The 144,179-nt window shown below is 40.7% G+C and overlaps 1 protein-coding gene across 1 annotated transcript; it reads left to right on the top strand.

Moving 5' to 3' along the window:
• The first annotated feature begins 30,197 nt into the window (after positions 1-30,197).
• On the top strand, positions 30,198-32,105 carry LOC104590351 (uncharacterized). The gene is made up of 2 exons (XM_010248980.3): positions 30,198-30,631; positions 31,321-32,105. The coding sequence occupies exons 1-2, from the start codon at positions 30,428-30,430 to the stop codon at positions 31,843-31,845; spliced, it is 729 nt and encodes a 242-aa protein (XP_010247282.1). The 5' UTR covers positions 30,198-30,427; the 3' UTR covers positions 31,846-32,105.
• Positions 32,106-144,179: the final 112,074 nt, after the last annotated feature.

Genomic DNA, 144,179 nt, shown 5'->3' with positions numbered 1-144,179 from the left:
TTTTAATCCAAACTTTCTTTAGATAGATATAGATAAAAAGTAGGGGATAGGATAAATAGGAATTAGAGAAAATTTAGGAGAGAAACTCTCTACTAAATTAGAGATAATTTTGGAGACAATAGGGGATAGTGGGGGAGGTAGTTTACGAGAAATTTTAGGAGAAGAGATTATTTAGATTCTGGGAAAGTGCATCTCATTGGTTGTTTAAAAAATGACATGGAATAAAAAAATAAAAAATTCAAAAAAACAAGAAAATTTCTTCACTGCCTTGTTTTAATATGTGTGTGTGTGTGTATATATATATATATATATATTATAACAACCATTTATTTTGACTGAAGTAAGCAAGTTTCAAAGTATCGGAAATGTCAAGTGTATCGGAAAGGAAATTTTAAGGATATATCGGGATATGCATACGTATTGGAGAAAAACTATGATACGCATAGATACGCTTGAAAACACTATAAATACTTTAATAAATCATAAAAATACATCAACAACACTAAATATAAGAAGATTGGATATGCTCCTCACACAGGGCGCCTCACACCAACCTCACATGCACATCCCACCATGCATTGGGAACATCTCCCATACTTATAAGTTATTATTCACAAGAGATGTTCCCAATGCACGGTGGATGTGCCTGTGAGGCACCCATGTGTGAGGAGCAGACCCCATTCCAAATATAAGACCTCAATGAGGTGTATATACATTAAATTAATATATTTTAATGGTTTTATGAAGAAATATATTGTAGTTAGTTATAATTTCATTAAAAATCCTATGCCTAACTATAATTTATAAATTAAAATTCTTAAGTTTTAATGTTTTATGGGATGGGAAAACCCAACTCTCCTATCCAACCATAAAACATGTATTGGCGCAACTTCTATGTGAAAATATAATTAATAATTATTTATTATTTAAATAATTATTATTTATTATTCATTTCCAAAAGTTATAAAAAATAAATAAACATTATATAATATATTCAAAAAATAGTTATTAAAGAAGCAATTTGAATTGCTTTGTGGATATGATAGATCATCCATAGAATTATAATATATTCAATCATTGTGACCAAATGATAAAATATAATTAATTATTTTTCTATTTTTTAATTCTAAAATATAAAAATAATTATTAAAGAAAAATTTTCAATTGGTTTGTGGATATGATAGATCATCCATAGAATTATAATATATTCAATTGTTTTGATCAAATGATAAAATATAATTAATTACTATTTATTTTTAATTCTAAAAATATAAAAAATCAAAAGAAAATATTAAAGAAGAAATTTCAATTGCTCTATGGATATGATAGATAAATCCGTAGATCTAAAACATATTTAGTCTTTATAGGTAGAGAAAAATTACATTTTCAAATTTTTTGTTAATTTATATTTTCGCCAAATGCCTTCATGAAATTTCCATAAATCTACTAATAACACAAAAAAAATTGTGATTTTGAATGTAAGAAATGTAGATCAACATAAATTTAAACATTCAAGAAATAAAAGAAATCACAAAATATTATAAAAAAATTGAAAAAAAAACCTATTTTTGTCATATTTTTTCAAAATTTGAAAAATCTTAAAAACTTAACCATTCACAGTTGTTTCTTGCAAACTTTTGCAAATCTAGCACTCTAGGAATGAAGTTTGGAGTTTTAGAGTCATTTGGGGGTGAAAGAAGGCTTATTTCGGGGAAAAGAAGCTTGCTTTCCCCCTTTATTTTTTTTTCATTTTTGGTCGTATCTTTTTCGTCGATACACGACTGATACGCCCTCGATACGGGTTCGATACGCATGAAAAAAAGATGAAACATCCGATTTCCATGCGTATCCTGTATCTATTTTTCAAAGATATGATATACATACATACATATATATATATATATAACATTATTTATAATTTAAAAATTTTATTTATTTTAAGTAAATTTATTTTTCAAAAAAACTATTATCTAAAAAAATTTCAGAGAATCGAGTCCCTGCTGGGAACCCATCCCCGTCAGGGATCAAGGATGTAGGACAAATTTTATCCCCGACGGGGATCAAGGACAGGGATGAGGAATATGATCCTGCCCCGTTGCCATTCCTATTTAGAGATTTTGTGTTTTAGAATTATATATAATACTTTTTTCTTTTGATTCAATTAGATGATCTAATTGATCCATTTTACAGATAAATTAATTTTGCATTTCAAAGACCACCAAATTGTAACAATTAGCAGTAGAAGAAAGAAAAATAAATAAAAGGGTAAATTGTTGATACCCCCCCTGAAGTTTGGTAATTGCAATCACCCCCATGAACTTTCTGAAATAGTTGCAAGTAAACTCCCTTTGGTAGAATCTTTTAAAAAGAGACATGAAAATGTCCAAAATACTCATGTAGTTACTTTTGATAAAAAAAATGTTTATTTTTCAAATATTCTCTTCCTATGAATCACTATCTTAAACCCTTCCGATCTATTTTCTAAAATTAATTTACTTTTCTAATTTGGTTTTTATATTAACAATCAGCAGAAGGTAAAACTGCAACTTTAAATTCTCTTTGTTTTTGTTGTTCATAAAGTTTGTATTGTTCCTGTTAGACAGTGTATGCCCTTAGCTCCAATCAGAATGACGTACATTATGACATTTAATGTAAATGAATAAAGTACATATTTGATTCATGTTATTATGGTGTGTTTCTGTGTAATACCCTTAAACTGGACACATATGAGACTCATGTTAGTTTAGAATCTTCACAAACGTTGGAAAGATCTGGGGAGATTTATCCTACCAAGGCTGACACTGATGTGCCGCCAAGTTGGTTGGGGTGGCTTGTCTCAATTGCCAGGGTGAGACCTGAGGTACATGCAGTGTGGGTTTTCTTGAAACCCTAAATTGGACTAGAATTCTGGTATTGCCCTAGACCTTAGAGATAGATGGGCAAAACCAAAATATTACACCTGACCCCTAGACTCGATTATGATACTATACTAGGTGTCGGATTGGGCTGTCTTTAATATGCCAATCAGTGAGATCCATAGAGGGGGTCAAAACCTGGGTATGTTGGGACAGTCCAAGAATTCATCTGAGTGGATGATCATAGTGACAAGATCAACCCCTTTGTCGGACAAAGTGAATGATCGGGGATGCACTCTCTCTAATGGAAACCTAAACTGCCGGCAGTTGGTTTCAACCGTTGAAATTTGTTTTGCAAAATATATTTATATAAAGATATACATATATATATATATATATATATTATGATTTCGAAATGTTTGCAAAAGGTTTTAATTCCTGGGATCCATGTGAGTAGAGAGTGCAACATTGTACATTGCAGCCGAGGGAGAGGTCCTCTCTTGTTGGGTAGTGTTTGATCATTATGAGCTGAGAGGTTAAGTGTAAGATCATTGAGGGTAATACCTGATGGGCTAATCTTGCATCTGCCCACAGTCCTTGGATTTTTATAAGGTGGCTTGACCCAGGGACCATTTAGTGTAAATGTTGGGCCCATTAAGAGCTCATGGTGATGGACTCAGGGGTTCACTGTCTGCTACAGTGAATTCGGCCAGGCCTTGTAACAGAGGCAGGGCTGAACCCATGTGGCTGATGTGTACATCAATGTTTGGGTCCTACACCATACAAGGATATCCAACTAGGCAGCAGTTTGGAGGGTAAGTGAGCAGATAGACTTAATGGGCCTAAAGCCCAATTCGAATTGGCTTAATGAGATTCATTAAAAGGGGTTGGTTCTGGGATTTAGATCAGCAGATAGGATAAGGGATTATCCCTATCCACTCAGAGAGTCCAGATCCAAATAAAGATTTGGATCAGGAAACTCCTAATTAGATTAGGAGGAATGATCTTTATCTACAGATAAGATAAGGGATTATCCTTATCTCTTAAAGAGAGTGCAGATCAAAATACAGGATTTGGATTAGGAAACTCCTAATGGAATTAGGAGAACCTCTCTTTAAGGCTATAAATAGGAGAGCAGGGTGAACCCTCGACACACAACAGAAATCATCTGACTGACTGCTGATTTCTAGAGATAGACAACACAGTTTGACTATATTGTCTCCTTCTCTCCTGCTCTTGCCGCCATACCAGTTCGATCTCCACCTGTAGGAGCGATCAAGAAGAGTTTTTGATATTACCTTTTGGCAGAAAAGGTAATCTAAAGTCGTGCTCACTAGCCCTCCATCAGATTCTTGCTAAAGAATTCGGTTCTTGCTAAAGAACCATTCTACTGATTCTGCTTCATCCTGCACCATGTCATCTTCGATGGAAGCAGTCTTTGGATCTTTCCTTGGGCGTGAACACCTTCATTGGATGTTATTACTACTTCGTATCTGGTATATCCCTCCACTCCCTTTAGGTTTCAGATCTGGTCTGGTTTAGGTTCAAGATTGATCATTGAAAATGTAGTTTTCTAAAATAGGGAATGTGATTTGCACATGGCAGAGAGAAATTTTTTGAAATTTCGTCCAACCTTCCTGTAGTGTTCAGCCATCCATATGATGTATTTCTCATCCCTTCATTGGTATCAGAAACTAGGTTCAAATCTTAAACCAAAATTAACCAGATCTGGAACTGCACAAATGGGCAGAAGGCGTTCTACCCGATTTGCGCAGATCAGCGTTTTTCTGGGAAATTTGTTCCCTGATTTTGGGCGATTGATCTGAAATTAAATATTTATAAACCTGAATTATATTTAGAATTGTTCTACAAATTTTTCTTGATTTTTTGGGTTGTTCGTACGGTGGAGATCGAAATCTTTAATGGTGCTAGAAATCTGTGCACCTGCTGTTCTTTTTCATTCTTGGTCTGTAATTTTTTTTTATTTTTAGACAAAAAGTATAGGAATTCAATTTTGATGCAATATTAATAGAAATTAGGTTTTCTATTTTATTCCATTCGAAGTTGAAGCAGAAAGTGCAAGGAGGAGAATTTCATAGATTAGGGTTTGGTCATCTGCGATTTGCAGTTTTGGAAACTGCATGCTGTGATCTAACTTTTATTTTGCAGGGTAGCAGTTCTACGAACAGCCCCTACTGATTCTTGAATGTCTTGTATCAGTAATTTAATTTCAGATCATGTTCTTGAATTAAATCTTGAACTAAAAATCAAACCCTAGACCCTTTCAAACCAGATTGGACCAAACTGGTTGGACCGAATCTGTGGTTCGATGGAGGCTGTTCTCAGCCCTATTTTTTCACATATGGATCCAGGAGTTGATGGTTAATTTCCATATGCAATTCAGCCCACACCTGTAAAATCCAGTTTTTAATATGTTAAAACTGCTTTAGCCCATTTCAGCATAAAAGCTATATGGGTCGAACTACTCTTTGCAAATCAGCCCATATACCTAGATAATATTAATCAGTAATATTATGAATTTTTATGGGCTTTATTCATGGGTTGTACAGTTATTTAATTGATTGGATCAATTATGTTTTTCTTGCATGTGATGTGCAACGTTCATGGGCCATAAGTACTTGGCCCATGCTGATATGATAGTGGCTCTTGCACACACCATGGCTGAATGCACATCATTGCCTTGGTGTCCTTAAGATCATTGGATGATCTCCCTTCGTGGTGGGTCCCACTCCAGCTTCCTTCCCAAGAGGAACCGTGCGGAACCCTAGCCGTTTATGGCCCATCTAAATCTGGCTTTATGAAAGTCAATAGGAGCCACTTTGGTTTGACCTAAATTAAACTAGGGCATAATATTTCGTTCCCTCCATTGAAATATGAGTGCATGTGATAGGGAGGTTCATGTGATGAACTCTCTAAAGGCCTTCCATCATTAACATGAAGATGGGTCCTTCAGTAATGAGGAAACACACCATAAAATTGGGCTATCCATTTGCTGCTGGATCTGTTGGAATGTTTCATGAGATGATAGGGGCGTCATAGACAAATGTGGGAGGGGCCTATCCTAAAATGGAAGACTCTCTCACGGTACCTTGGTGTTCACGAACATTATGGGTGAGCAATCACTGGACAGAAAGGTTTAACCTAAAATGGTAATGAACCTTGTCTGACAGAGGCTAAAGGGATAGCTCATAAGATGAGTGGATGTGATTCTTCACAAAAGGTGGTGGGGTTATGCAGCTAAAATAGTTGGCTCCATGCACTCTATGTGATTTCCCACATTTCCAGAGACATAATTCGCACTCTCCATCACTAAGAAACGAGGAAAATCTCAGAGATGAATAAATGGAAATGGAACATAGATTAAAAGCCATATCTATGTAGATAACATGAATCAAATAAGGTTGTGGACTAATATTTGCTTTGCCCTTTATCAGAAATGGCAAATGGTCAATTTGCTAAACTGTTGGACGACAACAAGCTTAAGGGCCCAAATTATGCTGACTAGTTTCGTAACCTTATGCTGGTCCTAACATTCGAGAAATTGGACAAAATTGCTAAAAACCCTGCTCCGGATCGTCCGGGTGACAGGGCTTCTAAGGCCAAACGAAGAGAGTATCAAGAATGGGAGGAGAAAAATTCTCTTGCCCGGTGTTATATTATAGCCTCTTTGGATAATCTGGTATAAAGACAATTTGATAAGATCAAAGTGTTCAAGGACATATTGGATAGTCTAAAGACTATGTATGAGGAGCAGAACCGTTCTACTCATTAGAAGGTCTTAAAGTTGTTTATGACCGCACAGATGACCGAGATCCAACAGGTTCATGACCATTGTTTGAAGATGATGGGTTATATTAATGAACTAGAGGCTCTCGGGTCAGGGCTAGACCATGACACTAAAATTGATGCTATCCTCAATTCCCTACCTCCCTCCTTCAATCAATTTACCATGAACAACAACATGAATAAGCTAAACGTTAGCCTTCAGGAACTCAACAATATGTTTTAGAGGGCTAAAGAACTAATTAAGGATAAACCGATAGCCATGCTTGTTGAAGGTGGAAAATCAGGCAAGAGAAAGCGGAAGGCTAAAGGGAAGGCTCAAAAGAAAAATAGCAAAGTTAAGAAGCAGAAGAAGGATAAGGCATCGGATGCCTATCACTTCCGCAAACAAGCCGGCCACTAGAAGATGAACTGTCCTCAATTTCTAGAGACTAAGAAAAAAGGAATCTTTTTTCATAGAGACCAATTTGTTGGTCACTTCTGCTTCCTGGTGTATTGAATTCGGGGCTTCAACGCATGCGTGTAACTTACTGCAGGGGTTCAAGATAAGCAGAAGACTGAATGACGGAGAAGTGACGCTCTACTTGGGGACTTCTGCAATAGTTGCAGTTACAGCCATAGGAACTATAGAATTAGTTTTCAGATAAGGAATTATTGTACTGAAAGACGGTCTTTTTGTACCAAATTTAAGAAGAAAATTGATTTCTGTCTCAAAATTGTGCATGGATGGTTATTCTATCTTATTCAGTAATGTGATTACTATTAAACGGAATAACAAATTCTTCACATACAGAGAACTTGAGAATGGTCTCTATGTTCTCCATCCTTCTCTGGAAACGAACCTTACCGAAACTACGCTGGAAATAATCCCCAAGAAGAGAACCCATGATACAGTGAATCCTACATTCCTGTGGCATTACCGACTTGGCCACAGTAATATAGATCGTATCACAAGGTTGGTAAAGGATGGTCCTTTGGATTTTCTAACTGTAGATCTTCCAACTTGTGAACCTTGCCTTTAGGGTAAGATGACGAAATGGCCATTTAACGGTAAGCCTGAAAGATATACAGGCACACTTGACCTTATACATACTGATGTATGTGGTCCCCTGAATGTTAGGACACGTAACCAACATGTTTATTTCATAACCTTTACTGATGATTACTCACAGTATGGTTACGTGTACCTAATGAGACATAAGTCAGAATCTTTTGAAAAGTTCAAAGAATTCAGACAAGAGATCGAGAAATAGTTAGGAAGAGAAATTAAGACCCTTTGATCAGATTGAGGTGGCGAATATCTCTCTGCCAAATTCAGGGACTACTAAAAGGATAATGGGATATAATCACAACTAGCTCCTCCTGCTACACCACAGTTAAATGGTGTGTCAGAAAGGAGGAACCAGACTTTATTGGATATGATCCGATCACTTCTCGTACACTCAGAGTTACCCACATCCTTTTGGGGTTACGCATTAGAGACTGCGATATACATGCTGAACCGGGTTCCAACCAAATCCGTTCCGAAGACCCCCTATGAGCTTTGGACTAGTAAGAAACCAAGTGTAAGACACTTGAAGATTTGGGGTTGTTCGGAACATGCTAAAAGTGAAGGGATGAAAGATCCATCATATGGATGGCCGAACCCTACAGGTAGGTTAGGCGAAATTTCAAAAATTTCTCTCTCCCATGTGGGAATCACATTCCCTATTTTAGAAAAAACTACATTTTCAAGGATCAATATTGAACCTAAACCAAACCAGATCTGAAACCAAAAGGTAGGAGAGGGATATACCTGATACAGAGTAGTAGTAACCCCCAACGAATATGTTCACGCCCAAGGATAATACCAAAGACTGCTCCCACTAAAGATGACACAGCGTAGGGTGGAGCAGAATCAGTAGGATGGCTCTTCAGCAAGAACCTGATTCTTCACCAAGAATCTGATGGAGGGCGAGTGAGCACGACTTCAGATCTCCTTTTCTACCAAAAGGTGATATCAAGAATCCTTTCTTGATCGCTCCTACAGGTGGAGATCGAACTGGTAATGGCGGAAATAGCAGGAGAAGGCAAGAGTAGAAGATGGTGTCAGTCCAACTATATGTTGTCTTCTCTCTTGAATCCGTAAAACTGAAGGATGAACTAGAGGTTTGCCCGACTCCTCTATTATAGCTTTAAAGAGAACATCTCCTAATCCCATTAGGAGTTTCCTAATCCAAATCTTGTATTTGGATCTGGACTCTCTTTAAGAGATAAGGATAATCCCTTATCTTATCTGTAGATAAAGATCAACCCTCCTAATCTAATTAGGAGTTTCCTGATCCAAATCTTTATTTGGATCTGGACTCTCTGAGTGGATAGGGACAATCCCTTATCCTATCTGCTGATCTAAATCCCAAAATCGCCCCTCTTTAATTAATCTAATTAAACCAGTTCGAATTGGGCTTTAGACCCATTAAGTCCATGTGCTCACTTATCCTCCAAATTGTTGCCTAGTTGGATATCCTTGCATGGCGTGGGACCCAAACATTGATCTACACATCAGCCACATGGGTTCAGCCTAGCCTCTGTTACAAGGCCTGGCCGAATTCACTATTAGAGACAGTAAACCCCCGAGTCCATCACCATGGGTTCTTAATGGGCCCAACATTTACACTAAATGGTCCTTGGGTCAAGCCACCTTATAAAAACCCAAGGACTGTGGGCAGATGCAAGATTAGCCCATCAGGTATTACCCTCAATGGTCTTACACTTAACCTCTCAGCCCATAATAATCAAACACTGCCCGACAAGAGAGGACCTCTCCCTTGGCTATAAGGAACAGTGTTGCACTCTCTATTCACATGGATCCCGGGAATTAAAACCTTTTGCAAACATTTTGAAACCATAATATATATATGTATATGTATATCTCTATATAAATATATTTTGCAAAACAAATTTCAACGGTTGAAATCGACTGCCCGCAACTTTGGTTTCCATCAGAGAGAGTGCATCCATGATCATTCACTTTGTCCGACAAAGGGGTTGATCCTGTGACTATGATCACCCACTCAGATGAATTCTTGGACTGTCCCAACATACCTAGGTTTTGACCCCCTCTAAGGATCTCACTGATTGGCAAATCAAAGATAGCCCAATCCGACACCTAGTGTAGTATCATAATCGAGTCTAGGGGTCAGGTGTAACATTCCAGTTTTGCCCATCTATCTCCAAGGTCCAGGGCAATATTGGATATCTGGTCCGATTCATGGTTTCAAGAAAACCCACACTACATGTACCTCAGGTCTCACCCTGGCAACTGAGACAAGCCACCCAACAAACTTGGCGGCACATCAGTGTTAGCCTTAGCAGGATAAATCTCCCCAGATCTATCCAATGGCTGTGAAGATTCTAAACTAACACGAGTCTCATATGTGTCCAATTTAAGGGTATTACACAGAAACACACCATAATAACATGAATCAAATATGTACTTTATTCATTTACATTAAATGTCACAATGTACATCATTCTGATTGAAGCTAAGGGCATACATTGTCTAACAGCTCCAACTTGCACTTAGGTCCAATTTGGTATAAGCCAGAGTTCCATGCTTTCCACGTATTTCTCAAACACTTTCTATGTTAGTAGCTTAGTCAATGGGTATGCTACATTTTCCGCTGATGCTACTTTCTGAATTAGGACATCCCCTCTTCCAACTATCTCCCGCAGTACATGGTACTTTCTCTCAATGTGCTTTGACTTCGAGTAGGCTTGTGGCTCCTTATTCTGAGCAATGGCTCCAGTGTTGTCACACAACAATGGAATGGGTGATGTGCTAGATGGAACTACTCCCAATTCGTGAATGAACTTCTTCATCCAGATGGCTTTTTTGGCAGCTTCACTTGTGGCAATGTATTCGGCTTCGGTTGTGGAATCCGTCGTGGACCCCTGTTTGCTGCTTTTCCAGCAAACAACACACGATCCTATCACAAAAATGTATCCAGATGTAGACTTTCTATCACTCGGATCTGACTGGAAGTTGGCATCAGTATACCCCTGGATCTATAGTTAACTACCATAAAATACTAGACAAAACTCTTTTGTCCTTTGAAAGTACTTAAGTATGTTTTTCACAGCAGTCCAATGCTCTTGCCTTGGGTTTGACTGGATTCTGCTTGCCACATTCACTGCCTGAGCGATGTTAGGACGAGTACACAACATGGCATACATGATGCTCCCTACGGCTGAGGCATATGGAACGTCCTTCATGCCCTCAATCTCCTCGGGAGTCTTGGGAGACATACCCTTGGAGAGAGTGACTCCATGCCTAAAAGGAACATTTCCTTTCTTCGAGTTCTCCCTGCTGTATTTCTTGACTATCTTGTCAATGTAAGCAGATTGGGATAATCCTATTATCCTCTTCGATCTATCTCTATAGAGCCGAAGACCCAAAATGTAGGAGGCTTCTCCAAGATCTTTCATGGACAATTGCTGTGGAAGCCATACTTTCACCGTAGTCAACATTCCTACATCATTCCTGATGAGTACATGGTTTACCTACAATTTATGAAGTTTTATGCATGATTTTATGATGGTTTGTTTGAGTTTTATCTCATTTTTAGTTTAATTTCAGGAAATATTTCAGGGAAACCAATTCAAGAAAAAGAAAACATAAAACAAGAAAAAAAGAGCCAAAAATAAATTAATTTATCCCAACCCAGCCAAGAGAACAATAGAGGATCACTCAGCCCATGTAGCCCATGCTACACTCTTTGGGAGAACCCAAAGAGAGAGCCTAGCAAGAAAGCTAAATTCGGCCCAACAAAGAGGAGGCCCATTTCAGCTCAAGAGCAGCCTACATTGCACCCCAAAACAGCTCAGAATTCAGTTAAATTGTAGCCCAAAGTGTAGCCCAAAAGGAGCTACAGGCGGCAACTTCTAGAGGCTTCAAGAGAAGAAAGGGGGGCAGCACTCTAGAAGGTTCAAGAGAAGAGAAGGGCAACCAATTCTAGAAGCTTCAAGAGAGGCCTCTAGACTCTTAGAAAACCTATTTAAGGAGGTCTCTTGAAGGGGGAAGATGTTCATTTGCCTAAATTCAAGACTCTCTAGTCCCTTGGGTTCAAAATTTAAGAAGAGGAGAAGAGAGAGCTAGGTGCAAGAAGAAGGAGGAGCTGAGGAGATCCAAGTATCCAAGAGAGAAGAAGGTGAGTTCGAAGGAGGGGAAGCTTGATTGAGAGGTCTTGGTTATGTTCTTACTGAGTTTTTGTTTTCTTTGGATTCGAATTCAGCTTTATATCATGTAGTTTCTCTTCCTTTCTTTCTTTCTTTCTTGCTGTAATGGAGATTGAATGTTGTAAATTTAGATTATGTAATTAAGTTTTCTTGAATCATTCGAATGGATTAGATCCAACATTTGATGTTTCTTGAATTAGAGAATTGATTGTAGAACTGATGGACCGAATTGTTCTCTTACAAATCCAGATCTGAAATTTCAGATTTGAGATTTGTAATGTCTGAATTGCTTGAGAAAGAATTCAGACATTCATTATTCAACTTGATCGATCTGTTCTAACCTCTTAGAATTTCTAGAGTGCTTGAGAGAAACTCTAGAAATTCAGATCTGCTATTCAAGAACTGAATTGAATGCAAGGTTAGAGATAACTTGTATAATTCAGTTGGTGATCAATTCAATCTGAATTGATGCTCTTGAATTGTTTGATCTAATGCCTGCATGAATGATTAGATTCTTGATAGAGATATAAGAATCAGCATTCATGCATAGGATGAACAAGCACTTGAAAGAGGTTGTTCATTGCCTTGGGATTTCACCAAACCAAGGCTGAATCATACTCCATTCGAATGATCTAAGAGGGCTGATTGCTAAATCATGAATTTTTAATTTTAGCCTATTCTCTCAACTTGAATGTAAGGTGTTTGAACCAATGCCTATTAGATAGTTTGTAGTTTAGAATTTCATATTTGAATAAATTGTAGTATTCGGTTAATCAGATAAGAGCTGGCTGGTTTAGTATTAGTAATTGCTACCTAAATCCTTGTGGGAACGATACTCTACTCATCTCTTTATTACTTGAGCAGCTAGTGCAGTTGCTAGTGTCACAATGACCCACCAAGTTTTTGGCGCCGCTGTCGGGGATTTATTGTAGCAATATTAGGAACCACTGGCCATTCTTAATCTGATTTGTAGCTTTGCATCCATTGCTGGTTTTCAATTCTACATCTTAAATTTCAGTTTTGAATGCAATGGCTTCATTAATGGAGCCAGTTTCCTCTCTTAATACTTGATTGCTCCATCTTTAATTTCAGTCTTAGTTGAGTTTATGTAGATCTGATCACTCTTTTTTTTTTAGCTTCATTATCTCAAAAGAGTACAAATCTGATTGCATTACTGGTTGTTTCTTGAATTCAGCAATCAGATCTGCACTCACCTAAAAAGATTTTGATTAGTTTACTTTCTTTTGTTTTAGTTTTCTTCCATCTTAAAAGAAAAAGAAAAAAATGGTATGTCTGCTTTCGAATCTGAGCTTCAGATCTGAGATCAAATATGAAATTCAGATCTGAAATGGTGTGAGTACATGTCTGATTTCAGATCTGTAACTCACCCTCATTCAAAGATACATCAGGACTGATGAGAAGCAAGCTAGAACAACTATTGTACAGACCTAAGATCAGTGATATTGCATGATTTCAGACCTAATATATTGATCTTAGATCTATATACACCAATACACCCTGCTGAATTCTCATATTAGCCCTGATAATTGTGATTCTAGCTACTAAACTTAGCATCAGTAGCTACTGAGTTGCAAAATTACAGATCTGAAGGCGTAAAGGATTCTTGCATATACCCTCATAAACTTCAGATCCCAATGTGTAGAAATCATGTACAACATCTGTACCCTATTAGGATGGTGGTGTGAACTCAGATTGCAGATCTGAAATCATCTGAGTTGGATGAAATCAGATTAGAGTTCATTTAAACTCAGACCTTAACTCATCTAACTCAGATCTGAATTCGGCTGCTATCAGTAGCATAGGTTGCAGACCTGATTTCAGGTCTCTGCAACTAATTGATGTATACAAGTTATACAGATAATAAGAAGCTTAAAGCTCTTGATTCCAACCTTAATTCAGATTTGGTTGCAGTATATGGGAAGCAAGCTAGAACAGACCTGATTTGGAATCAGTGGATATGCATGGATTTAGACCTGATACACTGATATGATCTCAGGTTATGCATGATTTCAGACCTGATCCACTGATTTCAGATCTGAATACACTTGCACCCATTGCTGAATTTCTATATCAGCCCTGTCCTAGCATCAAGTAGCTGCTGAAATTTAAAATTTCAGATCTGAATGTGTATGCATGTACTCTCATAAATTTCAGATCTGAAATCTGATATGCATGATTTCAGACCTGATATACTAATTTCAGATCTGTATATTCCAATTCTCCTTGCTGAATTCACCCTGATCACAGTAGATGGCAGCCATACAAGCTGCTGAAATGTAAGATTGCAGATGTTAATGTGTAAATGATTTGGTAGATCTGAACTCATCAGAAATCAAATCTGAACTCATTATAGTTGTTGTAGCTGCTCTTTTTTTCTGCATACTTTATGAAAATGGTGTGGTTAAGATCTGATTACATTACTTATCTCTTTTGCAATCAGATCTGAACACATACCGAATCTTATTTGGGTTTCAATTCTGATTTTAAGACCTGCTAAATCTCTGAATTGAAGTAGGTTTTAGAAGTGATTTCAGATTAAATCAGAATTGAAAGCAAGTTGTGACAGATCTGATTTCAGTATATTCAGATCTGAAACTTTGCTACCATGCATAGTACAACCACTGATTTCAGATCTGTATACACTCCTTCTCACTGCTGAAATCACATCTCAGACCTGAACACAGTTGTTCTAGCTACTGATTTCAGACCTGTATATTGAATGGCAATAGTATAGCTTCAGTAGCTACTAATTTCAGCAATAAGAACAGATTGGTACAAGGAGAAAGAAATGTGTAAATTGCAGTAGCTGCTGAAATTTCAGATCTGATCTCAGATCTGTATGTGGCTATTCTCAGTAGCTAAGATTTCAGATCTGTGTAAGTAATTTTCAATGCTGAAGATTGCATAAGGTATATACAAGTTGGAACCTGAAGAGCAGCTTAAAGATCTTGATTTCAGTACTGATTTCAAACATGTTTGTAGTACATTTTAGATATTCTTATTTCCATTCATTGTAGTTCAGATTAGTGTGTACTAAAATCCATTGCTGATCTAGTTAGTTTTCTTCTCCATTAATGATTTACTTCACCTTTGATTGCTGATCTAATGGAGCTGTGTTTTTTTCTAGTTTGCAAATTTCATAAAAAAAAAAGGGAAAAAATAGTTGTCCTAATATCAGTAGTTTACTGATTTCAATTCTGTAGATTGGCTTTCACTAGTGTAGTTTCAGTAGTTCACATCTGTATATATTGAATTTCATTGCTGAAATCAAACATCTTCTTTCATTTTGCCGATTGTCCCTATCTTAGGCTGCTTTTCTTGCTTCAGCAGGGTGCAATTTGCTTAAGTTACTTCTCTGTTTTCAGCCTTGTATATCAAATTCCAGAGCTGTTTTGGCTTATACCTTTAGTGCCTACTGATTGTTATTGAAGCTTTGTCTTCTAAGATAACATTCAGCCTTTGCCTTGTAAATTTCTGCTAGATTAGGATTACTAAGTAATCAATTATTTACATGTTTGAATTGTGTACATTAGTCTTTTTATTGCTTTGACTTGTACAGTTTATTATTCTTATCAGTTGAGTTTAGTTAGTACTTAAATAGGATGGTAGTTGAATAAGTTTGTTGATCTCTCTATCTAGTTGATGTGATTTTTAGCAGAGAGGCTTCCCATCAAAAGAGATATTGTAGAAATCATATTGATCTTTAGGGAAGTCCTCTAAACCCCTCTCCTTACTTGATATTGCTCTTGTTGGATTTATTGTTACTCCCTAACACTAGGAACATTGGGGACAATGTTCATCTTAAGTGTGGGGGAGTTAGGCTGAGGCCAGGGTGTGGACTGGAACCATGCACCTTAATCATCCCAACACACACATGTAGGCAATGACATGACCAATTAGAGTGAAATCCCCCAAGTTCATTGTTGTTTTTAGGTGAATTTAAAGAGGGAGTATAAAGAGTTGAGGGAGACCAACATTTGTATCAGTTTTTTATTCTTGAGAATGATCCAACTTAGCACATGCATGAGGTTAAGGGGGCTGAATATGTCTTTCATCATGACTAGTCGTAACTACCTTCATGTGTATGAAAGCACTTGATTTCATCATTAATGGTCAGTCGATCTAGTTCACTTCTGAACTGCTGATGCATGAGATTCAACAAATGCAAAAAGGACAAAGTCCAATTGACTCCGCTATTCCGAGCTAAATAGTAAAACTAGCAGCTTGGAATGTGAGTCTTGTTATCTGCCTCAAGCCTATGACCAGTGTGAGATAGAGCATAAAATGCACTCGCACAAAAAAAAAGTGAGATGGATCATAAAATGCACTCACACCAAAAAAAAAAAAGAAAAGGGTGAGATGGAGCATAAAATGCACTCACACCTACAAAACAATTGAGGAAAGAAAAAGAAAATTGGTAATGACTATTCAAAGGGACAAAATGCAGTTGAATTCTCAATGAGGTGCAGTTACAGATTTGAAACCAAGTTCAAAGTGATGGTTAATTCTAGCAGTCAATGAGCTGATCTACATATTGAATGGGAGTGAAAACTGGAGCTTGAAGAATCTCATATTCTCTCTTTCCTTGGCTCTTGTGCATGTGTTAAATGGTAGTTTATATGAATAGGAGCTGAATACTTACAAAAGTTTCCCGACCACTCAATGCAATTCCCTCCTACAAATTAATCCGGTAAATGGTGAGAATGAAAGGGGGGATGATCAGTTTATGGCTGATGTCTTTGCCTGAGGACAACCAAAAGCTTAAGTGTGGGGGTATTTGATGAGTACATGGTTTACCTACAATTTATGAAGTTTTATGCATGATTTTATGATGGTTTGTTTGAGTTTCACCCTATTTTTAGTTTAATATCAGGAAATATTTTAGGGAAACTAATTCAAGAAAAAGAAGACATAAAACAAGAAAAAAAGAGCCAAAAATAAATTAATTTAGCCCAGCCCAGCCAAGAGAGCAATAGCATCACTCGGCCCATGTAGCCCATGCTACACTCTTTGGGAGAACCCAAAGAGAGAGCCTAGCAAGAAAGCTAAATTCGGCCCAGCAAAGAGGAGGCCCATTTTAGATCAAGAGCAGCCTAATTTGCACCCCAAAACAGCTCAAAATTCAGCTAAGTTGCAGCCCAAAGGGAACTAGGGGCGGTAACTTCTAGAGGCTTCAAGAGAAGAAAGGGGGCAGCACTCTAGAAGGTTCAAGAGGAGAGAAGGGCAACCAATTCTAGAAGCTTCAAGAGAGGCCTATAGATTCCTTGAAAGCCTATTTAAGGAGGTCTCTTGAAGGGGGAAGATGTTCATTTGCCTAAGTTCAAGACTCTCTGGTCCCTTGGGTTCAAAATTCATGAAGAGGAGAAGAGAGAGCTAGGCGCAAGAAGAAGGAGGAGCTGAGGAGATCCAAGTATCCAAGAGAGAAGAAGGTGAGTTCGAAGGAGGGGAAGCTTGATTGAGAGGTCTTGGTTATGTTCTTATTGAGTTTTTGTTTTCTTTGGATTCGAATTCAGCTTTATATCATGTAGTTTCTCTTCCTTTCTTTCTTTCTTTCTTGCTGTAATGGAGATTGAATGTTGTAAATTCAGATTATGTAATTAAGTTTTCTTGAATATTCGAATGGATTAGATCCAACATTTGATGTTTCTTGAATTAGAGAATTGATTGTAGAACTGATGGACCGAATTGTTCTCTTACAAATCCAGATCTGAAATTTCAGATTTGAGATTTGTAATGTCTGAATTGCTTGAGAAAGAATTCAGACATTCATTATTCAGCTTGACCGATCTATTCTAACCTCTTAGAATTTCTAGAGTGCTTGAGAGAAACTCTAGAAATTCATATATGCTATTCAAGAACTGAATTGAATGCAAGGTTAGAGATAACTTGCATAATTCAGTTGGTGACCAATTCAATCTAAATTGATGCTCTTGAATTGTTTGATCTAATGCCTGCATGAATGATTAGATTCTTGATAGAGATATAAGAATCATCATTCATGCATAGGATGAACAAGTACTTGAAAGAGACTGTTCATTGCCTTGGGATTTCACCAAACCAAGGCTGAATCATACTCCATTCGAATGATCTAAGATGGCTGATTGCTGAATCATGAATTTGTAATTTTAACCTATTCTCTCAACTTGAATGTAAGGTGTTTGAACCAATGCCTATTAGATAGTTTGTAGTTTAGAATTTCAGATTTGAATAAATTGTAGTATTCGGTTAATCAGATAAGAGTTGGCTGGTTTAGTATTAGTAATTGCTACCTAAATCCTCGTGGGAATGATACTCTATTCATCTCTTTATTACTTGAGTGGCTAGTGCACTTGCTAGTTTCGCAATGACCCACCAATTCCCAATGAGTAGAATGTCATCTACATACAGAACCAAGAACATAACCTTATCCTCACTGGATTTCTTGTAAACACAGGGCTCATCCGAATTTTGATCAAAGTCAAACTTTTTGACGGTAGAGTCAAACTAGATGTTCCAACTCCTAGAAGCTTGCTTAAGTCCATATATAGATTGGTTTAATTTACATACCATGTATTCCTGACCCACAGCTATAAAACCTTGTGGTTGCTGCATATAGATATCTTCAATAAGATCACCATTCAGGAATGCAATTTTGACATCCATTTTCCAAATCTCGTAATCATGGTACACTGCTATAGCTAGCAGGATCCTAATGGATTTAAGCATGGCCACCGGCGAAAAAGGTTTCTTCATAATCGATTCCCTCTTTCTGAGTATACCCTTTCGCCACAAGATGAGCCTTGTAGGTCTCAACCTTACCATCGGGGCCCTTCTTCCTCTTATAAATCCATTTGCAACCAATTGCTTTTACCCCAGGGGGTGGATCTACCAGAGTCCAAAATCCATTGGTCTCCATTAAGTCCATCTCAGCTCTCATGGCATCTACCCACTTCAAGGAATCTATGTTCAACATAGCTTCCATATAAGTCACGGGATCCTCCTCACTGGTCATGGCTTCCACCAAGTAACTATCCTGGTCATAGCCAAAACAAACTGGAGGCCTAGAAACCCGGGTAGATCTTCTAGGTTGGTCATTACCTGGAGCTTGTGGGACCTCTCCCACTACCCCTAAGCTCTCCTCATCAAGAACAACTTCTTGATGATGATTGTTCAGGATGTAATCATCCTTCAAGAAATGGGCATTTCGACTACAGAACACCTTCTGTTCTCTTGGGTCATAGAATAAGTAACCCATAGAGCCTTTGGGGTAGCCTACGAATAGGCAACGGCTGGTCTTGGATTCTAATTTGTCCGCACTTGTTCTTTTAACATGTGTTGGACAACCCCAAATCTTCAAGTGTCTCACACTTGGTTTCTTACATGTCTAAAGCTCATAGGGAATCTTCAGAACTGATTTGGTTGGAACCCGGTTCAGCACGTATATCACTGTCTCCAATGCGTAACCCCAAAAGGATGTGGGTAAATCTAAGTGTACGAGAAGTGATCGGACCATATCCAATAAAGTCCGGTTCCTCCTCTCTGACACACCATTTAGATGTGGTGTAGCAGGAGGAGCTAACTGTGATACTATCCCATTAACCTTCAAGTAGTCCTTGAATTTGTCAAAGAGATACTCGCCTCCTCGATCCGATCGAAGGGTCTTAATTTCTCTCCCTAATTGTTTCTCGACCTCTTGTCTGAACTCTCTGAACTTTTCAAATGATTCAGACATGTGTCTCATTAGGTACACGTAACCATACCGAGAGAAATCACCGGTGAATGTTATAAAATAAGCGTGCTGGTTACGTGTCCTAACACTCATGGGACCACATACATCGGTATGTATAAGGTCAAGCGTGCTGGTACATCTTTCAGGCTTTCTGTTAAATGGTCGTTTCGTCATCTTACCCTGAAGACAAGGTTCACAGATTGGAAGATCTTCTACAGTTAGAAAATTCAAAGGACCATCCTTTACCAACCTTGTGATACGACCTATGTTAATGTGACCAAGTCGGTAATGCCATAGGCATGTGGGATTAACTGTATCACGAATTCATTTCTTGGGGATGTCACCCGACGTAGTTTCGGTTATGTTAGTTTCTAGAGAAGGATGGAGAACATATAGACCATTCTCAAGTTCTACGTATGCGAGGAATTTGTTATTTCTTTTAATAGTAATCGTATTACTAAAGAAAACTGAATATCCATCCGCATATAGTTTTGAAACAGAAATCAATTTCTTCTCAAATTCTGTACATAAAGACAATCTTTCAGTACAATAATTCCTTCTCTGAAAATTAACTCTACAGTTCCTATAGTTGTAGCTGCAATATTTGCAGAAGTCCCCAAGTAAAGAGTCAACTCTCCGTCACTCAGTCTTCTGCTTATCCTGAACCCCTACAGTGAGTTACACGCATGAGTCGAATCCCCATAGTCAATACACCAGGAAGCAGAAGTTACCAACAAATTGGTTTCTATGACACAGGATTCGAAATTACCTTGTCTCTTGGATTCCAGGTACTAAGGACAATTCCTCTTCTAGTGGTCGGCCTGCTTGCAGAAGTGACAAGCATCTGATGCTTTGTCCTTCCCTTGCCTTCCTCTTCTGAGGCTTTCTCTTTGCCTTCCTCTTCTTCTTGCCCGATTTGCCGGCTTCAATAAGCATGGCAATGGGCTCAACCTTCTTAATCAGTTCCTCGGCCCTCTGCAACATATTGTTGAGTTCTTGGATGCTAACGCTTAGCTTGTTCATATTATAGTTCATGATGAACTGATTAAAGGAATGAGACAAAGAATTTATGACGGCATCCACCTTTGTGACATGGTCAAGCCCAGATCCAAGAGCCTCAAGTTCATTGATATAACCCATCATCTTAAGACAATGGTCATGAACCTGTTGGTTCTTAGACTTCTGTGTGGTCATAAACTGCTTCAAGACCTTTTGTCGAGTAGAACGATTCTGCTCTTCGTACATCATCCTTAGACTGTCCAGGATATCCTTGGACAACTCGATCTGATCGAACTGTCGTTGCATCAGATTGTCTAAGGATGCTATGATGTAGCAACGGGCAAGGGAATTTTTCTCTTCCCATTCTTAGTAGTCCCTCCTACGGGCCTCAGAAGCCCTATCACCCAGACATTCTGGAGTAGGGTTTTTAGCTACTTTGTCCAACTTTTCTGATGTCAGGACCAACATAAGGTTTCGGTACTAGCCAACATAGTTTGGGCCTTTTAGTTTGTTGTCATCCAACAATTTTGTGAATTATCCATTTGCCATTTCTGATAAAAGGCAAATATTAGTCCACAACCTTATTTGATTCATGTTATCTACATAGATACGGCTTTTAATCTATGTTCCATTCTCATTTGTTCATCTCTGAGATTTCCCTCCTATCTCAGTGACGGAGACTGCAAATTATGTCTTTGAAAATGTGGGAAATCACATAGGGTGCATGGAGCCAACTGTTTCAGCTGCATAACCCCACCACCTTTCTGTGAAGGATCATATCCACTCATCTTATGAGCTTTCCCTTTGGCCTCTGTCAGACAAGGTTCATTGCCATTTTAGGTTAAACCTTTTTGTCCAGTGAGTGCTTACACATCATATTCGTGAATGCCAAGGTACCGTGAGAGAGTCTTCCATTTTAGGATAGGCCCCTCCCACATCGGTCTATGACGCCCCTATCATCTTATGAAACATTCCAACAGATCCAGCAGTAAATGGATAGCCCAATTTTATGGTGTGTTTCCTCATTACTGAAGGACCCATCTTCATGCTAATGATGGAAGGCCTTTAGAGAGTTCATCATATGACTCTTCCTATCACATGCACTCATATTTCAGCGGAGGGAACAAAATATTATGCCTTAGTTTAATTTAGGTCAAACCAAAGTGGTTCCCACTAACTTTCATAAAGCCATATTTAGGTGGGCCCTAAACGGCTAGGGTTCCGCACGGTTCCTCTTGAGGAGGTGTGGGGCCCACCATGAAGGGAGATCATCCAATGATCTTATGGACACCATGGCAATGATGTGCATTCAGCCATGGTGTGCGCAAGAGCCACTATCGTATCAGCAAGGGCCAAGTACTTATGGCCCATGAACGTTGCACATCACACATCCATACATCACATGCATGAAAACAAAATTGATCCAATCAATTAATATCTGTAAAACCCATTATTAAAGCCCATAATAATCCATAATATTACTGATTAATATTATCTTTTATGCAGTTAATGGGCTAAAGCAGTTTTAACACATTAAAATTGGGTTTTACAGGTGTGGGTTGAATTACATCTTGCAATTAACCATCAACCACTGGACCCAAGAATGAAAAATTAGGGCTGAGAACAGCCCCCTTCGAACCACAGATTCAGTCAAACCAGTTTGGTCCAATCTAGTTTGAATGAGTCTAGGGTTTGATTTTTAATTCAAGATTATGATCTGAAATTAAATTACTGATAAAAGACATTCAAGAATCAGTACAGGGGCTGTTCGTAGATCTGCTACCCTGCAAAACAGATGTTAGTTCACAGTTTGCAGTTTCCCAAATTGCATATCGCAGATAGCCGGACCCTAATCTGTGAAACTCCTTCCTTTTGCATAATCAGCTTCGAATTTGAATGGAATAAAATAGAAAACCCTAATTTCTATTAATATTACATCAAATCGAATTCCTATACATTCAGTCTAAAAATTAAAAAAAATTAATTACAGACAAGAATGTAAAAGAACTACAAAACACAAATTTCTTGCGCCAATCAAGATTACGATCTCCACTGTATGAATAGCCCATAGATCAAGATAAATATAAAGAACAACTCTAAATATATATCAGATTTAAAAATATTTAATTTCATATCAATCGCCCCTAATTTGGGAACCGATTTCCCAGAAAATCAATAATCTGCGCAAATCGGGTAGAATGTCTTCTGCCCATTTGCGCAGTTTTAGATCTGACCAATTTCGGTTCAAGATTTGAACCTGGCTCTGATACCACTGAAGGGATGAGAGATCCATCATATGGATGGCCGAACCCTGTAGGTAGGTTGGGCAAAATTTAAAAAAATTTTCTCTCTCCCATGTGGGAATTACATTCCCTATTTTAAAAAACTGCATTTTCAAGGATCAATCTTTGAACCTAAACCGAACCAAATCTGAAACCAAAAAGTAGGAGAGGGATATACCTGATACGGATTAGTAGTAACCCCCAACAAAGGTGTTCACGCCCAAGGAGAATACCAAAGACTGCTCCCACTGAAGATGACACAGCGTAGGGTGGAGCAGAATCAGTAGGATGGCTCTTTAACAAGAACCTGATTCTTCACCTAGAATCTGATGGAGGGCGAGTGAGCACAACTTCAGATCACATTTTCTGCCAAAAGGTGATATCAAAAAGCCTTTCTTGATCGCTCCTATAGGTGGAGATCGAACTGGTAATGGCGGCAATAGCAGGAGAAGGCAAGAGTAGAAGATGGGGTCAGTCCAACTGTATACTGTCTTCTCTCTTGAATCAGTAAGACTGAAGGATGAACTGGAGGTTCGCCCTGCTCCTCTATTTATACCCTTAAAGAGAACATCTCCTAATCCCAATATTGTATTTGGATTTGGACTCTCTTTAAGAGATAAGGATAATCCCTTATCTTATCTGCAGATGAAGATCAGCCCTCCTAATCTAATTAGGAGTTTCATGATCCAAATCTTTATTTGGATCTGGACTCTCTGAGTGGATAGGGACAATCCCTTATCCTATTTGCTGATCTAAATCCCATAACTGCCCCTCTTTAATTAATCTAATTAAGCCAGTTCGAATTGGGATTTAGGCCCATTGAGTCCATGTGCTCACTTATCCTCCAAACTGTTGCCCATTTGGATATCCTTGTATGGCGTGGGACCCAAACATTGAGTTACACATCAGCAACATGGGTTCAACCCAGCCTCTGTTACAAGGCCAGGCCGAATTCACTATAGGAGACAGTGAACCCCTGAGTCCATCACCATGGGTTCTTAATGGGCCCAACATTTACACTAAATGATCCTTAGGTCAAGCTACCTCATAAAAACCCAAGGACTGTGGGCAAATGCAAGATTAGCCCATCAGGTATTATCCTCAATGGTCTTACACTTAGCCTCTCAGCCCATAATGATCAAACACTGCCCGACAAGAGAGGACCTCTCCCTTGGCTGCAAGGAACAGTGTTGCACTCTCTACTCACATGGATTCCAGTCAAACCCAGGGCAAGAGCATTGGACTGTTGTGAAAAACATACTAAAATACCTTCGAAGGACAAAAGAGTTTTGGCTGGTAATCGATGGTAGTTCACTACAGATCCATGGGTATACTGATGCCGACTTCCAGTCAGATCCAGATGATAGAAAGTCTACATCTGGTTATATCTTCACGATAGGATCATGTGTTGTTTGCTGAAAAAGCAGCAAACAGGGGTCCACGACGGGATCCACAACCGAAGCCGAATACATTGCCACAAGTGAAGCTTCCAAAGAAGCTGTATGGATGAAGAAGTTTATTCACAAATTGGGAGTAGTTCCATCCAGCACATCACCCATTCCATTGTTGTGTAACAACAGTGGAGCCATTGCTCAAGCTAAGGAGCCACAAGCCTACTCGAAGTCAAAGCACATCGAGAGGAAGTACCATGTACTGCGGGAGATAATTGGAAGAGGGGATGTCCTAATTCAGAAGGTAGCATCAGCGGAAGATGTAGCATACCCATTGATTAAGCTACTAACACAGAAAGTGTTTGAGAAACACGTGGAGAGCATGGGACTCTGGCTTATACCAGATTGGACCTAAGTGCAAGTTGGAGCTGTTAGACAATGTATGCCCTTAGCTCCAATCAGAATGATGTACATTACAACATTTAATGTAAATGAGTAAAGTACATATTTGATTCATGTTTTTATGGTGTGTTTTTGTGTAATACCCTTAAACTGGACACATATGAGACTCGTGTTAGTTTAGAATCTTCACAGCCGTTGGATAGATCTGGGGAGATTTATCCTGCCAAGGCTAACACTGATGTGCCTCCAAGTTGGTTGGGGTGGCTTTTCTCAGCTGCTAGGATGAGACCTAAGGTACACGCAGTGTGGGTTTTCTTGAAACCCTAAACCGGACCAAAATTCCAGTATTGCCCTGGACCTTGGAGATAGATGGGCAAAACTGAAATGTTACACCTGACCCCTAGACTCGATTATGATACTACACTAGGTGTCGGATTGGGCTGTCTTTGATATGCCAATCTGTGAGATACTTAGAGGGGGTCAAAACCTGGGTATGTTGGGACAGTCCAAGAATTCATCTGAGTGGGTGATCATATAGTGACAGGATCAGCCCCTTTGTCGGACAAAGTGAATGATCGGGGATGCACTCTCTCTAATAGAAACCTAAACTGTCAGCAGTTGATTTCAACCGTTGAAATTTATTTTATAAAATATATTTATATAAAGATATACATATATATATATATATATATATATTATGGTTTTCGAAATGTTTGCAAAAGGTTTTAATTCCTGTGATCCATGTGAGTAGAGAGTGCAACACTGTACCTTGCAGCCGAGGGAGAGGTCCTCTCTTGTCAGGCAGTGTTTGATCATTATGGGCTGAGAGGTTAAGTGTAAGACTATTGAGGGTAATATCTGATGGGCTAATCTTGCATCTGCCCATAGTCCTTGGGTTTTTATAAGGTGGCGTGACCCAATGACCATTTAGTGTAAATGTTGGGCCCATCAGGGGTTCACTGTCTCCTATAGTGAATTCGGCCTGGCCTTGTAACAAAGGCAGGGCTGAACCCATGTGGCTTATGTGTAGATCAATGTTTGGGTCCCACGCCATACAAGGATATCCAACTGGGCAGCAGTTTGGAGGGTAAGTGAGCAAATAGACTAAATGGGCCTAAAGCCCAATTCGAACTAGCTTAATGAGATTAATTAAAAGGGGGCGGTTCTGTGATTTAGATCAGCAAATAGGATACTAGATTATCCCTATCCACTCAGAGAGTCCAGATCCAAATAAAGATTTAGATAAGGAAACTTCTAATTAGATTAGGAGGGTTGATCTTTATCTGTAGATAAGATAAGGGATTATCTTTATCTCTTAAAGAGAGTCCATATCCAAATACAAGATTTGGATTAGGAAACTTCTAATGGGATTAGGAGAACCTCTCTTTAAGGCTATAAATAGGAGAGCAGGCGAACCCTCAACACACAACATAAATCATCTGACTGATTGCTGATTTCCAGAGAGAGACAACATAATTTGACTGTTCTGTCTCCTTCTCTCTTGCTCTTGCCGCCATACCAGTTCGATCTCCACCTGTGGGAGTGATCAAGAAGAGTTCTTGATATTACCTTTTGGCAGAAAAGGTAATCTGAAGTCGTGCTCACTAGCCCTCCATCAGATTCTTGCTGAATAATTCGGTTCTTGCTAAAGAACCATCCTGTTGATTCTGCTTCATCATGTACCGTGTCATCTTCGGTGCAAGCAGTCTTTGGATCTTTCCTTGGGCGTGAACACCTTCATTGGAGGTTATTACTACTTCGTATCAGGTATGTCCCTCAACTCCCTTTTGGTTTTAGATCTGGTCTGGTTTAGGTTCAAGATTGATTCTTGAAAATGCAGTTTTCTAAAATAGGGAATGTGATTCCCACATAGCAGAGAGAGAAATTTTTTGAAATTTCACCCAACCTTCCTGCAGGGTTCAGCCATCCATATGATGGATCTCTCATCCCTTCAATTCCTTCATAGAAACCAGCCTCAATAGTAATTGTATAAGTATTTTTGACATTTTCATACCTCTTTTTAGAAGATTCTACCAAAGGGGTTCTACTTGTAGTAATATCCCAGTGTTCAGGGGAATTGATTGTAATAACTAAAGGGAGGTTTCAGCAATGATCAGAAACTTCAAGAGAGGTTTCAGCAATTTACCCTGAATAAAAGAAGTCTTGGGGCTTTAGACAAATGGTTTTCTTGTGACTAAAGGCACGACTGGAGTTAAGTTTAAGAACAGGGGCATTCAACTATGCCAAAAATCTCCCTACAGATGAACATCCAATGGGTTCCACTATCTCTGTAGAGCAACGTTCCCAAGTGTCGCATAATTCGTTGTTTCCTGATGATCTCTTATTCATTGTTATACTGAGGATTCAAGCTTCTTCACCTTTTTTTCTTTCCTCAACTCTTTGTTTTCTTTCTTTCTTTTTTTTTTCTATATGTAACATGGTTTTCGAACCGCCGTTGACCTGCGCAGTCGGATCGTTTGGCCCGGAAACCATCTAGGCAACCGGTTCCATTTTATCCAAACACAATTCCTGATTAAAAACTGTTGAATCAGTCAATGATTCATTGACCTAGGCGGTCAAACTGTCAATACGTTCAACGTTTTTAGCCATTTCTAATTTTTAGTTATTTTTTTATTTTTTTAATTTTTATTGTCAGAAGAACGAACCATCTATTTAAATCAAACAATTGAACCATTAACCCAAAAACCGATGGTCAAAACAGTTACATTTTCAGGTTGTTTTTTAAAACCATGATATACAATGATTTCATGTGGTATCTAATTGAATTACCAAAAAATTAAGGTGGCATCCAATTGTAATCCCAACATTATTTTTTTTTATATCATTACCATATTTAAAGGTTCTCGATCATTGAGTACACAATACATGTTCACCCAAATGAAGGTAGCAAACTATGCATCCAAACATCAGCATAAACAAATTTATTTAATAATTAATTTGGTTGGTAAGGAATTTGGTGATTATTTTCTGGATAAATCTCTCTCTCTCTTTGACCAACCATCTCCTTTATTAAATTTGTGATGGCTCTCAAGTGGGAAGGTACCTAAATGCATCTCCTTTATTAAAATTTTGATGGGGCCGACGGATATCAACATATGCAATCAATTGGAGGTACCTTTTCTACAAGAGCAGGTAGTTGACTATTCATCATTCAACAAATCTCAACGACTAGATATCTAACTCTCACATCAAACCATGGAATCCATATAAAATAAACCATCTTTTTTCCAAGTTCTAAATTCCAATCCATTTCTTTTCTACAGTTTGATTATTATATAATCTTTGCTGTTTTAATTTCTTTATCAATTACAAACAATTACAATATGTTAAAAGAGGTTAATGCCCAAATTGGGTTAGTTAGGGAATTCCCACCCATCTAGAGATCTGCCTTTATCAGACACATGGGGATCATATAATCAATCCAAATCATTCATCAAAAAGGAGACGGGGGAGTTGCGGACTGTTCTTCTCAGAGACGCATCCTGTTCTTCAATCTCAAATAAAAGGGAAGCAACGGTTGAAGGAGGAAGAAAGCAGCGGCTAATGCTTGGGTTTTGGGTTGAATAACGACAGGTAATTTTGGTATTACAAAATTGACCGAAAATAATAAAGGGTAAAATGGTAAATTAATGATATCTGTTAGTGAAGTTACTGTTATCTTACTGAGATGGTGAGTTTTTGACGTTTTGAAAAGTTGTGATGGGTTTAAGAAATTTCGGAAAAATTAATGGTTGGACAATTTCCCTTATTTTAAAAGTTATTCAAAGCAATGTTTTAAAAACCAACCTTAACAGTATTTTCCTCCAGATCGCGGCCACTAGTTCAATTTGTCTGGGTCAAGTGGGTCAGACCATGCCACATCATCATTTATGTATTTAAAGTATACACACATACATACACACATACATACATACATACATATATATGTATGTACAAATACACATTTTATCAATAAATAATGTATAATTATGTTTTGGATATGTTATATGTATTATTTTATATTTAGTTATGTTTTTAATTCAATTTTTAATTTTTTATTTATAAAAAATATTAAAAATTACGATTTGAAGCCAAAAAAAGGTTTTTTCACAAAAAAAAATAGCAAGGTAAGGAGACATTAGAGTAAAAAATCATATAAAAGATCACCCCAAATAGACATTGGAGTAAAAGAATTATGGCCTTGAAAAATTGATATACATTAAGTGTGCAATTTATAACTGGATCAAATGGGTCAACCGTTAAATCGGCCAGGTTAAATGATTTTTGACTGATTAACGGGTTTTAACAAAACCTAACCGTAATAATTCGAATGATTCAAATGGCCTGGAGGTTCGAATGGTTTAAACAAAACCCAACCTTTAAATTAATATGTAAATTCATATTTAAAATTAAAAAATTCCTCTTAATATGAATTAGGAGGAAACGAGGAGGCTCTCTTACTCGTTGTAAGAGAGACCTGGTATTTAAGGAAATAATGGTCATGTTGATATATTTATCAAAGTACATCATGAAAAAATGGGATATCACATATATTAGTTAAAAAAAAAAACAGAGAAATTAGCTTCCTGTTTCATCAACAAGTCGCCACTCGCCAGTAGTTTCTGAATAGAAAGCTCATAAATAAGGCCAAGTTGAAATCCATTTTTCCTATCTCTGATAAATATGGGCTACACATCTCTCTTCCTCATAATAAGACTGTTTAATTTTGGTCAGTAAATGAATTAAATGACTCAGTCGGTTACACTTCCAAATATACCGAGTCCTTTTTTTTTATTTATTTTTCTTTGATATAATAAGCTGAGTCCAAGTACTGTGAATCAGAATGTATCAAATCACTTGAAGATGAAACTCACAGATCACAGTCACTGATATCTCAAATTAAAAAAACCAAAAAATAAGGAAAAAGGCCAAATCAATCCCAGACTTACCCTCAGCGCCTTAACCTACACCCTATTGGTTGTGGGGGGTTTGACTCTAATCCTTAAGCAGATCCAAACACCTGCGCAAATGGCCCACATCCAATGGTATGATGCACGGTTGAGATCTAATCACCTCCACCTGGAATAACACGCCAGATATATCTGACGTTGGATATGACACTACCAAACATGAATTCAAGTACTGAACCACATCCACCCCTGGTTGAGAATCTTGAGATATAAAATCCACCATACTTAATGCATAATGCCAAATCAGTAACTTCCTCCAGATAAGATTCAAATAAGTGGTAGAAAAAGTCTGTGACAGAGAGAGAGAGAGAGTCGTCTTAGAATTAAATGCGTAAAATAGCGTATCAGGGGAGCTTTAATTGCAGGAACAAAAGAGGTGCGCACAAAAACGAGAGAGATTCTCGCGACGCAGAGAAACTAATAATTAATTAAATAAATAATCAATAAATACAGAAATTATTATTTAATTTTTTCTGAATTAGACGAAAAGGCAGTGAGTTTTTTTTCTTTTGCCCATGAAACCCAACTAGTACTTGAAAGCATTAATTGCCGCCATTACTGACAGCTCCCTTTCTCTCTCTCAATAATCTTTTCCAACGGATTCCATTTACTGTTCTTCCTGCTCTATTTAATAATTTTATTCCGCATTTCAGATTTTCAAATCGTCATTTCTCTCTCTCTCTCTGGAGACTTTGCTTTTGCTTTTGCTTTTGCTTTTTCTATTTCTTTGTGGGTTCTCTGGTTTCTTGCGCCTTGGGACGGTTTGAGAAGTCCGATCATGGCGGCCGACGTGAGTTCTTTGGTACGGATATTGAGCGGTTACAAGGAAGAACAGATGAAGAGCAGCGAAGGAAGTGGTGGGAAGCCGAAGGTGTTGATTACCAGGGATTTGCTTGGTGGATGTTCTTCGAAGCTTGGTTCCACTGAATTGGATCTCGATTTGCAGGTCCCTAATGGCTGGGAAAAACGTCTTGATTTGAAGGTACTTCTGGGGTTCGGATTAACCCTGATTCTTTAATGAATTTCTTGTGATTCTTCTGTTTTGTAACATGAATTTTAATGCCCTTCTTTGTTGGTTTTGTTTAAATTTCATGTATGTAATTTTTTTCTTGGTTTCTGATCAATCTTTCTTCTCTAATGTTTTTCTTGTGATTCTTTTGATTTAAAGCACGAATTCGATGCCCTTTCTCTGTTTTTTTAATTTTTTTTTTTTCTGAGGTTTGGATTTCAGAAACCTAATTAGTGATCCTGGACTTATTTTATTTTATTTTTTGAAGTGTCATATATCGACGCCCTTCAATGGTGATGGTTATTATTTTTAAACGCTAATATTATTTTAATTATATATCCTTCTATTCTCTCTGCAACTCCATATCCTCTGAGTTCTGAACTTCGATTCCTCAAGGTTTTGTTATTTTGATTAATAATAAATTTTTTCCTTTTTTAGCTATTTCTCTGACACCCTTTTTCTTCATCTACTTTCTGTCTCTCTTTTCTCTCTCTGAGCTTCAAACTTGTACCTTCTCCAGAAATTAAACTCTTTTTCTTCTCTAGAACAAGCAAAAGCAATTCCTCTCTGTTTCTCGTACTTGTGCAAAATACTAAATTTCTGTACTTCTGATTGCTTTTGCGATTCTCTGATCAAACCCATCTCTCTGTTTTCCATTGCAGTCAGGAAAAATTTACCTTCAGAGATGCAACTCACCCAACTCATCATCGTCGTCTGAATATAAGCATCAGCAACAGAATCGAACAGTTCCAGGTCTTCAAGACTTGAATTTCCCTCCATCATCAACGTCTTCGACTGCCAATCACTTCCCTCCATCATCAACTTCAAATCTACTCGAAGACACATCTTTGGATCTGAAGCTTAACCCTGCTTACGATTACCAGAGCGTCTGCACTCTCGACAAGGTAAAATCCGCGCTTGAAAGAGCAGAGAAAGAATCCGTTAAGAAACGCTCCCGCTCCACTGATGGCTCCTCATCGTCTCCTGTTCGTTGTTCTCTATCATCCCCATCGATCAGAGACGAGGACGAAACCGATGATGAGAAACGATTATTCGCCGCTGGATGCCCAGGTTGCCTGCTTTACGTTCTGATTTCTAAGAGGAACCCGAAATGCCCGCGCTGCGATTCCGTCGTTCCTTCGCCAGTTCTGAAGAAACCCAGAATCGATCTCAACGCTGCTGCATAAAAAAAGATTAAATGACAGAATCACAAAACAGATGAAGATATCATAGATACAATTAGGATTTATTTTTCCTTTTTTTGTTAATTATTAAAATTCTGTTTTCATTTTGTAAATGAAGGAATAGATCATAAATGGGTTAAAATTAGGAACGAGAAAAGTCTGATTTTGATACATTTCAAACAGATAGTCATGATTTTATTGGTCAACCTGATTAATGTATCATGTGCATCAATTAATGGGTCATAGGATTATTTTATAATCTATCTGACGGTCAGATTTTCTCTGCTGTTCTCGTTATTTAGTGGGTCCTACCTGTCCCTAACATTCTGCCTTTTTAGGTCGTCATGGAAATAATATACCTCTGGAATCTGGATCTTTAGATTGGCATCTATCTTAATCTAGCTAAAGTGGATCATTACCATCACACCATCCAATGGATGTTGATGCCAAATGGATTCCAATCCTATAAGAAACAATCATTATTGGATCTCGTCCATAAAATTACCAACTTCAGTTGGTAACTTTGTACCACCTGTCTAAGAAAAGGTTTTATCTCTTCTTTTTTTTTGAAGGCTAAGAAAAGGTAACTTTGTACTTTGGACGGAATATCTTTGTCAATTATTGAGGCAGCCCTTGGGGGGTGTTATGGGAAATTCAAAATTTAAAAGGTATGATTCATAGGTGTCTCGGTTTCAGGCCTGATTTTCAAGCCCGATTACCCAACGCTTCGTTCGTTGCAGTGCGAATTTCATTTGACCTGGTGTAAAAGCATAAGAGTGCAAATGGACTGTATACCTTTTCTTTAGATTTGACTTTAGCTTTGTTTGTTTGTTTGTAAGGTTGCATTTGGTTTATTGGTTGTATTGCAAATCTTGACTGGGTGGTGCAAAATTTATATCTGCTTTGATTTTGCTTTTGAATTTAAAAGATATGATTCATCATTGATTTTATGGCTGATTTTCAAGTCCAATTACCTAAGCTATTGTTTTGTTGCAATGTGAATTTCATTTGCATTGACGTAAATACATAGGAATGTAAATAGATTTATGATGGGACTTGTAATTTTCAATATTTGGTCAACTTACCCTCCACTTACGGCAAAACGAATAGGGAAGGTTGCATTTAATTGTAGTGCAAAATCCTAACTAGTAGCAAAATTTGTACCTACTTCAGTTTTGATTTGTATTCCTGCTTGATGCAAAATTTGAACTTTTATCTTTTTATCTTTCTTTTCTTTTCTACTGTTTATTTTTTGAACTGATTGACAGTGTAATTTTTGCATCTCAAAAATTGATACAAAATTTGTATCATCTTCCTCCTATCTCAACTGTTTCTCATTTAAAGCAGGGACCACATCATCCTGTATTTTGTACCTTATTTCTAGGCAAATAAGCCTCCTACGCTCCATTCTCTGACATTTAAAGTTAAGGTTATTTCAATTTACTTTTACAAATAAATAAGACAAGTCAAGTCTTAAGCAACAGTCAATCGGAATTTACACTCAACCCTTTTACACTCTTATGCATTTTACACCGGTACAAATGAAATTTTGACTATGATATGAAAAAATATAATATCTGAAAAATAATTGATCGATAAATTGAAATCATAAACATGGTAACGAGTAAGATATTATTTATTAAAATTCATGAATAAATTTTAATTGGTTAAAACTCTTTTTCGCATCATAAGTTTTTCTGAAATTAAAAACAAATGGATTCAAAATCGGAACTAGATTCTAATTTACACGGCAAACAAAGGGATGATGAAACCTACTTCAGCGCGTCTCCTCGCTCTTGGACGATCACTTGCCAGATCCCACCTGCAATCAGCGTTATTGATGATATCATCTCTGCGTCAGTTCTAATTAAGATATATCTCACGCAATTTAAAAGCTTCTCCACAACCACGTCAGCGTTTATTTATTTATTTAAATGAGGGCAAGAGAGAGAGAGCAGCTAACCTTTGACGCTGACAAGGCTTTCTCCTTAACCACAACACGCCACATGTCTCTCCAGCTGAACCGGGTCCCACGCAATAAATGCTCTTAAAAATCTCCTACGTGTCAAGTCTCGGACCGGTCGGCAATCAATGCGACGCGCAACTTCACACGCGTGGTGCGTAGCGACGAGAGCTATTAATGCGGGGGACTTTATAAGCTTTAATGAGTGCGACCAATACATTGAATGGATGTGCATTATGTTAGTTGATTGATAGTAACGTGCGCCAATGTGGTGTAGTATAAATAGTGGGACCCCTCCGTAATTATTGTTGTTAGAATTAAAACAACGCTTTTAATGGGGAGTGAGGTATTAATGAGGGTGGAGTGAAGGAAGATGGGGTGTGGAAGTCACAACAAGGCTTCCAACTCACGAGTAATAAATGCGTTTGGCTATCTGGCTTTCATAAAGTCTAGAACTACGAAAATAACTCCACAAGGTCTTAATTAGACCTAGAAATTTATTAAATTTCTTTTTTTTTTTCTTTTTGCTTTGATTTCTCTTCCGGTGATTATATACTTGAAAAGTTAAGATTGAAAGGGATTGGAATTGATATTGGAGGCCTATCTTTGATAATTGAGAGGGTATTTAATATCTTTATATGGAGACAGGAGCCTTGAATTTTTTTTTTTAATTTACTAGTTTTGAATTTACAATTTTTGCTCTTAATAACCTTTGACCAGGAGGTGAGAGTCTTGCCTTGAGCATGGCAGTCATCTGAGTTTTTATTGTGATGGCTTAGAGGGGTGTTTGGCAATATGAACTATTTTTCTTGTTGTGAGTTTTAAAAATAAATTAAAATAATTTATTTTCACTGCTTCTTAAAAGAAATATAGAAAACCTGTTTTCAAGTTGTAAATGTGTTTTTTTTTTTTTTTTACATGTTTCTTGATTTTTTAAATTTGAAAGTCATGTTTTCATTTTAAATCGTACAATGTGTCTTATCACCTTTCTTTAGTCATACTCTTTCAACATTTGTTTTCCTTTTAAAAATTATGTAGAAATATATTGCAGTCCGCAGCAGAATTCTGAAAATACAGCCCCCATATTCTACTAGTAGCCCCCCAATAAACCACGTCATTCTCGTTAATTTGACATTAATCCACGGTCAGGATTTTGAGGTGGGTTAAATATAGTTATTTTTCCTAAAAACTATCATTTTGCTGAATTTAAAAACATGATTTCTTTTAAACAAAACTGCCTTGCTTTTTCTGTTTGAAACAAAAACGCATTTCAATAACATGAACTTGTTTTCTTATGATGTTACAATTACAAAAAACAAATGATGCGACAATTACAATTTACAAAAAAACAAATGAAAATAAAAATATTCACTTTTTGTTCGACAACATGGTTGGTTTTGCCTTTGAATGCAATAACAATTACCACATATGTTGTCCAACCCGAGGGCACCAGTCTGAGCATACAATAAGGACACTCAGGGCTCAGACCGGACGGACCCAATCCAGGGGCGCCGCAAGGCTCTAGCAAATAATCTCGCCAGGTCCTCGTATGGCTCGTACTTGGACCATCCAGGCCCAATTATTCCCAGGCGATTCCGACTATAAATGTGAAGCACCTCCGACAAGGTAAAGGGCTATACTCTCTGAACTTCCTCCAGAGCTTGAGTAATCTTCGAACGCTACTGCCTTATGGAGAATTTAAGTGTTATTTAAGTCCTCGTCTGGACCCTTCGGTTTTGGATTTCGGACTCTCCTTATGTTCGTACTAACTTGATCGTCGGAGTTCTCACCTCGGATACCCACCCGAGGCCTCTGACACCTTTGTCCTTGCAGGACTTCCTTTGGACCCCTCGCTAGGGCTATTCACGGGTCGGGTTGGGTCATTTTACTTCTGTTTTTCCAACTAACCCGACCTGGTCGGGTTGCCTGAAAATGAAACCGAAACCGACCCTGTGTCAGGAAAAAGCAACTTGTTTGGTTTGAGTCGGTTTGGGTCGGTTTGAGTGCTTGAGTTGAGGGGCTAAGGAAGTAAGGGCGAACCAAGTTAGAAGTTTCCAAGAAAAGAGAAAGTCAAATTGTGTTAGAAAAAGAAAACTGAAATTTAGAATTTTTAAGAAGGCTCATAATCTAAGTAAAAAAGACACCTAATTGTAATTACCTATTTGGTGTAAAGGACCTTAGAGAATAGGATCCTTTCTTTAAACCTTCCAAAAAAATGCAAGAAGCTATTAATGGCATTAATGGTATTCCTTGTCTTGTAATACTTGCCATTAATGGCATTCCTAAAGAGAAGACAAGAAAGTAGAAACTATAAGTAACTATAAGTAACTAGAAAGTAGAAACTATAAGTAACTATAAGTAACTAGAAAGTAGAAATTATAACTAACTATAAGTAATTAGAAAGTAGAAACTAAGTTAGGTACTAACTACTAAGTACTAACTAGGAACTAAGTCGGTTCAGGTCGGTTCGGTTTTGGTTTTCATGTGTGGAAACCAAAACCGAACCGACCCATCAGTTTATGCTTTTTAGTAACCCGAAACCGACCGACACTAAAGAAAACATGACTGACTCGGGTTGGGTCGGACCGGGTTGGTCGGTTTGGGTCTTCTTATGAACATTCCTACCCTTTGCACATAGCATTCGGTGCCAGTCCTCGGCTCCAATAATATCTGAAGAGACTTACCACCTCAGACACAATCCCTGGCCTTGGCTTCCCCCCTTCGGAGTCCTCGGCCATCTTCACCGAAGCTCGAGAGCGAAATTACCTTGTTGTCCTCGGCCAATCTGAGAATCAACAATTGGCACCGTCTGTGGGAAATGTTGCTAAGACGATCCCCTAAAGCATTAAGAAGTAAAGTCTCCCTGGCTTCAGACACCATGGTACGAAGAGCCAGGAACACTTAGAACCTGGTTACAAACGAGTAGTTCTAAGCAGTCCTCGATCGTCTAGAATACCTAACACAACGCGTGCAACAAGCATGCCCCCAAGCAGGAGGTCCCTCCCGAGGCGACTGCCCCGCCGGGGTGTCTGAACACCAGGATCGACATGAGCTAGCCGAACTACTAGTCCTCGGTCGATACAATACTCGACGGGCTGAGCCCTCTGTGTCGGGTAGCAGCCGACCCTCAATCCACCTCAGAGGAGAAAAAGGCCTCCCAACCGGAGGAAGGACCAACGGCATCTAAGGACAACCGCCAGCCTTCCGAGCACCACCACCGTCGTAGAAGGGACAACACTCGGGACGACGGCGGGTGATTCGGCCGCCGCAGCGCCCATTCCAGGGCCGAGGGCCGACGCCACGCCTCTCACCCTCCAGTTTTCGACCTCTACGACATCCTAAACGACCGTCGCGCGATCCCTCCTCAGAGCACTCAGATGTCTGAGCCAACCCTCACCTAGCTCGCAAAGACAGGGGGGGCACAGGCTCCAGCCGACCCTCACATCGCAGAGCTACGAGCCGAGCTCGGGGCCGTCAAAGATGAGCTCTGACAAGTTCGCGAAAGTCGAGCCGGTGCCTTGGCCGACCAAAGCAGTCAGACGGGGGGGATGGACGCCTTCACCCTGGACATCATCTTGGAGCCTCTTCCCAAGCACTTCAAGGCTCCCATGTTGGAGATGTACGATGGGAGCTTCGACCCCGACGACCACTTGGAAGGTTTCAAAGCGCTCATGATACTCTATGGGTATTCCAATTGAAAGAATGGTAGGATCCATCTAATGGACACCACAAAGGTTGCGGAATGGGTGGGCGAATTTCAAAAATTTCCTACCTTCTCCCAACTGGGAATCATATTCCCTAAATTTAGAATACAATATTCAAGGATCTACTTCAACCCTAATCAAACCAGATCTGTACCAAAAGATAAATGGGAGGATTATACCTAATCCGGAGAAGCAGTATCTCCCAAAGTTGGTGTTCACGCCCAAAGAATGCTCCAAGATCTGTCCCTGCTGAAGATGACACAGCTGTGGATGGAACAGAACCAGCAGGGTGCGTCCTACACACTGGATCCTTCACAAGAATCCCCTGGATGCACTAAACACTGAATTCTTTCAGTCTTTCTTGCAAGACTGATGTCAAGAACTGGTTTCTTGACTTTCTTTTCTACAAAGATCGAATCTTGCAATATTGTAGATGGCGGCGGCAGGAGGAGATCTCCAGAAACGAAAAAGGCTGAACTGTTTTTCTTTTCTGGAGAGTATGAGATCTAATCTCAAATCGCAGGAACCCTTCTTGCTATCTTGCTTGGTTCAAAATCTGATATTTCTTCCTCTTAGTTGGTTCGAAATCTCCTCCTTTCTTCTTGATTAAGAAATCTCCTCCTTAGGAGTTATCCCAATCCAAATCAGTATTTGGATAGGGGATGATCTTAATCCCTTTCCCAGATAGAGTTAGCTTACTCCTGATCTTATCAGGAGGTTACCAGATTCAAATCTGATTTGAATTTGGTCTCTAGGAGTGGATAGAGCTAAGAGCCCAATCCTTTTACTAACTTCAATCTAAAATTCGCCCCCTGGATGGGTGATCATATCAGCCCACATCGAAATGGGCTTTTGGCCCATTAAGTGTTCAGTGTTTAATTAGCTTCCAATCTGCTGCCCAGTTGGGCTTCTTTGTATGGCGTGGGACCCAAGCATTGATCTACACACCAGCCACATGGGTTCGGCCCAGCCTTTAATACAAGGCCCAGCCGAATTCACTGAAAAACTCAATGAACCCCTTGAGTCCATCGTATGGACCCTATGGGCCCAACACATACATTAAGTGGTCCCTGGGCCAAGCCATCTTATAAAAACCCAGGGACTGTGGGCAGGTGCAAGATTAGTCCATTAGGTATTATCCTAAATGGTCTTACACTTAACCTCTCAGCCCTTAATGATCAAGCACTGCCCGACAAGAGAGGACCTCTCCCTCGGCTGCAAGGAACAGTGCCGCACTCTCCTCTCACAGGGATCCCGGGAATTAAAACCATTTGCAAAAATTTTGAAACCGTACATATATATGTAAATATATTAATTTTGCAAAACAAAATTCCAACGATTGAAATCAACTGCCGGCAGTTTGGTTTTCATCAGAGAGAGTGCATTCCCGATCATTATCCTTTGTCCGACAAAGTGGCTGATTCTGTCACTATGACCACCCACTCAGATGAATTCTCAAACTGCCCCAACATACCCAGGTTTTGATCCCCACTAAGGATCTCACTGATTGGCATATCAAAGGCAGCCTGATCCAGCACCTAGTGAAGTGTCATAATCGAGTATAGGGGTCAGGTGTAACTTTCCAGTTTTGCCCATCTATCTCCAAGGTCCAGGGCAAGACTGGAAATCTGGTCCGGTTCAAGGATTCAAGTAATCCCATACTGCATGTGCCTCGGGTCTTACCCTGATGGCTGAGACAGGCCATCCTAACACTTGGTGGCACACCAGCATCAGCCTTGGCAGGATAAATCTCCCCAGACTTATCCAACGGCTGTGAACATTTAAAACTAACATGAGTCTCTACAAATGTCCAGTTTTAGGGTTTTACACAGAATTAAACCAAACAACATGAATCAAACATGCACTTTATTTATTTCCACTAAATAACAAAAGTACATCAAATTAGATTGAAGCTAAGGGCATACATAAACTATCTAACAGCTCCCACTTGCACTTAGGTCCAATCTGGTACAAGCCGGAGTCCCATACTTTCCACGTGTTTCTCAAACACCTTCTGTGTCAGTGGCTTAGTCAATGGGTCTGCCACATTGTCCGCTGATGCTACTTTCTGAATTAGGACGTCCCCTCTACCAACGATCTCCCGTAGTACATGGTACTTCCTCTCGATGTGCTTTGACTTCAAGTGGGCCCGAGGCTCTTTAGCCTGGGCGATCGCTCCATTGTTGTCACACAACAACGGGATGGGTGATGTTCTGGATGGAATCGCTCCCAATTCGTGTATGAACTTCTTCATCCACACGGCTTCCTTGGTAGCTTCACTTGCGGCAATGTACTCGGCCTCGGTTGTGGAGTCTGCAGTGGACCCCTGTTTGCTGCTTTTCCAGCAAACAGCACACGATCCTATCGTGAAAACATACCCAGATGTAGACTTTCTATCAGCTGGATCCGACTGGAAATCGGCATCGGTATACCCTAGAACTTGCAGTGAACTACCATCGAATACCAGACAAAACTCTTTCGTCCTTCGAAGGTATTTGAGTATGTTCTTCACAGCAGTCCAATGCTCCTGTCCTGGGTTTGCCTGGAATCTGCTTACCACACTCACCGCCTGAGCTATGTCCGGGCGAGTGCACAACATGGCATACATGATGCTCCTTACGGTTGAGGCATAGGGAACGTCTCTCATGCTCTCAATCTCCTCAGAAGTCTTGGAAGACATCTTCTTGGAGAGAATGACTCCGTGCCTGAAAGGAACGTTTCCTTTCTTGGAGTTTTCCATGCTGTATCTTTTGACAATCTTGTCAATATAAGCAGCCTGGGATAATCCAATTATCTGCTACGATCTATCTCTATAGAGTCGAAGACCCAGTATGTATGAAGCTTCTCCAAGATCTTTCATGGAGAACTGCTGTGATAGCCATACCTTGACCGAAGTCAACATTCCTACATCATTCCCAATGTGTAGGATATCGTCCACATACAAGACCAAAAAGGTGATCTTATCCCCACTGGATTTCCTGTAAACACAAGGCTCATCCGGATTCTGCTCAAAGTCAAACGTTTTGACTGCAGAATCAAAACGGATGTTCCAACTCCTAGAAGCCTGCTTAAGTCCATATATGGATCTATTAAGTTTACATACCATGTGTTCCTGACCAGCAGCAATGAAGCCTTGCGGCTGCTGCATGTAGATATCTTCATTAAGATCTCATTCAGGAACGCTGTTTTGACATCCATTTGCCAAATCTCGTAATCATGGTACGCTGCTACAGCTAGCAGGATCCTAATGGATTTAAGCATGGCCACCGGCGAAAAGGTTTCCTCATAGTCGATGCCTTCTTTCTGAGTATACCCTTTCGCCACCAAACGAGCTTTAAAGGTCTCAATCCTGCCATCGGGGCCCTTCTTCCTCTTGTAGATCCATTTGCAACCAATTGCTTTTACCCCGGAGGGCGGATCCACCAGAGTCCAGACTCCATTGGTCTCCATTGAGTCCATTTCAGCTCTCATGGCCTCCACCCACTTCTGGGAGTCTATGTCTAACATAGCTTCCGCGTAAGTCATGGGATCCTCTTCACTAGTCAAGGCTTCCACCAAGTAACTATCCTGGTCATAACCATATCGGACTGGTGGTCTGGATACCCGGGTGGACCTTCTAGGTTGGTCATTACCTGGAACTCGTGGGACATCTCCCACTGCTCCTGAGCTCTCCTCATCAAGAACTATTTCCTGACGATGGGTGTCCAGGATGTAATCAGTTTCTAAGAATTGGGCATTTCGACTGCAGAACACTTTCTGCTCACTTGGGTCATAGAATAGATAACCCACCGAATCCTTTGGGTAGCCTATAAACAGGCAACGGCTGGTTTTAGATTCCAACTTGTCCGCACTTGTTTTTTTAACGTGTGCAGGATAACCCCAAATCTTCAAGTGTCTTACACTTGGCTTCCTTCCGGTCCAAAGCTCATATGGAGTTTTCGGAACTGATTTGGTTGGAACCCGATTCAGCACGTAGATAGCAGTCTCTAATGCGTATCCCCAAAAGGATGTGGGTAGTTCTGAGCGTACGAGAAGTGACCGGACCATGTCCAACAAGGTCCTATTCCTCCTCTCTGAAACACCGTTGAGTTGAGGTGTAGCAGGAGGAGCTAGTTGTGACACTATCCCATTGGCCTTTAAGTAGTCCCTGAATTCGTCAGAGAGATACTCGCCACCTCGATCTGATCGAAGGGCCTTAATTTTTCTCCCTAACTGTTTCTCGACTTCCTGTCTGAATTCTTTGAACTTTTCAAATGATTCAGACTTATGTCTCATTAGGTACACGTATCCATATCGTGAAAAATCATCTGTAAAGGTGATGAAATACACGTGTTGATTCCGTGTCCTAACACTCAGGGGACCACATACATCAGTATGTATTAGGTCAAGTGTGCCTGCAGATCTTTCAGGCTTACCGTCAAATGGACGCTTAGTCATCTTACCTTGGAGGCAAGGTTCACAAGTGGGAAGATTTTCTACGGTTAGAAAATCCAAAGGACCATCCTTTACCAGCCTTGTGATTCGGTCAATACCGATATGGCCAAGTAGGTAATGCCAGAGGCACGTGGGACTTACTGTACTACGATTCCTTTTCTCGGGATTTTCGACCGACGTAGTTTCGGTTAAGTTAGTTTCCAAAGAAGGATGCAGAACATAGAGACTGTTCTCTAGTTCCCCACATGCGATGAATTTATTATTCCGTTTAACAGCAATCATATTACTAAAGTAAACAGTATATCCATCAGCACACAGTTTTGAAACAGAAATTAAATTCCTTCTCAAGTTCTGTACATAAAGACAATCTTTAAGTACAAGGACTCCTTCTTTAAAAACTAATTCTACGGTTCCTATTGCCGCAGCTGCAACACTTGCAGTCATTCCCAAGAAGAGTGTCACTTCACTTTCACTCAATCTTCTGCTAACTTTGAACCCCTGCAGTGAGTTACACGCATGAGTTGAAGCCCCGGAGTCAACACACCAGGACACAGAAGTAACTAACATATTAGTTTCTATGACACAAGTTTCGATATTACCTTTCTTAGATTCCAGGTAGGCAGGACAGTTCCTCTTCCAGTGGCCGGTCTGCTTGCAGAAGTGACAGACATCAGATGCCTTGTTCTTCTTCTGCTTCTTAGGTTTGGTAGCTTTCTTCTGAGGCTTATTTGCCTTTCTCTTTTTCTTGCCTGATTTGTTAGTTTCAGCAAGCATAACCACAGGCTCATCCTTCTTGAGTAGATCCTCGGCTCTCTGCAACATATTGCTGAGTTCCTGGACGCTGACATTCAGCTTATTCATGTTGTAGTTCATTGTGAACGCATTGAAGGAAGAGGGCAAAGAATTTAGGACGGCATCCACTTGCGTGCCAAGATCTAGTCCGGATCCAAGAGCTTCAAGTTCATTAATGTATGCCATCATCCGTAGACAATGGTCATGAACTTTCTGCCCTTTGGTCATCTGCGCGGTCATGAACAATTTCAGGACCTTCTGTCGAGTAGAACGGTTCTGCTCTTCATACATTGTCCTTAGAGTGTCCAATATGTCCTTGGCTAGTTCGATCTGATCGAACTGCCTCTGTATTGAGTTGTCTAATGAGGCAATGACAAAGCAGCGGGCTAGGTAGTTCTTATCCTCCCAATCTTGGTAGTCCCTCCTACGAGCCTCAGAAGCCCTATCACCCGGACGTTCCGGGGCAGGATTTTTCACTACCTTGTCTAACTTTTCGGAAGTTAGGACCAGCATAAGATTTCTGTACCAGTCGGCATAGTTTGGGCCCTTAAGCTTGTTATCGTCTAGAAGCTTTGCAAATTGACCGTTTGCCATTTTCTGATAAAACAGCAAAATCATTAGTCCACAACCTTAGTTTGATTCATGTTTACCTACATAGATATGGCTTTTAATCTATGTTCCATTCCCATTTGTTCATCTCTGAGATTTCCCTCCTATCTCAGTGACGGAGACGACGAAATGTCTCTGGAAATGTGGGAAATCACATGGGGTGCGTGAAGCCAACTGTTTCAGCTGCATAACTCCACCACCTTTCTGTGACGGATCATATCCACTTATCAAATGAGTTTCCCTTTGGCCTTTGTCAGACAAGGTTCAGAGCCGTTTTCAGGTAAACCCTTCTGTCCAGTGAGTGCACACCCATCATATTCAGGTTACGCCAAAGTACCGTGAGAGAGTTCCCATTTTCTGGTGAAGCCCCTCCCACATCGGTCTATGACGCCCCTATCATCTTATGAAACACTCTAACAGATCCAACAGCAAATGGATAGCCCAATTTTATGGTGCGTTTCCTCATTACTGATGGACCCATCATTGTGCTAATGACGGAAGGCCTTTAGAGAGTCCATCATATGGATCTCCCTATCACTTGCATTCATATTTGCTGGAGGGAACAAATTACGCCCTAGTTCTAATTTAGGTCAAACCATAGTGGCTCCCACTGACTTTCATAAAGTCAGATTTCTGGTGGACCTTAATCGGCTAGAGGTTCCGTACGCATCCCTTTTTCAGGGTTGTGGGGCCCACCAGGCAAAGAGGGGGTCATCCAATGACCTTCAGGGACACCATGGCAATGATGTGCATTCAGCCATGGTGTGCGCAAGAGCCACTAACGAGTCATCACGGGCCAAGTACTTATGGCCCATGGTCGCAGCACATCAAACATTCAAACATCACATGTAAAGGAGGAATTGATCCAATCAATTAATTGCTGTAAAGCCCATTCAACGGCCCATTTAAAAAAAAAACAAGTCATTAACGATTAATGTCCACTAGGTGTATGGGCTGAATCGCAGATAGCAGTTCGGCCCATACAGCTTATCTCACAATAATGGGCTTTTGCAGTTTTAACCCTTTAAAACTGGTCTTTACAGGTGGGCCGAATTAATCCCTGTAATTGAACATCAGATTTGGAACAATAGGTGTGAGACAATTGGACTGAAAACAGCCCCCTTCGAACCCCAGATTCAGTCCAAACAGTTTTGGTCCAATCTAGTTCGAAATGGTCCAAAACTGATTTTCAATTCAAGAAATAATTATTGAAAGATCTGAAATTAATAGTTTTGATTTCAAACAAACACAAAGCAATTATGGACTGTTCGCACCACCTGCAAAACAGAGGTTAATCACAAGGGTTGCAGTTTCACAAACTGCAAATCGCAGAAAGCGATTTCTCCAACTGCAAATCTCCTGCCGCCGCCTTCTTCTTTCTTCTTCTTTAATCAAGAAAAATAAAATAGAAAACCTATTTCTATTAATTACATCCTTGATCAAATCCTATACATTCAGTCTAAAATAAAAAAAAATTATTTACAGACCGAATTAAATGAAATAAATAAAAAGAAAAGAAAAAGGGTGCGCAGACCATCTGCGCTAAATCTGCACTGCGATCTCCAGGTTCGAACAGTCCATTAAATCAAAATATATAAAGAACAATTCTAAATTAATTTTGGATTTAATAAAAATTAATTTCAGATCAATCGCCCTAAACAAGAAACAGTTTCTTGAAAAAGAAAACAATCTGCGCAAATCTTGAAAGAACACCTTCTATCCATCTGCGCAGGGTCAGATCTGATTTTCTTTTGGTTCAAGATTCGAACCTGTAGCTCTGATACCACTGAAAGAATGGTAGGATCCATCTAATCGACGCCACAAAGGTTGCGGAATGGGTGGGCGAATTTCAAAAATTTCCTACCTTCTCCCAACTGGGAATCATATTCCCTAAATTTAGAATACAATATTCAAGGATCTACTTCAACCCTAATCAAACCAGATCTGTACCAAAAGATAAATGGGAGGATTATACCTGATCCGGAGAAGCAGTATCTCCCAAAGTTAGTGTTCACGCCCAAAGAATGCTCCAAGATCTGTCCCTGCTGAAGATGACACAGCTGTGGATGGAACAGAACCAGCAAGGTGCGTCCTACACACTGGATCCTTCACAAAAATCCCCTGGATGCACTAAACACCGAATTCTTTCAGTCTTTCTTGCAAGACTGATGTCAAGAACTGGTTTCTTGACTTTCTTTTCTGCAAAGATCGAATCTTGCAATATTGCAGATGGCGGCGGCAGGAGGAGATCTCCAGAAACGAAAAAGGCTGAACTGTTTTTCTTTTCTGGAGAGTATGAGATCTAATCTCAAATCGCAGGAACCCTTCTTGCTATCTTGCTTGGTTCAAAATCTGATATTTCTTCCTCTTAGTTGGTTCGAAATCTCCTCCTTTCTTCTTGATTAAGAAATCTCCTCCTTAGGAGTTATCCCAATCCAAATCAGTATTTGGATAGGGGATGATCTTAATCCCTTTCCTAGATAGAGTTAGCTTACTCCTGATCTTATCAGGAGGTTACCAGATTCAAATCTGATTTGAATTTGGTCTCTAGGAGTGGATAGAGCTAAGAGCCCAATCCTGTAACTAACTTCAATCTAAAATTCGCCCCCTGGATGGGTGATCATATCAGCCCACCTCGAAATGGGCTTTTGGCCCATTAAGTGTTCAGTGTTTAATTAGCTTCCAATCTGCTGCCCAATTGGGCTTCTTTGTATGGCGTGGGACCCAAGCATTGATCTACACACCAGCCACGTGGGTTCGGCCCAGCCTTTAATACAAGGCCCAACCGAATTCACTGAAAAACTCAATGAACCCCTTGAGTCCATCGTATGGACCCTATGGGCCCAACACTTACATTAAGTGGTCCTTGGGCCAAGCCATCTTATAAAAACCCAGGGACTGTGGGCAGGTGCAAGATTAGTCCATCAGGTATTATCCTAAATGGTCTTACACTTAACCTCTCAGCCCTTAATGATCAAGCACTGCCCAACAAGAGAGGACCTCTCCCTCGGCTGCAAGGAACAGTAACGCACTCTCCTCTCACATGGATCCCGGGAATTAAAACCATTTGCAAACATTTTGAAACCGTACATATATATGTAAATATATTAATTTTGCAAAACAAAATTCCAACGATTGAAATCAACTGCCGGCAGTTTGGTTTCCATTAGAGAGAGTGCATTCCCGATCATTATCCTTTGTCCGATAAAGTGGCTGATTCTGTCACTATGACCACCCACTCAGATGAATTCTCAAACTGCCCCAACATACCCAGGTTTTGATCCCCACTAAGGATCTCACTGATTGGCATATCAAAGGCACCCTGATCCAGCACCTAGTGAAGTGTCATAATCGAGTCTAGGGATCAGGTGTAACTTTCCAGTTTTGGCCATCTATCTCGAAGGTCCAGGGCAAGACTGGAAATCTGGTCCGGTTCAAGGATTCAAGTAATCCCATACTGCATGTCCCTCGGGTCTTACCCTGATGGCTGAGACAGGCCATCCCAACACTTGGTGGCACACCAGCATCAGCCTTGGCAGGATAAATCTCCCCAGACTTATCCAACGACTGTGAACATTTAAAACTAACATGAGTCTCTACAAATGTCCAGTTTTAGGGTTTTACATAGAATTAAACCAAACAACATGAATCAAACATGCACTTTATTTATTTCCACTAAATAACAAAAGTACATCAAATTAGATTGAAGCTAAGGGCATACATAAACTGTCTAACACCAATGCCTTGACGTGCCGGGCCTTCCAAGCCACCTTTAGGGGGGCAGCTCACCGTTGGTTCTCCAGCCTCCCACCTCGGTCGATTAGCTCATGGGAGCAGTTTACTAGCTTATTCCTTGCTTGCTTCATCAACAACAGACGATGCCAAAAAAGCATAGTCTTGCTGATGTCAATCAAACAAAAACCGGGAGAAAGTCTCCGGTCTTATATCGATCGCTTCAAAAAAGAAGAGCTCAACGTCCGAGACCTCGACTCCATGGTCTCCATGCACACCGCCATCAATGGGCTCCTCCCCGGCTCGGCCCTCAAGTGCTTGGTATCCATGACCCCCCCAAAGACAAAATTGGATTTTCTCAAAAAAGGCCTAGAAGTATGTCGTGGCCGAAGAGGCTTCGGTTGGGGACAGTCAAGAGAAGGCAGCCGAGCGCCACAACGGGTCCCCGGAGAAGAAGAGGAAGGGAGGAGACCACTACCATCCCAATAACCATAGCGGCAAGGATAACAAGAAGCCACTACAAGGAGTACATACCACTTAACTCCACTCATGCCCAGATACTTATGAAAATCAGGGAGGAGAAGTACGTAAAGTGGCCTGAGAAGTTGAAAAGGAATCCCAGGAGGGGAATCCCAAAAAGTACTGCAAGTACCACCGTGCCACTGGACATGATACGGAGGACTGCTACGATCTCAAGAATGAGATAGAGTCCCTCATCCGCCATGGGAACCTTAAGCAGTTCATGGGAGGACAGGCTGGCGCCTTGTCCTCCCAGCAGTAGCAGCACCAACAAGTGGCAAGCGTCATTGACGTCATCTCTGGGGTCATGCCCTCAGGTGGGGCCTCGGCCTCGGCCCGCAAGGCCTACGCCAGGCAGTTGAACATCCAGGGGCCAGCCCCAAAGAAGTAGAAGTACCGGACGCTCTGAAGGAACCGAGCTGTCCGAAGGTCCTGGTCTTCATGGATGAGGACTTGAAGGGGGTCACAGTCCCCCACGACGATGCCCTCATGGTTGCAACAATCATCGCCAATTACATGGTGAAGAAGATCCTAGTGGATAACAGCTCCTCAGCTGACATCCTCTTCTATGACACCTTCGAAAGGATGAAGCTCGTGCCCGAGCGGCTCCAGCTAGCTATCGTTCCCCTTGTCGGCTTCTCCGGTAGTGTCATCAGACCGGAGGGAAAGATCACCCTGCCCATCACAGTAGGGACTGAACCAGACTAGGTGACTTGGATGCATGAGTTCTTGGTAGTGAAGGTTGGCTCCCCTTACAATGCTATAATGGGGAGGCCTACCCTTCATGCGCTGAGGGCAGCCATGTCTTCCTACCACTTGGCCCTCAAGTTCCCCACTGAGCACGGCGTTGGAGTTGTTTGTGGGAACCAGCAGATCGCTCGTCAATGCTATGTGGTAGCGTTGGAATGCAAGAACAAGTAGGCCCTATCACTAGAGGGCCTTGACCTCAGGGAGGAGCCAGCGAGCCGAGGCCAACCAGCAAAGGACCTCATCTCGGTCCCCCTAGATGAGGCATACCTGAGAAAATAGTCCACGTCAGGTCCAACCTTCCCCCGGAACACACCTATCTTAACTGGTAAGTTTCCTCAGAACTAACGCCGATGTCTTTTCTTGGTCCGCCGCTGATATGCCCGAAATTGATCCCTCGGTCATTACTCACGGGCTAAGCATGGACCCGAGTTCTAGGCTAGTTCGACAAAAGAAGAGAAACTTCACACCTAAGTGATGGAAGGATATAGGAGAGGAAGTTGACAAACTACTTGGCGCCGAATTCATCTGAGAGGTACACTACCCTAACTGGTTGTCAAATGTAGTTTTGGTGAAGAAAGCTAATGTGAAATGGCAGATCTGTATTGACTTCACAGACCTTAACCGAGCCTGCCTGAAGGATAGTTTTCCTTTATTGAGAATAGACCACATCGTCGATGCCACTGTAGGGTATAAGCTACTTAGCTTCATGAATGCCTTCTCTGGATACAACCAAATAAAGATACACCCCGACGACGAGGAGAAGACCTCGTTCATCACCGGGCACGACACATATTGCTATAAAGTAATGCCGTTCGGACTCAAGAATGCAGGGGCCACCTACCAACATCTTGTCAACAAGGTATTCAAGAACTAGATGGGGAGGAACGTTGAAGCATATGTAGATGACATGGTAGTGAGGAGCCTGAAAGCAAGCGCAAATTAGGGTGGCCGCCTACCAACAACGAGTGGCCCGCTACTACAACTCCAAGGTAAATGAAAGACATTACCAAGAGGGCGACCTCGTCCTCAGGAAGGTCATGGTCCCCGAACTTGGATTAGGAAAACTGGGCCCCAACTGGGAAGGCCCCTACAGGATCAAGCAAGTCATCGGCCCTAACACCCTTCATTTGGAAAATTTAGATGGAAGACCCGACCCTTGGACATGGAACTCGGAGAACCTTCGAATGTATTACAAATGAATGTAGTATTTTGACAAAGAAATGAATGGTTGAAGCAAAGTTCCTCTTCAGCTCAATGCTTAGCGTGTGTTCCCACTAGGTCTCTAAGATCCCTCGGCTTTGTGACTGCCCGAGGTGCATGGCCTCTCTTGAGGACTGTGCCCTCTTGCTAGACCGTCGCCAGGGCATATTACTAATGGCGAACACCCTAACACCCCGCCTAGCCAAGATTGCCTAGGACGGCCGAGGCCTTGCAAGCCTCACAGCCTGCCTCGGTGGCCAATGGTCTCTTGGTCCTATACACTTAGTGCAATCAACTAAGGGCGGCAACCCTGATGTGCTCGGCAGTTCGCCTCGGCCCAAGACCCTGACCTCCTTAGAGTGCCACCTCGGTTTCATCGATGTAACCTCTTGGAGAGGAATTAGGCGGGTTTCGGCCTAGCCTCGGCTCCTCCCCCATAGCTCGGTAAGCCACCTCGGCCTTGCCTAAACAATCATAGGAGAAAGGGAGCCAGTGAGCTTCGGCCTTTCCCCCGCATTTCAGTATGCCACCTTAGCCTTGCCTAAGTGAACACTTAGAAGGAATTAGGCCAGGTAAGCAGCACTTCGGTCACACAGCTCTACCTCGGCCTTTCCCTCCTAACAACTTAAGGTGTGCGTGTAGCGAACTAATATAAGATACTTTTTGTGTGTGTGCACTATGGTCTTGTCGTTGGGAGGGGCAGTGACCCCTTGGCAAAAAAATGAAAAAGAAGGAAGAAAGAAAATAACACATTGCACAAAAACAAAAAGAGGCACAATATGCAAAAAAAAAAAATGATCAGTTTTGTCATTACACTTCGTCAAATTTTTAGCCTTTACAAAAAGTTTGGTAGCCCCTCAGGCCGATCACATGTACATCAAAGCAGAAAGAAAAAAAGAAAAAGGAAGAAAACTCTTTTAAGCCTCGCCACCTGTCAGAGGAGGGGCCCTGTTAGCCTCCTCGAGAGTATCCGGGATCACCTTCAGCAACTCGACATCGACGTCAGGCAACATCTCCTTGAGGACTTTCTTGGTGTCCTCCATCCCATCCAGGTACATCCCAGATGCATAGTCAGCGAGCTCCTCCACTCGCTTCTCCGCCGCCTTGGCCCTCCTCAGTGCCTCAATAGTCTTCCCTTCAGCTTCAGCCACCTTCTTCTTAGCCTCGGCTGCCCGCTTGAGCGCTTCAATAGTCTTTCCTTCAGCTTCGGTCGCCTGCTTCGTCGCCTCGACTGCCTTTCTCTCAACTTCAGCTGCTCGCTTCTCGGCCTCAGCAGCTCACCCCTCGACGTGGGCCGCCCGCCACTGGGCATCGGAGATGATGCTCTCGAGGCAGACCCTCTCGTCTTGCTCCTTGGAGAGGTTCTTCTGCACCTCCCTTAGCTTCCCTTCGAGATGCTCCCGAATAGCCTGATCATCCTTGAAGCCCTTGAACTTTTGCAACTTCTCATCGGTAGCGGCGACAGCTTTCTGGAGCTTCTCCTTTTCCTCCTTCAACGTCTCCTTCTCCTTCTCAAGTTTCTCTAGATGGGCCAGGTTGAGGCTCATCCTATTGCCCAACTCGATGAAGTGAAGGCATGTCTGCAGTTAGGATTGTCAGCAAAAGTTACAATAGAGAAAAACAAAAGAATGCCACAGTCAGTGCAAGAACTTACCTTGGCCAAGTGCTGTAGCCCCTCGTTGTAGACCGCCCGTGGTGATCTATTCATCATTCGAAAGCAATCCCTCGAGAGAATCGCCCCACTCACTAGGGCTTGACTGACCCCTTTTTCTGTGATTGAGTCCCCCTCACGGACCGACCACCGGGGGCGGAAGACCTTAGATGAAAGCTCGGCCTCTCTGGTGGGTGCGTAGAGGTGGGGGCAAATGAGGGCCCCATGTTGTGTTCCTTGGTGGGAGGCTCCCTCATTACGACATCACTGGTAGGACACTCACCTGGGGCCACCTTCTTTGGCGGCTATCCTCGGAGGGACTCCTCGGTAGGCCTCTTCTTACGTGCCTCAAACCCCTTGATGGGCTCCTTTACGACTTCCTTTGGCTTCAGGGCCCCCTCGGTCGGCCCCTTTGCTTGGGCGGGAACCTGTGTAGATGTCCTCTTAGTCGGGACCTGTGAAGCTGTCCCCTTGGTAGGGACCTTTGGAACCGCCCCCTTGGCGGGGACTTGCTATGAAGATGCCCCCTTAGTGGGAGCAGGCGCCCGCTCATTCCCTGCAGGCGTGCCCTCGACGGGCCTTTGTGGCGTCTGTGCCCTCTATGGCGTTTGCTTCTGATTCGCTCACCCCTTTTGCATGGCACGAACATGCTCTATCAACATCTTCTTCGTATCCATCGGCACCTCTAAAAGCAAAAGAAAATGGATAAATATCATAGAACGAGGACGAGGAAAACGTGTTAAGAAACTGTAGGGTCTCTCCTACCGAGGGGGGCAGGGCCGATCCCCGTGATCACTAACGAAACCTCCTCCTCCACCAATGGCTTGGCTCGGATTGTCCCCATCACGAGCAGGTGGGCTATGTCAGCGACTTCCTCGTCCCAGAGCGGAGGTGGACACCTATCGACTACTATGCTGGCCTCTCCCCAACTCGATCTGAACCTCCAACCTTCGAGGCAAGAGACATAGAAGAACTTCTCCTTCTAGTCGTGGAAGGACAAAGGGTTGTGCACGGGTTTTCCCCTCCGAGGTTGGAAGTAGTACATGTTAGCCTCGGAAGCATGCTTCCTCGGCACGAACATGGCACAAAACTTCTTTGAGGTCAACTCCACACCCCGAAGCCGAGCCCATACCAGCATAGCTATCATAGTCCTAAGGGCATTGGGGACGAGCTGGCTAATGGTGATGCCATACCACTTCAGAAACTCAGAGATCAAAGGATGAAGGGGAAACCTAAGGCCAGACTCCAAAAAATGCTAGTACACGTAGATTTCCCCCTCGTTGGGTGTTCACGACCGCTCACCGACGCCAGGAACCCTAAATCCGTACGATCAAAGTATGTGGAACCTCCTGGCTAAAGACCTAACCTGGTCCACTTCTAAGGAGCTCTCAAACTCCGAGCGGGGGATGTTAGCTACAGCCACCCTTCGGGCAGCGCTCCCGCCTACGAGTCCAAGGATGGTCTCCGAGACCTCCTCCCCCTCAGCCTGAGGGGACCCCTTGAGCTTCCTCAGCGATATTGACGCAACGCTCTCACGGGGAGAGTCATCGCCTCGGTGGCTGCCCTCGGCACCCCTAGAGGCTACTCTTTCCCTCAGCACCGTTACCTCCTACCGAAAGGGAACAACGGATAGGGGACCCAAAGAAGAGAGAGGAGAAGGGGTCTGAGGAGAGCTCCCCTCTGAACCGTTTGGAAGTTCAAAGCACTCGGGACCAGAGTCTGAGAAAGACATTGCAAAGAATTACCTAAAAGTGGAGAGAGGAAAGGAGGAGGATGAAGTTGTTGAAGGATTGAAGGTCTAGGAGTTGTTCACTCGATAACCAGGGTGCCTAGAGACAAATGACGGGAGGACTGCGACTAAGCCCCCTATTTATAGGAAAACGGATGGCTCAGCTCTTGCCCAATTCGACGGCCACGAGTTTTCCACCTCCACTACCCATCCAGGACGCAACACCTGTCACTCAACCTCGGAAGACGAAACAACGCTTAACTGATGCCTAGCCTCAAGAAGACGAAACGGCATTTGACAACTGAGGCCAAGCCTCGGGGAGACGAAACAATGCCAAGCGGGAGCATGAACCGGTCTACTCAAAGGTGACCGTCCCCGATACGGAGGGATCTCCTCACACCAAGCTCGTATCAAACACAATCCCATGCCGCACATGGCCCCAGATGGTCACTACATAAGTAGAAAGTACGGGATCGGTTCCGCCAAGCCCCCTTCGCCTCAGGCTACCTAGCTGAAGCCGAGGCATCCACAACTTCCCTTCTCCACGAATTAACAACCGAGTGGGTGCAGACGCGAGACAAAGGCGATGCCACTATAGGGTATGCTCCACTGAGCAAGGGCCAAGGGCACCTACTGATATTGACACTCCCTTCGGCCGAAGCCGAGGCCTTACCCCCACCTCGGCCTCGGGAGTAGGGGCAAGTGATGTAGGTGCATTTGGCTGGCCAGTAAGGGGCTGATGCGTGTCCAACCCGAGGGCGCCAGTCTGAGCATATAATAAGGACACTCAGGGCTCAGGTGCAGACCAGACAGACCCGATCCAAGGGCGCCGCGTGGCTCTAGCAGACGATCTTGCCAGGTCCTCCTATGGCTCGTATCCGGACCATCCAGGCTCAACTACTCCTAAGCGACTCCGACTATAAATGTGAAGAACCCCTACAAGGTAAGGGGCTATACTCTCTGAACTTCCTCCATAGCTTGAGTAACCTCCAAACGCTATTGCCCTCTGGAGAAAAGTGTTATTTAAGTCCTCGTCTGAACCCTTCGGCTATGGACTTCGGACTCTCCTTACGCTCGTACTAACTTAATCGTTAGAGTTCTCACCTCGGGTACCCACCCGAGGCCTCTGACACCTCTGTCCTTGCAGAACCTCCTTTGGACCCCTCGCACATAGCATTCAGTGCCAGCCCTCGGCTCCAACAATATCTGAAGACACCTACCACCTCGGACACAGTCCTCAGCCTCGGCTTCCCCCCTTCAGACCTTTAAAGTCCTTGGTCATCTTCACCAAAGCTTGGGAAAGAAATTACCTTGTTGTCCTCGACCAATCCTAGCATCAATAGAACCAATATGTTGATAATGGACTAATATGAACCAACCACTAAATGAAGCTAGTGATTAATATATAATTTTTTTTTGTAAAACTTATTCATTATAGTTATTATTTTAATTTATTTTCCTTCTGATTTTATTTTATTTTTAAATTATTTTTAGAAATTTTTAATATGTAGAGGTAATATTATGATATGTTTTTTAACATTGAACCATTTATATTATTTTTTGCTAATAAAATATAATTAAAGATAAAAGGTGTCATCACCCAAAAAGTAGACATTATAACTCCCTTTGAATTGCAAATCCCCCCTTAAAATTCTTCACACGATTAATCCGACACCCCCTAAAAACTATAGGTACCTAAAACCCCTACTTGTCAAATATCATCTCAATACTCTTTCGTTTGCCCCTTGATGAAAGCAATATTCTTTTTCGCCTCTTCTTATTGATCAAAAGCCATGATTTCCTCAATCCCCTAAATACAAGCCTCTTTAGACCCATTTGACCCTTCCAACGAGTTTGGGACATTTTATTATTTAGAGGTAATATATATCATGATAATTTTTTAAACATTGAACCATTTATATTATTTTTTGTTAATAAAAAATAATTAAAGATAAAAGGTGTCAGCACCCAAAAAGTAGACATTATTACTCCCTTTGAAATGTAAATGCCCCCTTAAAATGCTTCAAACGACTAATCTAACACCCCCTAAAAACTGCAGTACCCTAAAACCCCCTACCTATCAAATTTTCACCTTGATACTCTTTCGTTTTACCCTTGATGATTTCTTCAATCCCCTAAATACAGGCCTCTTTAGATCCATTTGACCTTACCAACGAGTTCAGGGCCCTAAAAAACCCCACCTATCAAATTTAACCTAAAAATAACATCTTTAGCTTTTAAATCAGATAAGGTTCTATTTCGCAAATTGTTATTCACCTGCACAACTTTCTTGTGGTACCTACAATCGGTAGGATTTCTGAATTGTCAGAGTAGAGACATGGGATCAAATCCCATTGCCACCAGGGTTAGGGGATTAAGGGAGGGGGTAGGTTAAAAAAAAAAAACTTTCTTATGGTATAGAATCAACACAGTAACCTTAAATAAGGAAATCTTGGCCACCCAAAAGATACCAACCCTTATATGAGAATATTCCTTTTTCGTTGCTTTTACTAGAATACCCCTCAAGAACCTCAAAATATCCAAAACACTCCTCACCCTACCTCTTACCTAGAATGCCCACGAATTTACCTTGTTTGGACTACTTTACCCCTTAAACCCCTCAAAATACTCATTGTCCTTCCTCTTACCCAAATACCCTAAATTCACTTTGTTTGGACTATTTTACCCCTAAACACCTTCAAAATTCCTAAAATACCCCTTACCTTTTCTCTTAACCAAAATACCCTTAAATTCACCTTATGTAGACTATTTTACCCCTGAAAACCCTCAAAATACTCAAAATACCCCACCTTCCCTCCTACCTTGAATACCCCTGAATTTATCTTTCTTAGACTCTTTTACCCCTATAAACTCCCAAAATACCTAAAATACCCCTACCTGAACCTTATAAATAAGGGTGAGGGGGGACCCAAGGCATCGAAGCAACCTAGGGACATGAGCCTCTTCTCAAATATTCTTGCCACATCAACATACTTCCCTTGTATGCTGGCCTTTTAGAATTTATTTTTTAATCCCTTTCTACCCAAAAAGGTAAAAGGGGGAGTGGGTTCTTTTCCTCATTCTCTAATCTCCCTTGCCAAGTTGCCAACGTTTGAACATTTGGAGGACGAGAACTACCATGGCTGAGCTTTAAGCGCCCTCTTTCTCTTCCTCATAGCACCAATTCACACTATCCATTGTCGTCGCCTATTCAAACATAGGGAAAGGATAGAAGGACTTGAGTCCTCATTCTCTAATCTCCCTTGCCAACGTTTGAACATTTGGAGGAGAGGAGAGCTACCATAGGTGAGCTTTAAGCGTTCTCTTTCTCTTCCTCATAGCACCAATTCACACTATCCATTGTCGTCGCCTATCCATTATCCCTTGCCAACGTTTGAACATTGGGAGGAGAGGAGAACTACCATGGGTGAGCTTTAAGCGTCCTCTTTCTCTTCCTCATAGCACCAATTCACACTATCCATTGTCGTCGCCTATCCATTATCCCTTGCCAACGTTTGAACATTGGGAGGAGAGGAGAACTACCATGGGTGAGCTTTAAGCGTCCTCTTTCTCTTCCTCATAGCACCAATTCACACTATCCATTGTTGTCGCCTATTCAAACATAGGGGAAGGATATAAGGACGTGATTATTGAAGGAAGAGAGGATCATATTGACACTCGCGGCCATCCTCTGTGCCACTCTCAGTCCAGACCATGGATACTCGTTGTTTCACTCGCCATCATTCTCGACATTACATGCTCCAATGGTTCAGAGAGCTTCTCATGTCGGTTTCACAGCAATTGCATCGCCCCATATCGTTCCAAGTTCATTGTTGTAGAGAGTTTGAACTCCCATCTGCTTGAATCAAATGCCCATCTTTCCGGAATCGAATGCTGAGGTAGGCTTTCTCCTGCATTAACTTCCATACCCCTTTTGGTTTAGTTCTTCGTGGCTCTCCTTAATTCTTCAAACGGGTAACCTGATCAAGAACTGGACAAAAGATGGAAGGAAGCTGGTTATTGTCGAGTTTCCTCTCCTTCTTCGAGTAAGGGATCAACTCGAAAGGGGGGGGGGGGACCCCAGCATTGCCCCAGTTGTTGGATGCTGGCTTGAAGTTGAGGAGTTTTCAAACTCCCTCCTCAGTCTAGACTCCAGGTCAAGTCTTGTCCACAATCCCAACAAATTTGGGTTTTAACCTATGTAGAGGCTTGGTACCAAAAGAGACGTGAAGGGGTGAATTCCAATATTGTCCCACTTGTTGGTCTCCAACCTGAATTCTTTAGGGATTATGGAAAGGATAAGCACGGAATGGTTCTTGTAGTGGTTTGGACTTTGGCTGAAACAATTACGAGGTATAGAGTTCAAACATCTGGCTAAGCTCTATCACTAGGTTTGACATTAGAATAAATGTTTTCTCTACCAAGAAAAATGTGAACATAACAATAATAAAAATAACAATAAATCTATACTACTTATAAAAGTGCGAATGAGGAGGTATTGGCTTCTGAAAAATTTCTTTACTGAAATACCCCTTCTCTTGAATTCAGTTCATCTCCATTGAAAGGGCAAAAAATGTAATTAAAAGAATACCATTAAGTACATTCAATTACCTCTCATTAAGCCTCACATTGAAGTCATTAAATAAATCACATTCTCTTTCATTGAATCCAACATTTATACTTTTGTTTATCATCATTAAATTCCACTAATAAATCCATACACAATAATTATTAATAGAAAGAAATTTTATATTTTTAAAATAAACATAGAAATGAAATCATATTTTTCATCTAGGTGGTGGGTAAATAGTTCAAGCATTTGGGTCAAATGGAGAATTTCATGATGTCTTAAATAAATAATACAAATTTAGAAATATAAAAAATACAAGAAATATGGAAAGAAAGAAATTTTGAAAACAAATTAGGCATGTTTCTATTATTATATATTTGTCATATTAAAAAATAAATATGATAAAATAGACAAAATTTTATTAATGATGGACATCAAATATACAACTTAAAACCGATGAGAAATTAAACCATCTTCTTATCTCGGGGGGTGGGTTAGTGATTCAACCTTTCAGCGCAAATAGGTTAACCCATGACGTATAATTAAAAATAAATTTTTTAAAATAGAATAGTGTAAAAAAATATGAAACAATTTTTGGACACATCTATAATATTATATACTAATAATAGAAACAAAAAATAAGTATGATAAATAATAGTTATTTTATCAATGATATAAATGAAATGCAAAATTTAAAACCACTTTGAAAATGAAACCATTTCCATATGTAGATGGTAGATAGGTCAATGATCTAACATTCCAGGTCAGTTGGGTTAATCTATGATGTCATAACTAAGTAATGAATATTAAATATATATATACGCACACACATACATACATACATACATACATACATACATACATACATACATACATACACACACACACACACACACACACACACACACACACACACACACATATATATATATATATATAGATAGATAGATATATACGCAAACTTCTCTTTCCACCCTCCACCTCTTTTAATCCTAACTGCTCATTTTAGGGCTCTCCTTTATAGCTTTTAAACCCTAGGGCACCACCTATTCTGCTAATCCTCACCATTCATCCCCTCACCTCCAAATCTCAGCCACTCCCTCCATCTTATATCCCAACCATTCAATATAGGACACCACCTATTCTTTTAATCTTAACCCTTCAACCCTAGATGTTCTAATCTACACCCTCCATTTCTGGGCGCCCAAATCTCAGCCATACATAACATTGGGTGCCCTCTCCTTCCATTTTCAGCCATAGGATCACCCCAAAACCATCTTAGACATCCATTAGAAACCCTAGGGCATTCTGGATCAACTTTGTTTATTTCTTTTATTTCTTTTGTTGATTTTTGCACTTTATTAAATTTTGAATTTTAGTTCTTGTTTTGTTTAATTCCAAATCATTTAATTTCAGCAATTATAGATTTTATTTTCTTATTTTTTTCAATTCTCGATTACATTATCTTGTTCGGATCTAAGTACATATTAATTTTTCCCTCACTTCCCTATGGATACGACCCATTCTCAACCCTTTACTACGTTAGTAGGTGTTTAAGAATCGGAAAAAATTTATAAATAATTAAACTGGTGTTCCAGAGTGTTCAATGACGCACTTCCGGACACACCATCTCCCCAGATCTATCCAATGGCTATGAAAATTCTAAAGTAACACGAGTCTCATAAGTGTCCAGTTTAAGGGTATTACACAGAAACACACCATAATGACATGAATCAATTATGTATTTTATTCATTTACAATAAATGTCAAAAGATACATCAATCTGATTGGAGCTAAGGGCATAACTGTCTAACAAAAGCAAAATAATTTCGAATCTTTTGTCATAGAGACCAATTTGTTGGCTACTTTTGCATCCTGGTGTATTGACTCTGGGACTTCTACTCATGCATGTAACACATTGCCAGGGTTCAAGATAAACAGAAGGTTGAGTAATGGAGAAGTAACTCTTTACTTGGGGACTTCTGCAACAGTTGTAGCTGCAGCCATAGGAACTACAGATTTGTATTTCAGAGAAGGAATAATTACTCTTAAAGATTATCTTTAAGTACCTAATTGAGAAGAAATTTGATTTTTGTTTTGTGTATGGATGGTTATTCTATTTTATTCAATAATGTGATTATTATTAAATGGAATAATAAATTCCTCACTTACGGAGAACTTGAGAATGGTCTATATGTTCTCCATCCTTCTCTAGGAACAAACTTAACCGAAACTACATCGGATATAATCCCCAAGAAAAGAACTCACGATACAGTTAATCCCACGTGCCTATGGCATTACCAACTTGTCCACTTTAATATAGATCGTATCACAATGTTGGTAAAGGATGGTCCTTTGGATTTTCTAATTGTAGAAGATCTTCCAACCTATAAACCTTGCCTTCAGGGTAAGATGACGAAGTGGCCATTTATGAATAAGCCTGAAAGATCTACAGACACTCTTAACTTGATACATACTGATGTATGTGGTCCCATGAATGTTAGGACACGTAACCAACACATTTATTTTATAACATTTATTGATGACTTTTCATGGTATGGTTACGTGTACCTAATGAGACACAAGTCTAAATCCTTTGAAAAGTTCAAGGAGTTTAGACAAGAGGTCAAAAAACAGTTGGAGAGACAAATTAAGGCCCTTCGATCAGATTGGGGAGGCGAATATCTCTTTGACGTATTCAGGGAGTATTTAAAGGAAAATGAGATTGTATCACAACTAGCCACTCCTACAACACCACAATTAAACAGTGTATGCCCTTAGCTCCAACCAGATTGATGTACTTGATAACATTTATTATAAATGAACAAAAATGCATAATTAATTCATTTGATTTGGTGCGTTTCTGTGTAATACCCTTAAACTTGACACTTATGAGACTTGTGTTAGTTTAGAATCTTCACAGTCGTTGGATAGATTTATGGAGATTTGTCCTGCCAAGGCTGACATTGATGTGCCACCAAGTTGGTTGTGGTGGCTTGTCTCAGCTACCAGGGTGAAACATGAGGTACATCCAGTGTGGGTTTTTTTGAAACCCTGAACCAGACCAAATTCCAGTATTGCCCTGGACCTTGGAGATAGATGGGCAAAACTGGAATGTTACAACTAACCCCTAGACTCGATTATAGTACTGCACTAGGTGTCAGATTGGGCTGTCTTTGATATGCTAATCAGTGAGATCCTTAGACAGGGTCAAAACCTGGGTACGTTGTGACAGTCCGAGAATTCACCTGAGTGGGTGGTCATAGTGACAGGATCAGCCCCTTTGTCGGACAAAGTGAATAATCGGGGAATGCACTCTCTCTGACGGAAACCTAAATTGCCAGCAGTTGATTTCAAATGTGTTTGAAATTTGTTTTGCAAAATATATTTATATAGAGATATACATATATATATATATATGTTTGCAAGAGGTTTTAATTCTTGGATCCATGTGAGTAGAGAGTGCAGCACTGTACCTTACAGCCGAGGGAGAGGTACTCTCTTGTCGGGTAGTGTTTGATCATTAAGAGCTGAGAGATTACGTGTAAGACCATTGAGGGCAATACCTGATGGGCTAATCTTGCATCTGCTACATTCTTTGGGTTTCATAAGGTGGTTGGATCCCAAGGACCATTTAGTGTAAATGTTGGCCCCATTAAGAGCCCATGGTGATGGACTCAGGGGTTCACTTTGTCCTACAGTGAATTTGGCCAGGCCTTGTAACAGAGGCTGGGCTAAACCCATGTGGTTGTTGTGTAGATTGATGTTAGGGTCCCATGCCATACAAAGAGAGACAAGTTAGCCAGCAGATTAAAGGGTAAGTGAGCTATGTGACTTAATGGGCCTTATGCCCATTTCGAATTGGGCTTAAGTCAATTAATTAAAAGGGGGGGGGGGGTGGCGTGCTGTCGTAGGCACCCAAAAATAAAACCTATACTCGTAAAAATAAAATGCAGTAGTGTGAGTAAGGATTGTTACCACAAAGAGTATCTAACCTAATATATGTGCTATGTGAATCAAAGATAAAGGGGGGGGGTGTATGTAATGAAAACCAGAATTAAAAGAAAGAATATCAGAGTTAAAAAGAACAAAATTTAAATGGGAAGCAAGGCAATTTAGAGTGCTGAAACTAACCAAAAGAACGAATCTTGGTCTAGGATAACATCCACCATCATAATTTCACTACTGCTCATCGATGCAAAAATAAATCAATTCAGAATTCAAATATTCATCGTAGGAATTACTTTCCTGCATCTCCCTATCATAGTTAATCAGAAAACAAGCGGTCCTCTTAATCCTTACTACCGAACAACCCCTAAATAAGCGTTAAATATTTAATCCAGTAATAGCCTTAAGCATTAGAGATCGATGAAGCTAAACAACACAAGCACAAGCGGTTGCATTTAATTCAGTCAAGTGTTCTTCCTAGGATCTAACGATTTCTGATGCAGCAAATCATTAAACTCGAGTTGCTTCACAGATTAGAGGGATCAAACAATTACGGATTTGATATCTAATCTAGCAATAGATTGTAACGAATAATAATTTAGTAGGCCTCCTAGCAATCAATCAAAACAATCATAGACATAAACATAGAAGAACATTCGATACTCAAAGCATGAATCAAACAATAAAAATCGAATTAGATCTCATAGTTTGGTGGATTCTGAGGCTTCTGCTTCCTTTGACCAAGTATGAGAGTTTAGCCACGCATGGTCATGGTGAAAACTCAAGAAAATCAGAGAATAGAGAAGAGAGGAGAAGAGAAGAGAGATTCGACTGCCCTTTTTCTGATTGCTCTTCTTGATGTTTTTTTTCTCCTCTTTTCTTTCTCTCTTCTCCCCCCAAAAGAAGCCTACCAAATCTCCTAAAATTTCTCTAGGTAATCAATCTCCAAGTTTGACTTATCAAGAAAAGACTGAAAAATAAGATAAAACAAAGTTCTTGTGTGAGTGGGAGAGGTGAATTCGCGGATGAAAGCTTCAAGGCTAAGGAATGTCTTCAACATGTCACCAGTGCAGTTTCAGAGAATTCAGGCCCGATTTTGACCTTGATGCAGTCCGTATTTATCAAAACTCAAAACATGAAAGTTGTAGAGCTTTTCCTTATCTTTCCAACACATCTTGAATCGGAGTCCGAATGGGAGAGTTATGCTCAATCTACCACATGACGCCAAAACTATGTAAAATTACCCGATTAGCCTTGTTTTTCACTTAACGCCTCATTCCGTGCCCTAAACCAAAATATAAGAATAATGAGTGCATTTGGGCGTAAAATAAATATAAAAGACTAAATATTAAGAGAGAAAAATATGATAATTTTCGTTCTCATCAGGGGGGCAAAATCTGATTTATAACCTAGTTAGGATTAGCTAAAGGATAAGATAAGTATTATCCATTTAAGAGTCAATATCCTAATATCAGATTTGGATCAATAAACTCTCTCCAAATTGGATTAGGAGGCTGATCCAAAGAAGGCTATAAATAGGGGGTGAATTGCTTAGTTTAGACACACTCAGTAACCGACAGAATTCTCCCCAGTTCTTGCCGCGCCTATCCTGTTCGATTTCCAGCTGTGGAACTGATCAAGAAAGGTTCTTGATATTGTTTCTTACTAGAAGAAACAATTTGAAGTCGTGCTCACCAGTCCTTGCTCGATTCTTACTGAAGAATTTAGGTTCTTGCTGAAGAACCATCCTACTGATCCTGTTTCACCACACACTGTGTCATCTTCAGTGGAGGCATGTTTTGGTTTTTATCTTTGACTGTGAACACCTATGTTGGGAGTTACTATTACTTCATATCAGGTATATCCTTCACTTCCCTTTTGGTTTTAGATCTAGTCCGGTTTTGATTCAAGAATGATCATTGAAAATGCAGTTTTCTAAATAAAGAAATTTTTGAAATTTCGCCCAATCTTCCTACAGGGTTTGGCCATCCATATGATGGATCTCCCATCCCTTCAGTGGTATCAGAGCCAGTTCACATTCTTGAACCAAAATCAGACCTGATTTGAACCTGCGCAAAATAGGCATAATCGGTTCTACTCAATTTGCACAGATTAGGGTTTTCTCTGAGAATCCGGTTCTCAGCTATGGGTGAATGATCAAAAATATTTATAGAAATGTTCTATATTTATTTCTTGAATTATGGGTTGTTTGTATTGTGGAGATCGAAATCTTTATCGGTGCCAAGAATTTCCATACCTATTGTATTATTCTATTCATTCTTGGTTTGTAAATAATTTTTTTTTATTTTTTAGACGGAATGTATAGGATTTATTCTGATGTAAATTAATAGAGAAATTAGGTTTTTCTATTTTTTCATTGGAAGAAGTGCTGGTTCATGTGGAGGAAAAGAAGACGTTTGTGCAGATAGAAGATCTACGATATATGATTTGCAGAAAATAAATATGCAAACTATGACTAAGCTCTTTCTTACAGGTTTGCAGCCACACAAACAACCCATTGTTATGTTTAATTGCTGATTATTGATTGTCATTTATCAGCCATAATTAATTTCAGATCATCTTCTTGAATTGAATCTTGAATTGGACACTAAACCCTAGACACATTCGACCCAGATTGGACCAAACTAGTTGGACCCAATCTGTGGCTCAATAGGGACTGTTCACAACCCTAAAATTTTATAATGGGCCAAGGGTTTGATGGCTGATTGCAAGATGCAATTCAGCCCAACCTGTAAAACCCAGCATTGTTAAGTTAAAACTACACCAGCCCTGATTCAGCTATATGGGCTGAACTGGTTTTTGTAGTTCAGCCCATGTACCTAGATAATGTTAAATGATAACATCATGGGCTCTAATGGGATGATACTAATTTAACCTAACTATTTTAGGGTTTTACAGATGATTAAAATTGATTAAAATTGATTGGATCAATTGTGTTTTTGTTTCATGCATGTGATGTATGATGTGTGATGTGCTACGTACATGGGCCATAAGCACTTGGCCCATGTTAATTCGATAGTGGCTCTTTTGCACACCATGGTGTCCTTAAGATCATTGGCTGATCTACCTTCATGATGGGCCCCACATCAGCTTCCTCCCCAAGAGGAACCATGTGGAACCCTATTTGTTTAGGGCCCATCTAAATCTGACTTTAAGAAAGTTAGTGGGAGCCACTTTGGTTTGACCTAAGTAAAACTAGGGCGTAATTATTCATTCCCTCCTGTAAAATATAAGTGCATGTGATAGGGAGATTGATATGATGAACTTTGTAAAATATAAGTCAATTTGTTGTTGTATTTGTTGATTATTTCATAAGATGATAGGGGCGTCATAGACTGAGATAGGAGGGAAATCTCAGAGATGAACAAATGGAAATGGAACATAGATTAAAAGCCATATCTATGTAGTAAACATGAATCAATTTATGTTGTAGACTAATAATCTGCCTTGCCTTTTATCAAAAATGGCAAACGGACAATTCGCTAAGTTGTTGGATGATAACAAAATTAAGGGCCTAAATTATGCTGACTGGTTCCGTAACCTTAGGCTAGTGTTAACGTCCAAGAAATTGGACAATGTTGCTAAGAACCCTGCTCCGGATAGTTTGCGTGATAGGGCTTCTGAGGCACGTAGGAGAGAGTATCAAGAATGGGAAGATAAGAATTATCTTGCCCAATGCTACATCATCGCCTCCCTCGACAAAATGATACAGAGACAATTCGATCAGATCAAAGTGTCCAAGAATATCCTGGATATTCTAAGGACCATGCATGAAGAGTAGAATCTTTCTACTCGACAAAAGGTCTTAAAGCTATTTATGATCGTAAAAATGACCGAGAGCCAAATGGTTCATGACCATTGTCTTAAGATGATGGGTTACACTAATGAACTAGAGCCACTCGGGTAAGGGATAGATCATGTTACCAAAGTTGATACCATCCCAAACTCTTTGCCTTTCTCTTTCAATCAGTTTATCATGAATTACAACATGAATTAGCTAAATGTTAGCCTTTAGAACTCAGCAATATGTTGTAGAGGGTTGAAGAACTGATTAAGAAGGATAAACTGATAGCCATGCTTGTTGAAGAGGGCAATTCGGGTAAGAAGAAGAGGAGGGTGAAGAAAATGCCTCAGAGGAAGACTAGCAAACCGAAAAAGCAGAAGAAGGACAAAGCATTGGATGCCTATCACTTTTGCAAACAAACCGACCATTGGAAGAGGAAATGTCCTCAGTATCTGGAGACTAAGAAGCAAGGTAATTTCGAATGTTTTATCATAGAGACTAATTTGTTGGTCACTTCTGCTTCTTGGTGTAATGAATTTAGGGCTTCAACTCATGCATGTAATACATTGCAGGGGTTCAAGACAAGTAGAAGGCTGAGTGACGAAGAAGTAACGCTCTACTTGGGGACTTCTACAACAGTTGTAGATACAACTATAGGAATTATAGAACTAGTTTTTAGAGAAGGAACAATTGTACTTAAAGATTGTCTTTTCGTACCTAATTTAAGAAGAAATTTGATTTTTGTCTCAAAATTGTGTTTGAATGGTTATTCTATCTTATTTAGTAATGATATTACTATTAAACGGAATAACAAATTCCTCACATATGGAGAACTTGAGAATAGTCTTTATGTTCTCCATCATTCTCTGGAAACAAACATAACTGAAACTACATTAGAAATAATCGCCAAGAAGAGAACTCATGATACAGTTAATCCCACGTGCCTATGGCATTACCGACTTGGCAACATTAATATAGATCATATCAAAAAGGTTGGTAAATGATAGTCCTTTAGATTTTCTAACTGTAGAAGATCTTCTAACCTGTGAACCTTGCCTTTAGGGTAAGATGACGAAGTGGCCATTTATGGGAAAGGCTGAAAGATCTATAGGCATGCTTGACCTTATACATACTAATGTATGTGGTCCCATGAATGTTAGGAGATATAACCAACACATTTATTTTATAACATTTACTGATAATTTTTCACGATATGGTTACATGTACCTAATGAGACACAAGTCTGAATCATTTGAAAAGTTCAAAGAATTCAGACCAAGAGGTCGAGAAATAGTTGGGTAGAAATATTAAAGCCCTTCAATCAAATCGAGGAAGAGAATATCTCTCCAAGGAATTCAGGGACTACTACGAGATTGTATTACAACTAGCTCCTCCAGCTACACCACAATTAAACGATGTGTCAGAGAGGAGAAATCAGACTCTATTAGATATGGTCCGTTTACTCCTTGTCCACTCAAAGTTTTCCATATCCTTTTGGGGTTTCGCATTAGAGACTATGATTTATGTGTTGAACCGGGTTCCAACCAAATCCATTCCCAAGACTCCATATGAAATATAGACTGGTACGAAACCAAGTGTGAGACACTTGAATATTTCAGTTTGTCTAGCACATGTTAAAAGAACTAGTACTGACAAATTGGAATACAAGACCAGTCGTTGCCTATTTGTAGGTTACCACAAAGGCTCTGTGGGTTACTTATTCTGTGATCCAAAAGAGCAAAATGTGTTTTGCAGTTGAAATGCCTATTTCTTAGAGGAATATTACATCCTATATAATCATCATCGGGAAGTTGTTCTTGATGAGGAGAGCCCAGGAGTAATGGGAGATGTCCCACAAGCTCTAGAAGTTAACCAACCTAGAAGATCTACTCGGGTTTCTAGGTCTCCAGTTTGTTACGGCTATGATCAAGAAAGTTACTTGATGGAAGCCATGAACAGTAAGGAGTATGCTGTGACTTATACGGAAGCCATGTTGGACATAAATTCCTTGAAGTAAGTTGACTCCATGAGAGCTGAGATGGACTCAATGGAGGCCAATGGAGTCTGGGCTCTAGTAGATCCACCCCCTAGGGTAATAGCAAATGGTTGCAAATGGATCTATAAGAGGAAGAAGGGCCCCGATGGTAAGGTTGAGACCTACAAGGCTCGTCTTATGGCGAAAGGGTACACTCAGGAAGAGGGAATCGACTATGTGGAAAACTTTTCCCCTCTGGCCATGCCTAAATCCATTAGGATCCTGCTATCTATAGCAGCATACCATGACTACGAGATTTGGCAAATGGATGTCAAAACCGCGTTCCTGAACGGAGATCATATTGAAGATATCTACATGTAGTAATCACAAGGATTTATTGCTGCAGGTCAGGAACACATGGTATGTAAACTTAATCAACCCATATATGCTCTTAAGCAAGCTTATAGGAGCTAGAACATCCAGTTTGACTCTACCGTCAAATAGTTTAACTTTGAGCAGAATCCAGATGAGCCCTGTATTTATAGCAAGACCAGTGGGGATAAGGTTACTGGTGTTCTTCGAAAGCGTGCCGTTAACCACTTTGGAACACCAGTTTAATATTTATAAAATTCTTCCATTTCTCAAACAACTACTTGAAGGAATGAGAGATCCATCATATGGATGGCCGAACCCTGCAGGAAGGAAGGGCAAAATTTCAAAGATTTCTCTCTCTACCATCTGAGAATCGCATTCCCTATTTTAGAAAACTACATTTTCAAGGATCAATCTTGAACCAAACCGGACCAGATCTGAAACCAAAAGGATCAATCTCGACAAAAGGTCTTGAAACAGTTCATGACCGCTCAAATGTCCAAGGGGCAACAGGTTCATGACCATTGTCTTCGGATGATGGGATATATCAATGAACTTGAAGCCCTTGGCTCTAGGCTAGATCTTGGCATGCAAGAGGATGCCATCCTTAACTCTTTGCCTCCTTCCTTCAACCCATTCACAATGAATTACAATATGAATAAGCTGAATGTCAACGTCCAGGAACTCAGCAACATGTTACAGAGGGCCGAGGATTTAATTAGGAAGGATGAGCCTGTGGCTATGCTTGCTGAAGCTAGCAAATAGGGCAAGAAAAAGAGGAAGGCAAAGAAGCCTCAGAAGAAAGCTGCCAAACCCAAGAAGTAGAAGAAGGATAGGGCATCGGATGCGTGTCACTTCTGCAAACAGACCAACCACTAGAAGAGGAATTGTCCTCAGTACTTGGAATCCAAGAAAGGTAATTTCGAATCTTGTGTCATAGAAACCAATTTATTGGTGGCTTCTGTGTCCTGGTGTATTGACTCTGGGGCTTCAACTCATGTGTGTAAATCACTACAGGAGTTCAAGGTAAGCAGAAGGTTGAATGAAGGCGAAGTGACACTCTACTTGGGGACTTCTGCAAGTGTTGTAGCTACAGCAATAGGAACCGTAGAGTTATTTTTTAGAGAATGATCAATTGTACTTAAAGATTGTCTTTTTGTGCAAAATTTAAGAAGAAATTGATTTTTGTCTCAAAACTGTGTGCGGATGGAATTCTGTCTTTTTTAGTAATACGATTACTATTAAAAGAAACAACAAATTCATCACATACGGGGAATTGGAGAATAGTCTCTATGTTCTACATCCTTCTGTAGAAACTAACATAACCGAAACTGCGTCGGCTGATATCCCCAAGAAAAGAGTACGTGATACAGTTAATCCCATGTGCCTGTGGCATTACCGACTTGGCCATATCGGTATTGACCGAATCACAAGATTGGTAAATGATGGTCCTTTGGATTTTCTAACTATAGAAGATCTTCCCACTTGTGAGCCTTGCCTTTAGGGTAAGATGACAAAGAGGCCATTTAACGGTAAGTTTGAAAGATGTACAGGCACGCTTGACCTTATACATACTGATGTATGGGGTCCCCTGAGTGTTAGGACCCGTAATCAACACGTGTACTTTATTACATTTACTGATGATTATTCTCGGTATGGTTACATGTACCTAATGAGACATAAGTCTGAATCCTTTGAAAAGTTCAAAGAGTTCAGAGAAGAGGTCGAGAAACAGTTAGGGAGAGAAATTAAGGCCCTTCGATTGGATTAAGGTGGTGAGTATCTCTTTGACAAATTTAGGGACTACTTGAAGGTCAACGGGATAGTATCACAGTTGGCTCCTCTTGCTACACCACAACTTAACGGTGTTTCAGAGAGGGGGAATAGGACCTTATTGGATATGGTCCGGTCACTTCTCGTCGTTCAGAGTTACCCACATCCTTTTAGGGATATGCATTAGAGACCGCGTTATACGTGCTGAACCGGGTTCCAACCAAATCAGTTCCAAAGACTCCCTATGAGCTTTGGACCGGAAAGAAACCAAGTATACAACACTTGAAGGTTTGGGGTTGTCCGACACACGTTAAAAAAATGAGTCTGGACAAATTGGAATCTAAGACCAGCCGTTGCCTATTTGTTGGCTACCCAAAAGGCTCTATAGGTTACCTATTCTATGACCCAAGTGAGCTGAAAGTGTTCTGCAGTCGAAATGCACAGTTCTTGGAAAGTGATTACATCCTGGACAATCATCGTCAGGAAATTGTTCTTGATGAGGAGAGTTCGGATGTAGTGGGAGGTGTCCCACAAGTTCCAGGTAGTGACCAACCTAGAAGATCTACCCGGGTATCCAGGCCACCAGTCCGCTTTGGTTATGACTAGGATAGTTACCTGGTGGAAGCCTTGACTAGTGAGGAGGATCCCGTGACTTATGTGGAAGCTATGTTGGACATAGACTCCCTTAAGTGGGTAGATGCTATGAGAGCTGAGATGGACTCAATGGAGACCAATGGAGTCTAGACTCTAGTAGATCCGCCCCCTAGGGTAAAAGCAATTGGTTGCAAATGGATTTACAAGAGGAAGAAGGGTCCCGATGGTAGGGTTAAGACCTACAAAGCTTGTCTGGTGGCGAAAGGGTACACTCAGAAAGAGGGCATCGATTATGAGGAAACCTTTTCGCCTGTGACCATGCTTAAGTCCATTAGGATCCTGCTAGCTGTAGCAGCATACCATGACTACGAGATTTGGAAAATGGATGTCAAAACTGCGTTCTTGAATGGAGATCTTTCTAAAGACATCTATATGCAGCAACCACAAGGCTTCAAAGCTGTGGGTCAGGAACACATGGTATGTAAACTAAATAGATCCATATATGGACTTAAGCAAGCTTCTAGGAGTTGGACGATCCGATTTGACTCTACTATCAAAACGTTTGACTTTGAGCAGAATCCGGTGTTACAGAAAGACCAGTGGGGACAAGGTTACATTCTTGGTTCTGTATGTAGATGACATTCTACTCATTGGGGATGATGTAGGAATGTTGACTACGGTGAAAGTATGGCTTTCACAGCAATTCTCAATGAAAGATCTTGGAGAAGCCTCCTATATACTGGGTCTTCGACTCTATAAAGATAGATCGAAGCGGATAATAGGATTATCCCAGTCTGCTTACATTGACAAAATTGTCAAGAGATACAACATGGAGAACTCCAAAAAGGAAATGTTCCTTTCAGGCACAGAGTCACTCTCTCCAAGAAGATGTCTCCCAAGAACTCTGAGGAGATTGAGGGTATGAAGGATGTTCCCTATGCTTCAGCCGTAGGGAGCATCATGTATGCCATGCTGTGTACTCGTCCTGACATAGCTCAGGCAGTGAGTGTGGTAAGCAGATTTCGGCCAACCCAGGGCAGGAGCACTGGACTGCTGTGAAAAGCATACTTAAATACCTTCGTAGGACAAAAGAGTTTTGTCTGCTATTCGATGATAGTTCACTACAGATCCAGGGGTATACTGGTGCCGATTTCCAATCGGATCCAGATGATAGAAAGTCTACATCTGGGTATGTTTTCACGATAGGATCGTGTGCTGTTTGCTGGAAAAGCAGCAAATAGGGGTCCATGGCAGAATCCACAACTGAAGCTGAATACATAGCCCCAAGTGAAGCTGCCAAGGAAGTCGTGTGGATGAAGAAGTTCTTTCACGAATTGGGAGTAGTTCCATCCAGCACATCAACCATCCCGTTGTTGTGTGACAACAATGGAGCGATTGCTCTGGCGAAGGAGCCATGAGCCCACTCGAAGTCGAAGCACATCGAGAGGAAGTACCACGTACTGTGACAGATTGTTGGTAGAGGGGACGTCTTGATTCAGAAGGTAGCGTCAGCGGAGAATGTAGCAGACCCATTGACTAAGCCACTGACATAGAAAGTGTTTGAGAAACATGTGGAAAGTATGGGACTCCGATTTATACCAGATTGGACCTAAGTGCAAATGGGAGTTGTTAGACAGTTGTATGCCCTAAGCTCCAATCAGAATGATGTACATTATGAGTTTATTGTAAATGAATAAAAGTACATATTTGATTCATGTTCGCTTGGTATGTTTCTATGTAATACCCTTAAACTAGACACTTAATGAGACTCGTGTTAGTTTAGAATGTTCACACCCAGTGGGTCGGTCTGGGGAGACCTATCTTGTTAAGGCTGACACTGTTGTGCCACCAAGTCGGTTGGGGTGGCCTGTCTCAGCTACCAGGGTGAGACCCTAGGCGCATACAGTGTAGGATTAATTGAATCTTTGAACTGGACCAGATTTCTAGTAATGCCTTGGACCTTGGAGATTGATGGGCAAAACTGGAAAGTTACACCCGACTCCTAGACTCGATTATGATTCTGCACTAGGTGCCGGATTAGGCTGTCTTTGATGTACCAATCAGTGAGATCCTTAGCGGGGATCAAAACTTGGCTATGTTGGGATAGTCTGAGAATTCATCTGAGTGGGTGATCATAGTGACAGGATCAGCCCCTTTGTCGAACAAAGGTAATGATCGGGGATGCAGTCTCTTTGATGGAAACCAAGATTGTCGGCAGCCGATTTCAATCGTTGAGATTTTTTTTGCAAAGTATGTTTTATATGAGATATAAAAGTATATATATTATGGTTTCTAAAAGGTTTGCAAAAGGGTTTTAATTAGGATCCATATAAGTAGAGAGTGCAACACTGTTCCTTGCAGCCGAGGGAGAGGTCCTCTCTTGTCGGGCAGTGTATGATCATTATGGACTGAGAGGTTAACTATAAGACCATTGAGGGTAATACTTGATGGGCTAATCTTGCATCTGCCCATAGTCCCTGGGTGTTACAATGTGGCTTGGCCCATAGATCACTTAGGGTAAGTGTTGAGCCCATAGAGCCCATGTGATGGGTTTCAGGGGGTGCACTGTCCATAACAGTGTATTCGGCCAGGCCTTGTAATAAAGGCTGGGCTGAACCCATGTGGCTAATGTGTAGATCATTGTTTGGGTTCCACGCCATACAAGGAAGCCCAACTGGGCAGCAGTTTGGAAGGCTAAGTGAGCACATAACCTTAATGGGCCTAAATCCCATTTCGCACTGGGCTGATTTGATCAGTTAAATAAGGGGCGAATTCTGGGTTTGGATTAGCAGAGCAGATAGGGTCTTAACCCTATCCACTCAGAGAGTCCAGATCTGAATGTGATTCAGATCTGGAAACTTCCTAATGAGATTAGGAGAAAACTGATCTAATCTGCAGATAAGATAAGGGTTTACCCTTATCACTTAAAGGGAATTCTGATCCAAATATGATTTGGATCTGCAACTCCTAATAGGATTAGAAGCTGATCCCTTTAAGGTTATAAAAGGAGGAGGGGGCGGCAGCCTTGAAACACACAAGTTCATCACCTTTTTCAGAGCTGAAATCACAGAAGAGAGAATTCAGCACATCTGCGAAAATTCTCTCTTGCCGCCTCCTTCCTGCCGCCGCTTCACCTGCCTGTTCGATCTCCAGTTCAGCAGGAGAAATCATGATTCGATCTTGATATCAGTTCCTTGTGAAGGGACTGATAGGAAGCTGTGCTCACGTGCCATCCTGCTAATTCTTGTGAAGGATTAGGTTCTTGGGAAGAACACTATTGATTCTTCTCCATCCTGCACTGCGCCATCTTCAGTGGGAGCAGTCTTTGGATTCGCAGTAGGATGGAGAGAAATTTTTTGAAATTCTCCCATTCTATTCCGCAAGATTCAGGTGTCCATATGATGGATATCTCATCCCTTCAGTGGTATCAGAGCCAGGTTCAAGTCTTGAACCGAATTGGATCAAATCTTAACCAGTGCAAATGGGCAGAAGGCGTTCTACCCGATTTGCGCAGATATATGGTTTTTCTGGAAAATTTGTTTCCAGTTGATGGGAGATTAATCTGAAATTAAATTTTATAAATCTGATTATTATTTAGAACTGTTCTTCATAATTTTCTTATTTTTTGGGCTGTTCGTACACATGGAGATCGAAATCTTGATTGGCGTAGGGAACCTGCGATTTTGCAGTTTCTAGATTATTTTATTACATTTGGTGTGTAAAATATTTTTTTTTTATTTTTTAGATAGAATGTATAGGCATTCGATCTGATGTAATTATAATAGAAATTAGGTTTTCTATTTATTTTTATTTTGGATCGATGATGGCGGCGCAAGGAAGGAGATTTCGTAGATGGCAGAATCGCTATCTGCGATTTGCAGTTTATGAAACTACAATTGTGATCTAACCTCAGTTTTGCAGGATGGATTGTGTGAACAACCCTATCTGACTGATTCTTGAATTTCTTTTATCATTATTTAATTTCAGATTAATTTCTTAAATTAAATCTTTAATTAAAGATCAAACCCTAGACCCATTCGAACCAAATTGGTCCAAACTGGTTGGACCGAATTTAGGGTTCAATCAAGGCTGAATGTCAGCCCTAATTTTCCCATTAATGGGCTTAAGGATTGATGATTAATTGAAAGTTTAATTCGACCCAACCTATAAAGGCCCAGTTTTAATTTGTTAAAACTGCTAAAAGCCCACTTCGCAAATAAAGCTATATGGACCAAAATTGATCAACCCTACTTTCGGCCCATATACCTAGATAATATTAATGGTTACTATTATGGGCTTTAAAATGGGCTTTATAGATATTAATTGATTGGATCAATTCTTCCCTGCATGCGATGTATGGATGTGTGATGTGCTATGTTCATGGGCCATAAGTGCTTGGCCCATGCTGATTCGATAGTGGCTCTTGCACACACCATGGCTGAATGCACATCATTGCCATTGTGTCCCTTCTAATCATTGGATGACCTCCCTCAGTGGTGGGCCCCACACCTCCTAAAGAGGATACGTGCGGAACTCTAGCCGATTTGGGCCCACCGAAATCTGACTTTATGAAAGTCAGTGGGTGCCACTTTGGTTTGACCTAAATCAAACTAGGGCGTAATTACTCGTTCCCTCCAGCAAATATGAGTGCATGTGATAGGGAGATTCATATGATGAACTCTCTAAAGGCCTTCCATCATTAGCCTGAGGATGGGTCCTTCAGTAATGATGAAACGCACCAGAAAATGGGCTATCCATTTGCTATTGGGCTTGTCTGAGTGTTTCATAAGATGATAGGGGCGCAATAGATCGATGTGGGAAGGGCTTCACCAGAAAATGAGAAATCTCTCACGGTACCTTGGCGTTCACGAATATGATGGGTGAGCACTCACTGGATAGAAAGGTTTACCTGAAAACGGCTCTGAACCTTGTCTGACAGAGGCCAAAGGGAAAACTCATATGATGAGTGGATATGATCCTTTACAGAAAGGTGGTAGGGTTTTGAAGCTAAAACAGTTGCCTCCATGGACCCTATGTGGTTTCCCACATTTCCAGAGACAAGTCGCTATCTCCGTCACTGAGATGGGAGGGAAATCTCAGAGATGAACAAATGGAAATGGAACATAGATTAAAAGCCATATCTATGAAATGAACATGAATCAAATTAGGTTGTGGACTAATATTTGCTATTTTACCTGAAAATCACAGACGGACAATTTGCAAAGCTTCTTGACGACAACAAGCTTAAGGGCCCGAACTATGCCGATTGGTACCGTAACCTCATGCTGGTCCAAACATCTGAAAAATTGGGAAAGGTAGTTAAAAATCCTGCCCTAGAGCGTCCGAGCGACAGGGCTTCTGAGGCTAGAAGGAGGGAATTCCAAGCATGGGAGGATAAAAACTCCCCAGCCCGCTGCTATGCCCTTAGCTTCAATCAGAATGATGTACATTATGAGTTTATTGTAAATGAATAAAAGTACATATTTGATTCATGTTCCCTTGGTATGTTTCTGTGTAATACCCTTAAACTGGACACTTAATGAGACTCGTGTTAGTTTAGAATGTTCACACCCAGTGGGTCGGTCTGGGGAGACCTATCCTGTTAAGGCTGACACTATTGTGCCACCAAGTCGGTTGGGGTGGCCAATCTCAGCTTCTAGAGTGAGACCCTAGGCACATACAGTGTAGGATTAATTGAATCTTTGAACTGGACCAGATTTCCAAGAATGACTTGGACCTTGGAGATTGATGGGCAAAACTGGAAAGTTACACCCGACCCCTAGACTCGATTATGATACTGCACTAGGTGTCGGATTGGGCTATCTTTGATGTACCAATCTATGAGATCCTTAGCGGGGGTCAAAACCTGGGTATGTTGGGACAGTCTGAGAATTCATCTGAGTGGGTGATCATAGTGACAGGATCAGCCCCTTTGTCGGACAAAGGTAATGATTAGGGATGCACTCTCTCTGATGGAAACCAAGACTGTCGGCAGCCGATTTCAATCGTTGAGATTTGTTTTGCAAAGTATGTTTTATATGAGATATAAAAGTATATATATTATGGTTTCTAAAAGGTTTGCAAAATGGTTTTAATTCCCGGGATCCATATAAGTAGAGAGTGCAACACTGTTCCTTGCAGCCGAGGGAGAGGTCCTCTCTTGTCGGGCAGTGTATGATCATTCTGGGCTGAGAGGTTAAGTGTAAGACCATTAAGGATAATACCTAATGGGATAATCTTGCATCTGCCCACAGTCCCTGGGTGTTACAAGGTGGCTTGGCCTAGGGACCACTTAGGGTAAGTGTTGGGCCCATAGAGCCCATTTGATGGGTTTCAGGGGGTGCACTGTCCATAACAGTGTATTCGGCCAGGCCTTGTATCAAAGGCTGGGCTGAACCCATGTGGCTGATGTGTAGATCAATGCTTGGGTCCCTCGCCATACAAGGAAGCCCAACAGGGCAGCAATTAGGAAAGGTTAAGTGAGCACATAAGCTTAATGGGCCTAAAGCCCATTTCGATCTGGGCTATTTAATTAGTTAAATATGGGGCGAATTCTGAGATGGATTAGCAGATAGGATAGGGTCTTAACCCTATCCACTCGGAGAGTCCAGATCTAAATGTGATTCAGATCTAGAAACCTCCTAATGAGATTAGGAGAAGGCTAATATAATCTGTAGATAAGATAAGGGTTAATCCTTATCACCTAAAGGGATATCTGATCCAAATCAGATTTGGATCAGCAAGTCCTAATTGAATTAGGAGCTGATCCTTTAGGGTTACAAGAGAAGGAAGGGGCGGTAGCTCTTAGGAGAGTTGGGTTTTACATCCTCTTTAGTGCTGAAAAACACAGAAGAAAGAATCAAACAACCCTGCAGAATTCATTCTTGCCGCTTCCTTGTTCTTGCCGCCTAGTGTGCTTGTTCGATCTCCAGTTGTGGGAGAAGTCAAGATTCGATCTTGACATCAATTCTTTGAGAAAGAATTGATAGGAAGCTGTGCTCATGTGCCATCCTGTTGTTTCTTGCGAAGGACAAAATTCTTGGAGAAGAATACTACTGATTCTACTCCATCTTGCACTGCGCCATCTTCAGTGGGAGCAGTCTTTGGATCCTTCCTTGGGCGTGAACACTTTCGTTGGGAGATATTACTTCTCCGTATCAGGTATAATCTTCTCCTACTACTTTTGGTTCAGATCTGGTTCAATTATGGTTCAAGATTGATCATTGAAAATATGATTTTCTAAATAGGGAATGCGATTCCCAGTTGAAAGGTAGAGAAAAATTTTTGAAATTCGCCCCTTTATTCCGCAAGATTTGGGCATCCATATGATGGATCTCTCATCCCTTCAGTGGTATCAGAGCTAGGTTCAAATCTTGAACCAATTTGTTTCAGATCTGAACCTGCGCAAATGGCCAGAAGGCGTTCTACCCAATTTGTGCAGATATAGGTGTTGGGAAATTTGTTCCCAAAATTATGGGCGAATAATCTGAAATTAATTTTTATATAAATCTGAATATAATTTAGATTGTTCTTTATAATTTTCTTGATTTATGGGTTGTTCGTACAAGAGGAGATTAAATTCTTGATTTGCGCAAGGAACCTGCGATTTTGCAGTTTTTGGATTACTTTATTACATTTGGTCTGTAAAATAATTTTATTTTTTATTTTTTTAGACTGAATGTATAGGTATTCTATCTGATGTAATTATTAATAGAAATTAGGATTTCTATTCATTTTATTTTGGACCAAAGATGGCGACGCAGAAAAGGAGAACTCGCAGAGGAGGAGATTTCACAGATGGGAGAATTGCTATCTGCGATTTGCAGTTTGTGAAACTGCAACATGTGATCTAACCTCTATTTTGCAGGAAGGATTGTGCGAACAGCCCTGATAAACTGATTCTTGATTGTTCTTTTATCAGAATTTAATTTCAGATTAATTTCTTGAATTAAAGATTTAATTGAAGATCAAACCCTAGACCCATTCGAAACAAGATTGGTTCAAAATTGTTTGGACCGAATCTAGGGTTCAATCAAGGCTAAAAGTTAGCTCTAATTTTTCCCACTAAAGGGCCTGAGGATTGATATTTAATTAAATGGTTAATTCGGCCCAACCTATAAAGGCCCAGTTTTAATTGGTTAAAACTTCTAAAAGCCCACTCTGCGGATAAAGCTATATGGGCCGAACCCATTAACCCTAATTCGGCCCATATACCTAGATAATATTAATGGTTAATATTATGGATTTAAAATGGGCTTCAAATGGGCTTTACAAATAATTAATTGATTGGATCAATTTATCCTTGCATGTGATGTATGGATGTGTGATGTGCTACGTACATGGGCCATAAATGCTTGGCCCATGATCAATCGACAGTGGCTCTTGTGCACACCATGGCTGAATGCACATCATTGCCATGGTGCCCCTTTTGGTCATTGGATGACCTCCCTCAGTGGTGGGCCCCACACCTCATGGAGAGGTTACGTGCAGAACCCTAGCCGATTTAGGCCCACCGAAATCTAGCTTTATGAAAGTCAGTGGGAGCCACTTGGGTTTGATCTAGATCAAATTAGGGCGTAATTTACTATTCCCTCAAGCTAATATGAGTGCATGTGATAGGGAGATTCATATGATGAACTCTCTAAAGGCCTTCCATCATTAGCATGAGGATGGGTCCTTCAGTAATGAGGAAACGCACCAAAAAATGGACAATCCATTTGCTGTTGGGCTTGTCTGAATATTTCATAAGATGATAGGGGCGTCATAGATCGATGTGGGAGGGGCTTCACTAGAAAATGGGAACCCTCTCACGGTACCTTGGCGTTCATGAACATGATGGGTAAGCACTCACTGGACAGAAAGGTTTACCTGAAAACGGCTCTGAACCTTGTCTGATAGAGGCCAAAGGGAAAGCTCATGTGATGAGTGGATATGATCCTTCACAGAAAGATGGTGGGGTTATGCAGCTGAAACAGTTGGTTCCATGCACCCTATGTGATTTCTCACATTTCCAGAGACAACTCACATTCTCCGTCATAGAGAAGGGAGGGAAATCTCAGAGATGAACAAATGGAAATGGAATGTAGATTAAAATCCATATCTATGTAATGAATATGAATCAAATTAGGTTGTGGACTGATGTTTGCTCTTTTATCAGAAAATGGCAAACGGACAATTTGCAAAGTTGCTTGATGACAATAAGCTGAAGGGCCCAAACTATGCCGACTGGTATAGGAACCTTTTGTTGGTCTTAACCTCTGAAAAGTTGGATAAGGTAGCCAAGAATCCTGCCCCGGATCATCCGGGAGATTGGGCTTCTGAGGCCCGAAGAAGAGAATACCAAGAATGGGAGGAGAAAAACTCCCTTGCCCGCTGCTATATCATTGCCTCTTTGGACAATCCAATTCAAAGGCAGTTCGATCAGATTGAACTTGCTAAGGACATATTGGACAGTCTAAAGACAATGTATGAAGAGCAGAATCGTTCTACTCGGCAGAAGGTCTTGAAATAGTTCATGACCGCGCAGATGTCCAAGGGCCAACAAGTTCATGACCATTGTCTCCGGATGATGGGCTATATCAACGAACTGGAGGCTCTTGGATCCGGGCTGGATCTAGTAACACAGATCGATGCTATTCTCAACTCTCTGCCTCCATCCTTTAATCCATTCATCATGAACTACAACATGAACAAGCTGAACATCAGCTTGCAGGAACTCAGCAATATGTTGAAGAGGGCCGAAGAATTGATTAAAAAGGATGAGCCCATTGCCATGTTTGTTGAAACTGGCAAATCAGGCAAGGAAAGGAAGGCAAAGAGAAAGCCCCAGAAGAAGGCTGCCAAACCCAAGAAACAGAGGAAGGACAAGGCATCAGATGCCTGTCATTTTTGCAAGAAGACCATGTTAGACAGTTTTGTATGCCCTTAGCTTCAATCCAATTTGATGTACTTTTGTTTTTTAGTGGAAATAAATAAAGTGCATGTTTGATTCATGTTGTTTGGTACAATTCTGTGTAAGACCCTAAAACTGGACACTTATAGAGACTCGTGTTAGTTTTAAATGTTCACAGCCATTGGATAAGTCTAAGGAGATTTATCCTGCCAGGCAAGAGAGTTTTTCTCTTCCCATTCTTGATACTCTCTTTTTCGAGCCATAGAAGCCCTATTGATAGTTATGAATATAACCCTAGCAAGTGCACTAGTTATCAAGTAGTATAAAAATATCGTTCCCACGAGGATTTAACAAAATAAGTATTAGAACTACAAACTTCCTTAATTATTTGGACAATCGAATTTCAGATTTGAAGATAAAAACTAATGAAAAGCAAAAAAAAGGAAAACAAGAGCAGAAGTAACAATGCTGAAGTATATAACAATTGGTTGAATTCGCTAGGGCTTTCGGTCCACCTAACCATTCCAATGAATATTAATGGATGAGATTATCCAAGATAATTTGTCATTCCCATAAGCTGAAATCTTTCCAATTTTATTTAATATTCTCTCTCGAGATATACTAAAACTACTTCTATCAGGTAACCCCTCGATCTCTCGACTAGAGTTCTCAAGATAGAAGCACATTAAGTCCAAGGAAAAACTATTACATTCAGATGAATCATGTGTATATACCACTATATACCATTCAATTCACACCATGAATTATGTGGTCAGCTATGTGAGTTCCTCTGTCGATTCATTCACATACGTCTGATCAATTAAGAGATGGTCACTCCTAATACTATTAAGCAAGATAATTCATAGATTATATGGAAATCACGATCTTGAATAAATCAGAATAAAAAAATATTCATTGATATGATTAGGCTTTCCACAACCCTAACTATAGATAAATTAATTCATATTAGTAGAAATAAAATAAACAAGAGGAAAGAAAGAACTCATGGTTTTGCCCTTGGAGTTGAGATCTCCTCTTCTCCTTGTCGCCACCTTTTCTTGCAGTCTTCTTGCTTTATTGATTGATTACTCCTCTGCTTCTTGATGCCTCTCTAGTCCACCCCCTACCCCTTTATATAGCTTAAGGGGAGGGGGTGGTCTCCTACTCTTTCTTGAAGTTAATCTCTCAAAAATAGAGTCCTAGTCTAATCCTACTCTTATCTCTTTATCTAATGAACTCAATCTCTTTATTTTTATGGGATTACAACATAAATTTAGATCTGATAAGACTCTTCTCAGTTTCTTGTTCTTGAATTCGTATTAGACTTTCTCTGCGAATTGGGCTGCTACCAGGCTTTTTTGCAAGTTGGGCTTCAGCTGCGAATTGGGCCTTCCTACGAATTTTCCCCGATTTTGGGCCCGGATTTGACTTCGATTCAAGCCGAATCTGTGAAATCCCAAAACATTAAAGTTGTGTATTTTTCTCTTATCTATTCAGTGGGTTTTGAATCAGCCCAATCGGAGTTCGGATACGCGAGTTAGACCCAGATTACGGAACAGTGCCGAAACTGTGAAAAATCATCCGATTTGCCTTTCTTTGCTCCTGACGCCTTCTTTCATGCCCTAAACCAAAATACAAGAAATATGAGTCCAATTAAGTACTAATTAAGTATGCAAGACAGAATATTTGAGGATAAAAATGTGATAAATTCTACTCTCGTCACCTGTCACCCGGACGATCCGGAGCAGGGTTCTTAGCAATTTTGTCCAATTTCTTGGACGTTAGAACTAACATAAGGTTTCAGAACCAATCAGCATAATAAGGGCCCTTGAATTTGTTATCATTCAACAATTTAGTGAAGTTTCCATTTGCCATTTCTGGTAAAGGCGAGACAGATTTGTAAGTCCACAACCTAATTGATTCATGTCATCACATAGAAAGGGCTTTTAATCTATGTTCCACTTCCATTTATTCATCTCTAAAGTTTCCCACATATAGTGCATGGAGTCAATTGTTTCAGGTGCATAATCCCACCACCTTCTATGAAGGATCATATCCACTTATCTAATGAGCTTTCCCTTTGGCCTCTGTCAGACAAGGTTCACTGCCATTTTAGAATAAACCTTTATATCCAGTAAGTGCTTATCCATCATATTCGTGAACGCCAAGGTACCGTGAGAGAGTCTTCCATTTTAGGATAGGCCCCTCTCACATCGGTCTATGATGCCCTATCATCTTATGAAACAATCCAACTGATCCAAAAGCAAACGGATAACCCATTTTTATGGTGCATCTCCTCATTACTAAAGGAATCATCTTCATGCTAATGATGGAAGTGTTGGACAGTTTTGTATGCCCTTAGTTTCAATCAGTTTTGATGTACTTTTGACATTTAGTGTAAATGAATAAAATGCATGTTTGATTCATGTTGTGTGGTATATTTCTGTATAAGACCCTTAAATTGAACACTTAATGAGACTCGTGTTAGTTTAGAATGTTCACAGCCATTGGATAAGTCTGGGGAGATTTATCCTACCAAGGCTGACACTGATGTGTTGCCAAGTGTTGGGGCGGCCTGTCTCAACTACCAGGGTGAGACCCAAAGCACATGCAGTGTAGGATTACTTGAATCTTTGAACCGGACCAGATTTTCATTATTACCCTGGACCTTGGTGATTAATGGGAAAAACTGGAAAGTTACACCTGACCCCTAGACTCGATTATGATACTGCACTAGGTGTCGGATTGGACTGTCTTTGATATGCCAATCAATGAGATCCTTAGCGGGGGTCAAAACCTGGGTATGTTGGGACAGTCCGAGAATTCATCTGAGTGGATGATCATAGTGACAAGATCAGCCCCTTTGTCGGACAAAGGTAATGATCGGGGATGCACTCTCTCTGATGGAAACCAAATGCCGGCAGTTGATTTCAATCGTTGAAATTTTGTTTTGCAAAATTTATATATATGCTATATAGATATGTATGGTTTCAAAATGTTTGCAAATGGTTTTAAATCCCGGGATCCATATGAGCAGAGAGTGCAACACTGTTCCTTGTAGCCGAGAGAGAGGTCCTCTCTTGTCGGGCAGTGTTTGATCATTATGGGCTGAGAGGTTGAGTGTAAGGTCATTTAGGGTTACACCTGATGGGCTAATCTTGCATCTGCCCACAGTCCCTGGGTTTTTATAAGATAGCTTGGCCCAAGGACCACTTAGTGTAAGTGTTGGGCCCATAGAGTCCATGTGATGGGCTCAAGGGGTTCACTGGGCTCTCTAGTGAATTCGGCTAGGCCTTGTAACAAAGGATGGGTTGAAACCATGTGGCTGATGTGTAGATCAATGCTTGGGTCCCACACCATACAAAGAAGCCCAATTGGGCAGCAGTTTGGAAACCTATTGAGCACTTAATACATATTGGGCCTAAAGCCCATTTCGAACTGGCTGATTTAATTATCCACTTAAAGGTGCGGATCTGAGATTCAAATAAAGATTTGAATCTGGTATCCTCCTAATAAGATCAGGAGTGGGCTGACCTAATCTACAGATAGGATTAAGATAATTCCCTATCCAAATACAGATTTGGATTGGGATAACTCCTAATAGGATTAGGAGGTTTCTTAATCACTAAGAAAGAGGAGAAACCCTAATCTTGAATTACAAAAATTCGAACCAAGGGTTTAGTAGAGACATTCTCTTGCAATTTGAGATAGGATCTCAGAAACCCTAGAGAGAAGAAAAGCAAATACGCCAACTTTAGCTCTAGAGTTCTCCTCCAGCCGCTGCCATTCATTGCCTGGTTCGACCTCTCTGAGAGGGAAAGATCAAGAAGGTGTTCTTGATATTAGTCTTTGCTGAAAGGCTGATTGTGTACGGTGCTCTTCGCTTCCATTGGATTCTTGTGAAGAATTTGGTTCGTAGGATGGACACTGCTGGTTCTGCTCCAGTATCACTGCGTCATCTTCAGTGGGAGCAAATCTTGGGAGTATTCTTTGGGCGTGAACACCAACGTTGGGAGATACCGACTCTCCGTATTAGGTATAACCCTTCCCTTTCTCTTTGGTCCAGATCTGGTTTGGTTTTGGTTCGATTAGATCCTTGAATATTGTATTCTAAAATCAGGGAATATGATTCCCAATTGGAAAGGAGGAGAGAAATTTTTGAAATTCGCCCGCCCTATTCCGCTGCATTCATGGTGTCCATACGATGGATCTCTCCCTCCTTTCATTGGTATCAGAGCCACAGGTTCGAATGGGGCTGTTCTCAGCCCTGATTTCTCCCACTTCCAGGTCTGAAACCAATCTTTAATTGCAAGAACCAATTCGGCCCAACCTGTAAAGCCCAGTTTTAAAGAGTTAAAACTGCAAAAGCCCACTTTTGTGTAAAAGCTATATGGGCCGAACTGCTATTGTAAATGAATAAAAGTACATATTGGATGCATGTTCCCTTGGTATGTTTCTGTGTAATACCCTTAAACTAGACACTTAATGAGACTCGTGTTAGTTTAGAATCTTAATAGCTAGTGAGTCGGTCTGGGAAGACCTATCTTGATAAAGCCGACACTGATGTGCCACCAAGTCAGTTGGGGTGGCTTGTCTCAGCTGCCGGGGTGAGACCCTAGGCACATGCAGTGTTGGATCAATTGAACCGGACCAGATTTCCAGTATTGCCCTGGACCTTGGAGATTAATGGGCAAAACTAGAAAGTTACACCCGACCCCTAGACTAGATTATGATACTACACTAGGTGTCAGTTTGGGCTGTCTTTGATGTACCAATCAGTGAGATCCTTAGCGGGGGTCAAAACCAGGGTATGTTGGGACAGTCTGAGAATTCATCTGAGTGGGTGATCATAGTGACAGTATCAACCCCTTTGTCGGACAAAGGTAATGATCGGGGATGCACTCTCTCTGATGGAAACCAAGACTGTCGGCAGCCGATTTCATTCATTGATATTTGTTTTGCAAAATATATTTTATATGAGATATAAAAGTATATATATGTTACGGTTTCGAAATGATTTGCAAAAGGTTTTAATTCCCGGGATCCATATAAGTAGAGAGTGCAACACTGTTCCTTGCAGCCGAGGGAGAGGTCCTCTCTTGTCGGGCAGTTTATGATCATTATGGGCTGAGAGGTTGAGTGTAAGACCATTGAGGGCAATACCTGATGGGCTAATATTGCATCTGCCCACAGTCCCTGGGTGTTACAAGGTGGCTTGGCGCAGGGACCGCTTCGGGTAAGTGTTGGGCCCATAGAGCCCATTTGATGGATTTCAGGGGGTGCACTATCCATGACAGTGTATTCGGCCAGGCCTTGTAATAAAGGCTGGGCTGAACCCATGCGGCTGATGTGTAGATCAGTGTTTGGGTCCCACGCCATACAAGGAAGCCCAACTGGGCAGCAATTTTGAAGGCTAAGTGAGCAAACAACATTAATGGGCCTGAAAGCCCATTTTGAACTAGGCTGATTTGATCAGTTTAAATGAGGGGCAAATCTGGGATTAAATCAGTTGATAGGATTGGGCCTTGACCCTATCCGCTCAGAGAGTCCAAGATCTAAATAAGATTTAAATGTAGGAGCCTCCTAATTGGATTAGGAGAGGACTGGTCTAATCTACAAATAAGATAAGGGTTTATCCTTATCACCTAAAGGGAGGCCTGATCCAAATGTGATTTGGATGAACAACTCCCAATTGGATTAGGAGCTGATCCTTTAGGGTTACAAGAAAAAGAAGGGGCGGCAGCCTTTAGACACAACAGAAAATACACCACCAAGTTCTCTAGTCTTCAGAGCTGAAATCACAAAAGAAAGATTTCTGCAATCTCTGCGAAATACTTTCTTGCCGCCTCCTTCCTGCCGCCGCCAGACCTCCAGTTCGATCTCCAACTTTGTAGGAGAAGATCAAGATTCGATCTTGATATCAGCCCTTTGTGAAAGGACTAATTGGAATCTGTGCTCACGTGCTATCCTGCTATTTCTTGCGAAGGACTAGGTTTTTGGAGAAGAACTCTGCTGATTCTGCTCCATCCTGCACTGCGCCATCTTTAGTGGGAGCAGTCTTTGGATCCTTCGTTGGGCGTGAACACCTCCATTGGGAGATATTACTTCTCCATATCAGGTATAATTCTCTCCTACTGCTTTTGTTCAGATCTGGTTCAGTTTATGGTTCAAGATTGATCCTTGAAAATGTGATTTTCTAAATAGGGAATTCATTTCCCAGTTGAAAGGGAGAGAAAAATTTTTGAAATTCGCCCACCTTATTCTGCAAGATTTGGGCATCCATACGATGGATCTCTCATCCCTTCAGTGGTATCAGAGCCAGGTTCAAAAACCAATTTTCTTTAGATCTGAACCTGCGTAAATGAGCAGAAGGCGTTCTACCCGATTTGCGCAGATAAAGGATTTTGGGAAATTGTCCCAAAATTTATGGGCGAATAATATGAAATTAAATGTTACATAAATCTGATTGTTGTTTAGAATTATTCTTTATGATTTTCTTGATTTATGGGCTATTCGTACAAGAGGAGATCGAATTCTTGATTTGTGCAGGGAACCTGTGATTTTGTAGTTTTTGGATTATTTTATTACATTTGTTTTGTAAAATAATTTTTTTTTATATTTTAGACTGAATGTATAGGTAATTGATCTAATGTAATTATTAATAGAAATTAGGATTTCTATTTATTTTATTTTGGATCGAAGATGGCGGCGCAGAGAAGGAGATTTCACAGATGGGAGAATTGCAATCTGTGATTTGTAGTTTGTGAAACTGCAACTTGTGATCTAACCTCTGTTTTGTAGGAAGGATTGTGCGAACAGCCCTATTTAACTGATTCTTGATTTTCTTTTATCAGTATTTAATTTCAGATTATTTTCTTGAATTAAAGATTTAATTAAAAATCAAACCCTATACCCATTCGAACCAAGATTGTTTGGACCGAATCTAGGGTTCGATCAAGGCTGAATATCAGCCCTATTTTTCCCACTAATGGGCCTAAGGATTGATAATTAATTAAATAGTTAATTCAGCCCAACCTGTAAAGGCCGAGTTTTAAATAGTTAAAACTACTAAAAGCCCACTTAACACATAAAGCTATATGGGCCGAACCAATCAACCCTAATTCAGCCCATATACCTAGACAATATTAATGGTTAACATTATGGATTTAAAATGGGCTTCAAATGGGCTTTGTAGATAAATAATTGATTGGATCAATTTATCCTTGCATGTGATGTATGGATGTGTGATGTGCTACGTACATGGGCCATAAGTGCTTGGCCCATGCTCAATTGATAGTGGCTCTTGCGCAAACCATGGCTGAATGCACATCATTGCCATGGTGTCCCTTTTGGTCATTGGATGACCTCCCTCAGTGGTGGGCCTCATACCTCATGGAGAGGTTACGTGCGAGACCCTAGCCGATTTGGGTCCACCGAAATCTGACTTCATGAAAGTCAGTGGGAGCCACTTGGGTTTGACCTAGATCAAAATAGGGTGTAATTTATTGTTCCCTCTAGCTAATATGAGTGCATGTGATAGGAAGATTCATATGATGAACTCTCTAAAGGCCTTCCATCATTAGCATGAGGATGGGTGCTTCAGTAAGGAGGAAATGCACCAGAAAATGAGCTATCCATTTGCTGTTGGGCTTGTCTGAGTTTTTCATAAGATGATAGGGGCGTCATAGACCGATGTGGGAGGGGCTTCAATAGAAAATGGGAACTCTTTCACAGTACCTTGGTGTTCATGAATATGATGGGTAAGCACTCACTAGACAGAAAGATTTACCTAAAAATGGCTCTGAACCTTGTCTGACAGAGGCCAAAGGGAAAGCTCATATGATGAGTGGATATGATCATTCACAGAAAGGTGGTGGAGTTATGCAGCTGAAACAGTTGGCTCCATGCACCCTTTGTGATTTCCCACATTTCCAGAGACAACTCGCAGTCTCCATCACTGAGATAGGAGGGAAATCTCAGAGATGAATAAATGGAATGGAACGTAGATTAAAATTCATATCTATGTAATGAACATGAATCAAATTAGGTTGTGGACTGATGTTTGCTCTTTTATTAGAAAATGGCAAACGGACAATTTGCAAAGCTGCTTGATGTCAACAAGCTGAAGGGCCCAAACTATGCCGACTGGTACAGGAACCTTATGTTGGTCTTAACCTCTGAGAAATTGAACAAGGTAGCCAAGAATCCTGCCCCGGATCGTCCGACAGATAGGGCTTCTGAGGCCTGGAAAAGAGAATACCAAGAATGGGTGGAGAAAAACTCCCTTGCCCGCTGCTATATCATTGCCTCCTTGGACAACCCAATTCAGAGGTAGTTTGATCAGATCGAACTTGCTAAGGACGTTTTGGACAGTCTCAAGACAATGTATGAGGAGCAGAATCATTCTACTCGATAGAAGGTCTTGAAACTGTTCATGACCGCGCAGATGTCCAAGGGCCAACAAGTTCACGACCATTGTCTTTGGATGATGGGTTTTATCAACGAACTAGAGGCTCTTGGATCCGGGCTGGATCTAGTGACACAGATCGATGCTTTTCTCAACTCTCTGCCTCCATCCTTTAATCCATTCATCATGAATTACAACATGAACAAGCTAAACGTCAGCTTGCAGGAACACAGCAATATGTTGTAGAGGGCCGAAGAATTGATTTAAAAGGATGAGCCCATTGCTATGCTTGTTGAAACTAGCAAATCGGGCAAGAAATGGAAGGCAAAGAGAAAGCCCCAAAAGAAGGCTGCCAAACCCAAGAAGTAGAAGAATGACAAAGCATCAGATGCTTGTCACTTTTGCAAGAAGATCATGTTAGACAGTTTTGTATGCCCTTAGCTTCAATGCGATTTGATGTACTTTTGTTATTTAGTGGAAATAAGTAAAGTGCATGTTTGATTCATGTTGTTTGGTACAATTCTGTGTAAGACCCTAAAACTGGACACTTATAGAGACTCGTTTTAGTTTTAAATGTTCACAGCCATTGGATAAGTCCGAGGAGATTTATCCTGCCAAGGCTGATACCAGTGTGCCACCAAGTGTTGGGATGGCCTGTCTCGGCCACCAGGGTAAGACCCAAGGCACATGCAGTATGGGCTTACTCGAATCCTTGAACCAGACCAGATTTCCAGTATTGCCCTGGACCTTGGAGATAGATGGGCAAAACTAGAAAGTTACACCTGACCCCTAGACTCGATTATGACACTTCACTAGGTGTCGGATCGGGCTGTCTTTGATATACCAATCAGTGAGATCCTTAGATGGGGATCAAAACTTGGGTATGTTGGAACAGTCTGAGAATTCATCTGAGTGGGTGATCATAGTGACAGGATCAGCCCCTTTGTCGGACAAGGGTAATGATCGGGAATGCACTCTCTCTGATGGAAACCAAACTACCAGCAGTTGATTTCAATCGTTGGAATTTTGGTTTGCAAAATTAATATATTTACATATATATGTACGGTTTCGAAATGTTTGCAAATGGTTTTAATTCTCGAGATCCATGAGAGTAGAGAGTGCGGCACTATTCCTTACAGCCGAGGGAGAGGTCCTCTCTTGTCGGGCAGTGCTTGATCATTAAGGGCTGAGACGTTAAGTGTAAGACCATTTAGGATAATACCTGATGGGCTAATCTTGCACTTGCCCAAAGTCCCTGGGTTTTTATAAGATGGCTTGGCCCAGGGACCACTTAATGTAATTGTTGCGCCCTTAGGGTCCATGTGATGGACTCAGGGGGTCATTGAGTTTTTCAGTGAATTCGACTGGGCCTTGTAATAAAGGCTAGGCCGAACCCATGTGGCTGGTGAGTAGATCAATGCTTGGGTCCCATGCCATACAAAGAAGCCCAACTGGGTAGTAGATTGGAAACTAGTTAAACACTGAACACTTAATGGGCCAAAAGCCCATTTCGAGCTAGGCTGATATGATCACCCATCTATGGGGCGAATCTGAGATTAATGTTAGTAAAATGATAGGGCTTTAACCTTATCCACTCTTGGAGACCAAATTCAAAACAGATTTGAATCTGGTAACCTCCTGATAAGATCAGGAGTAAGCTAACTTAATCTGTAGATAGGATTAAGATAATCCCCTATCCAAATACAGATTTGGATTGGGATAACTCCTAATTAGGAGGTTTTTTAATCAAGAAGAAGGGAGGAGAAACCCAAGAGAAATATATCGGATTTCGAACCTAGGGTGAGTAGGCAAGAAAACTCCCTGCGATTTGAGATTAGATCTCATACAGACTCGAGAGAGAAGAGAAGCAGTTCAGCCATCTTCGTCCCAGGAGTTCTCCTCCAGCCGCCGCCATTCCCTCTTGCAAGATTTGATCTTTGCAGCAATTGGGAGTCAAGAAATCAGTTCTTGACATTAGTCTTATGAAAAAGACTAAGAAAGATTCAGTGTTCAGAGTTTCCAGAGGATTCTTGCGAAGGATCCAGTGTGTAGGATGCACCTTACTGGTTCCGTTCCATCCACTGCTTTGTCATCTTCAGCAGGAGTGGATCTTGGTTTCTTCTTTGGGCATGAACACCATCTTTGGGAGATACTGCTTCTCCGGATCTGGTATAATCCTCCCTTTTGCTTTTTGGTTCAGATCTGGTTCGATTATGGTTCAAGTAGGATCCTTGACCATCTTTGGGAGATATAGCTTCTCCGGATCAGGTATATTCCTCCCTTTTGCTTTTTGGTTCCGATCTGGTTCGATTATGGTTCAAGTAGGATCCTTGAATATAGTATTCTAAATTTAGGGAATATGATTCCCAGTTGGGAGAAGGTATGAAAATTTTTGAAATTCGCCCACCCATTCCGCAACCTTTTGGCGTCCATTAGATGGATCCTACCATTCTTTTAGTGGTATCAGAGCCACAGGTTCTAATCTTGAACCAAAAGAAAATCAAATTTGACCCTGTGCAGATGGATAGAAGTTGTTCTGCCAAGATTTGCACAGATTGCTTTCTTTTTTTTCAAGAAATGGTTTCTTGTTAAGGGCGATTGATCTGAAATTAATTTATTTAGAATTGTTCTTTATTTATTTTGATTTAATGGACTGTTCGAACCTAGAGATCGCAGTGCAGATTTGGTGCAGATGGTCTGCACACCCTTTTTCATTTATTTCATTCAATTCGGTCTATAAATAATTATTTTTATTTTCTAGACTGAATGTATAGGATTTGATCAAGAATGTAATTAATTAATAGAAATAGGATTTCTGTTATTTATTTTCTTGATTAAAGAAGAAGGAAGAAGATGGCGGCGCTGGAGATTTGTAGATGGAGAAATCGCTTCCTGCGATTTGTAGTTTGTGAAACTGCAACATTAGTGATTAACCTCTGTTTTGCAAGTGGTGTGAACAGTCCATAGTTGATTTGTGATTGTTTAAAATCAAGATTATTAATTTCAGATCTTTCATGAATTAATTCTTGAATTGAAAATCAGTTTTAGACCATTTCGGACTAGATTAGACCAAAACTGTTTGGACCGAATCTAGAGTTCGAAAGGGATTGTTTTTCAGTCCATCTTTCTCACACTTGTTGTTCCAAATCTGATGTTCATATATAGGGATTAATTCGACCCATCTATAAAGCCCAGTTTTAAAGGGTTAAAACTGCGAAAGCCCACTATTGCGAGAAAAGCTGTATGGGCCGAACTGCTAACTGCGATTCAGCCCATACACCTAGTCGACATTAATTGTTAATGTTAGGTTTTTAAATGAGCTATTAAAATGGGCTTTATAGCAGTTGATTGATTGGCTCAATTCCTCCTTTACATGTGATGATTGGATGTTTGATGTGCTGCGACCATGGGCCATAAGCACTTGGCCCATAAAGACTCGTTAGTGGCTCTTGCGCACACCATGGTTGAATGCACATCATTGCCATGGTGTCCCTTAAGGTCATTGGATGACCCCTCCTTGCTTGGTGGGCCCCACAATCCTGAAAAGGGATGCGTACGGAACCCCTAGCCGATTAAGACCCACCAGAACTCTGACTTTATGAAAGTCAGTGGGAGCCACTTTGGTTTGACCTAAATTTAGAACTAGGGCGTAATTTAGTTCCCTCCAGCAAATATGAATGCATGTGATAGGGAGATCCATATGATGGACTCTCTAAAGGCCTTCCATCGTTAGCACAATGATGGGTCCTTCAGTAATGAGGAAACGCACCATAAAATTGGGCTATCCATTTGCTGTTGGATCTGTCAGAGTGTTTCATAGGATGATAGGGGCGTCATAGACCGATGTGGGAGGGGCTTCGCCAGAAAATGGGAACTCTCTCACGGTACCTTGGCGTAACCTGAATATGATAGGTAAGCACTCACTGGACAGAAAGGTTTACCTGAAAACGGCTCTGAACCTTGTCTGACAGAGGCCAAAGGGAAACTCCTTTGATGAGTGGATATGATCAATCACAGAAAGGTGGTGGGGTTATGCAGCTACAACAGTAGGCTTCACGCACCCCATGTGATTTCCCACATTTCCAGAGACATTTCGTTGTCTCCGTCACTGAGAAATGAGGGAAATCTTAGAGATGAACAAATGGGAATGGAACATAGATTAAAAACCATGTCTATTGTAAGTAACATGAATCAAACTAAGGTTGTGGAGTAACGTCTTTGCTGTTTTATCAGAAAATGGCAAACGGTCAATTCGCAAAGCTTCTAGACGATAACAAGCTTAAGGGCCCCAACTATGCCGACTGGTACAGAAATCTTATGCTGGTCCTAACTTCTAAAAAGTTAGATAAGGTAGTGAAAAATCCTGCCCCGGAGCGTCCAGGTGATAGGGCTTCTTAGGCCCGTAGGAGGGATTTCCAAGATTGGGAGGACAAGAACTCCCTAGCCCGCTGCTTTGTCATTGCTTCATTGGACAACTCAATACAGAGGCAGTTCGATCAGATCGAACATGCCAAGGACATATTGGATAGTTTAAAGACAATGTATGAAGAGCAGAACCGTTCTGCTCAAAAGAAGGTCCTAAAACTGTTTATGACCGCGCAGATGTCCAAAGGGCAAAAAGTTCATGACCATTGTCTTCGGATGATGGGCTACCTTAACGAACTAGAAGCTCTTGGATCTGGGCTAGATCTTGGTACGCAAGTGGATGCCATCCGAAATTCTTTGCCCTCTTCCTTCAATGCGTTCACAATGAACTACAATATGAATAAGCTGAATGTCAGCGTCCAGGAACTCAGCAATATGTTGTAGAGGGCCAAGGATCTACTCAAGAAGGATGAGCCTGTGGTTATGCTTGCTGAAACTAACAAATCGGGCAAGAAAAAGAGAAAGGCAAAGAAGCCCCAGAAGAAAACTGCCAAGCCTAAGAAGCAGAAGACAAACAAGGCATCTGATGTCTGTCACTTCTGCAAGCAGACCGGCCACTGGAAGAGGAACTGTCCTGCCTACCTGGAATATAAGAAAGGTAACATCGAAACTTGTGTCATAGAGACTAACATGTTAGTTACTTCTGTGTCCTGGTGTGTTGACTCTAGGGCTTCAACTCATGTGTGTAACTCACTATAGGGGTTCAAAGTTAGTAGAAGATTGAGTGAAAGAGAAGTGACACTATTCTTGGGAACGACTGCAAGTGTTGCAGCTGCGGCGATAGGAACCATAGAATTAGTTTTTAGAGAAGGAGTACTTATACTTAAAGATTGTCTTTATGTACAAAACTTGAGAAGAAATTTAATTTCTGTTTCTAAATTGTGTGCTGATGGATATACTGTTTATTTTAGTGATATGATTACTGTTAAACGGAATAACAAATTCATCGCATGCGGGGAACTGGAGAACGGTCTCTATGTTCTACATCCTTCTTTGGAAACTAACTTAACCGAAACTATGTCGGTCGAAAATCCCAAGAAAAGGAATCGTGATACAGTAAATCCCACGTGCCTCTGGCATTACTGACTTGGCCATATCGGTGTTGACCGAATCACAAGGCTGGTAAAGGATGGTCCTTTGGATTTTCTAACCGTAGAAAATCTTCCCACTTGTGAACCTTGCCTACAAGGTAAGATGACGAAACGGCCATTTGACGGTAAGCCTGAAAGATCTGCAGGCACACTTGACCTAATACATACTGATGTATGTGATCCCCTGAGTGTTAGGACACGAAATCAACACATGTATTTCATCACCTTTACAGATGATTTTTCACGATATGGTTACGTGTACCTAATGAGACACAAGTCTGAATCCTTTGAAAAGTTCAAAGAGTTCAGACAGAAAGTCGAGAAATAGTTAGGGAGAGAAGTTAAGGCCCTTCGATCGGATCGAGGTGGCGAGTATCTCTCTGACGAATTCAGGGACTACTTGAAGGACAATGGGATAGTGTCACAACTAGCTCCTCCTGCTACACCTCAACTGAACGGTGTTTCAGAGAGGAGGAATAGGACCTTGTTGGACATGGTCCAGTCACTTCTCTTACGCTCAGAATTACCCACATCCTTTTGGGGATATGCATTAGAGACTGCTATCTACGTGCTGAATTGGGTTCCAACCAAATCAGTTCCGAAAACTCCATATGAACTTTGGACCGGAAGGAAGCCAAGTGACACTTGAAGATTCGGGGTTGTCCAGCACACGCTAAAAGAACAAGTGCGGACAAGTTGGAATCTAAAACCAGCTGTTGCCTATTTATAGGCTACCCAAAAGATTCGATGGGTTATCTATTCTATGACCCAAGTGAGCAGAAAGTGTTCTGCAGTCGAAACGCCCAATTCTTAGAAACCGAATACATCCTGGACACTCATCGTCAGGAAATAGTTCTTGATGAGGAGAGCTTAGGAGCAGTGGGAGATGTCCCACAGGTTCCAGGTAGTGACCAACCTAGAAGGTCCACCCGGGTATCCAAACCACCAGTCCGATATGGTTTTGACCAGGATAGTTACCTGGTGGAAGCCTTGACTAGTGAGGAGGATCCCGTAACTTATGCGGAAGCTATGTTAGACATAGATTCCCAGAAGTGGGTGGAGGCCATGAGAGCTGAGATGGACTCGACGGAGACCAGTGGAGTCTGGACTCTAGTAGACCCGCCCTCCGGGGTAAAAGCAATTGGTTGCAAATGGATCTACAAGAGGAAGAAGGGCCCCGATGACAGGATTGAGACCTACAAAGCTCGTTTGGTGGCGAAAGGGTATACTCAGAAAGAAGGCATCGATTATGAGGAAACCTTTTCGCCCGTGGCCATGCTTAAATCCATTAGGATCCTGCTAGCTATAGCAGCGTACCATGACTACGAGATTTGGCAGATGGATGTCAAAACCGCATTCCTGAATGGAGACCTTAGTGAAGATATCTACATGCAGCATCCGCAAGGCTTCATTGCTGCTGATCAGGAACACATGGTATGTAAACTCAATAGATCCATATATGGACTTAAGCAGGCTTCTAGGAGTTGGAACATCTGTTTTGATTCAGCTATCAAAACGTTTGACTTTGAGCAGAATCTGGATGAGCCCTGTGTTTACAGGAAGTCCAGTGGAGATAAGATCATCTTTTCGGTGTTGTACGTGGACGATATCCTACTCATTGGGAATGATGTAGGAATGTTGACTTCGGTCAAGGTATGGCTATCACAGCAGTTCTCCATGAAAGATCTTGGAGAAGCTTCATATATACTGGGTCTTCGACTCTATAGAGATAGATCGAAGCGGATAATTGGATTATCCCAGGCTGCTTACGTTAACAAAATTGTCAAAAGATACAGCATGAAGAACTCCAAGAAAGGAAACGTTCCTTTCAGGCATGGAGTCACTCTCTCCAAGAAGATGTCTCCAAAGACTTCTAAGGAGATTGAGACATGGGAGATGTTCCCTATGCCTCAGCCGTGGGGAGCATCATGTATGCCATGCTGTGCACTCTCCCAGACATTGCTCAGGCGGTGAGTGTGGTAAGCAGATTCCAAGCCAACCCAGGGCAGGAGCATTGGACTGCTGTGAAGAACATACTCAAATACCTTCAAAGGACAAAAGAGTTTTGTCTGGTATTCGAAGGTAGTTCACTGCAAGTTCTAGGGTATACCGATGCCAATTTCCAGTCGGATCCAGATGATAGAAAGTCTACATCTGGGTATGTTTTCATGATAGGATCATGTGCTGTTTGCTGGAAAAGCAGCAAAAAGGGGTCCACTACAGATTCCACAACCGAGGCCGAGTACATTGCCGCAAGTGAAGCTGCCAAGGAAGCCGTGTGGATGAAGAAATTCATACACGAATTGGGAGTGATACCGTCCAGCCCACCACCCATCCCGTTGTTGTGTGAGAACAATGGAGCGATCGCCCAGGCTAAAGAGCCTCGGGCCCACTCGAGGTCAAAGCACATCAAGAAGAAGTACCACGTACTACAGGAGATCGTTGGTTGAGGGGATGTCCTAATTCAGAAGGTAGCATCAGCGGATAATGTGGCAGACCCATTGACTAAGCCACTGACACAGAAGGTGTTTGAGAAACATGTGGAAAGTATGGGACTCCGGCTTGTACCAGATTGGACCTAAGTGCAAGTGGGAGCTGTTAGACAGTTTTGTATGCCCTTAGCTTCAATCCGATTTGATGTACTTTTGTTATTTAGTGGAAATAAATAAAGTGCATGTTTGATTCATGTTGTTTGGTACAATTCTGTGTAAGACCCTAAAACTGGACACTTATAGAGACTCGTGTTAGTTTTAAATGTTCACAGTCATTGGATAAGTCTGGGGAGATTTATCCTGCCAAGGCTGATACTGGTGTGCCACCAAGTGTTGGGATGGCCTATCTCGGCCACCAGGGTAAGACCCAAGGAACATGCAGTATGGGATTTCTCGAATCCTTGAACCGGACTAGATTTCCAGTATTGCCTTGGACCTTGGAGATTGATGGGCAAAACGAGAAAGTTACACCTGACCCCTAGACTCGATTATGACACTTCACTAGGTGTCGGATCGGGCTGTCTTTGATATGCCAAGCAGTGAGATCCTTAGATGGGGATCAAAACCTGGGTATGTTGGGACAGTCTGAGAATTCATCTGAGTGGGTGATCATAGTGACAGGATCAGTCTCTTTGTTAGACAAGGGTAATGATCGGGAATGCACTCTCTCTGATGGAAACCAAACTGCCGGCAATTGATTTCAATCGTTGGAATTTTGTTTTGCAAAATTAATATATTTATATATATATATATATATACGGTTTCGAAATGTTTAACAATGGTTTTAATTCCCGGGATCCATGAGAGTAGAGAGTGCGGCACTATTCCTTGCATCCGAGGGAGAGGTCCTCTCTTGTCGGGCAGTGCTTGATCATTAAAGGCTGAGAGGTTAAGTGTAAGACCATTTAGGATAATACTTGATGGGCTAATCTTGCACTTGCCCACAGTCCCTGGGTTTTTATAAGATGGCTTGGCCCAGGGACCACTTAATGTAAGTGTTGGGCGCATAGGGTCCACGTGATGGACTCAAGGGGTCACTGAGCTTTTCAGTGAATTCGGCTGGGCCTTGTAATAAAGGCTAGGCCGAACCCATGTAGCTGGTGTGTAGATCAATGCTTGGGTCCCATGCCATACAAAGAAGCCCAACTGGGCAGCAGATTGGAAACTAGTTAAACACTGAACGCTTAATGGGCCAAAAGCCCATTTCGAGCCGGGCTGATATGATCACCCATCTATGGGGCGAATCTGAGATTAATGTTAGTAAAAGGATAGGGCCTTTAACCTTATCCACTCATGGAGACCAAATTCAAAACAAATTTGAATCTGGTAACCTCCTGATAAGATCAGGAGTAAGCTAACTTAATCTGCAGATAGGATTAAGATAATCCCCTATCCAAATACAGATTTGGATTGGGATAACTCCTAATTAGGAGGTTTCTTAATCAAGAAGAAAGGAGGAGAAACCCAAGAGAAATATATCAGATTTCGAACCTAGGGTGCGCAGGCAGGAAAACTCCCTGCGAATTGAGATTAGATCTCATACAGACTCGAGAGAGAAGAGAAGCAGTTCAGCCATCTTCGTTCCAGGAGTTCTCCTCCAGCCGCCGCCATTCCCTCTTGCAAGATTTGATCTTTGCAGCAAAAGGGAGTCAGAAAATCAGTTCTTGACATTAGTCTTGCGAAAAAGACTGAGAAAGATTCAGTGTTCAAAGTTTCCAGAGGATTCTTGCGAAGGATCTAGTGTGTAGGACGCACCTTGCTGCTTCTGTTCCATCCACAGCTGTGTCATCTTCAGCAGGAGCAGATCTTGGTTTCTTCTTTGGGCGTAAACACCAATTTTGGGAGATACTGCTTCTCCGGATTAGGTATATTCCTCCCTTTTGCTTTTTGGTTCAGATCTGGTTCGATTATGGTTCAAGTAGGATCCTTGAATATAGTATTCTAAATTTAGGGAATATGATTCCCAGTTGGGAGAAGGTAGGAAAATTTTTGAAATTCGCCCACCCATTCCGCAACCTTTTGGTGTCCATTAGATGGATCCTACCATTATTTCAGACCAGCCACTAGAAAAGGAACTGTCTTGCCTACCTGGAATCCAAGAAAGGTAATTTCGAAACTTGTGTTATAGAAACCAATTTATTGGTAGCTTCTGCGTCCTGGTGTATTGACTCCTGGGCTTCAACTCATGCGTATAACTCACTGCAGGGGTTCAAGGTAAGCAGAAGGCTAAGTGAAGGAGAAGTCACGCTCTACTTGGGGACTGCTCCAACTGTTGCAGCCGCAGCCATAGGAACCGTGGAGTTAATTTTTAGAGAAGGAATCATTGTACTGAAAGATTGTCTCTATGTACAAAATTTAAGGAGAAATTTGATTTCTGTCTCAAAACTGTGTGCAGATAGTCTCTATTAAAAGAAATAACAGATTCATCACAGACGGGGAACTGGAGAGTGGTCTCTATGTTCTACATCCTTCTCTAGAAACTAACATAACCGAAACTACGTCGGCTGAAATCCCCAAGAAAAGAGTGCGTGATACAGTTAATCTCACGTGCCTATTGCATTACCGACTTGGCCACATCGTTGTTGACCGAATCACAAGGTTGGTAAAGGATGGTCCTTTAGATTTTCTAATAGTAGAAGATCTTCCGACCTGTGAGCCTTGCCTACAAGGTAAGATGACCAAACGGCCATTTAACGGTAAGCCTGAAAGATGTACAGGCACAGTTGACCTTATACATACTGATGTATGTGGTCCCCTGAGTGTTAGGACATGGAATCAGCACGTGTATTTCATCACCTTTACAGATGATTTTTCACGATATGGTTACGTGTACCTAATGAGACACAAGTCTGAATCCTTTGAAAAGTTCAAAGAGTTCAGACAAGAGGTCGAGAAACAGTTAAGGAGAGAAATTAAAGCCCTTCGATCAGATCGAGGTGTCGAGTATCTCTCTGATGAATTCAGGGACTACTTGAAGGACAATGGGATCATAACACAGTTAGCTCCTCCTGCTACACCACAACTTAACGGTGTTTCAGAGAGGAGGAATAGGACCTTATTGGATATGGTTCGGTCACTTCTCATACACTCAGAGTTACCCACATCCTTTTGGGGTTACGCATTAGAGACTGCGATTTACGTGCTGAATTTGGTTCCAACCAAATCGGTTCCGAACACTCCATATGAACATTGGACCGGAAAGAAACCAAGTGTCAGACACTTGAAGATTTGGGGTTGTCCAACACAGGTTAAAAGAACGAGTGCAGACAAGTTGGAATCCAAGACCAGCCGTTGCCTATTTGTAGGCTACCCAAAAGGTTCTGTGGGTTACCTATTCTATGACCCAAGTGAGCAAAAGGTGTTCTGCAACCAAAATGCACAATTCTTGAAAACAGATTACATCCTGGACACCCATTGTTAAGAAGTTGTTTTTGATGAGGAGAGCTCAGGAGCAGTGGGAGATGTCCCACAGATTACATCCTGGACACCCATTGTCCGTTATGGTTATGACTAGGATAGTTACTGGTGTGTGGCTCATTGTGACACTAGCAAGTGCACTAGCCGTTCAAGTAATAAAGTAGTGAGTGAAGTATCATTCCCACGAGGATTTAGGAAACAATTACCAATACTAAATTGGGCACTTCTTATCTGATCAACAATAAATCAAAACTTTAATGAAAGCTAAAAATTATAAACTAAAATCTATCTAAAATATTGGCCCAATTGCCTTCAAATCAGGTTAGAAGAGTAAGCAGTAAATGCCAATCTCAGAATTCAGCAATCTATCAATTTGGATCATTCAAATAAATCATGATTGAGCCTTGGTTTGGTGAAACCCCAAGGTCATGAACAGCCTCTCTCAAGCGCATGTTCATCTTATGCATGAGTGATGGTTCTTCTATCTCTAGAAAGAATCTAATCCCCATGCATGCATTTCTTCAAACACTTCTAAGGCATCAATTCAAATCTGAATTGATCACCAACTGAATTGTGCAAGTTATCTCTAACCTTGCACTCAATTCAGTTCTTGAATAGTAGATCTGAATTCCTAGAGTCTCTCTCAAGCACTCTAGGAATTCCAAGCTTTAGATCCATTCGGCCAATCTGAAAATTGCAGATCTAAATTCTCTTTCAAGCAATTCAGATCTTGCAATCTCAGATCTGAGAATTCAGATATGAGTTTTGAAGGTTAGTTGTCCGAATTAATCTACAATAACACCCTTATTCAAGAAACTTCAAGTACAATTCATGACCATTTGAATGAATCAAAAAGAATTAGATTGTTGAACTGAAATTTTACAAGCTGAAATACATCAAGGAAGAATGGAAAAAAAGAGAAAGAGGAAAGAAAATATAACAAAGAAACTGAATTCAAATCAAAAGAGAATGAAACTACAATTGATTTATTACAAAAGATCTTTGAATCACAAACCCTCAATTCGAACTCACCTTCTCTTCTAGCTTGCTTGTCTTGAACTTCCTTCAGCCCTTCTTCTTCTTCTTCCTTGCGCCTAGCCTTCTTCTCTTCTCTTCTCTCAAGGTGGCCAAACCTCTAAGAGTGGAAGAGCCTTCCTCTCAAGCAATTGAACACCTCTCCCCCCTCCTAGAGGCCTCCTTATATAGTTTTTCAAGGGGGCTCTTGCCCCTTCTTGAAGCCTCTAGAATGGGGTGTATTATACCCCTTTCTTGAACTTTCTAGAGCTCTCTTGAAAGCCTCCTAAGGGCTGCTATTTGGGCTGCACGTAGGCTCTCTCTTAGCACATGATAGCTATACATTGAGCTGCTCTTTTGGGCTGAGAATGGGCCTTCCTTGCTGGGCCGAATTCTACTCATAGCTAGGCTTTCTTTTCTTGGGTTTTCTCAAGGAATTCACTTGCTCTTCTTGGGCCGAAGTGCTCTCTCTTGCTTTCACGACCAGGCTGGACTGAAATTGGTCTTTTTGAACCTTCTTTTCTTGCCTTTTTCCTTCCTTTTCTTGGATTAATTATCCCTGAAACTTATTCTTAGCATTAAGCTAAATTAAGGCAAAAATTAATAAAACCGGCATAAAAATCCATGCTAAAGTCCTCAAAAATTATAGATAAATTGTAAGTTCATCAGTTACCTGGTGGAAACCTTGACTAGTGAGGAGGATCCCGTGACTTATGCGGAAGCTATGTTGGACATAGATTCCCAGAAGTGGGTGGAGGCCATGAGAGCTGAGATGGACTCAATGGAGACCAATGGAGTTTGGACTCTAGTAGATCCGCCCTCTGGGGTAAAAGCAATCTATCGCAAATGGATTTACAAGAGGAAAAAGGGCCCCGATGGTAGAGTTGAGATCTTCAAAGCTCGTCTAGTGGCAAAAGGGTACACTCAGAAAGAGGGCATCGATTATGAGGAAACCTCTTCGCCCGTTGCCATGCTTAAATCCATTAGGATCCTGCTAGCTGTAGCAGCATACCATGATTATGAGATTGGGCAAATGGATGTCAAAACTGCATTCCTGAATGAAGATCTTACTGAAGATATCTATCTACATGCTGCAACCGCAAGGCTTCATTGCCGTAGGTCAGGAACACATGGTATGTAAACTTAATAGATCCATTTATGGACTTAAGCAAGCTTCTAGAAGTTGGAACATGCATTTTGACTCTGCTGTCAAATCGTTTGACTTCAAGCAAAATCCGGATGAACCCTGTGTCTACAGGAAGAACAGTGGGGAAAATGTTACCTTTTTGGTTCTGTATGTAGATGACATTCTACTCATTGGGAATGACGTAGGGATGTTGACTACGGTAAAAGTATGGCTTTCATAGCAATTCTCCATGAAAGATCTTGGAGAAGCCTCCTATATACTGGGTCTTCAACTCTATAGAGATAGATCAAAGCGGATAATAGGATTATCCCAATCTGCTTACATTGACAAAATAGTCAAAAGATACAGCATGGAGAACTCCAAGAAAGGAAATATTTCTTTCAGGCACGAAGTCACTCTCTCCAAGAAGATGTCTCCCAAGACCTCTGAGGAGATTGAGGGCATGAAGGACGTTACCTATGCCTCTGTCGTAGGGAGCATCATGTATGCCATGCTGTGCACTCGTCTTCACATTGCTCAGGCAGTAAGTGTGGTAAGCAGATTCCAAGCCAAACCCGGGCAGGAACACTAGACTGCTGTGAAAAATATACTTAAGTACATTCGAAGGAAACAAGAGTTTTGTCTGGTATTCGATGGTAGCTCACTGCAGATCCAAGGGTATACCGATGCCGATTTCCAATCCGATCTAGATGGTAGAATGTCTACATCTGTATATGTATTCACGGATCGTGTGCTGTTTGCTGGAAAGGCAGCAAACAGGGGTCCACTACAGACTCCATGACCGAGACCGAGTACATTGTCGCAAGTGAGGCTGCCAAATAAGCCGTGTGGATGAAGAAGTTCATTCACAAGATGGGAGTAGTTTCGTCCAGCACATCACCCATCCCATTGTTGTGCGACAACAATGGACCCATTGCTTAGGCTAAGGAGCCACGAGCCCACTCGAAGTCGAAGCACATTGAGAGGAAGTACCACGTATTGCGGGAGATGAAAATGTAGCAGACCCATTGACGAAGCCACTATCACAGAAAGTGTTTGAGAAACACGTGGAAAGCATGGGACTCTGACTTGTACCTGATTGGACCTAAGTGCAAGTGGGAGCTGTTGGACAGTTTTGTATGCCCTTAGCTTTAATCAAAATGATGTACATTATGAGTTTATTGTAAATGAATAAAAGTACATATTTGATTCATGTTCCCTTGGTATGTTTCTGTGTAATACCCTTAAACTAGACAATTGATGAGACTCGTGTTAGTTTAGAATGTTCACAGCCAATGGGTCGGTCTAGGGAGACCTATCCTGATAAGGATGACACTGATGTGCCACCAAGTCGGATGGGGTGGCTTGTCTCAGCTGCCGGGCTGAGACCCTAGGCACATGCAGTGTAGATCAATTGAATCTTTGAACCGGACCAGATTTCCTGTATTGCCCTGGACCTTGGAGATTAATGGGCAAAACTGGAAAGTTACACCCGACTCCTAGACTCGATTATGATACTACACTAGGTGTCGGATTGGGCTGTCTTTGATGTACCAATCAGTGAGATCCTTAGCGGGGGTCAAAACCTAGGTATGTTGGGACAGTCTGAGAATTCATCTGAGTGGGTGATCATACCAATCAGCCCCTTTGTCGGACAAAGGTAATGATCGGGGATGCACTCTCTCTGATGGAAACCAAGACTACCGGTAGCCGATTTCAATTGTTGAGATTTTTTTTGAAAAATATATTTTATATGAGATATAAAAGTATATATATGTTATGGTTTCTAAATGATTTGCAAAAGGATTTAATTCCCGGGATCCATATAAGTAGAGAGTGCAACACTGTTCTTTGCTGCCAAGGGAGAGGTTCTCTCTTGTCGGGCAGTGTATGATCATTATGGGCTAAGAGGTTGACTGTAAAACCATTGAGGGCAATACCTGATGGGCTAATTTTGCATCTGCCCATAGTCCTTGGGTGTTACAAGGTGGCTTGGCCCAGGGACCACTTAGGGTAAGTGTTGGGCTCATAGAGCCCATTTGATGGGTTTCAGGGGGTGCACTGTCCATGACAGTGTATTCGGCCATGCCTTGTAATAAAGGCTAGGCTGAACCCATGTGGATGATGTGTAGATCAATGTTTGGGTCCCACGCCATACAAGGAAGCCCAACTGGGCAGCAGTTTGGAAGGCTAAGTGAGCACACAACATTGATGGGCCTGAAGCCCATTTCGAACTGGGCTGATTTGATCAGTTTAAATGAGGGGCGGATCTGGGATTAATTCAGTTGATAGGATTGGGCCTTGACCCTATCCACTCAGAGAGTCCAAGATCTAAATAAGATTTAGATCTAGGAGCCTCCTAATAGGATTAGGAGAGGACTGATCTAATCTATAGATAAGATAAGGGTTTATCCTTATCACCTAATGGAGGGCCTGATCCAAATGTGATTTGGATCAGCAACTCCCAATTGGATTAGGAGCTGATCCTTTAAGGTTACAAGAAAAAGAAGGGGCAGCAGCCTTTAGATACCACAGAAAACACACCACCAAGTTCTCTAGTCTTCAGAGCTGAAATCACAAAAGAAAGATTTTTGCAATCTCTACGAAATACTTTCTTGCCGCCTCCTTCCTGCTGTCGCCAGACCTCCAGTTCGATCTCCAACTTTGTAGGAGAAGATCAAGATTCGATCTTGATATCATCCCTTTGTGAAAGGACTGATTGGAAGCTGTGCTCACGAGCCATCCTACTATTTCTTGCGAAGGACTAGGTTCTTGGAGAAGAACTCTACTGATTTTGCTCCATCCTGCACAGCGCCATCTTCAGTGGGAGCAGTCTTTGGATCCTTCCTTGGGCGTGAACACCTCCATTGGGAGATATTACTTCTCCGTATCAGGTATAATTCTCTCCTATTGCTTTTGTTTAGATCTGGTTCAGTTTATGGTTCAAGATTAATCCTTGAAAATTTGATTTTCTAAATAGGGAATTTGATTCGCAGTTGAAAGGGAGAGAAAAATTTTTGAAATTCGCCCACCTTATTCCGCAAGATTTGGGCGTCCATACGATGGATCTCTCATTCCTTCAATTCAAAGCAAGGCAATTTTACCCCTTAAGCCCAATACTGATCTATACAAATTTTGAGAATTCTGGAATTAGAATACTTGGTTGATTTTGTCAGGGATGATCTTGTAATGGGAATGATCTTTTTACTCAGTGTAATTTTAAGGCTGCATTGCTAAGGGACTAGCAATGGTTAAGTTGGGGGCTGTGATAACTCTATATTTTGATGCCTTAACGGGCATCATTTTAGGGTTACCTATGAAAGAATGGTAGGATCCATCTAATGGATGCCATAAAGGTTGCGGAATGGGTGGGCGAATTTCAAAAATTTTCCTACCTTCTCCCAACTGGGAATCATATTCCCTAAATTTAGAATACAATATTCAAGGATCCTACTTGAACCATAATCAAACCAGATCTGAACCAAAAGATAGAAGGGAGGAATATACCTGATCCGGAGAAGCTGTATCTCCCATAGTTGGTGTCCACACCAAAAGAATGCACCAAGATCCGTTCCTGCTGAAGATGACACAGCTGTGGATGGAACAGAACCAGTAGGGTGCGTCCTACACACTGGACCCTTCGCAAGAATCCTCTGGAAACTCTGAACACCGAATCTTCTTCAGTCTTTCTTGCAAAACTGATGTCAAGAACTGATTTCTTGACTTCCTATTGTTGCAAAGATCGAGTCTTGCAATAGTGAATGGCGGCGGCAGGAGGAGAACTCCAGGGGCGAAGATGGCTGAACTGTTTTTCTTCTCTCTGGAGTATGAATGAGATCGGATCTCAATTCGTAGGCAGTTTTCTTTTTTTTTTCAAAAACCCTAGATCGAATTCTGATGTATTTTCTCTTGTTTTTCTCCTCCTTTCTTCTTGATTAAGAAACCTCCCAATTAGGAGTTATCCCAATCCAAATCTGTATTTGGATAAGGGATTATCTTAATCCTATCTGTAGATTAAGTTAGTTTACTCCTGATCTTATCAGGAGGTTACCAGATTCAAATCTAATTTGAATTTGGTCTCCTGGAGTGGATAAGGTTAAAGTCCCAATCCTTTTACTAACATTAATCATAGATTCGCCCCATAGATGGGTGATCATATCAGCCCAGCTCGAAATGGGCTTTTGGCCCATTAGATGTTCAGTGTTTAACTAGTTTCCAATCTGCTGCCCAGTTGGGCTTCTTTGTATGGCGTGGGACCCAAGCATTGATCTACACACCAGCCACATGGGTTCGGCCCAGCCTTTAATGCAAGGCCTAGCCGAATTCACTGAAAGACTCAGTAAACCCCTGAGCCCATCAAATGGACCCTATGGGCCCAACACTTACATTAAGTGGTCCCTCGGCCAAGCCATCTTATAAAAACCCAGGGACTGTGGGCAGGTGCAAGATTAGCCCATCAGGTACTACCCTAAATGGTCTTACACTTAACCTCTCAGCCCTTAATGATCAAGCACTGCCCGACAAGAGAGGACCTCTCCCTCGGCTGCAAGGAACAGTGCCGCACTCTCCACTCACATGGATCCTGGGAATTAAAACCATTTGCAAACAATTCGAAGCTGTACATATATATATATATAAATATATAAATTTTGCAAAACAAAATTCCAACGATTGAAATCAACTGCCGGCAGTTTGGTTTCCATCAGGGAGAGTGCATTCCCGATCATTACCCTTTGTCCGACAAAGGGGCTGATCCTGTCACTATGATCATCCACTCAGATGAATTCTCAGACGGTCCCAACATACCCAGGTTTTGATCCCCATCTAAGGATCTCACTGATTGCCATATCAAAGACAGCCCGATCCGACACCTAGTGAAATGTCATAATCGAGTCTAGGGATCAGGTGTAACTTTCCAATTTTGCCCATCTGTCTCCAAGGTCCAAGGCAATACTGGAAATCTGGTCTGGTTCAAGGATTCAAGTAATCCCATACTGCATGTGCCTCGGGTCCTACCCTGGTGGCTGAGACAGGCCATCCCAACACTTGGTGGCACACCAGTATCAGCCTTGGTAGGATAAATCTTCCCAGATTTATCCAATGGCTGTGAATATTGAAAACTAACACGAGTCTTTATAAGTGTCCAGTTTTAGGGTCTTACACAGAATTAAACCAAACAACATGAATCAAACATGCACTTTATTTATTTCCTCTAAATAATAAAAGTACATCAAATCGGATTGAAGCTAAGGGCATACAAAACTATCTAACAACCTAGGCCTTAGAATAGTCAAAATGTGTCATTTTCCTAGTTAAATTCAATATTGTGACCTTTGAGGGTCCCTGTGCAAATCCTATGGAAAATTGGGGAATTTTCAAGGTCGAAATACAGTTTTTGGGAAGCTGGTGTGAATTCTAGCTGAGAGAGGGGGCGTTTCTACCAAAAAACTAAGCACTAGAGGGCACCTCCTATCTGCCAAACCCAAATAGGAGCCTCTCCCACTAAATTAGTAGAACTCTCTCTCCTCATTGAAACCCTAGGCGTCTCCCCCTCATATTTTTCTCTCTTGGTCGCCCTAGGCTATCAAATCTCCTCCCTCCACTATCTCCTAACCTCTAATCTCAACCATCCAAGCCTTAGCAACCCCTCATACCCTTAGATCTCTCCCTAGACAGCATCCTAGCCTTACACCTCACTCCTTAAACCTCAACCAATCACCTTAGGGTGCCACATCACGCCAACCAATCACATTCCTCCAGCTATAGGTGCCAAAATCTACACCCTCCATTCTGGGTGCCCAAATCTTAGCCCTACATAATATTGGGTGCCCTCTCCTCCTCTTTTCAGCCTTAGGGTCTCCTTAGAACAATCCTACTCTCTAATCCCAATTATGTCCACCCTTCTCTATAAAAAGGACCCAAGGGGCCCTTGAGAAGGGGTTAGTCAATTCACCTAGTTCACAAGGTTAAGGTTTCTTGAGGAGTTCAAGGGTTATAGAAGGGAAGAATGTCCAGATCTTGCCAAGATGGGTGCCTACAAGCAGTCCAGCCAATCTACAACAACTACCACTGGATTTGATCAGCCATCCCTTTCATTTTCTTTATTTTCTTTTATGTTATTTTTATTCTAGCAATCTTTTAGATTTAATTCCTATTTGTTTGTGTGTTTTGTAGATCTGAATTCATCCAGTTCAAGGCTAAGGTGTCTCGAGGGCTGAAAGAAGGGAGAAAGTGTGTATTTTGTCTTCTCGGATAGCTACCGCCACTGGATCCAAATTTTGGATCATTTTTATTTATTTTTTTGTCGATTTCAGTGTTCTTTAATTTTTGAATTTTAATTATTGCCTTGTTCAATTCAAAACATTTAATTTCAAATTTAATAAATTTTATGTTCTTATTTTCTACAAATCCCAGATCTATTTTTCTTTTATTTGTCCGTTACGAAAATAATAATTTTTATTCTTGCTTCCTTGTGGGTTCGACCCCTTCCTTACAGCGTACTACATTGTTTAAGGTTACGTGAAGATTGGAAAAATTTACAACTCTCTAAACTAGTGCCACGGGTGTTTGACAATGCATCCCGGACACACCAGGGCCTCAGAAGCCCTATCACCCAGACGTTTTGGTGCAGGGATTTTAGCAACCTTGTCCAATTTCTCGGACGTCAAAACAAGCATAAGGTTACGAAACCAGTTAGCATAATTAGGTCCTTTAAGCTTATTATCATCTAACAATTTGGCAAATTGTTCGTTTTCCATTTATGGTAAAAGGCAACACAAATTATTAGTTCACGACCTAAAATTGATTCATGTTAATTACATAGAAAGATCTTTTATCTATGTTCCAATTCCATTTCTTCATCTCTGAGATTTCCCTTCCATCTCAATGACGGAGACTCGGTTGTGTCTCTAGAAATGTGTGAAATCACATAGGTGCATGGAGCCAACTGTTTCAGTTGCAAAACCTCACCACTTTCTATGAAGGATCATATCCACTCATTTTATGAGCTTTCCCTTTGACCTCTCTCAGACAAGGTTCATTGCAATTTTAGTTAAACCTTTCTGTCCAATAAGTGTTGACCCGTCATATTGTGGACCGCAAGGTACCGTCAGAAAGTCTTCTATTTTAGGATAGGAGCCTCCCACATTGGTCTATGACGCCCCTATCATCTTATGAACCAATCCAACAAACTGGACCAGCAAATGGATAACCCAATTTTATGGTGCATATCCTCATTGTTAATACATGCCATCTTCATGCTAATGACGGAAGGCCTTTAGATAATTCATCATATGAATTTCCCTATCACTTGAACTTATATAACTGGAGGGAACAAGTTGAAACATCACTAGATCTGATTTAGGTCAAACCAAAGTGGCTCCATTGACTTTCCTAAAGTCAGATTCAAATGGGCCCAAAACGGGCTAGGGTTCTGCACAATTCCTCTTGGGCAGGAAGCTGATCTGGGGCCCATTGAAAAGGGAGATCATCCAATGATCTTTAGGGCATCATGACAATGATGTACATTTATCCATGGTGTTCCCAAAGAGCCACTAATGATTAAACATGGGCCAAGTACTTATGACCCATGTACGAATCACATTCAGCACATCACACACAATCACATGCATAAATTGATCCAATCAACTAAATAATCTATAAAACCCTAATTAATTAAAGTTAACACATTATCAGCCCATTAAGGCCCATGTATCATCAAATAATATCATCTAGGTATATGGGCTAAACTACAAAAAACAGTTTGGCCCATATAGCTGCTATACTGAAAAATGGTTGATTCTGCTTTAACTTAACAAAACAAGGTTTTACAGGGGTGGGCCGAATTGCATCAATTGATGGGCCATCAAATCCTTGGCCCATAACTGAATTTGTCTTACCTAAAACATGACCCGTGGGGCTGAGAGCAGACCCCATTGAACCATGGATTCGGTCCAACTAGTTTGGACCAAACTAGGTCAATTCGGCCCAGGGTTTGGTGTCCAACACATGATGCAATTATCAAGATTATGATCTGAAATTAATTACAGCCAAAATTGACAATCAAGAACAGCAAGAAAACATAATCATGTGGCTGTAAGTGTGATGATCCGAACAAACTACAAACCTGCAAGAAAAGGGTTAATCTCAGATTGCAGAATAGTTTTCTATAAATCGCAAATTACAGATCTCTTTTCTGCAAAATTTCTTCTTCTCCTCGGCACTCTGGCATGTCTTCTAATGTAAAAAAATAGAAGAACCTAATTTTCTATTAGTTATATCATATCGAATCCTACACATTTTGTCTAAAAATAAAAAAAAATTAATTACGGATCAAAAGATTAGAATAAAGACTGCAGGGTGCGCAGATCTTGGCGCCACAAAAGAATTCAATCTCCATCACACAAATAGCCCAAAAATTCAAGAAATAATCATAGAACCATTCTATAATTATTACAGAATAATAAAGAGTTAATTTCAGATCAAATGCCCAAAGCTGAGAACCGAATTCTTAGAAAAACTACAAATTTGTGCAAATCGGGTAGAACAGTTTCTACCAATTTGCGCAACTTCAGATCTAGTCTAAATTTGGTTCAAGACTTAAACCTGGCTTTGATACCACTGAAGAGAAGGGAGATCCATCATATGGATGGCTGAACCATGCAGGGTTGCTGGGCAAAAATTCAAAAATTTTTTTTCTCCGTTTCGGGGATCATATTCCAAGTTTTAGAAAAATTGCATTTTTCAAGAATCGTTCTTGATCCAAACCGGACCAGATTTGAAACCAAAATAAGAGAGAGCAATACCTGATTCGGAATCCACAAACGTAGCTCCCAAAGTAGGTGTTCACGCCCAAAGAGGGTACCAAATCATGCCTCCACTGAAGACGACGCAGCTTGAGATGAAGTAGGATCAACAATGCAGTCCTTCATCAAGAACCTGAGATTTGGGCACCCAAAAATGGAGGGTGTAGATTAGAACATCTAGGGTTGAAGGGTTAAGATTAAAAGAATAGGTGGTGCCCTAGATTGAATGGTTGGGATATAAGATGGAGGGAGTGGCTGAGATTTGGAGGTGAGGGGCTGAATGGTGAGGATTAGCAGAATAGGTGGCGCCTTAGGGTTTAAAATCTATAAAGGAGAGCCCTAAAATGAGTGGTTGAGATTAAAAGAGGTGGAGGGTGGAGATTAAACACCTAGGGGCGGCTAGGGTTTGCTAAGAGTGAAGAGATTAGGTTAAAAAGGGTCCTTAGGGTTTGCTAAGGAGATGGGAGCATGATAATACAGTAGGATGGGCGCCAACTGAGTTTAGCAGAGAGGAGGCGCCCTCCTATTCCCAATTCTTTACAATAACACTCTCTCTCTCAGCTGGACTTCACACCAACATCCCAAAAACTACACTTCAACCTAGAAAACTTCTCAATTTTCTACATAATTTGCATAGAGACCCTTAGAGGTTACATAATTGATTTTAACTGGGAAAATGGTGCACTTTGACTACTCTAAGGCCGAAAATACCCCTGAATTGATGCCCTTAAAGCATCAAAATGCAGAGTTATCAATTACGTTCTTGGTTCTGTATATAGATGGCATTCTAATCATTGGGAATGACATAGGGATGTTAACTACGGTGAAAGTGTGACTTTCGCAACAATTCTCCATGAAAGATCTTGAAGAAGCCACCTACATATTGAGACTTTAAGTCTATAGAGATAGATCAAAGAGGACAATAGAATTATTCCAGTCTACTTACATTGACAAGATTGTCAAAAGATACAGTATGGAGAACTCCAAGAAAGGAAATGTTCATTTCAAGCACGGAGTTACTCTCTCCAAGGGCATGTCTCCCAAGAATCTTGAAGAGATTTAGGGCATGAAAGAGATTCCTTATGCCTCAATCGTAGGGAGCATCATCTATCCCAAGTTGTGCACTTGTCCGAACATTGCTCGGGCAATGAGTGTGGTAAGTAGATACTAATCTAACCCAGGGCAGGAACAATGGATAACTGTGAAAACATATTGAGATACCTTCAAAGGTCAAAAGGAGTTTTATCTAGTATTCGATGGTAGTTCACTACAGATCATCGGGTATACTAATACCTTCTTCTAGATACATCTTCACGATGGGGTCCTCTATAGTAAGAATACCAGATTCCACAACCCAAATCGAGCACATTGCCATAACTGAGGCCGCCTATTGAATGAAGGTGTTCATTCTAGAATTTAGAATTCAGCACATCACCCACTCCACTTTTGTGTGACAACACTGGATCTTCTGAGAGTGTAGCACTGTACAGAGGTTCTCTCTTGTCGGGTAGTGTTTGATCATTAAGGGCTGAGAGGTTAAGCATAAGACCATTGAGGGTAATATCTGATGGGCTACTCTTGCATCTGCCCACAGTCCTTGGGTTTTCATAAGGTGGCTGGACCCAAGGACAATTTAGTATAAATGTTGGGCTCATTAAGAGCCCATGGTGATGGACTCAAGGGTTCACTATGTCCTACAATGAATTCGGCCAGGCCTTATAACAGAGGCTAGGCTGAACCCATGTAGCTGATGTATAGATCGATGTTAGGGTCCCAATCCATACAAAGAGAGCCAAGTTAGCCATCAAATTAAAGGATAAGTGGGCTATGTGACTTAATGGGCCTAAAGCCCATTTTGAACTGGGCTTAAGCTAGTTAATTAAAAGGGGGGTGAAATCTCATTTATAACCTGATTAGGATTAGCTGAAGGATAAGATAAGTCTTATCCATTTAAAAGTCTAGATCCAAATATCATATTTGGATCATGAAACACTCTTCTAATTGGATTAGGAGGTTGATCCAAAGAAGGCTATAAATAGGAGGCGAATTCCTAAGTTTAGACACACTCAGCAACTTGTAGAATTCTCCCTAGTTCTTGTCGCCCCTACTAGAAGAAGCAATCCGAAGTCGTGCTCACTAGCCCTTGTTTGATTCTTACTGAAGAATTCTGGTTCTTGCTGAAGAACCATCCTGCTGATCCAGTTTCACCACACACTATGTCATCTTTAGTGGAAGCGGGTTTTGGTCTTCTCTTTGGGCGTGAACACCTACGTTGGGAGTTACTGTTACTTCGTATCAGGTATATCCCTCACTTACCTTTTGGTTTCAGATTTGGTCCGGTTTTGATTCAGGAACGATCCTTGAAAATGTAGTTTTCTACATTAAGGAATACAATTCCCGGATGGGAGAGAAAGAAATTTTTGAAATTTCACCCAACCTTCCTATAGGGTTCGGCCATCCATATGATGGATCTCTCATCCCTTCACCACAATCTCTACATAATAACCAACCTAGAAGGTCTACCTGGGTATCCAGGCCTCTAATTCGTTACGACTATGATCAAGAAAGTTACTTGATGGAAAACATGATCAATAAGGAGATTCCCATGACTTATACGGAAGCTATGTTGGACATAGATTCCTTGAAGTGGGTAAAGGCCATGAGAGCTGAGATGGACTCAATGAAGACTAATGGAGTCTAGACTCTCATAGGTTCGCCCCTGGGTAAAAGCAATTGGTTGCAAATGGATTTACAAGAGGAAGAAGGGTGCCGATGGGAAAGTTGAGACCTACAAAGCTCGTCTTGTGGCAAAAGGGTACACTCAAAAAGAGGGAATTGACTATAAGAAAACCTTTTCGCCAATAGCCATGCTTAAATCCATTAGGATCCTGCTAGCTATAGTAGCATAACATGATTACAATATTTGGCAAGTGAATGTCAAAACCATGTTCTTGAATGAAGATCTTACTGAAGATATCTACATGCAGCAATCGCAAGGATTCATTGTTGTAGGTCAGGAACTCATGGTGTGTAAAGTTAATCGATCCATATATGGACTTAAGAAAGCTTCTAGGAGTTGGAATATCTGGATTGACTCTACCGTCAAACTGTTTGACTTTGAGTAGAATCCAGATGAGCCCTGTGTTTAAATGAAGACAGTGGGAGATAAGGTTACGTTCCTGGTTCTATATGTAGATGACATTCTACTCATTGGGAATGATGTAGGAATGTTGCTACAGTGAAAGTATGGCTTTTACAATAATTCTCCATGAAAGATCTTGGAGAAGCCTCCTACATCTTGGAACATGATAACTCTGTATTTTGATGCCTTAACAGGCATCATTTTAGGGTTACCTAGGCCTTAGAATAGTCAAAATGTGCCCTTTTTCCAATTAAATTCAATATTGTGACCTCTTGGGGTCCTTGTGCAAATCTTGGGAAAAGTGGGGAAGTTTTAGGACTGAAATGTAGTTTTCAGGAAGCTGGTGTGAATTCCAGTTGAGTGAGGAGGTGTTTCTTCTATGAAAAATTGAGCATAGGAGGGCGCTTCCTATCTACTAAACCTAGAATGGTGCCCTTCTTACTATTTTAGCATACTCCCCTCTCCTTAACTAACCTTAGGGCACCTCCCCACTCATTCTTTTCTCCTCAAACAAACCCTAGCCGCCCCTAACTGCTAAATCCTCACCTTCCATTCGTTTAAGTCTCCACCCTCCATTCTAGGGCGCCCAGTCTATAAATATATTTTGCAAAACAAATGTCAAACAAGTTTGAAATCCACTACCGGCAGTTTAGGTTTCTATCAGAGAGAGTGCTATCCCCGATCATTCACTTTGTCTAACAAAGGGGCTAATTCTGCCACTATGATCACCCACTCAGGTGAATTCTTAGACTGCCCCAACATACCCAGGTTTTGACCCCTGCTAAGGATCTCACTGATTGGCATATCAAAGATAGCCCAATCGAACACCTAATGCAGTACCAAGTCTAGGGGTTAGGTGTAACTTTTCAGTTTTGCCCATCTATCTCCAAGATCCAGGGCATAACTGGAAAATGGTCCGGTTTAGAGTTTTAAGAAAACCCACACTACATGTGCATCGGGTCTCACTCTAGAAGTTGAGACAAGCCACCCCAACCGACTTAGCAGCACATTAGTATCAACCTTGGCAGGATAAACCTCTCCAGGTCTATCCAACGGCTGTGAACATTCTAAATTAACACAAGTCTCATAAGTGTCCAGTTTAAGGATAATTACACAAAAACACACTAGATATAACATGAATCAATTAGGTACTTTCATTCATTTACAATAAATGTCAAAGTGTATATCAATCTGATTGGAGCTAAGGGCGTACACTGTCTAACATAGTCTTAATGAGTGGGAAGTAAGGTGTTGTAGAGGAAGGAAATAGGAGGGCTAGAAGGCAAGGACTCTCTTAATGATCTTGAGATGGATCTTGTGTGAAGACTTTCGAGTCTTTCCCTTCTATGGAGAGGCTCTGAGGCTATAATGAGAAATGCACAAACAATGACTTTTTCTAATTAGGAAAGTGGATCACTATTCTCTAGGTACCTAGTAGGTAAGCGTTATTAGGTTTCTCCACATGAATAGTGAGGATCTTTAGGATTGGGATTTTCCTCCCTTTAGAACTCACACATGCTACATTTCTAGGTACAACCATTTCAAGCCAACTCAAAGCCAAGTGATAGGAATAAAATTCTTAGGGTGATGACATGTCTTGTTGGCCATTACAGTTGCATGTAAGGCGTGCTCTGTTTGCTAAGGCTTCGCATGTTCATGAACAATGTGAATATGTCATCACAGGTGTAAACTATCATGGTTGTCACTTTTAAGTGATTCTAGAGCATCCCAGAGGTCTGTGATTTTGATTGCTTAGCAATTTCATTGATAAGTACGATGCATGTATTGTGGTGGTCACCCCTGTATCATCGTGATCCATATTGCAATCCCCGTGATGCTGATGTACATGTACTTACTGTTGGAGAGTTTTGTATGCGCTTAGCTTCAATCTGATTTGATGTACTTTTGATATTTAGTGTAAATAAATAAAGTGCATGTTTGATTCATGTTGTTTGGTATAATTCTGTGTAAGACCCTAAAACTGGACACTTATTGAGGCTTGTGTTAGTTTTAAATGTTCACAGCCATTGGATCAGTCTGGGGAGATTTATCCTAACAAGGCTGATACTGGTGTGTCGCTAAGTGTTGGGATGGCCTGTCTCGGCCACAAGGGTAAGACCCAAGGCACATGCAGTATGGGATTACTCGAATCCTTGAACCAGACCAGATTTCCAGTATTGCCCTGGACCTTGGAGACAGATGGGCAAAACTGGAAAGTTACACCTAACCCCTAGACTCGATTATGATACTTCACTAGGTGTCGGATCGGGCTGTCTTTGATATGCCAATCAGTGAGATCCTCAGCGGGGGTCAAAACCTGGGCATGTTGGGGCCGTTTGAGAATTCATCTGAGTGGGTGATCATAGCGATAGGATCAACCCCTTTGTCGGACAAAGGTAAGGATCGAGAATGCACTCTCTCTGATGGAAACCAAACTGTCGGCAGTTGATTTTAATTGTTGGAATTTTGTTTTGCAAAATTTATATATATATATGTATTTGTACAGTCTCAAAATGTTTGCAAATGGTTTTAATTCCCGGGATCCATGTGAGTGGAGAGTGCAGCACTGTTCCTTGCAGCCGAGGGAGAGGTTAAGTGTAAGGCCATTTAGGATAATACCTGATGGGCTAATCCTGCACCTGCCCACAGTCCCTGGGTTTTTATAAGATGGCTTGGCCTAATGACCACTTAATGTAAGTGTTGGGCCCATAGGGTCCATGTGATGGGCTCAGGGGTTCACTAGGCTTCTTAGTGAATTCAGCTAGGCCTTGTAATAAAGGCTAGGCTGAACCCATGTGGCTGGTGTGTAGATCAATGCTTGGGTCCCACGCCATACAAAGAAGCCCAACTGGGCAGCAGATTGGAAACTAATTGAGCATTGATTATTTAATGGGCCAAAAGCCCATTTCGAACTGGGCTGATATGATCACCCACTTAAGGGGCGTATCTAAGATTAAGGTTAGCAAAAGGATTGGGCCTTTAACCAAATCCACTCTAGGAGACCAAATTCAAATCATATTTGAATTTGGTAACCACCTGATAAGATCAGGAGTAAGCTAACCTAATCTGCAGATAGGATTAAGATCATCCCCTATCCAGATACTGATTTGGATTGGGATAACTCCTAATTAGGAGATTTCTTAATCAAGAAGAAAAGAGGAGAAACCCTAAGAGAGAATGTCAACAGAATTCAAACCTAGGGTTTTTGGCAAGAAAACTTGCAGCGAACTGAGATAGGATCTCATAACTCTCCAGAGAGAAGAGAAGCAATATTCGCCATCTTCATCTTAGGAATTCTCCTCCAGCCACCGCCATTCTCTGAAAAGATTGGATCTTTGAAGGAAAGAAATCAAGAAATCAGTTCTTGATATCAGTTTTGCAGAAAGAACTGAAAAGATTTGGTGCTTAGAGTTTCTAGAGGATTCTTGCGAAGGATTCAGTGTGTAGGACGCACTCTGCTGGTTCCGTTCCACATATTGCTATGTCATCTTCAGCAGGAGTGGATCTTGGTGTCCTCTTTGGGCGTGAACACCAACTTTGGGAGATACTGCTTCTAAATTTAGGGAATATGATTCCCAGTTGGAAGAAAGTAGGAAAATTTTTGAAATTCGCCCACCCATTCCACAACCTTTTTGGCATCCATACGATGGATCCTACCATTCTTTCACTTACAATCGAAACGGGCACACATGAGCTTTAATAGAGTGGAATAATTTTAAAGTTCATTAGAAACTATCACTCTGTCAAGTTTCTTTTCTATCCTTCCTAAACCTATTAGCCCATTTGTCTAGGTCTTTTCCACACCACTTATATTAATTTCAAATAACTGAAATTTATCCATAAATTGCATAAACAAATTCTTTAACACATGAGATCCATGACCAGATATATTACCATCCCTATCAAATCCATCATCATTATTAATAGAGAAATCCAAATTAAAATATTCCGTAACAATACAAGAATCATTAGGATTATGAAATTGATTCAATTTAACCATAAATTCATTCCAGAAAGCTACTTTTTGTTTTTATAAGGTTCAACATAAATGAAACAGAGAGTCTAAGTACAAGAGTAAGGAGAAGTTTTAATGGTGCAAATAATATACCTATCACAGAGAAAAAATAGCTAAACATTTTCCTTTCAGAAAATAAATAAACCACCACACTACAAAAGTAACCATTTTTGGTGACGTTTGTTTCATGACGTTTAAAACAAATGTTGCTAAAATTCAACACTTTCGTTATGTTTCTATGCTTTGTAATGTGTAGCAACATCATGACATTTTGATTTGAAAGATTCAACAAGTTCGCTTGTGAAGTTCAAAAATAGCATGGCCTACCAATTCCAAAATTATGAAATGGATGGGTCATTCCATGAACAGATTGTTCAATGTGAGAAAAGATGTAATTTAAATGATACAAGTGTTATTTCCACCTAGTTGTTGGGGAAAAAATAGCAAACAAAGTGGAAGCAAAAAAATGATTAGAATAAACAAATTAATACCTGCTTCATTTTCCATACTTTATTAAATTTTTTTGAGATTTTAGTTACTTAATATTGCAAATCAAGCAGATGCCCAGAATTAACCAACACTAGCTTGATAAAACAACCCCCTCCCATCACTAGGTTTGTCCTCTCTAAATTCTAGAAGATTGGACTAAGTATTGTAGGTTTTAATTGTACATATAAATGAACTGAATCATTTTTCATGATAGATAACAACAAATTCACCAATCTGATAATCTTGTTAACACAGACAAGGAAGAGGATACTACCTTGGCATCAGGACAATTAAAGAATTTTATGACATATGGGTGGTTACTTAGGTCTTTGTTGAAAACTGTAAATAATATCCACAAAAGTAGAATTAATGAAATGGTACGACCAAAAAGTATTGAAAATTGAAAATTAAAAAAAAAGAATAATAAAACAAAAGAGAAAGGAAATGAAGGTCTTATAAGTACATGGAAATCGACAACAAGTTCATCAAATGGCTTGAACAACCTCAATTAGGGGTGTCAATGGACCATATTCGGGTTGGGCCCCGTCCGGTTCACTTCTATATTGGATGGATTGGATGGTCCAAATTATAATATTGGGTTGGACTGGTATACTTTTTATTGTCCAATATAATTAGCGGACCAGAATAGAAAGAATCAATTTTTTTGCAAACCGTCTGAAAGTCCACCGAACTTTGGAGGCTAAAGCTCCCGACATTTCATCATTTGTCTCTTCTAATCTGTTGAGACACAAATAAAGGGAATATAAGTATATAAGAAAAGGCCACGTCAGCCTTTAAAGAATATAATTAACAGCCAACCACTAGAACAAACTGAATAACAAACTAGACAAGTGGATTGGACAAGTGGAGAGGCTGGTACAACATAATTAATAGCCAATCACTAGAATAAACTAAATAACAAACTAGACAAGTGGACTGGACAAGTGGAGAGGCTGGTATAACAGAATTGTAACAGCAGTGTATAAATAACATCAGTGTTATAGTAGAATGATTTTATTGAATTGGGAATACAACCTCTCTTCCTTTCTCTCTCTCTATCTCATTCTGGAGGCAGGCTCCCTCGAAAGAGTCCCTGAGTTAGGCAGTTCCTAACAAGTTGGTATCAAAGCCAATTCAGAGCCAAGATGCCAAGCACAAGATCATTAGCAATGGAGAACAGAGTCGATTACATGGAAGGAGAAATGCAAAGAATATCAGTCGATGTCAAAGAAATCAAGGAAAGCATTGCATCCTTGCTGGAAAGACTGGCACACGCACCACCTGCGTAAATTCAGGAAGAACGCAGTGACACCAGTCATCGAAGTAGATCAAGAACTGCAAGAATCGAGTTTCCCATCTTCACAGGAGGAGATCCCACTTCTTGGCTTCTGTGAACAGAAAGATACTTCGATTACCACGACACACAAGGCCCTGATCGTGTTCCACTAAACTCTACACACCTGGAAGGAAAGGCGATCGTCTGGTACCAATGGTACCGGCGACGACACCCAAGGGCCACATGGGCCGACTTCATCGATGCCTTAACCATGCGATTTGGGGTCTCAGCCTTTGAGAATTATGACGAAAGTCTCGCTAAGCTATGACAAACTGACTCCATCCAAGATTATCAGATGGAGTTTGAAAGATTGGCAGTGCGCGTGCAAGGCTGGCCAGAAAACACGCTTGTCGGTAGTTTTGTTGGAAGACTTAAGAAGGAATTGCGGCTGGAGGTAAAAGCCATGCAGCCCACCACTGTTCTTGAAGCAGCAGCAATAGCCCGATTACATGAAGACAAAATAAACTGGGCAAGAAGGATCAACCGACCCCTGGGAGATGCGATCAGACCGGGTGTAACCAACCAAGAACCTGGAATCTTGGGTAAACCAGAGCCCAGATCAGGAGTAGGAATCACAGGCAAGGATGCCAGCTTTGGTTCAGGCCCCGACTCAGCCAAGAGGTTAACCTGGGTTGAGATCCAAACCCAATGAGAAAAGGGCCTTTGCTATGCATGTGGAGACAAGTTCGGGTCGGGCCATCGCTATAAGGTCCCGCAATTTTTCTTCCTGCAACCTGAAACTGAATATGTCGAGCAATCAGCCAACATTGAGGAGCCAAGGGATGACCAAGAATGGGTACCAGGGACAAAAGGAATACCCGGAAATATCCTTGCAAGCCTTGACCGGTCTTGCTTCTTCTCAAACGATGCAAGTAACCGGACTGATACAGGGGCGCCATGTATCGGTTCTGATAGACAGTGGCAGCACCCTCAATTTCATCACCCAAACCTTGGTCAGGCAACTAGGGGTTCCAGTCCAACCATGTGCAGCCTTTCGGGTGCACGTAGCTAATGGGAGCAACCTGGTATGTGACAGTACGTGCATAGAATTAAAGATGAGGATACAAGGACATGAGTTTGAGGTGGATCTGCACCCCCTGGAAATCAGTGGAGTAGATGTAGTTCTCGGAGTCCAATGGTTAAGGCAACTAGGGCCGGTGATATGTGATTGGGCCCGCCTCACCATGGATTTCCAAATGGGCAACTCATAGGTGCATATTCAAAGGCAGCGGTCCAAGGGTCCAGGACCTATTAGCCTCGCCTCCCTAAGGAAACAAGTAGCAGACCCAACCCACATCGTTTTAATGTAGATAGACTCCCACAAGAACGGCCCCATTCTAGCCCAAGAAAGCAGATCCGAAGAGGGCCACACACAACTACAGCAGCTACTTCAGAAATTCTCAGGGATCTTCCAAGAACCTAAGGAACGGATTTCAGGTGGATACGCAAAGGGAATCACATCGAACCAGAGGCATCGGTGGTATGGTCAGGTCTCCCAATTGAGGATGCAACTTGGGAACCTTACTTGGATTTACAGAATAGATTTCCACATCTAGACCTTGAGGGCAAGGTCACTTTCAAGGGAGGAGGGACTGTTGAGACACAAATAAAGGGATTATAAGTGTACAAGAAAAGGCCACGTCAGCCTTTAAAGAATATAACTAACAACCAACCACTAGAACAAACTGAATAACAAACTAGACAAGTGGACTAGACAAGTGGAGAGGCTGGTACAACAGAATTAATAGCTAACCACTAGAACAAACTAAATAACAAACTAGACAAGTGGACTGGACAAGTGGAGAGGCTGGTATAACAGAATTGTAACAGCAGTGTATAAATAACAGAATGATTTTATTGAATTGGGAATACAACCTCTCTTCCTTTCTCTCTCTCTCTCTCTCTCTCTCTCATTCTGGAGGCAGTCTCCCTCGAAAGATTCCCTGAGTTAGGCAGTTCCTAACATAATCTCTCTCTCAAACCCTCTTTCAAATGCCTCCTCTCGGGCGTCACCCATCAACAAAATGGTTGTCCTCCTCTTTGCATTATCGCTAACATGTTTTTGGTAGAGGTGTAAATCAAGCCATGTGCCAAGCTTGGGGCTTTAAGTCCATGGGCCGGCATAGTGCAGCTCACAGCCCGCCCGCATGCATAGAGCTATAATCGGATTGGATGCAGCAAAATCTGCATCCGATCTTCTTTCTGAGAACCTCCATTTGAACTCGATCCGAAATCTAATCAGATTTAATGACTCGAATTCGAATTCGAATCCTAACGAACTCATAACCATGATGGAGTTGTTTGTAAAAATTTTAAATTGCGAGTCAAAAGAGAAACGCAATGTAGCTTCACACAAAAAGCTTTTAATTTTTTTTTTGTATTTCCTCTTTTATTTTCAGTTTTGACCTAGCATTTAGTTTCACCAAAGAAGTACAATGTATGCTTAAGGGCATACAGATACAAGTACATGCTACAAAATTCTAAAAGACATGTTTAAGCATTTCAAAACAATTCAAAATAATAAGAATGTGTAGATGTTGGTGATCTCATGAAGAAAGCATGAATCCAAGGATATTCAATGTGTCATTTCTTTCGGAACACTAACATTCAAAGACTTGAATGTGTATTGTTTAGATTGAAGCATTTGAATTTTCATTGTTTAGATTGAAGCAAATACATAGCCAAAAAATGGAGGTCCATCTACACAAATCATGGATGATGGAACTCCAGTAATCTTCATTTTTCTTCTTAATCTCAGTGTCTTTTGGGGCTAAGAATATGACTGAATCATCCGTCATTGTTAAGGTTGGAAAGTAACATCACAGCTTTCAGTACCATGTAAAGAAGCAATATTTTTGTCAAGTACAAGCCAAATCGAGAATGAGCACTAGAAGAGATCTTAAAGCATGAAAAGAATGTTCACCGTAATGATCTCATCTCGTTCACCTCTTAGACTACTGGGAGATGCCCGAGAATCATGTAGAAGTTGAAATTATATAAAAAAGTTATTTAAGAATGTAGTAAATATATTTCACAGTAATCTATATTTTTGTTGTTACAGATAGATAGATAGATATAACCATCATGGAGTTGTTTATAAAAATTTTAAATTGCAACTCAAAAGAGAAGCGCCATGTAACTTCACACAAAAAGCTTAGAATTTTTTTTCTATTTCCTCTTTTATTTTCAGTTTTGATGTAGCATTTAGTTTCAATAAAGAAGTACAAAGCATGCTTAAGGGCATACAAACATAAGTACATGCTACAAAATTCAAAAGACGTGTTTGAGCATTTCAAAATAATTCAAAATAATAAGAATGTGTAGATGTTGGTGATCTCATGAAGAAAGCAGGAATCCAAGGATATTCACGGTGGCATTTCTTTCAAAATACTAACATTCAATGACTTGAATGTGTATTGTTTAGATTGAAGCAAATACAGAGCCAAAAAATGAAGGTCCATCTAGACAAATCATGGATGAACGAACTCTAGTAATCTTCATCATTTTTCTTCTTAATCTCAGTGTCTTTTGGGGCTGAGAATATGACTAAATCATCCATCATTGTTAAGGCTGGAGAGTAACACCACAACTTTTAGTTCCATGTAAAGAAGCAATATTTTTGTCAAGTATAAGTCAAATCGGGAATGAGCACTAGAAGAGGTCTTAAAGCATGAAAAAATGTCGACCGTAATGATCTCGTTCACCTCTTTGACTACTGGGAGACGCCCGAGAGTCATGTATAAGTTGAAATTATATAGTAAAGTTATTTAAGGATGTAGTTAATATATTTTAGAGTAATCCATATTTTTGTTGTTATAGGTAAGTCAAAATAATGGTTGCCATGAGGGCCAAAAATAAACTTGATCACCATTTGGGCTAAAAATCATATGCAGTTCACCTAGATGAGTTGGTGAGAGAAATAACACATTTCATGTTTCTTTTTGGGTTTCTTCATTTATTTACTTAATAACTCTTATTGTTTTATTTGTTGTAGGCAACAAAAAAAAAGGAGGGAAAATAGGTCCCCCCTAAGTGAGAGGAACCTTTTAAGACGGCTTACTACAATAAAGTGGGGGAGTTTTACAACCCTCTGATGAGGGAACTCTCAATAAGTAGTTTTTCTATATTTATTTATTCATTTGACAAACTTATTATGCTTTTATGGTTAATAATGCAAAATATATATTCTCTTTAAAACTAGGCAAAGATGGAGGAAAATGTTACAAAAAGTGCATAACAAGGCATCCAAGTTCAGCTCATGGGTGAACATGATGCAATGGAAGAGGTATTAGGCAAGGAGTATCCTTCAAGGGTTCGTTGCTTAGGATTAAAGCCAAACTTGAAATGCGCATTTGGAATTGGTGTCCTCCATAACCACTACATCACAAAATGTTGATACAGAGACAGTCCAAGAACTATGGTCACAAATGGGTGTAATGTAGACTGAGCTTGGGGAGTTGCGGACCTTCATGAAATAGGTGTAATCATACAAGTAGTAAGTGTTGACTTAGGGCATGCCATTTCCATTTCCCATTCCTCTATAACTTCAAGTAACAAATACTAAACTTATTCCTAATTTTTCCTTTTCATGTAAGAATATGAATGATAAATGATGAATGTGATGAATGATGGATGTGATAATGTGAAGGTGTTTTGTTGTAAAATTGATGAAAGATGGATGTAATGATGGTTGATGGAAGTGTGCATCATGAAAAGATGGGGAGTCACTTTATAGTTGGAGTGATATGAATGGGTATAGAAGTTCTCTTTTCTTTGCAGGTGCCCATGTATACCTTTCTATAGAAAACCAACCCTGTTCAACCTAGTTTACTTATGCCTCCTATAAACCCATCCAACTCAAACTTTTCAACACTTGTAACTGAACCCATTTTGAACTAACTTGACTCATTCACCTAGAACCCATGAGTCCTATATATCCAAATCAGTTTAAAATTAAGTAACTCACCTAAGACCTACCATACCAAGACAAACCCACTCAAAATTGGCCCACTCACCTAAAACCCACAATTTTTAGCCTAACCAACTCAATCTTGACCAATTTAGCTAGAATCCACCACCATTAGAAATTCAAATCAGTTTAAAACTAACCAAGTTACCTAGAACGCAATATCCTTAGCTAAATCCACTCAAAATTGATTCACTTACCTAAAACCCACTATCCTTGTTCAAATCGTTTAAAATTTGGCCTAATCACCTTATAATTGGAATCTAATAGATGATCAACTGAAATTTGAACTAATCACTTACAACCCATCACCCTTGTCTAAATTAACTCAAAATTAGCTTAATTTAACTATATCCACTAAAAACCAATCCCAATCAACCCAAAATTCTCCTAGATTTACTACAAATCTACCCAACCTAATTCATAAAAAAATTTCAACCCAACTCACTTGCAACAATTATAAATCAAACCAACTCTAAAACCATTAGGAAACACTCCAACCAAACTTGAACCAATCCAAAACACATAGCCTAACCACCCCCTACACTAGCCTAACCAAGTTAAACTTGATTTGTTCACTTATAACCCATAAGTACTCCTAGATACCCAAACCAGTTTAAAATTAACCAACTCACCTAGGAACCACCAAAACAGCTAAACCCAATCAAAGTTGACCCACTCACTTAGAACCCATCATTCTTAACCTAGCCAACTCAAGTTTAACCAATTCAGCTAGAATCCACCATCCATAAAAAGCCTAATCAAGTTAAATTTAACCAACTTACCTAGAACCCAACATTCCTATCCAAACATGATCAAAATTGATCTACTTACCTTGCACCCACCATTCTTAGCCAAATCAGTTCTAAATTAACCATTTCACTTTATAATCCACATCGAATCGACAAACCACTTCAAATTTGAATTAATCACTATTGTCAGGCTTATTTATAAGTTACAGTTACAATTATAGTTACTTGTTTTTTTCTTCTTCTTTCCTTTTTTCTTCTTCTTTCCTTTTTTCTTATTAATTTATTTCTAGGATATGCCGCCAGGGGCATACTTGTAATTTCATACTCTTTTATGAAGTTAATATAAATAGAAAACTGGCGGCTGCCAGTAGTGACTTTTTTCCTCTCAACCGTACCTCTCTCTCCCTCTCTCTCTCTTTCTCTCTCTCTCTCAATCCCCACAAATCACCACATAGTATCAGAGCAAGTTCTCTCAGATGAAAAAGGCCTACGATCCCTTCTGCCCTGTTCTTAAAAGTGTTTGGACGTGGTTGTTTCTACAGAAACCCTAGCAGGTTTCTCGCGGCTGGTTCTGTCGAAACCCTAGCAGTTTCTGGCGGTTGGTTCTGTAGAAACCCTAGCAGTTTCTAGCGGTTGGTTATGCAAAAACCCTAGTAGTTTCTGGCAGCTGGTTCTGTAGAAACCCTAGCAGTGTCTAGCGGCAGTTTTTCTTTGGGAAACCCTAGTAGTTTTTTGGCGGCAGCTTTGTGAATCCTTCTTCCTGGCTGTAACAGCAAGAAAACCCTAGTCGGAGAAGGGTGATGCTGGTGCAAACTCCTCTGTTCGATGTTGTGAAGTCAAGTTCAGATTAGCACCTTTGTACAAGTGTTGAACAGGTGTGTTTTTTATTTTAGCGTGTTTCAGCCTTCTTTGGCCAATGGTGTGTAGGGTTCATGCCTTGATTATATAGCTATTTGTTTGGATGTTGGATGGTTAGAGTGTGTGAACTACAGTTAGACTGATTGTAATGTCTGTATTGGTTGTGTTGAACCAATTACTGGACTAGTTTATTATTCTGTTTGGATGTTGGGTTGACTAAACCCCTTGTTCTTAGTAGTATTCCCTATGTTCTCAGCAATATTTAGTGTTCTTTTGCTCACTTTCTAGGAGTAAAACCTGAGTTGTTCACATTCTGATTGTGGTGGCTGTGTTGTTGGGTGATATTTGGACTATTTTTCAGTAGTATTCAATGGAAAGTCATGAATTTACCTCTTCAGGGGCTACACCAACCCGCAGCACAGCAGGGTTGGGAGGTGAAAACATGGTTTTTCCCATGCCAATTATCCCTTTAAACGGGCTGAACTACCTGGAGTGGGCTAAGAGTGTAAAACCTTATGTAACGGCAAGGGGTAAAGCTGGTTACATCAATGGAAGGGTGAAGGAACCCAAGGGTGAGATGGCTGAAGATGATAGGTTGGACCAAGAAAACAGTATGGTGATGTCTTGGCTCCTCGCAGCCATGGAACCTGATGTGAAAAAGAATTTCGTGTGGGCAGACACCACTAGTGAGATCTGGGAACAGGCTAAAACTACCTATTCTGAGCAAAGGCATTACGCCAAGGTTTACCAATTGCAAGTTGAATCCTCAACATGTAAACAGGGAAACCGTAGCTTGTCCTCATACTATTCAGCCCTTACCTCCATATGGAAGGAGTTGGACCATTATTAGGCCATAGAGTGGAAGCACGATGATGATGCTAAGGCTTACAGGAAGCTGGTCTCTCAGCAACGAGTGTTTGCTTTTTTGTTGGGACTGAACCCTGCATATGAACCGTTGAGGGTAAAGATCCTAGGAAGCAAAGAGTTGTCTACGGTTCATGAGGTATACTCCCTTGTCCAATCTGAAGAAAGCAGGCAGAATGTGATGGTTACAGCTGAGGGGGAGCAACAAGTTGCCTTGGTTGCAATGAATAATAGCTCAACAGGAAAGAAAAGTGACCCTAAGAAGGCGGATGATAAAGATAAGCTATTTTGTACCCACTGTAGGCATTCTTGACATACTCGTAACACTTGTTGGGACATCTACGGGAAACCCAAGTGGGCAGCAAAGAATCAAGAATAGGGTAAAGGTCATTTGAAGAAAATGAGCACAACACATGTGGCAACCCAAGACACTCAAGCTGCCAGTAGCACCCAGGACCATCCTAATAAGTCTAACCCCAAGGAGGATATAATGAATTCATTCAGAGAACACATGGAATCTTATGGTAAGGCCTTGTGGCAACTAGACAACTCAGTCACTGGTACTCCCTCTACTTCATTTGCATCTACTTCAGGTAATATTGCTTCTGCATTCCATGTCACTCCCACAGATTCCCCTTGGATCATTGACTCAGGGGCTTCCAACCACATGACCAGTAAGCCTAACTTATTCCAGTCTTATAGCCTTTTGTCAAGAAGGGATAGAGTGAGACTTGCAGATGGTTCTTTTTCTTCCATTGCAGGCCAATGATCCATATCCCTTCCCCATGGCCTTAATCTGAATTGTGTATTGCATGTCCTTCAGCTTCCCATAAACTTGCTTTCAATTAGTAGCATTACAAGCTCCTTGAATTGTAGTGTGACCTTTTTTGCTAACTCATGTGTTTTTTAGGATCTAACTTCTGGGAGGACGATTGGTAGAGGAAGCCTAGTGGATGGTCTCTACATTCTCGACAACAAAGCTGGTCTCTCGGTTTCATCCTCAGAGTCGCATAGTCAGTCAAATAAGAGTCAAATCTTCTTGTGGCATAGTTGTTTAGGTCATGTTTCTTTCGACATAATAAAATGTTTGTTTTCAGTTTTATTTAAGTCACGTTCAATGTAAGAGTTCATGTGTCAAACGTGTCAATTGAGCAAACAATGTAGAACAACTTTTTACTCAAGCAATAAAAGATTAAATGTTCCTTTTCATGTTGTGTATTCTGATGTATGGGGGCCTACCAATGTAATCTCTGAGGGCGGATATAAGTACTTTATTATATTGATTGATGATTACTCTCGCTATACATGGGTGATTCCTATGCGTAGCAGAGACGAGGTTCCGAAGATAGTGAAAGACTTCCAGAGGATGGTGTTTATGCAGTTCCATGCTGAAATACAGATCTTCCAATCTGATAATCCGAAGGAGTACTTCCATGGGGAGCTCAATGAGTTCTTCGCCTCCCACGGATCTATTCATAGGAGCTCATGCACCAGAACACCACAACAAAATGGTGTTGCAGAAAGGAAAAATAGACATCTTCTTGAGGTAGCTCGCAGGATGATGTTACACATGAATGCCCTAAAGAGGTTTTGGGTGGATGCTATACTTGCATCTGCGTATGTCATCAACCGCATGCCCTCTAGAGTACTAAACTACATGGCCCCTTATCAGTTGTTATACCCTCAGTCTCCTTTATTTTCCATCCCCATGAGAGTCTTTGGTTGTCGGGCCTTTGTCCATGATTTGTCTCCATCCCGAGGTAAGTTAGACCCTCGGTCCATTCCTTGTGTTTTTCTAGGGTACCCCTCCTCTCAAAAAGGGTATCGGTCCATTCTTTGTGTCTATGGACGTGTCCTTCTTTGAGTTCGAGCCATTCTTCCCTCCTTCTCCTTAGGGGGAGAGTTGTAGTATGGAAGAGAAGCAGGTTCAAGTATCTCTTCCTTCTATTCCGGACCTTACTCCCTTCCGTGTCTTCCAATGTACACGTCGGAGAGATCAGCGGGGTGATAGAAATGTGGAGTAACCAAACACTAAGCAACCGACATCATCAGACTCCCAGGAGGTAAGTCCATCCCCTCACCCTACTCGTACTGTGGATGACCTTGACATCCCTATTGCCCAATGAAAGGGAGTCAGGTCCTGCACTACCAAACACCCCATTACCCACTTTGTCTCCTATGACCACATTTCTCCCTCGTACTGAGCCTTCTTATCGGCAGTTGATTGCATTCCTGTTCCCAAAAATGTTACAGAAGCCTTAAAATGCCTTGAATGGGTAGATGCCATAAAGGAGGAGATTAATGCCCTCCACAAAAATCAGACTTGGGAATTGGTGGATCCTCTAGAGGGTAAAGACCTCATGGGGTGCAGATGGGAGTTCACAGTTAAGCACAAGGCAGATGGAACAGTTGAAAGGTACAAAGCAAAACTAGTAGCCAAAGGGTACACACAAGTACATGGGGTTGACTATGATGAGACTTTTGCCCCGGTGGCTAGGATGAACTCGATTAGGGTTCTCCTATCCTTAGCTGCTATTTTTGACAGGGAACTGCATCAACTGGGCATAAAGAATGCTTTCCTGAATGGTGACTTAGAAGAAGAGGTATACATGGTTCAGCCTCCTGGATTCTGTGCCAAGGAGAGTGAAAATAAGGTGTGCAAGCTACGAAAGTCTCTCTATGGCTTAAAACAGTCTCCCAGAGCCTGGTTCAGTAAGTTTCACATGGCAGTTCAAGAGATGGGATTCAAACAATGTCACTCAGATCATACACTCTTTGTGAAGAGATGTCAGGAGTAGTTTGCTGTATTGATAGTGTATGTAGACGATATCATCATTATAGGAAGTTGGAGCTTAGAGATACAGAACTTGAAACAATTCCTTGCATCAAAATTTGAAGTGAAAGATCTAGGACTCCTGAAGTATTTCCTTAGGATTGAAGTTGCCCGCTCAGAAAAGGGTATCTTTGTCTCCCAAAGGAAATACACCCTTGATCTATTATGGGATACAGGTAAATTAGGTGTAAGGCCGACAGATACTCCTATGGATGTGGATCACAATCTAGGTGACTGTGTTGGTGAACCTTCGAAAGATGTGAAGCAGTTCCAAAAGTTAGTGGGAAAGCTGATTTATCTGTCATGACCCGTCCAGACATTGCCTACTCTATTGGGGTCCTAAGCCAGTTTATGCACTCTCCTAAGAAGCCACACATGAAGGCAGCAGAGAAAGTTCTTAGATATTTGAAGAAATATCCAGAAACAGGCCTACTATTCAGTAAACACAATCACCTAAAGGTAGAAGTCTTTACAGATGCTGATTGGGTAGGAGCTGTGGATGATAGAAACTCCACTAGTGGCTATTGCACATTTGTAGGAAGAAATCTGGTGACCTGGAAGAGCAAGAAGAAAAGTGTGGGGGCAAGGTCAAGTGCTAAAGTTGAATATAGAGCTATGGCACATGGGGTGGCTGAAGTCCTTTGGCGAAAGCACCTTCTAGGGGAGCTATGGCACATCGCCAGCAATCTAGTCCTACATAAGAGGACCAAGCATATTGAGGTGGACAAAAAATTCATAAGGGAGAAACTGGAAAAAAGGGAAATTTTCATCCCTTATGTAAACTCCAAGGAACAACTTGCTGATGTCCTTACAAAGGGGCTTTCGTGCTTGCGGCACAATGAGTTATGTGAAAAGCTGGGCATGATAGACATCTTCAGCCCAACTTTAAGGGGAGTGTTGTAAGGCTTATTGAATAGCTACAGTTACAGTTACAGTTACAGTTACTTGTTTTTTTCTTCTTCTTTCCTTTTTTCTTATTATTTTATTTCTAGGATATGCCGCCAGGGGCATACTTGTAATTGCACTCTTTTATGAAGTTAATATAAATAGAAAACTGAAGGCTGCCAGTAATGACTTTTTTCCTCTCAACCGTACCTCTCTCTCCCTCTCCCTCTCTTTCTCTCTCTCTCTCCCAATCCCCACGAATCACCACAATCACCTAGAACCAATCACCCTATGTAAACCAACTCAAAATTAGCTTAATTTACCTATACCCTCTAGAAACCAATCCCAATCAACTCAAACTGAACCAAATTCTCCTAGATCCACTAGAAATCAACCCAACCAAACTCAAACCAACCTAACTCATCCAAACCCTTTCAAACCAACTCACTTGCACAAATTATTAACCAAACCAACTTTATACCCACAAGGAAACAGTCCAACCAAACTTAAACAATCCCAAAACACCTAGTCTAACCAACTCATACTTGAGTCATTCACTTTTTGCCCATGTTCACTAGCCCAAGCAACTTAAACATGACTCATTCATCTAATACCCACCATCCTTAGCTAACCAAATCAATTTAATGATGGATGTGGTGATGGTTTATGAAAGTGTGCATCATGATTGTAAAAATAATGAATGATGGATGTGATGATGGTTGATGGAAGTATGTATCATGAAATGAGGATCACTTGTGGTTTATGGAAGTATGTATCATGTTTGAGGATCACACCTTTTTATAGAAACCTAACCCAATCCAACATGATTTACCTATGCCTAATAGAAGTCCATTAAACTCAAACTTTTCAACACTTGTAACCTAACTCAATTTACTTGTATCTTTTAGAAGCCAATTCAACCTTACCTACAACACTTATAGGACCAAGTTCAACTTAATCCAATTCATTTATTCTTCTTAGAACATAATCCAACCCAAAAATCTATAATAACTAAAACAACTATGCTTGCATTCCATCAGTACCAAATTTACAACTCACCTAGACCTACAAAAGCTAAACCAATGCACCTAAACCCATATAAATCCACCCAAGTAAATTAAGCCTACATATATAAAAGCTACCCAAACCTGTTATAGCCCAACTCAACCAAACCTAACTGACCTATTCAAGCTATTAGAATTAAACCCATCCTACTTAAACCCATTCAAACCAAACCTAACCAACTAATAGACAAAAGTTCCATGTAGGCCATCACCTCTAGATTAACCAACTCAAACTTGACCCATTCAATTATAATCCACCTCCATTAGCTTAAAAAACTTAAACTTGATTTATTCACCTAGAACCCACTAGCCCTAACTAGCCAAACCAATTTAATTAAATTAATCAACTAGCCTAGGACCCGCCAAACCCACTCAAAATTGACCCTCTCACCTGGAATCATCCATCCTTAGCTTAACCAACTCAAGCTTCACCAATTCAGATAGATTCTATCATCTTTAGAAAGCCAAACCGATTATAAATTAATCAACTTGACTAAAACCCAATATCCCTAGCTAAACTCACTCAAAATTGATCTATTTACCTAAAACCTACCATATTTAACCAAATTCAATTAAAAAATTGATCTCCTCATCTAATAACCCACTTCCAATAAACAATTAACTCAAATTTGAACTAATCATCTAAAACCCACTACCCACATTTCAACCTAAACCAACTCAAAATTAGTTTAATTTACTTATACCCACAAGAAATCAATCCTAATCAATACGAACCAACCAAAATTCTCCTAGATCCACTAGAAATCAACATAACCAAACTCAAACCAAGCTAACTCATCTAAACCATTTCAGCCCAACTCAATTACAACAATTTTAAACCAAACCAATGCTAAAACCTCTAGGAAACACTCCAACCAAATTTAAACCAACTCAAAACACCTAGTTTCCTAAGAAGTCAATCTTGTTCAATTCAGATTAAACTAGTTAAACCTAACTTTAATTATCCCTATTAAACTAACCTCACTAATCAAATTCAATCAAATCTAACATATTAGGACCAAACCCACACCACTCTAATGTGGATGCTTTTATTATGTTTGTATATGTTATATTCTTTGTATTTTATTTTATTTTTAAAATATTTTTTTGATTATTTTCATGTGCAAAGTGATCATGGATTATTAGCTAGTCCAATTTAGGATGTAGATAATGCCAATCACACTATATTGAAAAACCACCAACAAGCCAGTGAGTTATTGCAAGTTTCATTTTATTCCTTATTTTCTCACATCTTTTATCATGTAAATAATATTATTTTATATTCATTTTGTCTTTTGCAATAGATGCTCAATCCCATAATAGATTTATCTCAAGTGCATGTAGTGGAAGCTAGGAAGGGAAAGAGGAAAGGGAAGGGGGAAGAGAAGGCCCTCTTCCAATCAGAGCTTTATTGTGTTATTTTAACTTTCTTTGTTCCAAAACGTAAATAACACTTTGATTGTAAATATACATTATATTTTTTGATATTGAATTTCAGTGTTTAATGTATCTCCACTATTCAATTGTTACATTTATATGAATTAATGAAATAGGTCATATTTGAGAACATGTTCATTTAGACCTTGTTGGGTTACAAGTATTATGCTAGCAAGGGTGGCTGATGAGGCCATTTCAATTTTTTGTGACGTTTATTATTAAAATCATCAAAACTAAAAAACATATAACCTTTTGGAAACAATTATTAATAAACATTGCAAAGAGTAATTTTTGTGACATTTTTTTTTCAAACAACACCATAAATACTAATGTGTCTCAAATTCATTCTTTTAGTGACATTAGGTAAACATCACCAAAATTTATATTTTTTGTAACATGAAATGTCATTAGTAGTATTTGTTTGGTGACGTTTGTCAACTGTCATAAAAATAATTTTATTGGTGGCATTTAACAAATGTTGCTAAAAGTATTTTTTTTAGCGACATTAGTTAAGTATCATGAAAAGAAATTTAAGTGTCACCATTGTATGAAGTATGTAACTTTTATAAATCATAAATGGCATTTGCTAAATGTTGCGAAAGCTACCATAACCGTCATGAAAGCTTTTAACGACATTTTCAATTGTGACAATGATGCAAATGCCACGAAAACCTTTTGGCAACATTTCCCTAGATTTTGTGACATTTATGGAACATCGTTGAAAGCCTTTTTTTTCTTGTACTCTAACCATTAAGAGGGAAGGACATGATAATTAGGATATTTAATCATTTCCCTTAGTTGACAGGTTTAGTAGAATTTTTTGTCTTGTCCAAACAAATAAAATCTGGATTATTGTTTTTTAGAAAAGTTTTTAAATTTTGTAAAATTGGCTTCCTACTATTGAAAGAATGGTAGGATCCATCTAATGGACGCCATAAAGGTTGCGGAATGGGTGGGGCGAATTTCAAAAATTTCCTACCTTCTCCCAACTGGGAATCATATTCCCTGAATTTAGAATACAATATTCAAGGATCTACTTGAACCCTAATCAAATCAGATCTGTACCAAAAGATAAATGGGAGGATTATACCTGATCCGGAGAAGCAGTATCTCCCAAAGTTGGTGTTCACGCCCAAAGAATGCTCCAAGATCTGTCCCTGCTGAAGATGACACAGCTGTGGATGGAACAGAACCAGCAGGGTGCGTCCTACACACTGGATCCTTCACAAGAATCCCCTGGATGTACTAAACACTGAATTCTTTCAGTCTTTCTTGCAAGACTGATGTCAAGAACTGGTTTCTTGACTTTCTTTTCTGCAAAGATCAAATCTTGCAACAATGCAGATGGCGGCGGCAGGAGGAGATTTCCAGAAACGAAAAGGCTGAACTGTTTTCTTTTCTGGAGAGAATGAGATCTAATCTCAATTCGCAGGAACCTTTCTTGCTTACCAGAACCTCTTGGATCGAAATCTGATTTCCCTGTCTTGGTCCATTCGAAAATCTCCTCTCTTTTCTTCTTGATTAAGAAATCTCCTAATTAGGAGTTATCCTAATCCAAATCAGTATTTGGATAGGGGATAATCTTAATCCCTTTCCCAGATAGAGTTAGCTTACTCCTGATCTTATCAGGAGGTTACCAGATTCAAATCTGATTTGAATTTGGTCTCTAAGAGTGGATAAGGCTAAGAGCCCAATCCTTTTTGCTAACTTCAATCTCAAATTCGCCCCATTGATGGGTGATCATATCAGCCCACCTCGAAATGGGCTTTTGGCCCATTAAGTATTCAGTGTTTAATTAGTTTCCAATCTGCTGCCCAGTTGGGCTTCTTTGTATGGCGTGGGACCCAAGCATTGATCTACACACCAGCCACATGGGTTCGGCCCAGCCTTTAATACAAGGCCCAGCCAAATTCACTGAAAATCTCAATGAACCCCTTGAGTCCATCGTATGAACCCTATGGGCCCAACACTTACATTAAGTGGTCCCTGGGCCAAGCCATCTTATAAAAACCCAGGGACTGTGGGCAGGTGCAAGATTAGCCCATCAGGTATTATCCTAAATGGTCTTACACTTAACCTCTTAGCCCTTAATGATCAAGCACTGCCCGACAAGAGAGGACCTCTCCCTCGGCTGCAAGGAACAGTGCCGCACTCTCCTCTCACATGGATCCCGGGAATGAAAACCATTTGCAAACATTTTGAAACCGTACATATATATGTAAATATATTAATTTTGCAAAAACAAAATTCCAACGATTGAAATCAACTGCCGGCAGTTTGGTTTCCATCAGAGAGAGTGCATTCCCGATCATTACCCTTTGTCCGACAAAGTGGCTGATTCTGTCACTATGACCACCCACTCAGATGAATTCTCAAACTGCCCCAACATACCCAGGTTTTGATCCCCACTAAGGATCTCACTGATTGGCATATCAAAGGCAGCCTGATCCAACACCTAGTGAAGTGTCATAATCGAGTCTAGGGGTCAGGTGTAACTTTCCAGTTTTGCCCATCTATCTCCAAGGTCCAGGGCAAGACTGGAAATCTGGTCCGGTTCAAGGATTCAAGTAATCCCATGCTGTATGTGCCTCGGGTCTTACCCTGATGGCTGAGACAGGCCATCCCAACACTTGGTGGCACACCAGTATCAGCCTTGGCAGGATAAATCTCCCCAGACTTATCCAACGGCTGTGAACATTTAAAACTAACATGAGTCTCTACAAATGTCCAGTTTTAGGGTTTTACACAGAATTAAACCAAACAACATGAATCAAACATGCACTTTATTTATTTCCACTAAATAACAAAAGTACATCAAAATGATTGAAGCTAAGGGCATACAAAACTGTCTAACAACTATCACCTCTACAATTCCAACAAAAGATAGAAAGAGAATCCTAGTTCATGTCCTTCATTTTTAAATTAAACCTTAAATCCTAATGAAAACAACTATCATCTCTCTTTCTAGAGCAAGACCCTTCAACCTCTTCCTTTTACATGACTCTCTTCTTTCAAAAGTCAGATTCCATCCTTATACATTGAGGAAAGCATAAAAACACTTTCAAACCACAAAAACTTAAAAAAAAATTGGGCAAGTTAGGCTCCCCTCTTACCAAAAGCACAACAATAAATAGAAAAGGAAAAGAAAGATTACTTAATACAAGGGAAGAAGCAACAAGAACTCTTCAAGAACTAAAAGAAAAGAAAAACCACCAACTAAGAATTTCAATACACACCTTAAGAGCTACACTTAACAAAGAAAGAAAGGAAAGAAAGAAACACAAATAAACAAGTAGACCTTAGAAGACAAGAAAAAAAACAAACTCCAGCAAAGGAGAAAGAGCCCCACCAAAGGGTAAAAAAAAAACCCACCAAGGGGAAAGAAAACCCAACTATGGGTAAACCAAAAATTAATAAGGCATCAAACTAACTATTAACCAAAAGTAACATGTAAATAGATAAATAGAAACATTTTTAAGCATTTAAGGAACACTAAGAACTCCTGAAATTTTAGACCACCAGAATTATAACAATATTCAAATCCTATGAGATATCAAAGATGAACACAATATTTGAATCTCATGAGATAACATGTAAAAGTGTTTGTTCTTTGCTCCAATTTCATGAACTCCATTTCAGAATAGGCTGTGCAAACTCTTATTATGGATATCAGTCTAGAAGTTGTTTAGATCCATTAAAATTTTACACTCTCAAGTAAAATAGAAAAACATTTGATGAATCATTTAAACTGACATACACATGGTGTAAGAAAGTGTATGCCCTTACTTCCAATCAGATTGATGTACATATACATGTATTAAAAGTACATTATTGTTTCATGTTGTCATTGGTATGTTTTTGTGAATTTACCCCTTAAACTAGACACTTATGAGACTTGTGTTAGTTTAGAATGTTCTCAGTCGTTGGATAGACTTGGGGAGTTTATCCTGCCAAGGCCGATATTGGATGTGCTGCCAAAGAAGTTGGGGTAGCATGTCTCAGCTATTAGGGTTAGTCCCAAAACACATGTAGTGCGTATTTGGTTGAAACACTGAACTCGGACCATTTTTCAGTTATGCCTTGGACCTTCGAGATTGATGGGAGATAACTCTGCATTTTGATGCCTTAAGGGCATCTTTTTAGGGGTATTTTAAGCCTTAAAATAGTCAAAATGTGCAATTTTCCCAAATAAATTCAATATTGTGACATCTGAGGGTCTCTGTGCAAATCCTAGGAAAAACTAGAGAAGTTTCAGGGCTGAAATGCAGTTTTTGGAAAGTTAGTGTGAATTCCATCTAAGAGAGGGAGTGTTTCTATGAAAAACTGAGCACAGGAGGGTGTCTCCTATCTACCAATCCCAGATAGGCGCCCCTCTTACTGTATTAGCATACTCCCCTCTCCTTAGCAAACCGTAGGGTGCCACCCCACTCATTCTTTTCACCTTTAACAAACCCTAGCCGCCCTAGGCTATCAAATCTCCACCCTTCACTCTCTCCTAACCTCTAAACTCAACCATCCAAGCCTTAGCAGCCCCTAATACCCTTAGATCTCTCCCAGACAGCATCCTATCCTTACACCTCACTCCTTAAACCTCAACCAATCACCTTAGGGTGCTACATCACACCAACCAATCACATTTCCCCATTCCAGGTGCCCAAATCTACTCCCTCTATTCTAGACGCCCAAATCTCAACCCTACATAATATTGGGCACCCTCTCCTTCTCTTTTCAGCCTTAGGATCTCCTTAGAACAATTTTAGCCCTTCATTCTCAAACCCTAGGGCACCCATACTTTTGCATAAACCCAAGAGCTGTCCATCTCTTCCTCTCTAATCCCAATTATGTCCAGCCTTCTCTATAAAAAGGACCCAAGGGGCCCTTGAGAAGGGGTTAGTCAATTCACCCAGTTCAAGGTTTCTTGAGGAGTTCAAAGGTTATAGATGGGAAGGACGCCTAGATCTTGTCAGGAGGAGTTCCTGCAAGCAGTCCATCCAATCTACAACTACCGCCACTAGATTTGATCAACCATCCATTTTGTTTTCTTTATTTTCTTTTAGGTTGGATGCTCCCCCTAGGTAAGACGGAAGGTTGTTCTTGAGAAATTCAACGGTAGAGGAAGAGGAGAACACCCAGGCAAGAGGAGGGGTTCCTGCTTGCAATTCGCCTAGCCACTACTGCCACCTCTGGATCCGGATCCCAACCAGTTTCCCATAGTTTTAGATTTACTTTTTATGCATATTTTTATTTTTCGTTCTTTAATTTCTAGCTTTTATTTTATTTCTGCAATTTAATTTTATCAAATTTAATTTTTGTCTTCCTTTCTATAGATCTGAAATTCGGCCAGGTAAGACGGAAGGCCCAACTCGAGGAGTTCGAGGGTCAAAGGATTGATCCGAAGACTAATACCTCCGACCGAGTTGCAGATATTTTATTTAGTTTTTTTTATTTCTATTATTTATTTCTTTTTCTGCAGTTTTTACTTTTAGCATTGTTAGAATTTTATTTTAATGGATTCCATTTCAATTAATTAAATTTTTTGTTTTTGCAATCTCAAATCTTGTTATTTTGTCCGGATTGAAGCACGTAACAATTTTTCCCTCGCTTCCCTATGGATACGACCCCTTTCTCACCACTAACTGTGTTTTGTAGTTATTTTGAGAATCAAAAAATTTATAAATATTGAAACTGGTGTTCCGAAGTGGTTAACGACATGCTTCTGGACACACCTAGCTTTTGGCGTCGTTGTTGGGGAAGCAACGGAGAAAAAAAATTTATTTTCTATGTTCGGACCTATTTCATTGTTTATTTTTTTATTTTCGTTTATTTACTTGATCTGTAATCTCATTTTAATTATTGTTTCTCTTTGATTTTGCAGGACATAATAGCAAAAGATAGGGTACCGAAGCATTGTCGGACTACTGAAGAAAAGAGAAGAGAAGAGAAATCGGGATTGTGATTCAGGTGTAGTCGTCCCAATTTAATCCTGTTTTTTTATTTTTTTTGTTTTTATTTTTGAATTCTTTTTGGTAAAGTAGTGTTTTGAATTCTCAGTTAATTATTTTTATTTCTTGATAGATCCGATTTATTTTTTTTAGGATTATTTTTTTTGTTTCGTTCTTAGATCTATTTTTTTAGGACTGTTAGGTTTTGTTTTTTTCTTTATTTTCATATTAGAAACTCATTTCATTTCTTGGATTTTTATTGCTGCATACTCTTATTATTTTTTTTATTTTTTGTTTAATCTTTAGAGTAGAGAACTCCCTTCTTAATCTACATTTCTATAGTATTAATTTTTTGCAAAATTAGTTCCTTTATTTTTTCTATTTTCTATGATTAATTGTTGCTATAAATAATTGCTCCCTTAGTTAGTGGTTTAATTGAACAAGTGATTGTTAACTAGAAAATTATTCAAAATTTCAAATTTGAGTTTAAATTTCAAATTTTGAATTCAAAATTTTAATTTGAATTTGAATCTGAATTTAAATTTCAAATTTTGAATTACACCAAAAAAATTAAGAAAAATAAAAAACAATAGATAAAAAATTAATATTTTAAATTTTTTTGCATTTGCGTTCCAACATTTAGGGTTTGATATGTTCTAGAGCATGCATCATATATGATTATTTAATTGTTAAAATTATCTGGTTAGTTGTGTACTAAAAAACCACCACCCTTTCATGTGCGGTTCACCCTAGACCTTAATTTAAAATTTGGATAGCAAGATCCTTTAGGGGGGCCCACACATTTGGTTCAAAAGTGTGTTGAATTTTAGGAAACCTTGTGATTACTTTCCATAATCGGCGGTTGGTGTCTAAGGAAAGAGGTTAACCGACTAAGCCTAAGTGGGTTTTGTGGTTATTTAATTAGGTCCTTGTGAGAGAAAGGGGAGCCTCCCACATCCCCACCTCTTACCTGGCTAACCAAAGGAAGTGGTGTAATTCAAGTGAACCTAAGAGGATTCACATTGGTTGAACCCCAAGTTTAGGAAACCTCAATTTAGCCCCTAGGTCGTATGTTTTACTTGTTTGTGCTTAATCAAAAAAAAATTAAAACAAAATAAAATGAATTCAATGGCCGGAGTTTGTGGAATGAGAAACTACTTCCAACCTAAGCCACGGATAGATTGGAACCATGTGTCTCAACAGCTGGATAAGATTAATGGGATAGCCCAAAAGCTTGATCAATTCTTCACCTATAACCAGCAACTAGGCCCATCTACACCTTATCCTGAAGTTTGTTCCATTTGTGCCAACCTGGCCCACATACTTGATGATTGTTCAATGGCAGAATTCTGCCGTTTATCCAAGAACAGGTTCAGGCGGCCCAGAGTTTCTCGAGGCATAATAATGACCCATTTTCAAATACTTACAACCCTGGGTAGAGAAATCACCATAACTTTTCTTGGAGGACACATCAACATAACACACAGTCCAAGAAGTACCATCCATCTAACTCCATGGCCCAACAATTTCAGAGGCCACAAGTGCAGAGACAATTCCAACAGACTTACCCTAGGAACCAGTCGGTCCAACCTTATTAGGTTTACCCATAACCTCCTTAGACCAGTATAGTTAATGACAAATTCATGCAGCTTCAGTAGATGATTCTAACTCAGTAGTAGTCCATTGCTAGATTAGAGAGCCAAATAGGATAGCTAGCCGAAGCCAATGCGAGGAAAGAAGTAGGACAACTATTGAGTCAACTAGTTGCAAATCCTAGAAATCAACCACCAGGTTTTCCTTCATAGCAGGTTCAACCACCTCCTAAGAACCCTCAGTTTTAAAATGCCAAGGCTATTACGACCTTAAGGAGTGGGAGGATTTTAGAGGACCCGTATAAGAAAAAGAAATTTGAAAACAACAATGAAGAAGAAAAGGATCAAGAAGACCATAAGTTGGGGGGAAGAAAAAAGAAAGGAAAATTTAGAAGAAGAACCTATAGTGAACCGACCTGTAGTTCCCTTTCCAACCGCAATCACAGTCGGGTCATTGCGAAAGATGAAAGAGACTCGCAACAAGGAGATTAGGGAGTTATTCAAGCATGTCCATATTAACATCCCTCTCCGCGACGCGATACAACATGTCCCGGCCTACGCCAAGTTCTTGAAAGAGTTGTGTACTCAAAAGAGGGAGCCACGACCGGAAGAAGTGATGTTGTCAGTGGATGTTAGTGCAGTTCTCCTAAACCAACTCCCCTAGAAAATGAAAGACCCTGGTGCTCCTCTAATAAGTTGTGTCATCTCTAGAATCACATTCGATCGGGCCTTATTAGATCTTGGGGCCAGTGTAAATCTGCTCCCCTCTATTATTTATGAAAGGTTTAGGATTGGCGAGTTCAAACCTACCCCAATAATTCTGCAATTTGCTGATCGGTCAGTCAAGACTCCTTGAGATGTTATTGAGGATGTCATTGTCAAAGTAGAGGATTGTTACTTTCTTGTGGATTTTTTCATCCTAGACATGACCCCAACCGAGGAACTGAACCATAACCCGATAATGTTAGGACGTATGTTTATAGCAACTGCCAATGCAAACATCTATTGTAAATTAGTAGAAATGGGCATTTCATTGGGGAAGCAAAAAGTCTGATTAAATGTATTTAGTGCCACTAAGTATCCAAACCCAGGGGAAGATGAGTTCAAGGTAGATGCAGTGGATGACCTTGTAGATGCCCTGTCTACCCTTTGGTTAGCCCAATCTGAGCCCTGTCTGTGTAAAGAAGAAAGTGAGTGTGGAAGTGTAGATGTGAGAAGTGAGTGAATGCATCTGGCTGAAGATGTTAAACTTAGCGCTGGTTGGGAGGCAACCCAACATTTTTAAAAGAATGAATGGTGTCTGGCTGAAGACAGAAAACTTAGCGCTAGTTGGAAGGCAACCCAACATAGTTTTCAGTTGTTTTTGTTTTTAGCATTAGAGTTTTTGTTTCTTTTCTTGATTCAAGACCAGTTGGCAAACCTTGAACCCCTTGGGAAAACCCTCTTGATTGTTCCCTTTGGCACAAGTCCCTTTGTAATAATATAGTCATGCCATTAAGGACAATGGCACTTAAGTGGGGGTGAGGAAAGAGAGAAAAAATTGAAAATCATAATAATAATAATAATAATAATAATAATAATAGTAATAATAATAATAATAACAATAATAATAATAATAAGAGCTAAGCCTTTAGAAATGCATAACTAAAAATTTTACTAAGAAATTTTTAAGTTTTTCCATTAAAATAGATTTCCAAATAGAAAAAGTTGAGGAAACTGATGCGGCATGATTAAGGCACTCCTAGCTGGCTGTTGACTGGCTCCTTGTTGGCAGTGGACGGCACCTGAGAAGATGGAAAAGAAGGATTCACGGGGATTTACCTGGTGGGAATACTTCGAAGCTTAAGTCAGAACGTTGGGGAAGGAGAAAAAAGAGTGCGAAAGCTAAGAGTGTAGGTCGCGGTTTATCACTGTGCTCGAGAGATTAGCTCGCGAGCAAATATATACTCAGGTTGAGAGTGCGAGAGTGCGGAAATATTCAAAAGTCTGAAGATCCCTTTTCTCCTCTTCCTCAAGGGATTTTATTAGGGCGTTCTTGTCAAATCGGGCGTAACCGCCACTGGACCACTGCCACAGCCCTTACCTGCCAGGGCTGCGCAGGTGACCATTGCAATGTACCCCTTGCTCGGATGGGTTACACGTCTTAAAGGGGCAGGCATGCTTCCATCTATTGAGAGGTGTGGGTGCAGACTGTCGAAAGGACAGGGACTGCACTGTCAGTCAAGGGATGTGGCGCAGTCCGATTGGTATGGTCTGTCAGACGGAAGCTTCCTGAGAAACGTTCACGCTGCTCACTCGCGAGCTACTTTGTAGTGAGCTTAGGAATACTTCAGGGTTACCCTTATTAGAGTTGGTCTCTGTGATGACTTATCTGCTTAGGGGCTGGAGCGAGGTGGTTTCCCTAGCTCGCGAGCTGAAGTAGCCTCGGAATATCCCCTTCGGGGTAGCTCGGGGAACCCGGAGCTCGTGTTGTAGCGAGCTCCTCCTTCAGCGAGCTATGACATAGCGATCTGCTCTATAGGCTCGTTACTTGGTCATTGCCAGGCTATGTGTTAAGTTGTTGCCCGTGCTGAGTCAGGTCCACATGTCATCATTTCATTGGTCGGGTCAAATCGCCCTCCATCAATTGCCCCCCACTCCTTGAGCTGAGAGCGTTGCCTTAGCACAAGGAGTTCATGAAATATGATGGACTGATTTGATCGAGATTCAAACTTGGCTGACTGCTCACATTAAATGCGTTCGAGGGAATCAGGAGATGTGTAGCCGTCATAACCTCAATCATGGGAGACATGCAGCCAATCGCTTTTCGGTTTCAGAAGGCGTGCGGACAGCACAACTGTGAACCGTTGGATCTGCCTTAATCTGGGTCGTTGATTCGGAGGCGCGGAGACTATAAATAGGAGGGCCCTCTGGGTCTCATTTTCTCTCACGCCATCTTTTTATCTTCGGATTCTGAGGTCACGCATCTGTCAAGTCTACTTCTCTCCCCGTCGTGGCTACAAGCTCTTATACGAGCTTCCGAATAAAATTCCCACCTAGAAGCGGGATTATTTTTTGGTTCGCAACCCTGAAGGGTGGCCCTTCCCTACTTCTTGGAGGGGCACCATCCAGGACTCTGGGGTCAAGCTGGACCTTGATACTCAAAAAATGATGTTGTCCTGGGCATCAGTAGGCTTCCTCTGTTCGGACTACTTGACAGAGGAGAAGCTCGTGTAGGCCGGTTTGAGCCTGGGTAGGTTGCCTTTTTAGGTCGTGCAACACCTTGTCACAACATTGTGTACACACATATAATTTGTTCTCACTGAACTAATACTTTGTGGTTCCTTTCAAGCAACCAGAGGCATAGAGTAAAGAGGTCGCGCTCCGACTGGACC

This window comes from Nelumbo nucifera, chromosome 7 (assembly GCF_055504915.1).
Source record: "Nelumbo nucifera cultivar China Antique chromosome 7, China Antique-T2T, whole genome shotgun sequence".
NCBI lineage: Eukaryota > Viridiplantae > Streptophyta > Magnoliopsida > Proteales > Nelumbonaceae > Nelumbo > Nelumbo nucifera.
Note: the sequence above shows the minus strand (reverse complement) of the source record. Positions and strands in the feature narration are given on the sequence as shown.

Coding starts and splice junctions, on each gene's coding strand:
- LOC104590351 (XM_010248980.3), top strand. CDS start 30,428: ATGGCGGCCGACGTGAGTTCTTTGGTACGGATATTGAGCGGTTACAAG. Junction 30,632..31,320: donor AAAAACGTCTTGATTTGAAG/GTACTTCTGGGG, acceptor TTTCCATTGCAG/TCAGGAAAAATTTACCTTCA.